The 143302-nt window shown below is 37.9% G+C and overlaps 10 protein-coding genes across 17 annotated transcripts; 4 read left to right on the forward strand and 6 right to left on the reverse strand.

The window, feature by feature from the left end:
- Positions 1–11045: 11045 nt before the first annotated feature.
- Positions 11046–11891, reverse strand: LOC130710356 (uncharacterized). The gene is made up of 3 exons (XM_057559577.1): positions 11723–11891; positions 11455–11621; positions 11046–11355 (listed from the first exon to the last, which is right to left on the reverse strand). The coding sequence occupies exons 1-3, from the start codon at positions 11878–11880 to the stop codon at positions 11201–11203; spliced, it is 480 nt and encodes a 159-aa protein (XP_057415560.1). The 5' UTR covers positions 11881–11891; the 3' UTR covers positions 11046–11200.
- Positions 11892–11927: 36 nt separating this feature from the next.
- Positions 11928–18931, reverse strand: LOC130712279 (uncharacterized). Its single transcript, XM_057562113.1, has 4 exons — positions 18748–18931; positions 14254–14351; positions 12042–13806; positions 11928–11986 (listed from the first exon to the last, which is right to left on the reverse strand). Exons 1-4 carry the CDS (start codon positions 18929–18931, stop codon positions 11928–11930), a joined length of 2106 nt encoding a protein of 701 aa, XP_057418096.1.
- An 18683-nt stretch (positions 18932–37614) lies between these two features.
- LOC130712280 (tropomyosin-like) lies at positions 37615–38037 on the reverse strand. The gene has a single exon (XM_057562114.1). It carries the CDS (start codon positions 38035–38037, stop codon positions 37615–37617), a length of 423 nt encoding a protein of 140 aa, XP_057418097.1.
- A 2792-nt stretch (positions 38038–40829) lies between these two features.
- Positions 40830–44519, forward strand: LOC130713500 (uncharacterized protein At4g19900). The gene is made up of 6 exons (XM_057563264.1): positions 40830–41463; positions 41699–42238; positions 42328–42477; positions 42794–42934; positions 43630–43824; positions 44004–44519. The coding sequence occupies exons 1-6, from the start codon at positions 40904–40906 to the stop codon at positions 44188–44190; spliced, it is 1773 nt and encodes a 590-aa protein (XP_057419247.1). The 5' UTR covers positions 40830–40903; the 3' UTR covers positions 44191–44519.
- A 1359-nt stretch (positions 44520–45878) lies between these two features.
- Positions 45879–48909, forward strand: LOC130711476 (uncharacterized). 2 transcript variants are annotated; one of them, XM_057561113.1, is made up of 6 exons: positions 45879–46061; positions 46692–46916; positions 47004–47180; positions 47283–47507; positions 47619–47747; positions 48467–48909. In XM_057561113.1, exons 1-6 carry the CDS (start codon positions 45969–45971, stop codon positions 48698–48700), a joined length of 1083 nt encoding a protein of 360 aa, XP_057417096.1. In that variant the 5' UTR covers positions 45879–45968; the 3' UTR covers positions 48701–48909. The 2 variants fall into 2 exon arrangements, with proteins under 2 accessions (XP_057417096.1, XP_057417097.1); XM_057561114.1 differs by having other exon boundaries at positions 45906–46061; positions 46656–46916.
- Positions 48910–60584: 11675 nt separating this feature from the next.
- Positions 60585–62137, forward strand: LOC130713523 (uncharacterized). Its single transcript, XM_057563289.1, has 2 exons — positions 60585–61262; positions 61326–62137. Exons 1-2 carry the CDS (start codon positions 60692–60694, stop codon positions 61994–61996), a joined length of 1242 nt encoding a protein of 413 aa, XP_057419272.1. The 5' UTR covers positions 60585–60691; the 3' UTR covers positions 61997–62137.
- A 363-nt stretch (positions 62138–62500) lies between these two features.
- On the forward strand, positions 62501–70019 carry LOC130710647 (protein NARROW LEAF 1-like). Of its 5 annotated transcripts, XM_057559979.1 has the most exons (7): positions 62501–62676; positions 63368–63868; positions 64225–64368; positions 65443–65683; positions 66280–66780; positions 69217–69471; positions 69580–70019. In XM_057559979.1, exons 2-7 carry the CDS (start codon positions 63380–63382, stop codon positions 69642–69644), a joined length of 1695 nt encoding a protein of 564 aa, XP_057415962.1. In that variant the 5' UTR covers positions 62501–62676; positions 63368–63379; the 3' UTR covers positions 69645–70019. The 5 variants fall into 5 exon arrangements, with proteins under 5 accessions (XP_057415962.1, XP_057415961.1, XP_057415960.1 ...); XM_057559978.1 differs by having other exon boundaries at positions 69223–70019; XM_057559977.1 differs by having other exon boundaries at positions 62502–62676; positions 63284–63868; positions 69217–70019.
- A 7509-nt stretch (positions 70020–77528) lies between these two features.
- On the reverse strand, positions 77529–79428 carry LOC130716265 (uncharacterized). The gene is made up of 3 exons (XM_057566472.1): positions 79261–79428; positions 78007–78181; positions 77529–77877 (listed from the first exon to the last, which is right to left on the reverse strand). The coding sequence occupies exons 2-3, from the start codon at positions 78175–78177 to the stop codon at positions 77806–77808; spliced, it is 243 nt and encodes an 80-aa protein (XP_057422455.1). The 5' UTR covers positions 78178–78181; positions 79261–79428; the 3' UTR covers positions 77529–77805.
- Positions 79429–80791: 1363 nt separating this feature from the next.
- LOC130715337 (transcription factor bHLH91-like) lies at positions 80792–82288 on the reverse strand. The gene is made up of 3 exons (XM_057565423.1): positions 81485–82288; positions 81007–81402; positions 80792–80896 (listed from the first exon to the last, which is right to left on the reverse strand). Exons 1-3 carry the CDS (start codon positions 82274–82276, stop codon positions 80792–80794), a joined length of 1293 nt encoding a protein of 430 aa, XP_057421406.1. The 5' UTR covers positions 82277–82288.
- A 7459-nt stretch (positions 82289–89747) lies between these two features.
- On the reverse strand, positions 89748–99451 carry LOC130714775 (mRNA export factor GLE1-like). Of its 3 annotated transcripts, none has more exons than XM_057564722.1 (16): positions 99277–99451; positions 98688–98815; positions 98406–98576; positions 98169–98318; positions 97878–97998; positions 97554–97702; positions 96862–97030; positions 96232–96460; positions 95268–95377; positions 94870–94940; positions 94514–94595; positions 92319–92393; positions 92113–92196; positions 90641–90772; positions 90408–90530; positions 89748–90315 (listed from the first exon to the last, which is right to left on the reverse strand). In XM_057564722.1, coding segments are annotated over exons 2-16 (1893 nt in total). In that variant the 5' UTR covers positions 98690–98815; positions 99277–99451; the 3' UTR covers positions 89748–90090. The 3 variants fall into 3 exon arrangements, with proteins under 3 accessions (XP_057420705.1, XP_057420706.1, XP_057420704.1); XM_057564723.1 differs by having other exon boundaries at positions 96238–96460; positions 98688–98820; XM_057564721.1 differs by having other exon boundaries at positions 98688–98820.
- Between the last annotated feature and the right edge of the window lie 43851 nt (positions 99452–143302).

Raw genomic sequence — 143302 nt, forward strand, 5'->3', positions numbered from 1 at the left:
CAAACAGCTAATGACCTACCTATAGGATCACGCGCTTACCACTACGCCAAAACCAATTGGTGTTAGTGAGGGCGCAACGTTATTTCTTATAGCGTAGCAGACAGCGCCCCGTTTCGAATGCTACCTGCAGGCAGGATGCTGGTCCACCTGGACCCAACAATCCCCCCCCAGCACCTGCCAGCCAAACTAGCTGCACAGCATGCCTTCCGTGGGATTCGAACACGGGACCTGGCTCTGATACCAATTGAAGGTATGAAAAACGGTAGAAAGGGGGGGTTTGAATAACGTTTTCAGTACAAAACTTCCACCTTAAAGATTTTGACAAATCTTTCGAGAACTTAAGTGCTAAAGATAAGAGATAGAGAAGCACACAAGGATTTTATCCTGGTTCACTTGATAAATCACTCAAGCTACTCTAGTCCACCCGTTAAGGTGATTTCTTCCTTCTTAGAATGAAGGCAATCCACTAATCAGGTAAGAGTTACAACTGCACTTGAAACCTACAAGTGACTAACAATTACACTGACTTAGCTCACACTAAGATTCACTCTCTTAGTCTTCTCTAGGATCCGATCAACCTTGATCTCCTAAAGGAACTAAACAAACTGTTTATCAAAGAAATGTTTACAAGAGATTTGCTTCTAAAAAGCTAATAGTAAACTCAATGAATTTCAGATGAAAGAAAGCTTAGAATATTTTGAATATGTCTTGCGTATGTGAATGTTTCTTCTCGCCGCTTCTTTCAATCTTCAGCCTCTATATATACTCCAAGGATTAGGGTTGAGCGTTGCATGGGAAATGCTACCGTTGGAGGGCAGTTCTGGAAAATCCAGCTTCTGCTGTGGCTGAGAACGTTAGGTAGGTCGTCAGGAAGGTACACTTGCTTTTGTACTTGGATAGCGACTTGACCTTTTAACCTAGGAGACTTCTGATCAGAGGAATGCTTCGTATTGGAACTTGTGAAGCCGGTTGATCAGAGTCAGAGGGAAAACACAGATCCTCTGACCATTGTATCTTCTGATTCTGAACTCAGAGGGAAGAACATGGCCTTCAGAGTTTCTTGCTTCTGGACTTCAGAGTTTCCACTATTCAGCTTCTGGATCTTCAGAGTCTTCTACACCATCAGAACATCTGAACCTTCAGTGTTTCTTGGTTATCAGAACTTCTGGATCTTCAGAGCTTCTAGCGACTGAGTCCACATCAGAGTTTGTATAGCTTCAGAACTTCTGAAGCTTTTCCACTGTTCATACTGAACATGGTGAATGCGAAAGCGTTGCTTGGGTTACCCTTTATACACAGTGCTTCTGATTTGTGTGAGATTGAGTTGAGGTCAGAGCCTGTAAATAGCACACTCAGAAAAACACGTTAGAGTACTACAATTGTTCATATCAAAAGATTAACTTGTAATCATCAAAACATAGAGTTGTACTACTCGATCAAAACTTGATCTTACAATCTCCCCCTTTTTGATGATGACAAAACTAAAATTTTTGATGAACAATTCTTAAACATTAAACTGAATTCACTCAGAGTTTAGAGATATAGAATAAGACTTATCCTGATGTGAATAGTTTATCTTGCTCATTCTGAATTCAAGTCACTGCTTGATTCTGAGCTTAGCTCCCCCTGAATCTAATACTTGATGAAAACGTTAGTAAAGTCTAGATTCTGAGCTAAATAATATAAGAGTTCAGAGTGAAAAACTTATGACATAGATGAAAAACGAATAATCAGAGCGCATAAGTGATCAGAGTCATGGACAAGGTATCAGAGTCTTGGGTATCAGAGTCAACTTAGAATCACTTCAGAAGAAGTGAAATGTATTCCTTGTATTTGCCCAGTGACACATCTATGGTCATGAAGGTGGAACTCTTAAAATCTCCAAAAGAGAAATAAATCACACTAACACATCTTACACATCAAAAACTGGGTTTACTCCCCCTTTTTGTCATAAGCAAAAAGCCTGGGGTGTGAAAAACTTAGCTTGAAGTACAAGGTACTCCCCCTTAGAGAAGGTCTAAGTTGAAAGAAAACGAAAACGATGTAAGAATCAGAGGTAGGCAAAATAAATAAAAGAGTTAATGCAAGGGATGAACGTTTACCACCGGTCAAGTGAGTAAATAGAAGGGTCAGTTACCAAGAACTTAACCTCGAGAAACTGTAGGAGCATTAACTTGCAGAGAGAAAGTGAAGCCTATATAAAGCGTTGGAGAGAAAGGTAAGCTTCACACCTCGAATAATTTTCAAAAAAAAAGAATGGCATCATACAACGTAGCACTAGAAGAGCTGAGGAAGAAGGCCTTTGAAGAGGACTTGTTCCTGAACATCAGGCATCCAGAGGGTACATCGACCATCTCGGAGCTAACACGGACACTGCTGGAAGAGGACCTGCGTCCAGAGTTGGAGAGAGACCTGAAGGAATTTCTTGCCTTCGTGGAGGAGGTGCAAGAACTCAGCCGGCTTGAACTCAAGCTGCTGGAAGAGAAAGAGAGTTTGGAAGAGAAGCTCAGGACTTCAGAAGAGATTCTGGAGAGGGATGAGCTAAAGGTCAGGCTCAACAACATCCAGCATGTACTGGAGCATCTGGAGAAAGATAGGTCAGAGCAGCGCCAGGAGTGCAGAAGAATGAGGAGAGATCCTCCATTCTAGACTTTTTAGGGAAGTAATGTATGATGTAAACTCAAAAAGATTATGAATAAAACGAGTTTAGCAAACATATGTGACACAAGTATATAGATATGCATATATAATCACAAACGAATAAAATAGAATAAGTAAATAAAAAGAAACAGAGTTTAATCAAAAGAAAAACAAAGTTAACTAAAAAGAAAAAGAAGAGATCCTAAAACTAAGGTTTGTCAGTGCGTCGCAGAAGTTCCATCATCATGTGCTTCATCTCAATCAGCATGGATTCATGAGTGTCAAGACGTTGTTCCATGATGTCGAGTCTGGATGAGCTTGGCTGAGTAGAACTGGAAGGAACATTCTGAGCAGCTTGAGGATCTGGAATGGAAGCAGAAGCAGCAGGAGTAAACACAACTGGTGCAAGTGCTTGGCATCTAAGAGCTTCAGCCTCAGCTTCAAGTCGCTCTGCCTCAAGTCTGGCTTGTTCAGCTTGAGCTGCTGCTTGACGTGCAGCTTCTTCTGCTTGTTCTTTCTTTCTCTTGGCTTCTTCAATAGCTTCAAGAAGCTTATTTCTCTGTTCTTGTTCATGAAGAGCCACCCTTCTAGCAAACCTTTGCTTGGCAGCCTCAATCCTCTGACTTCCCTCTGCATGCAGGAGCCGCATCATAATTGGAACTTGAGCCACTAGCCAAGTGCTCAGATTGTTCCACTCATCAGCCACACTTTCAGCATTCTCACTGAGGTCAGTCTGACCGTGCACATTGCGGAGCCTCAAGGAGGCGTCATGATAGAAAATATTGATGCACTCAGAGAGAGATGTGGGTTGAAGGTGAGTATAGGGAATTATGGAGAGGTTCTAGCAGCAGGACGTTCTGATGCTCTGGGAGCAGAGTGATCAGACGTTCTGGGTTGTGGTTCTGTTTGGTTTGGCTCGGGTTGGTCATGGATGATGGGTTCAGAGGATAATGGGTCGTACGGAATGGTGAGGAGAGAGGTTGGTTCTTCTGACCTAGAAGGTTGGTTCTGAAGCAAATTCCAGAGAGGTGCTTCAGTAGGAGAAGGTTGAAAGAAGGAAGATCTTGGGGAATGTGGTGGAGTGGTGGTTTGTGCGGCTGGCTGGGATTCAGGAATAGGAGTGAGGGGATTGGAGGAGTGTTTGAGCATAGCAGAAATAGGGAGTGCATCAAATAAATTCAAATCATCATCAGAAGCAAGTGCAGGCTTACTTGAATGTGCTGATGATCGAGTCACTCTGGCAGGAGGTTCAGTCCTTCTGACCACTTCAGCAGCTGGTTCCACCCGAGTAGGCTTCACCACGATTCTGACTTTCTTCTTCTTCTTCTTGGGAGGACCATCCTCACTATCACTATCATCACCATCATCAGGCTTCCTCTTCGTCTTCTTGACCAGAGGGACATCAGATTCCTCAGAAGATTCGTCCAGAACCATCTTCCTCTGAGCTTTCCTCTTGGGAGGAGAAGGAAACTCTGGAGCTGGCGGCAGTCTGCTGACGAAATCATCAAGGTCAATTTCGAAACCTTGAGCCCTGAGGTCTTCAACATAGCATCTGATGGCGTCAGGATTGTCCGCTTGTGTCCACAGAGGGTAGTCATTCAGAGGCATTCTTCTTCCTCTGATTTCAGAAGATGTGTCTTCATGAGCAGGAGCAATCTTCTTCTGGACCAAACCCATCTTCTTCAGAGAATTTGCAGTGAAGACATCACTGACAATGGTGCTCAAATCCTCTGTGCAACCAGCATTGATCAGATCTTGAATGAGGCCACTCTCAATCAAGAGATCAGACAACAGTCTCCCAAAAGGGATATACTTGATTGCTGACTTGATGGAGGCGGTGGTGCGAGACTTCCGGATGCATTCCTTCAAGTAGGAAAACAGGAAGTAGGGAAGGCAGATCTTCTCCTGATTTTGGATGAAGAACAACATCGCCTTCTGGTTGAAGTTGATGTAGTCTGGGGAACTGCCCTTCGGTCTCTGGTTTATGCAGTTGAGCAGGATCTTGTGCCAGATCCTGAGTTTGGGGTGAAGATCCATCACCTTGTAACTCGTCTTGCCCGGTTTGAAGGTGGTGTACAGAACCTGGTTGACTATGTCCTTGGTGCTGGGTTTCAGCTTCGATTCCGTCAGTTGGAACCGATACCCATAAGCAGTTTCTGCACCTAGCAGATTCACGAATGACTTCTCAGTGATGATGATCTTCCTTCCAAGAATGTGAGAGACCACCTGAGTATCATCGCAGTCGGCGTGCTTCCAGAATTCCTTTACCAATCTATCATACACCGGTCCTCGAAGTCTGTTGAAGTAATTTCCCCAACCTTGAGCTTGGACTTCAGGACGAAGATCAAACCCATTTGCAGCCAAGTTGTCGAGGTTGAATCTCCATTCTGCCAGGACTTGGAGTTCCTCAGGAGGATAAACACAGTGAACGGCACAGCCCCGTTCTGCAATTGGAACACTCTGTTCTTGAGCTTGAACTTGTTCTTGAGTTGGATTCTCAGAGCCCCTCTGACCCGTTGCTAGACCAACTACCATGTGAGGGAACTGAGGTGCATCTGCAGTAGATCTTCTGGTTTGTCTCACCATTTTGAAGAGGTTGAAGGTTTGAGGTAGAAGATGAAGGTTGAAAGATGAAGAGAGATCGAGAGAGAAATCGAGAAAAAAGGCGGTTTTGAAAAGCAGAGAGAGCGAGAGTGAAAACCGGAAGTGAAACAGAACGTGTGTGTATAGTGGGTTTTATCAAATAACCGTTGTTGATTCAAAAAGCACTTTAAGATCAACGGCTGAAAATTAAAGATAGATAGTAACAGTAAAATACACAATCACACACAGGAGATAAGCATATCTACACGCAATCATAACAGACTGTCACACGGGCACAAGAAACTATGCATCAGAAATTCTGACGCACGTGTTGTTGTCTCAGCTTCAGAGTCAGTACCAGTGGGTACACACACTCTGATTGAGTTACCTTCTGGACTAGACATCTTCTGATCAAGAAGTATCATAGTCAGAGGTTCTGATCCATCTTCACTCTGGACAAAAGTCCATGTTTAGATTTTTCAGAATAAAATTAAATCTATCCTCTGCTAAGGGCTTTGTAAAGATATCTGCCCATTGATGGTCAGTATCAACAAACTTCAGAAGAAGTACGCCCTTCTGTACATAATCTCTAATAAAGTGATACTTTACCTCAATGTGCTTTGCTCTTGAATGTAGGATAGGATTCTTACTCAATGAGATTGCAGCAGTGTTATCACAATAGATTGGGATATTGCTCTCAAGGATCTGATAATCCTCCAGCTGATGTTTCATCCAGAGCATCTGAGTGCTGCATACTGCTGCTGAGATATATTCTGCCTCTGCAGTTGATAGTGCAATGGTTGATTGCCTCTTGCTTGCCCATGAGACTAGATTGCTTCCCAGAAATTGACAATTTCCGGAAGTACTTTTTCTCTCTGTTCTATCTCCAGCATAATCAGCATCACAATAACCTGAAAGCTTATACTCTGATGTTTTCTTATACATCAAGCCAAGGTTAGTGGTGCCTTTCAGATACCTTAGGATCCTCTTAACAGCAGTTAAGTGGGTTTCCCTTGGATCTGATTGGAATCGAGCACATAAATGAACACTAAATAATATGTCTGGCCTAGATGCAGTTAAGTATAGAAGTGAACCTATCATGCCACGATAGAGCTTCTGACATACTTTACCACTTTTATCTTCTTTCTCCAGAATGCATGTAGGATGCATTGGAGTCTTGGCCACTGTAGATTCCAGCATATTGAACTTCTTCAGAAGTTCTTTAGTGTACTTGCTCTGATGGATATATGTTCCTTCTGGTGTTTGATCAACTTGTATTCCCAGAAAGTACTTTAATTCTCCCATCATACTCATCTCAAATTCAGCCTGCATCATCTCAGAAAATTCTTTGCATAGAGATTGATTAGCAGAACCAAATATAATATCATCAACATAAATTTGCACAATTAAGATATCATCTTTATAAGTCTTGCAAAAAAGAGTTGTATCTACTTTACCCCTTACAAACTCATTCTCCAGAAGGAATGAGCTAAGTCTCTCATACCATGCTCTGGGAGCTTGCTTCAGACCGTAGAGTGATTTCTTCAATTTGAACACATGGTCTGGTTTCTTTTCATCTTCAAAACCTGGGGGTTGATGAACATAGACTTCCTCTGAGATATAACCATTTAGGAAGGCACTCTTTACGTCCATCTGATGTAGAACTATGTTGTGATTTACTGAGAAAGAGATCAACAGTCTGATTGCTTCCAGTCTTGCTACTGGAGCAAATGTTTCAGTGTAGTCTATTCCTTCCTGCTGGCTGTAGCCTTGAGCAACTAGCCTTGCCTTATTTCTGACTACATCTCCTTTCTCATTCAGCTTGTTTCTGAATACCCATTTCGTTCCAATAACATGGACACTCTCAGGCTTCTTCACTAAGCTCCAAACATCGTTCTTGGAAAATTGATTCAATTCTTCTTCCATGGCCAGAATCCAATCCTTGTCGTGAAGAGCTTCATCTATGGACTTGGGTTCAATTAAGGACACCAATCCTTTCAGATTCAGCAAGGTCTCTTCAGAGGGTCTGAAGGCAGATCTGGTTCTGACTGGTTCGTCTTTGTTGCCTAGAATCAATTCCTTAGGGTGAGCTGCAGTGATTCTGCTCTTCTTCAGAGTTTGTGAGTTAGAGGGACCAGCTTCTTCCTCTGGTTCATCTTCCTCTGGCTCAACTTCCTCTGGAGCTTTGCCTTTGTCAGAAACATTAATGCTTAAATCTGCAAACTTTTCAACTAGCTTTGACTGGTCAGAGTCAAGCTTATCATCAAATCTAACATGAATAGATTCTTCAATAGTCTTAGCATCAGTATTATAAAATCTAAAACCTTTAGATCTATCAGAATAACCAAGTAATAGACACTTAGAAGACTTAGCATCAAATTTATGCAATCTATCCTTAGTATTGAGAACATAACAAACACAGCCAAAAGGATGAAAATAAGAAATGTTGGGTTTTATGTTCTTCCACAATTCAAAAGGAGTCTTATTCAGAATTGGTCTCACAGAGATTCTGTTCTGAATGTAACATGCTGTATTTACTGCCTCTGCCCAAAAATGCTTAGCCATGCTAGTTTCTTGGAGCATGGTTCTAGCCATCTCCTGAAGAGTTCTGTTCTTCCTCTCAACAACACCATTTTGTTGAGGAGTTCTGGGACAAGAGAAATCATGTGCAATTCCATAGGAATCAAACAGACTCTCAAACTTGTCATTCTCAAACTCTCCACCATGGTCACTTCTGACACGCACAATCCTACAAGCCTTCTCGTTTTGCACTTGAGCAATGAAGGTAGAGATCACAGCATGAGACTCATCCTTGCGGGTTAGAAACTTTACCCATGTCCAGCGGCTATAGTCATCAACGATAACCATCCCATATCTCTTGCCACCTATAGACTCAGTTTTCACTAGTCCAAAAAGGTCGATATGCAGAAGTTCCAACGGCCTTGAGGTTGAGACAACATTCTTTGCCTTGAAAGGGACTTTTGTGAATTTGCCTTTCTGACATGCTTCACAAAGAGCGTCTGAAGCGAACTTCAGATTGGGTAAGCCCCTGACAAGGTTTAACTTGCTCAGCTGAGAAATCTTTCTCATACTGGCATGCCCTAACCGTCTATGCCATACCCACTGCTCTTCATTAACAGACAGAAGGCACTTCACATTCTGAGCCTCCAACTCAGATAATCTGATCTTATAGATGTTGTTCTTCCTCTTGCTGTTAAATAGAACAGAGCCATCGATCTGACTTACAGCCCGGCAGGACTTTTGATTGAATATAACATCATAACCCTTGTCAGCTAATTGACTTATAGAGAATAAGTTATGTGTTAAGCCGTCTACCAATAAAACATTATCAATGCATGGGCTACTATCTACACAAATAGTACCAGTACCAACAATTTTACCCTTTTCATTTCCTCCGAAGCCAACTTCGCCTCCAGGCTTAAGTTTCAGCTCTCGGAACATACGCTTTTCTCCCGTCATGTGACGCGAGCATCCACTGTCCAGATACCATGATTGGTGTTTCAGTGGAGCTATCAAGGATATCTGCAACATAGATAATCTTGTCCTTAGGTACCCACTTTATGGGTCCTCTTTTGTTAGTTACCCCAGAGGTTCTGATCACCTTGGGTGTCTCAACATAATATTTTAAAGGAATATTTGCATGATATTTAGTCATAGAGAAAGATCCCTTTTTAAGAGGATGTTTAGCAACTTTAGCAGGTACAGGATCAGGCAATATGGTACCAGAGGGAACAAAGCATTCATACAAGGATTTAGCTTTAGACACAGAAGGCTCATTTCTAATTGGTTTAGAATAGCCAATGCCATGCATTCCATTTCTGCTTACGCCATAGATCATTGAAGCCATTAAGCTTCTATCCACGCTTTTAGCTAGGAATCTTTGAAAAGACTTTTCATACTTAGATTCATTTCTACAATCAGAGGCATCACAGGCAACAATTTCTTCTAACTTAGCAATCTGGTTCTTAAGCACAGAGTTAGAATTTACCAAAGCATGATTTTCATTTTTCAAATCAGAAATAGTTTTCTCATGTTCAGAAGGAGTCTTGGAGACAGCAGATAAGTTCTTTTTCAATTTTTTATGCTTAGACAATAAAGAGTTATACTTATCCATGATATCAGACAAAGCATGTTTCAGTTCAGAGGTAGAGAAAGAAGCAAATACCTCATTTTCATCGTCTGAGTTAGGATCTCCTTCTGATTCTGAGTCAGAGTCAACAGCTTCCTTTGACTCTGCTCCTTTGTCTTTGACAATGGCCATGAGTCCTTGGACTTCACCATCAGAGTCAACATCCTCTGACTCTGATTCATCGAATGTCACCATCAGACTCTTCTTGGCCTTGAAGTGCTTCTTTGGCTTCTTGTCTTTCTTCAACTTTGGACAATCACTTTTGTAGTGCCCAGATTCTTTGCACTCAAAACATGTGACTTCCTTGATTGAAGACTTCTTCTGGCCTGAGGACTCATACTTTCCTTTTGCCTTTCCAGAGCCTTTGAACTTGCTCTGCCTGTGCTTCCAGATGCGGTTGAGTCTCTTGGAGATCAGAGTCAGCTCATCTTCATCAGAATCTTCTGATGCTTCTTCAGATTCTTCTTCTTCAGCTTGAAGAGCCTTTGACTTCTCAACCTTAGCCTTTTCAGATTTGGATTTCAAGGCTATGGACTTTTTCCTCAGATCTTGCATCTCTGAGCGCTTCAGCTCATGGCATTTCAAAATGCTGATGAGTTCTTCTAAACTCATATTCTCAACGTCTCTCGTGAGCTCTATTGAAGTCACCAAAGGCATCCAACTTTCAGGAAGACACCTGATGACTCTTATGACATGATCTTTTGTTGTGTAGCTCTTGTTGAGAGGTCGTATGCCGGCTACAAGCAATTGAAATCTGGAGAACATTTCTTCAATGGATTCATTTGGATCCATGATGAAGGATTCATACTTTTGGATCAAAGACAATGCCTTTGATTCTTTGACTTTCTTGTTTCCTTCATGAGACATCTTCAGAGATTCAAAAATGCCTTTAGCAAACTCACGATCTGTAATCTTCTGGTACTCTTCATAGGAAATAGCACTTAGAAGAATTGCTCTTGCTTTGTGATGTTGTGAGTACAGCTTCTTTTGATCTGCAGTCATCTCTGACCTTGGGATCTTCTTGCCATCTGCATCAACTGGACGCTCGTAGCCATCCACAATAATATCCTAGAGATCTGCATCGAAACCCAGAAAGAAACTTTCCAGTCTATCTTTCCAATATTCGAACCTTTGACCGTCGAACATAGGAGGCTTTGCATTGTAACCATCTCTTTGAGTTTCACTGGTGGTGGCAGCCATTGTTTTTCACACCGGCCCGGATCACTGAACACTGTTAGGTGTGGTAATCAGAACTTGAGCTCTGATACCAATTGTAGGATCACGCGCTTACCACTACGCCAAAACCAATTGGTGTTAGTGAGGGCGCAACGTTATTTCTTATAGCGTAGCAGACAGCGCCCCGTTTCGAATGCTACCTGCAGGCAGGATGCTGGCCCACCTGGACCCAACACTACCATAAGCTGTTTTGATCTTATTTTCATAAGCTACTCCGAATCAGTGTTATCAGACTCAGACCGGTAATCGACTCGGTCGAGGCACTGGGTCAATGAGTCAATGGTTCAACCACTGGGTCACTGGTTGAACCGTTTGACTCGGTTGACAATAAAAAAAAATTAAATACCATAACAGAATACCATAACAAAATATCACAAAAACAACAAGGAATGTTTTACCACAACAAAATGTCACAACTCCAAATAACATGTCACGACTCACAAATAATTGAAATAAGTTTTGAGCATCATCAAACAACATCGGTTTGACGCTTTAATTATAACAAAAAGCACATAAACAAGCTTAAAACATAATTCAACAACCAAGGTCTTGTTACAATGCTAAATATAGCAATAACAATGCCAAGTTTCTTCATGTCCAAGTAGGAAAGGGAGGCAAAGCTTCATCCAAGGAAGGCATCACTTCATCATCAAATAAACTGAAAGTTTCTCCAGCATTACTTTCATTCCCATTTGCACCTTGTGCATCCTCATCATCATCATCATCAAACAAGCTGAGATTTAGATCTACAACAAAAATAGAATTTAAATGTAAGGTAAGATAACAATAAACATCAAGTGGTTCCAAATACAAATACAGAATAATAATAAATTGAAGATGCATACCAATATCATTAGAAATAGGTTGGATGGTCATGTTGGCAAGGTCATTACGCAATGCATCCACTTCCTCAACAGTTAAGAATGGCGGTGAGTCCTCCATAACCCAATTAGAATGATCTTCAATTACTTCAAAATTGATGGGATCATAACTTTGATGCCTCAACCGGTTCCTAAGTTTATTAATTTGCCCATATATCAAATTACAATAAAATTCAAGCACATTTATTTAACTGCAGAAGCGAATAATCAAATAAGAATATTATTATGATACCTTTGTTGTAACCTCAAGTTGTAGCGAACATAGACAAGATCATTCAGTTTGTGATGCTCTAATCTATTTCTTTTTTTGGAATGAATGTGCTCAAATATACTCCAATTTCTTTCACAGCCCGAAGCACTACAAGTTTGACTTAAAATTCGGATAGCCATCTTTTGCAAACTTGGTGTGCCACATCCATAAGATTCCCACCATTGATCTAAAATATCACATGTAATGAAGTATATGAAATCATATGTTGAAATATAAGTCTAGAATCTAAATCAAGAATCAAAGAATGCAAATTATCAAGTATAAATGACTAATTTTTTACCTGGCATAACTTTACTCCTTTCACGGATAGCACTTTTTCTTCCAAAATCTAACTCAGCATCTTTGAATAATCTCTTCTCACTTGTCAACCTATCATTCAACTCAATATCTCCAGAAGAATACCTATCAATGACATCTAAAAGGCCAGATATTGTGGACTCATGCTTCTCAAATTCATCACGATTAAACCGACAACCTGGATTTAACCAATAACCTGCAGCATGAAGATTCTTACGAAGCTGAGAATCCCAACGACTATCTATGATTTTCAAGTAAGGCTCCACTTTCTTCTTATTTCTTTGGAACCTCTTCACCATCTCCTCTCTAGTTTTGTAAAAAGCTTGGTAAAGAAAACCCATAGCAGGTTTATCTTCACTGTCAACAAGACGCAACAATTTAACAAGTGGCTCAGTTAGTTTCACAATATCAGCACATTTCTTCCAAAACCCAGAATCTAAGACTTGCTCCACAAATTTCTTTGCCTTGGTATCTCTAGCATAGGTTGAGGTTGTCCATGCCTTATCTACCACCATGGCTCTTAAAGCTTCCATTTGAGCCAAAATACTCTGTAATGCAATAAAATTAGTAGCAAAGCGAGTTGGGGCTGGACGAAGAATTTCCCTATTATTTGTATGCTTTCTCATCAAGCTCAATGCAAAGCAGTGATTATAGATGTACTTGGTAATATTAGAAGCTTGTGACACAGTCTCTGCTACTTCCTCTAGCTTCCCAATGTCTTGGAACATCAAATTAACACAGTGTGCAGCACAAGGAGACCAATATAACTTGGGAAACTCAGCCTCTAATAACCTGCCAGCAGCAACATAGTTTGCAGCATTATCTGTCACAACTTGAACAACATTTTCAGGGCCAATATATAAAATAACTTCCTTAAAGAGCTTAAAAAGCATTTCAGCTGTTTTTGCATACTGAGAAGCATCAACTGATTTGAGAAAAACAGTGCCTTTAGGACAATATACCAAGAAATTAATGAGGGACCTCCTACACCGATCAGTCCACCCGTCTGCCATAAGAGTGCAACCAGTTCGCTTCCACACTTCACGATAACTCTCAACAAGTTTCTTTGTGTCATCAACCCATTTATTCAACAAGAAACCACGAACTCTATGAAAGTTTGGAGCTTTATACCCTGAACCCATGGCACAAACAGCATCAATCATAGGTTGAAAGTATGCAGAATTAACTGCATTGAATGGCACAGAAGCATCAATCATCCATCTTGAAATGGCAAGGTCACACTTCTCCACAATTTCTTTACTTTGCAACACACTCTTCAATGTAGGTTGAGCTCCTGGAGTTGTTCTAGGCACAAAAAAAGCAGATATGCGACCAGTGTCCTTCCCCTTTTGAGATTTAGAAGGTGGTGGTCGTGGCATTGTAACCTCTTCATCGGGTGTCATAGAGTGCTCATCAATTGAATTACTTTCCTTATACTCTTGTTCAGCTTTTCTTTTCTTGCCTTGGCATTCATCAATGCTTTCTTTCATTTTCACTCGAACTTCATCAGGCACGTTGGGGCATCCTGTTATTTGCCCTGACTCTCGCGCCAAATGTGCCTTCATCCTATTAATTCCACCACCTTTGATATTTTTATTACAGTACAAGCAAATCAAAACAGATTTTCCATCCTCAGTAGCTACGTAACAATGCGCCCAAGCCACATCTGATTTCTGCCTACCAGGTTTCTGTACCTGTGGTGGTGGTACTTCTTCAGGTTCAACTGATTCGGGTCCATTAGAAGTCATCTACAATAAAAACATACAGTGTGATTTAGAGAAAGTTTAACTGAAATAGAGAAAAATATAATACAACTATACAAGAGATAAACTAATAATATATTTGAACTGAGATAGCCAATTACTGATTTAAGAAATTGAACTCAGATAGCCAAATGCAATTACTGATTTAAGAAACAATCAACAATGTATTTGATTTAAGAAACCAAGAATTTAATCATTCATATATGTTTGACATACTGTATATCCAGGCATCATCAAATGAAATTACCAAAAGAAAAGCAATCAGATATGAAATTAGCAAAAGAAATTAGCAAAAGAATAGAAAGATTGTGGTATACAACACGAATATACTATGGTGATGAAATTGTACTGAATTATTGTGGTATACTATGGTGAAGAAATTGAACTGAGATAGCTTAAAATAGAAACACCAAGAAAGGAGAAGAAGCTCACCAGGAAGAAGAAGCTGAACCGTGAATCGCGAGCAAGGCGTGGTGGAGCGGCGGCGGAAACAAGCTGCGTCACGTGGTGGAGCGGCGGCGGCGCAGGCACTGAAGGATGAGGAAGATCGAATGGGTGAAGGATGAAGCACTGAGGTTGAAGATCGAACGTGAGAAGGTGAAATTGAAACTTGAAAACCCTTCTGCTGCTGAAGCCTGAAACGACCCAGTTTTGAGATTTTTGAGTTTTCAGTTTTTTTTTTTTTTAAATATAGAACCGGTCCAACCGTAAGGACCGAGTCACCGGTTTTTTGATTGAACCGGCCGGTTTTTTCCGGTTCGCAGCGGGTGAATTGCACGGCCGATCTAATGCTCGGCTCGAACCGGTTTAGGGTCCGGTTCCCGGCTCAACCGGTCGAACCGGCCGGTTCGAGCCGAGTCTGATAACACTGCTCCGAATAGCTTATGAAAAAGAGCTTATGCTTATATATATCTTGTTTCCAATTTATTTCAATAAAATTTTTAAAATAGCTGATGAATAAGCACTTATGTTATGTCATAAGCGCTTATGATCATAAGCGCTTAATTAAGCTATTTTCCTAAACGAGGCATAATTCTATCTTTAAGCTCCTTCAATTTAAATTAAGAGATAAATTCTATGTATAAAATATAACAATAATAAAAGATGAAAGAAACTACTCATCTTATTCTAAATAACTTATAGGCTTAATTGCACATTTGGTCCCCATACATATCCTTTTCACGATTCCGGTCCCCCATAAAAATCAAATGCATTACGCATCCCTAACGAATGCCTCCGCTTAAAGAATTGGTTTTCCGTTTCAATTCCGTCTAAAACTTAACAGAATTTTGACGTGACATTTTAAAATAACATTTTAATTGAAAAAAAATACTTTTATTAAATAATAAACCAGAAATAATAGAAAAAAAAACATGGTGAAGTTAAACCCAGAAAATCAAAACATCTTCATCTCCTTTTTCGTCATCTCACAAACATCTTCATATAAATTCATTTCATTTCAGTAATAAAACAAAAATACCTTCTCCGTCTCTCTGCCCTAGGTCTCACTCATGCCTTTCTTCTCCAGATAGCTCTCTTCCGTCGCAGTGTTTCCTCTCTACTCCGCCGCCGCTTTTTCTTCCTTGTGGATGGAGATGCTCCGCTGCATGACCACCATTCTCCCTTCTCCTTCTATCCATTCTCCATCCCTCATCAAGGTCGATTGGTGGTGTGTGGTTCGCAAATGAAAGGGGTTTCGACGAAGGAGCTTCTACGATGCGAGGTCGTTGGATTCGAGATGAACGACATTGGGGGAGATTAACTACGATCTGATTGCGATTCCTTGCCTTCTTGATCGATCTATCTATTTCTCTCTCGGATCGATCTCCTTCGACCTCCTTCTGGTAGGGTTTCGTTGATCAAGAGCAAGTTCCGAAGGATTTTCTGTACTTCACCCGTAACAGCCCACATCGAACAGAATACAGAAGAATTACCACTTTTCCCCTTCTCCTCAATCACAAAACGAAATCCTAGAACAATCGAACAGAACCCAAAACAATATAACAACAACACCCCACAGAACGACCCAGAAAAAATCAAAAGGGATTTGAGACGGAGAGAACTAGAGGAGCGCACAATGTCTACGACCTTTATTGTTGGGGAGAGTCACGACGAGGACCCATGGGTCAAAGCTGTGAGGAGACACCAAGGAGATCTTGTACACTACATCTTAACCCAAAACCTCAAGGCATTAGGTTTATGAGTCCATCTCCTTATAAACTCTCCTTCTTACCCTGCCTTCTCCGATGTGAGAATTGACTCTAACACTTGATTCCAACAATCTCCCCCTCAAGTGTGAGTCCCTCAACTGCATCAGTCATGGTCCTCTCGTATGCGAAAGTTATCCACCTTAGTACCGTCGTTCATTGCTCAATGAAACCCACCGCCTAGCCACACTGCTATGAAGAATTTCGACACAAGGAGTTGTTACCATTGTCCCACGAACCATCGGCTCTGATACCACTTGTTAGGGAGAGTCACGGCGAGGACCAGGGCCGTGGAGAGCCTTAGGCCAAATAGGCAATGGCCTAAGGCCCCCACCCCAAAAAGTACTTATTTAGGCCCCTAAAAAAATTTACTCAGGCCTTAAAAAAAATAGTTACTAATTATTACATTTTAGCCAACTAAAATATAAAAAAGATGTGAAAACATGATAATATAATTAGTTGTACATAATACTAATAATTGGGAAAACGTGATGGAAACAACCGGTTATAGATAATATTGACAACTGTGAAAACGTGATACAACCTCCTAAATTAAAATTGTTTGATTATAAAACTTTTGATAAATAATTTTGCAACTAAAAAAATTAGAAGATTAAAATAAAAATTGATATTTTATATAATATTATTAAAATTCTTAGCATTTTCGCCTTAGGCCCCAAAATTTCTGTACACGGCCCTGGCGAGGACCCATGACCCATGTAATATACATGGCAACAATTGATCTAAATACACCCAAGTTGCTATAATGGAGATGTCATCCCCTTGAAGTTGTTTCAGACTATCTCCAGCTTCAGTGTTTCAAAATCATGGAACCCCACTTAAAGCTTTTTCACCACACCTAATTAATGGGATCCGAACAGAGACGAGATTGTCATAAAGAAATAGAAAAATTCATAATTCTTATCATAAATTGCTAAATCTACGTGAGTCATGGAATTCAAAACAATGCATTCACAAGAAATTCAACTAAAGCTTACAAGTGGATGTACCTAAATGATGGGGAACATGTGGGTTGGAGAGGAAGGTCCAGGGGATCAATTCATGGAGGGTGTAATTTATTTTTTCGATGTACTAAAAAAAATATATTTCCATTGCCGGGTTTAGTAACGCATACCTATGACGTAAGTGTGGTCGTTAAAATGACAGTAGATTTCCTTCAACTTTGGGTTGGAGTTTATCTTTGGGTTGTTGCTCCAACCCGAAAAAAAGAAATTTTATTACCTAATACAACAATTTAAAATTAAAAATCTATAAAAATTAACTTTTAATTTAACTCATATGTTAATGATTTAATTAGTAAGTAAATACTTAATTATTCTTATTATGTTCACCTTTATCTCTCAGTTCAATCTCTCTCTCTTTCTCTTTGTGAATCTTTCTTTCTTTCTTTTATTGTACGGACGTATGATCATCTCTATGCTCTGAGAGAAGGGATTCGTTTCAGTTGGGTTTTGAATGGACTAGGGTTCAATTAGAGGATTTTGAGATTTTGACCACAAGGCATGTTCAATATTTTTATTATTTTAACAAAATATGCTTTGCTATAATTCAAGTAATTTTGTAAATATTAAATTACTTATATTTTTGTTATAATTCATATAATATATTTTAATAATCAACATCATAAAATCATGTTTATATTCAATTGTTGAACACCATTTAGCATATTCAACTATTGTTTATGTAACTGAAAAATAATTAAAATTCTAACTTCATTTATATGAATGCCATTAACCATTTGAATTCTTCAATTGGTAGTTTCTTGGTTAGCTTATATTAAACACAATTAAAAACTGCTAACGGTTGTAATTTGAATTAAAAATGAAACATTGAAATAAAAGCTGAAATTTCCATTGTTAAATAATAATTAGCCTATTCAACTTTTGTTTGAATAACTGAAAAAATAATTAAGATTCAATTTTTTTATATGAATGTCATTAACCATTCAAATTTTTCAATTGGTAGTTTCATGGTACCTATTTTAATACTCAGAACACATACCCTATGAGTTCAATCAATTTTATTTCTATGGACCTAATATGATTGTCATACTTTAAGTGACCACAATCCAATAAAATGAAAATTTAAGGTGCACTTCGAGTGGATCAATCTCTCTCAAGTCTCAATCTAGATTTCAATCTAGCCTCACCTTACAATCCTTGCATAAATAATAAATACATCTAAATGATTGTTAGAAATAGGAAAGAGGTTGTTTCAGAAGACTTAAAATCACTTGTTACAATCAATATTGATTGCTAGGAATGATGGAGCTGAGGTTATGGCAGCGGCGCTATAACGCCCCGAATTCTCGAGTGTCACACAGTAATTAAGTAACCAACTTTCGTAAAGAATTTTCGTCGATTCAATTATTAATCTTATATTAATGACAAAGTTCAATTATTGCGAAACTCTTGAAAACTTTACGACTTAAACTTGCGGAATAAATAAAACATAAATTTCTGAATAAACCACTCTTTAATTAAAAGCAATAATTCAACAGTACATAAACCAGAACCTCGGGCTAAAGCCCTAATTCATATTACATCAATAAACTCTGAAAAATAAAGTTGATAAAGGATAGTTCAGAACTACGTGTCACTCGACCCCCAACAAAACAAACATCAATCACTCCTCAAGCCATCCACAGAGTCTCTGCCGCTTCTTCACTGGGCCCTGACTTCTGGTTCAGTACAATTACCCTTCGTCTCTGCCTCCACTTGTATAACAGCTTCAGTAAGGGACGGTGGGGCAGCAACCTCCGCATGCTCGGAAGAATCCTCCTCTGCATCAGCCAACTGTGGAGAGTTCGATCCGGAGCTCTCATCACCTGGGTGTAGGAAGCGGCATGGTGCAAAGGGCATCTTGACCTTGCCCCATTCCATCTTCTGAGTCTCGATGATGTTTCCATGTCAGTCTCGTCCGGTGATCGTAGCACTGCCGACGTACCTGGCTAGAGTCGGTCTGCCAGGCGTTGTCTTTCCCCTGATCAGGAAGATCGATCGTCCATGAAGTCACCACGCTCTTGATCTTCACCATATGCCCCCCCCCCAGAATAACACATAACACATAAACAGGGTCAGATCTCATGTTCCACATATAAGCATTCACAATTCTCATACATAACAAGATTTAGTAGGAAAATCTTTAAGTTATAACTCGACCAATCACCTAAGTTTAGTTAGACTAACGTCCTCACCATTCACACCACCACCTCAACACCATGGCCAAATCACGATCATCCGCAGATGAACAGTCACAAGGGGACACATAGTACAACCCAAGTCACATGGGGACACTCAGTACAACCCATAATCTCGAGGGACCACAATCAACCTCATCATGTGGGGACACACAGTACAACCCACAAACACCCTCGCGTGCAAGTAACCGTTTGTCTCTAACGGTACCATCGTTATCATGGTCCATAGTCATCACTAGACCTATGTTCCAATTACATCACATTTTACTTGCAAGCGATTAAGTTCTCATTTCTCTTTGTTCAAGGCTCTAATAAGTCAACCTAGAGTCTTAGAACTTATATCATCGAATAATGAAACATAAACGACAGAAATAATCACAGCACCAAAAAGAATTACAGCTGAATGAGCGACCTTTTGACAATATCCAAGTCAGGCAACATATAAGCTATATCAAAACACATAGTCATATTATCATGCATACCAGTACTTATATCATGGCAAACTCATCAATCAAGCTATCACATAAACTTGTGCATGAATCGAAAGAAAGAAAACTCGCCGACAACCACAAAAATGGCTCGGCCGAACCCTAAAGGGCTCAAGGGTTTTCAAAACTCTTCATTTCTTCCATTCCAACTTCACAAGCCAATGTCCAGCCAACAATATCAAGCATGTTCTCTCAAAAATCCAGAACTGAACATACATCATCTTTCATGCTAAATCATGTGAAAATCTAGTCAAAATCTAGTGAATAATCATGGAATTCATACCTATGACATGGGGTCATTTGATAAGCATTAACATATTGATCATATCATCATACAAGCATCACAAATTTGGTAAAAATTCCAGTAGCAATCAACAATAATCAATAGCACCAAAAGACTAAAGAAAAATCCACCAAAACCCAAAATTTGGGCATGGCCGAGAGCACCATATGCTCTAGGCTTCTCTCTTTTTTTTGAAAACGTTTTGGCCATCCTCTAGGCCAACCTACAGCAAGCAAATCATCATGTTATTCATCAAAATAATCATCCTTAAGCATATGATTCAATCAAGAAATCTGGTCTAGGCAAAACATGGCAAATTTGTCAAGTTTGGTATCATTTTCATGTGATCATAGCATCCACTTTTGTTCATGTTTTAGAACAGAAAATAGCAAATCCCTAAGGCATGTGATCAACCTTCTACCCTCATACATCATCAACCTACACAAACTCAGATCATAGTCATGCAAATCATGAAAACCTTCATCATTTTGATCCTATACTCTACCCACTAGATCCACCCTTACCTTAGTTTTTGGGAATGAAAGGATGAAAGAATGATGATGGAATAGATGAATGGAGAAGCCCTCTCCTTGCTGCACCTTCAGCCTTGACTTGATCTTCTCCTTTCTCTCTTGATCTCTCTTGCTTTCACTCCTTCTTCTTCTTTCTCTCCTCTAACCGGCCGCCCCTCTCTCACTCTCTTACTCTTTCTTTCTTTCTTTTTTTCTTCTGAATGTGTGTGGAAAATGAGAGTATGGGATTGTGTTTCTACTCAGCCTCTTTAGGTCTCTCAAAAGCTGCAGAAATCTTCCCCTTTTACCCTCCAACTCGCGGCCAAGACAAGGTCATGCAAGGGCATCCACAAATTTCACTAATTTGAATGGAGACAATGCATTTATGGCTCATCGTTCTCCTTTATTCCCTTGACCAAAACTGATCAGCCATGAATATGAGCAATAATCCCTCAATATTCCCCTTAACTCAATCAATCTTAGTCAACAAATGAGTCACCTCTCCCCTCCTCTTCACAAACTCGGCCAAAACCCTCCTCCTTTTCCTCCAAGCAACCCAAAATCACTTATCTTGGAGTCCTTGACCTTATAAATAATTATTTCCTAGCCCCCAAGTATTATCATTTCAATAATAATAATACTACACACCTCAAAACATCAAGAAAATTCACAATTCTCAAGCAAGTCACATTCTATCATTTATTCTAAAATAAATAATTTTATTCATCAAAGTAGGGTCTTACAGCAGCGGTGTTTCCGGTGGAGGCTCCGTCCCCTGTTATTGCCGAAGCTTTAGCTTTCCGGTGGTCACTCTCTTTGGCCAAAGATTTGCGTTTCAAAAAGGTGTGTCTTGAAACGGATTGCTTACATCTTTTTGAGACTTGGCAGAAGGCAAAGCGTGGAGATTCTTACTTGTTTTCTATTCTTAGTGATTGTAGAGACCTTGTTTTATCGTTTTCATACTTTTGTCCGTCGTACCGGCAATTCTGTAGCTGATCACTTAGCTAAGAACTCCTCAAGATTCCATAACTCTGTTTGGATTGAGGAGGTGCCGCCTGAGTTAGAGTCTTTGATTCAAGCTGATGTACTAGCCTCTATGGCATTTTGATTTCTTTAATGAATTACCCAGTTTCAAAAAAAAAACATTAACACAAAAGGGACTGTTTGAGATATATTTTAAAATTCATGCAATATTATTTTAAAATGACTCGTTTTATATATTTTTTTTCCTGAGAGTATAACTTCAAGGTGAAAAATTAATTTCTTTAAAAGGGTAGCTAATAATATGTAGTCAGATCAAATAGAATGGGTTTGTTTAGAAACTCCAACTTCAAACGAATTCTCTTATTGGATAACATAAGATAATTCCATGCATTTTCTTAATAAATGTTTACCTATATCTTAAATGGAAGGTGGTAGATAATTCTTTTTAGAGGATTAAATCACATCGAATGATTTAGATTTGAGAAGAAGAATTTAGATATTAGTCGTATTGGTTATTTTTATATTCTCATTTATTACATTAAAACCACAAAAACACAATCTAAAATGATTATACAGTCAAAGTCGTAAGAAACCATTCCTCCATATCATATACGGGTGATCTGGGTAAGTGCCTTAGGTTTCCACTCCTTCACAAAAGTCCTAAGAAGGTAGATCAACACTTCATTATTTAAAGCATCAATAGGAGAATCAACTCTTGGAAGGAGAAGCTCCTGAACAGAGTTGGTAGGATTTGATTGGAATTTTTTTTTGTTTCCTCCCACTATATATATGTGGCTACCCCAGTCTATCTACAACTTTGTCGATAGCCTTCTCTAAAACTTCATTTTCTCGAAGAAGAGAGAAACCAGAAGGTTCAAATTGGTGAGCTGGAAGCATGTGACTATGCCAAAATATCATGGGAATCAAGGCTGAAATATTCTAGGCATATGAATATTGTTCTGGTAGGTAATTTGGCCTATATACTATTTCCTGAACTTGATTTCCTTTGGAGCTCTATCCTCTCTATTAAGTACCTTAAAGGCAAGTACTTATTTTCATATGTGTGGAGGGCCCTTGTTCCTTTGTCTGAAAATGAGTCATCCTTTCTTTCTAATAAGTCCAAATCTAAGGGTTTAATTTTAAATTTAAATGTTTAATTTTAAATTTTAAATCTCATTAAGGATTTAGGTTAATTAGATTAAGGGTTTAATTTTAAATTTAAATGTTTAATTTTATTGTTTTAATCCATGTGTATTTAAAAAAAATCTAAAAGCCACGTGGAATCAATGACTCAACAAAAATTGAGCCACCTAAGCTGGTAACACGAGTAGGGACCTATTATGATTAAAGAAAATTCCAAGGATTAAGGTACTTAATAGAGAGGATGACTCATTTTCAGACAAAGGAACAAGGGCCCTCCACACAAATTATTCCAGGGACTTATTTTCATACGAGGAACAATTTCAGGAACCTTTAGAGTATTTAAGCCTTATATATATAACGAGAGATTAACTCAAAGTTTTCAACATTAGAACCATGAGAATAATTTGATATAAAAGAATCGATTCTACATGTTGAAAAAACTAGAATCAAAGTATAACTGTTTTAGGGTGAGTTACGAGTATTACATTCTTTCTATAATTTTCTTTTACTAGATTGTACACCATAAAAGAAACTCTAGTTGCTAGATTTCCCCTTATTACCCTTGGATCAAGCTCAACATTGATGGCAATTGCATTCTTAATTTCGGTGTCATTATTGGTGGTGGGATGACTAGGAACTCCTAGGGAAGTCTGAAATTTGACTTAGTTGTGAAATGAGAAATGTGAGATGCTTTCTTAGATGAAGTTCAGGCCATCAAGCACAGATTGACTCTTTTTCAGAAAATGGATTTTAGGAAGGTTCAGTATGAATTTTATAACTTTCTGGTCAATCAACTTTTGAGGTTGGTTGGTTAGGGTTAGTTCCAATTCTATGTTGATATTGCTAATGTTCTTCCTGCACCTCAATTGAGAGGTTTCTTTTCTCCATGCTCGTAGAGGGTATAATGCACAAGCTGGCAAATTAGGAAACATGTCCAACAAGCAAAGCAATCTCTTTCTATTGTGGTGACCTCCCCCATGTTGTAACTAGGTTTCTGCTAAATGATATGGGTGTTAGTTTTTTTTTCCGCTTACAAAAAATATAGGCCAAAAATATATGTTAACGTTTTTTTTGAATCTAATATGTTAACATTTTTTTATGCTAACATTAGTATTGTAATAGTAATTTTAAGTAATTCATAGCATATTTTATATATACACCAATTTTAAAAGTATTTTATTTTCACATATTTTCACATTATGTGATTCCTCATTTCTTAATGAAAAAGACTCCTCATTCTTGAACATTGTTATATTAGGATCAATGAATTTTTCATATTAATGATTAACCACATATTCAAATATTATGGTTAGTGTGTTATTATGTTTAAAATCAAATTAAATCACGTCCAATTTTCGTAAGTATGTTGAAAGCATTTTAATTTTATTAACATTATAATTCAAATATTATGATTAGTGTGTTATTATCCTTAATTTCAAATTAAACCTTGTCCAGTTTTGTATGTCTGTTGGAAGAATTTTAATTTTTTCATCATTTTAGTTTGATTAAAATTTAAAATACTATTGTTATAATTATCCTACTATTTTAAAATTTAACTAAAATACTCTATATTTTATTATAATTTATTCTAAATTAAAACTTACTAAATTATTATTACAATTCTGATATGACTTTTAAATTAAAATAAAATTTATTTAATTTTAATTTTACTATAAATTCAAACTCGTAGGGTTCTAGAGTCATAGTGTAGTAGAGTCTTAATGTAGCGGCAGCCATGAGAAAGAAAATGGTTCCAAATAGATTCCCTAGTGCCCCAGGGATCAAAGTTAATGATCCAGAAATTCAACACCTTGAAACTTCTCTCACCGATCTTCCATCCCACATCACTATCCAAATTCTTCTAAGACTTCCCCTTAAGTCTATTCTCAAATGCAAATGTATTTGTAGAAGTTTGAAATCTTTGATCTCAAACCCAGAATTCACCAATATGCACTTCAAGGAAGGAAAACCTGATGTCATGATTCGATCTAATGAATCTAGAACCCTACACCTACTTGATCAACTAGAGAAGTTCGAAGATGTTGTTGGTACAAAAAAGGTACAATATTGTAGCTGTTTACGTTTCTTTTCGAACTATAGATGCAGACATCCCTGGAAGTTTGACGCTAAATTCAAGCCCCCTTTTTGTGAGAGAAATTATGGTGTGGTGAATTCATGTAACGGATTTATTTGCCTGTGTGATCCATTGAGTAGTATTTATTTGGCTGTGAGCAACCCAGTTACAGGTGAGTTCATAAGACTTCCAGATTCTCACAAAATTGATGATGAAAGTCATGAAACCCTAATATATGTTGGTTTTGGTTTCCAACCTAAAACTAATGAATATAAGGTGGTGAGAATTTTGACTTCGAGACGTATTACCTTTTTGTGGCATTCCGAGGATCTGGTTGCTCAAGTTCATACTCTAGGAACATCAACATGGAAGAATGTTGGTGTTGATCCTAGGCTTTTCATTAGGTGCCTTACATTTCCCACTTGTGTGAATGGGGTACTTCATTGAATAGTTTCTCATGATTGGAGAGGTTCAATATTGTGTTTCAACTTTGAAAGTGAGAGCTTTGAATACCTCCCACCTCCTCCTGATGTATTTATTGCGACAAGTACTTTATCTACTATGAACCTGAAAGGTCTTTATCCAAGAGTTTTATGGTTCGTGGGACTGGATCGACATTTGAAGTTATTTCTCACATTCCCAGTCTCATCTCACTAAAGGATGTTGTGAAAGAGGACAATGTAGAGGTTCTCAATGTCTACTCACGGTAAGAACATATGTTTTAATATTTTAGTGACTAGCTGAATCTAATACTGCTTTAAAATCACAAGTACTTTGACATTGTTAATCACAGGACATCAATTGAACAGGTGTGAGTTTCTATGTTTCCAACATTTATTTGAGCCGGGGACTTGTGTATTTTGTCTAGAAGAGAACCCTATTTTCACTTATTGGTATTGTTACTTAAGGTTAAGATATTTTGTGAATCAAGTGCTTATACAATTAAACTGTATGTATAATTTTATCTGCTTACTTTTTTACTTTCATTTACATCTTAGCTCTTGTATTTTATGAAAAAAAATTCCATGTGGATACATACTTACATTTCTAATTATATCTTTTGAACTTCCTTTATACCTACTTTATTGATGGAGGAGATTATAGACAATTGCTTAAATTTTTAATTCTTGTATCTTCTTTTGTTGTGAAGTAGTAGACATTATGTCAAAGAGAAATGGTAGATATTGTTGATTATTTAGATCCTTTGCTACGTGCAGTCGTAGCCATATTATTGTTCATTAATTTTGGTATCATTTTTATATAGGTGTGCAGAGTAGTATTGTTTTCAAGACGAAAATGAAGTACTTTTCTTGCCTAAGGAGATTATTATTATTATGGAATTTTACCTCACTTGACGGGATGGTGAAGAATAAAGTGAAGAATACAACTACAAAGATGTAATTGTCCTTCTGGAATAATCTGCTATATCACAATTTTGGATTTAGCTATTTTTTATTTTGGAAAAATATATTGTGCTTAGTTTAAAAAATATATGTTTTATGTAAACTTTAATCTAGAGGTTATGAAAACTTATCTATGGTTTTATGTGAAATATGGAATATTTTATTTCATCATGCTTAAGAAAAAATAATAATTATTGCTCAGTATTTTTTTTCTATTTTTTAATCATCTCCTGTTTTTTCCTTCCTCCATGTCTGTCTTGATTCTCTTATTTTCATCTCTTGAAAAGATACCTGATTAAGTATACTAGTTAATTTATAAAAAATTAAAAGTAAAAACACAATGAAATTGAAGATGTGTAAGAAACATGTTTTACGTGGACTTCTTACTTTGTTTTTTTTTTTTCAAAATACCGAGTATCTTGTTCCTTGCAATTTCATTTTTCTTTTTCATCATGATTGTGTTGATCTTCATAATTTTTATCAGATTCTAAATTATTTAGTGAGTTTTTTTAGAACTATTAACAAATAAAAAGATACACAAACTGAAAATATAAGTAAAATGAAATAAAACTATGATGTATGAAATTAGAAATGGTGTAAACACAATGATTTAAGAAATAAATTTGAGGTATATTGAAATATAAAGCCATTGTATCCATTTCTTCTTCACAGTTCTTCTCAGTCTTCACTAACAAGAAATTAAATTGGGTAGTAAAATATAGATGGATTCTTGATAACTCCTAGGCAAGTGTACCTATTCGTTAAGTAGTAATAAAATATCGAACTCAAGGATTGCGGTTGTCCAAATCAATTTCACCTATTAAATAACTAAAAAGACTAGTAAAAAGGTTTTGGGGGTAAATAATTGTTGTTGAAAACGAACTTAATTGAAAGTTGAAGAATTCAGTGAAAAGCAAGTACGCAGTATTGAAAGCAATCACAAGGGGAAGTACCTGGGGTAGGATTTCATCAATTTCACTTATGTTCTTAATAGACTAATTCACTCATGAATTATCTAACTTATTTAGGGTGCTTGCCTAAGTTTCTACGTGATAATCTCTTAACTACGTAGAACTCCCAATTAAACTGCTAACACTAATCTCTTAGTTCCTAGACGAATTCAATTGGAGAATTAAAGTACTTAGTTACTAGCCAACACAATTAGAAGTTACCCTTATCTCTAAGGTGTAGGCGTTCCTAATCAATTCCTCACCGGATCCCTATTTTCTACCGATTTCTCAATCGCATACAAAATAGCAAAGTTAATCTTCATGCATAAAGATTCAAATATAAAAGATGAGAAATTCATGAATAACACTATGATTCATGAGTCAAAAACTAAATTAAAACATAAGGTCAAGAGAATCAAACCAGACACCCCAAGTACCTACGGAGGTTTAGCCAAGCATGGCTTCCATGATCAAATAAATTATTGAAATAAAAATAGTTCTTCAAAAAGCTCAAAGTGGTGCTAGGGTTCACTCCAAGAAGAAGGCTCAAAAGCTGCTCTCAATATCAGTTACGTTCCAATATGTTCTCCAATATATATCACTTCCAATATTGCAAACAATATCACGTCATATGATCTTGCTTCTGTTTCCGTTTCCAATCACGTGATTCCTTTCAAATAAGCCAAAACCTGCTATTGCCACGTGTCATCTTCGAATTGGTTCAGACCTAAAGCATGTATTCCAGTGTTCCGCGCACCACCATTCCTACGGTGGACCTTCATCATGATTGTAGCACGTGGCAGAGAATATCAACCGCTGGATCTCCGCAGGTGCGTGGTAGATTCCATGGAGCAGCAGCGCCGGATCAGCTCTATTATTCCTGATTTTCTCTTTTCCTTTTATTTCGAAAATCCTAAAAAGATAAAATAAATCAAAATAAAATACTAAAAAGATAATAATTCAAAATAAAACATATCAATTAAAAATAAATTAACTTAAATCCTAATAAATCTAAATAAAAATCATAAAAATATATAAAAATACTAAAAACCACATAAAAATAGTAAAATGCATGGAATAATCATGGAGTGACCTAAAATGACCAAAATATCCTAAATAATATATCAAAATGCATGGAAATAAACTAGAAAAATAGCTTAAACACCCGGGTCATCAATTCTTATAAAATAAATTTGTTTAAAAGGGTAGCTAATAAGATGTAGTGAGATCAAATGGAAAGGGATTGTTAAGAAACTCCAACTTCAAACGCATTCTCTCATTGGATAGCATTAGAGAATTCCATGCATTTTCTTAATAAATATTTACCCATATCTTAAATGGAAGGTCGAAGAGAATTTGTTTTAAAGGATTAAATCACATCGAATGATTCAAATTTGAGAAGAAGAATTTAGATATTAGCCATACTGGTTATTTTTATATTCTCATTTATTACATGGGTCAATAACAAGGTTAATAGACCTTGGAAATTGATCCAAGACCTGAACCTTATTGATCTTCTATGTGTGGAAGTGTACTGCCTCGGAATATCCCATATTTACCGAGAATCAAACCAATTGGCTGATTATCAAGCTAAGTTGGGTTGCTATAGAACTAATGAACTTTGGTCCCTGCTGCAGCAGTAGCTAGCCAGGTTTATTTTTTCTCCTATGTTGGTTCTCTCCTCTGATTGTTCGCTGCTGATATCAGATGCGGTTTTACTGAATGCAGATTTCTGCTTCCATATTGTTTTCAAAAGTTCAGGTTTTGTTTTCTTGTGGTATATTTGGTCCAGACATGTGATGTGATGGGTTTAGCTTCTAATGCTGATTTTCTCTTCATCTTGCCAGCTTCTCCTGTGGCGGTAGCCACCTGATTGTGCTGAGTTTCTAGCGCACTTGTGATGCCGGCTGCATGTTTATGTTGGTCCAAGAGATACAACCGTTGTTTTATTTTGAAGCTACTGCTTCTGCTGTTGTTTTTAGAATTAGAACCTTTATTTGTAGTGTTTCTTTAATCTAGAGTTGTTGTTGCTGTATTTTTTCTGCTGTCTTTCTCTTATTTTCTCTTTGGCATTGTTTTCCTTTTTGCTTTAGCCTTATGTAACCGTTGCCTATGTTTTCTTTTTTGACTAGCTTTTTCTAGCTTCTGGCTGTACTGACTCTCATTTTATGATATGATATTCTCCTTTTTTCGAAAAAAAACCACAAAAGCACAATCTTAAATGATTATACAGCCAAAGTCGGAGTTAACAAATTAATTTTTTTTTAGAAATATCCTCCAAGAACTAACTTTGTACAAATTCTCTTCTAAGGGTGTAAGACCCAGGTTTTAGCATTAGAATTATTAAGTAATTTCCGACTCACGTCTAGGATGTTGTGTAAGTGTGAGAGGAACCTGAACTAGAGTTTGATGATTTGTCAAGTAAAACTTTATAGACTACTCAATATATGTTTAATTATGACACTATAGTCAGTTTGAGTGATATCATGAGTCATTTTCGCACCCAACTATGGTTGAGAGTGTCCAAAAAAGGCTATTTCCACTACTAGAGCATTGTTTAAGTTATAAGTCGAAAGCGGCAAGAACCCTTAAGATATTTTTCTGTTGACGTGTGTTCCATTACGGAACTTTCGACTGTAAGCTCGATAGGTTTCACATTTCGAAAACCCGATAAAATTTGGCTTTATCTCCGCAGGGACTTTAAGTGAGACCCTGAACAAAAGGTTTTTCCATTCGGAGCTTCTTTCAAGAATTCCGTCCACGTTATCTTAATTCCTTCACTACTAGGAATATTTTTCATGAAGGAAGTTTTCTCATCCGATGTCAATTGCAAAATGTAGTTATGCGGCATATGTTGAAGCAGACTGCGTTCAAACCATTTTCTCATTTAAAATGAACCCAGAGAAAGTATCGATCTTCTATGGAAGGATACTTAGCTTATTTGCATAATATGACAACGCCATATTTATTCTAATTGTCTCACAATTATTCTTTAACTCAGTTACACTTATTTCTTTGTTCTATCAGTCATTTTAATTTGTTCAAAGTGATCGTAATCTATATTTTTATTTTTAGAGCTCCTCATAATTTTGGTATAATTATATATCCCCTTTATATTTTTCTCTTAACTCTTTGAGTTAAATCCTTTACTGTCTAAATCAATCCGTATCGATTAGTAATATATTTCATATCTTCCTTAGTTCTCCCTCCTCCACGTCCCCTTATCCACCAATCCTCTTCTCTCCCTCTCATTCTTGTTGGGCCAAAGAAAGGGCCAAACAAAGGAGATGGTTTAAAACTCGGGGGATAAAACTCCACATTGGGCTAAAGAGCAAACCATAAGTGGACCATACACCACATCTTTCACCCAAAACCTTAAGGCAATGGGTGTGTGGGTCCTCACACTTATAAACCACTCAAACTTTTCCTTAAGTTCCAATGTGGGTTTTGGGTGAAAGATATGGTGTCTAGTCCACTTATGGTTTGCTCTTTAGCCCAATGTGGAGTTTTATCCCCGAGTTTTAAATCATCTCCTTTCTTTGGCCCTTTCTTTGGCCCAACAGTGGTATCAGAGCCGATGGTTGTTTGACCATGGGCCATGGGCCTCTGAGACTCAGGAGCACAAGCCCAGAATGATGACCTCTGAGGTTCTGTTTGAGTACAAGCCCAACTTTCGTTTGAGATAAACTCACGCTTAAGGGGGAGATTGTTGGGAATTCAAGTGTGAGTAAGTCCCACATTGGAACTTAAGGATAAGTTTGAGTGGTTTATAAGTGTGAGGACCCATACACCCATTTCCTTAAGGTTTTGGGTGAAAGATGTGGTGTATGGTCCTGTAACGCCCCGATTTCTCGAGTGTCACACAATAACCAAATAACCCATTTTCGCAAAGAATTTTCGTCGATTCAATTATTAATCTTCAATTAATGACAAATGTTCATTTATTGCGAAACTCTTGAAAACTTAACCAAATAACTTGCGGAATAAAAATCATCGTAAACCTCGACATTAAAATTAATCCATGGCATAATAAAGATAATCGTTGAAAAGATCCTCAAAGTAAGATTACATCAATCCTTTGAAAAGGAAATATCCAAAGCAAGAAGATAAATAAAAGTACGGTGCTAAACGGTCTCTCAACCCAACAGAAAAGTATAAGTCACTCGGACTCCTCATCATCTTCATCTACTTCTACGGGCTCCAGCAGACTGAAGAACCCTATAAGCTTCCGCTGCGCCGTTCCCTGATCCTTAGCCTTCTGCTCGTCGGAGTCGACCACTGGGTCCGGTATCAATGGTGCACTGGGCTCTGCTACTGGCTGCTCAGAAGCGATCTCCATATCCTCCGAAGCATCTAGCTCCTCCTCAGATACTTGCACAGATGATGTCCTGGAACCCATGTCCATAGGGAATTGGAAACGATGGGGCGCATATGGCATCTTCACCCTCCCGTTCTCCAGCTCCTGGACCTCGATGACTCGTCCTCCACTGTCACGACCCGTAAGCGTAGCACCGCCGACATAAATGCAACGTACCTGGCGTGAGTCGGTCACCCAGGCCTCGTCGTTCTCCTCGTCACGGAGTGTTAGTTTCCAAGAATGAACCGAACTCGTGATCAGCACCATCTGCCCCCCCCAGAACAAACACATAACAAATAGTAGAGGGTCAGATCTCATGCCAGACGCACAAGTAAATCACATAAATCCAATATTATCACATGAATAAATAAGAGTGTATATATTCATATCTCAGTTAGCAACCTAATAGTTCAGTTAGGCTAACATCCTCACCATCTCACAACCACCACATCACCTTGGTCAATCACGATCACCCGCAGATGAACAATCTCGAGGGGACCACACAGTCAACCCACATTTCTCGGGGAGACCACACAGTCAATCCCTAACCCGTGACTCAGTCAGGGTCATCACATGGAGACCACACAGTCAATTCATAAATTTCTCCCTCACGTGCAAGTAACTGTTTGTCTCTAACGGCACCATCGTTCTCATGGTCCATAGCCTACTCTAGCACTATAGCCATGCAATACTACTTGCAAGCGAAATCTCATTGTCTAGGCTTTACTACCAAGGTCAAGTTATAGAAGTAAGCTATTAAGACATTATACATTGCATAATACTAAGAGGTCTAGGGTTTGATCCCTTCCTCTCACAATAGCATCAAATCATCATACATCTCTCATCTAGTAAGCAAGACAAACGCCTCATCCTTAGAGAGCATAGGGTTCGGCCAATCAACATCACTTACCACATGTTCATGTTCTCATAATCATAATACTAAATTCAGTACCAAATCATCAGGCTAATACATAGATAAAAGAACATAAGAAAAATCCGCCGAAACCCTCAAAATAGGGTTCAGCCGTGGCCAATTTTCAAGCCTAGGGTTTCCAAATTTTTGATCTTGTTGGATCAAGTTTCTCAAGCCAAAATCCAGAAAAGGTTTCATCATAAAATATCATCAAATATTCAGATCTATTGCATGTAATACAACACAAGTCAGATCTATACAACGTAGTGAAAAATAGCAACTTTTGACATGTGATTATCAAGAAATCATGGCATCACGTAAAGAGCATGGCAAAAACAGAAACATTGCACAATATTCATGCATAAAGAAAGTCTCCCATCATGCAAATAAATCCCCCATAGCATAACTCACCCAAAATTGCATCTTTTTCACATAAAATCATGGATTTTCATCATATAATCGCCTAGACTCTACCCAGACTAGATCTGCCCTCACCTTTTGTATTTGGAATGAAAAGAGGATGAAAAGATGAAGTGTGAAGAAGACAATCCCTTGCTTCTCCTCTCTGGCTCGAATCTTCTTCTCCCTTGATCTCTCTCTCGGCTTCTCCCTTTCTTTCTCTCTCTCGCGGCCCTCTTTCTCTCCTTCTCTCAAAACCCTATTTTTTTTTCCTCTGAGGAAGATTGGAACGTGAAAGAGTGTTCCTTTCTTTTCTTTTCTGAAGTTTTTCACGTGAAAGAGTGTATGAGAACCTTCTGATTCAGTTTTGTGGAAAAAAAAAAAGAAGTTCTCCCCTCTCAACCCTTGTAAAACCGGCGGCACACACACACACACTAGGCCTAGGGTTTTTTTTCTTTTTCTTATTTTCTATCCCAAGCCCAACCCAACTCATTAATTTAATTAATTACTAATTAAAATAGAATAAAAGTCAAAGCAAAACCGCCCATTCCCTCTAAGTGGCCGGCGACCACAACAAAAACTAGGGTTTCCAAAACCCTTTTTCTTCCCTTCACATGCTTAATTGAAATTAATTCAATTTTATTAAATAAAAACTGAAATAAATAAATAAATAAATATAATTCTCCTCTTTTATAATAAAACTCAATCTCATTCATCTCAACATAGTAAATTCCATATACGTCATCAATCAAGCAAAACACATTCTTCACTAGAATTTTACAATTATTATTCATCTCAAATAATAATAATCATACTAATAAAATTAGGGTCTTACAGGTCCACTTATGGTTTGCTCTTTAGCCCAATGTGGAGTTTTATCCCCCGAGTTTTAAATCATCTCCTTTGTTTGGCCCTTTCTTTGGCCCAAATATTCTGACTACTCACGCTGCTCTCACTCCCGTACATCTCATTTTTTAATTTGCTGCAACAACAACTCCTCACCTTGTTTCTTTTTTTCTTCTCTTTTACACCATCACCACCGTGTTCCATTTTCTCTTCTCATCACCATACCTTGCCTTCTTCACATAACAGCCACCATGTTTTCTTCTCCCACCCTCATCACGCCTCCTCTCCACACACACCACTCTTCTCACGACCTACAACAACCATGGCAGCACCCACCCTCACCATCATCACCATATTTCCTCTTCTTCCACCCATGATCGAACCACCACCATGAAACTGCCAAGACCGCCACCACCTCCCATTTTCTTCCATGAGAACCTTAGTCTTTCCTCTCTTTCTCCATGGCCGAGCAAGTTACCCAATCCACAATGTGCCATCCATCGAAGCTCATCACCACCAATAAGACAAGAAAACATGAAAAACAAAGAAGAACAACGCTACCGCCGTCGCCAACTTGTCTCTTCGATTCCGGTGTCCTTAGGCCTCTGTTCACAGCGAGTTTAGTATCGTTGGAACCCTTTCGACATCCACAACAAAACGCATGTTCCGAATCGAGGTTCTGTCGCCGGCGCCGCCTTCAAATGCGTTTTCCTGTTAACTCCGGCGACCAATCGAAAAATCGACTATAACATGACGATCCTTGGCGTAAGGGGAGCAAAAGCCTTCAACCGATTTGATGATCGGCCGTCGTTGACTCCGGTGAGCGCCACCACCGCCACCACCGTCTTCTCTGGCGAGCTCCGTTCTAAAAAAGGAAGGCAACTTCTCGAAGCTCTCGATATCCTATTCTAGAAACCAAAGCCGAATCACTACTAAGAGGTGATTTCCCTTGTCGATTTTGGATTTCCCCTTTGAAAACCCTAACCTTCTCAACTTGAGTTATGTGTTCTAAATTGTAATTTCGTATTTTCCAGCCTCCATGAAGGTCCGGCCAGCGATGAGGGAAGGCTCAGATCATGTTCGTATTTCTCTATTTCAGGGATAATGTGAAATTTCATAAACTGCCTTTGATTGACCTGTCAATTTTGTATTCATCGTGTCTGTCTTTTCCACTATATTCTTCATATGAAATGTGCGTCTCGACGTTAGAAAAATTTTCCCGCTGGTTTCATGTCATTCCGATTTTTGTAGCTCGAGTTATACGCTTTTTAGTGAACATGAGTTAAGCTGTCTAGTTTTTCACGAACTGCTGGTAGTCTTTGATTTTCCCTGAATTTTTTGCTTCGAATTTCGACTTGAAAATTTACAGGGATTTACAAAACATGGAGAAGATTCTATGATAAAAATATTAGGTGTTTCTGAGTGTATTTTATGTATTTAAAAATTCACCAAAGTTGTTGTACAGTTTATGGTCGTTTTGACTTATCGGTCATTTTGAGTGCAAAGGTTGTTTTTGGGCAAAAGATGAGAAGACCTTGAATTTTAAAATGACACCTTGATACTTGGAGTAGGAAAACCTCTTTTGGACCTTACTTACATGCGTTGTTTATTCGTTTATGAAATGTGGGACGTAGATATTCTAGGACCTTTCACTCTGACGGGTTCACAAGTTAGATTTGTTTTGGTAGTAGTGGATTATTTCACTAAGTGGACTGAAGCAGAGTCAATGGCAAAGAGAACTGCTGAAAAAGTCAAGAAGTTTTATTGGAGAAAATTGATTTGTAGATTTGGTGTGACCGCTACAGTCATTTCTAACACTGGTACTCAATTTACAAGCAGAGTGGTCAAATATTTTTTTGGTGAAATGGGAATCGAGATGAGGTTTGCTTTTGTTGAGCATCCACAATCAAATGGACAAGTGGAGGCTGCAAATAAAGTAATTATGAATGGCATCAAAAAGCGATTGGGCGAAGCAAGAGGATTATGGGTTGACGAGATAATAAGAGTAGTATGGGCATACAATACAACACCACAATATACTACTGTCGAGGCTCCTTTCAAGCTTGCTTATGGCGTGGATGCAATGATCCCAATGGAGATTCAAGATATGACTTTCAGAGTCGCCACTTATGATGAAGACCATAATGATGAAAACAAGTTGGTGGATCTGAATTTGGCTGAAGAGTTGCAAGCAGAAGTTCATTTGAGGCAAGCGGCTGTGAAACAGAGATCTGAGAGGTGTTGCAATTCCAAAGTGGTCCCTAGACATATGCAAGTTAGTGATATGGTTTTGCGTAGGAAGGCTAAAGGACCAGATGATTCAAAGTTATCACCTAATTGGGAAGGACCTTACAGAATCCTACGTGACTTGGGGTAAGGGGTGTATCATTTGGAAGAATTATCTGGACGAAGGGTTCCCAGAGCATGGAACGCCCATCATCTCCATTATTATTACAGTTGATACACCAAGTTGTTGGAAGTTTTTCTGTTTAGTTGTTTGTTGTGTTGTGAAGACTATGTGTATATCGTTGTGTGTATGTTTCATGTTTCGTGTGCAGATTATGTTTGTTTGTTAAGACTTAGTGCAATGTGCTCTTTTATCTACCCGAAAGTGAGAGTTTTTAACGAGGCATTGTACATAATATAATGAATAATAGGTATGCACTCTTTTCTCTACCCCAGGCGAGAGAGTTTTTAACGAGGCATAATCTTTAAAAATTGCTTGTGCAACATGTTTGTTTTATTTTTCAACTTACGTCTATCAATTGGGCGATGCTAGAGTCTCTTAAAACTAGAGCGTTTGGCCACGAATTCATAAGCACAACCTTAATTTGGATTAAGCTTGTCCAAATTAAGCATAAGTCTCCATTAGCGAGCAAATATTTATGTCGGAAAAATGAACTTCTGATTAAAATTTTGATTAAGTTAAAAAATGCAAAGGCCTTATGAATTCAAAGAATAGTTGATCAAAATGGTGATGGCTTTTGCAAAGTTCATAATTCATGGAATCCTGATTATGAAAGCCTACCGGTGAAAGGTAAGTACATAGCAAATTACATAATTTTATTATAAGTTTTTAAGCTGTCATGATTATTTAATGTTGAATAGCGAGGAGTAATTTTAGTTAATTCCAGATCTAAGGTTTAGTGTTTAAAGACTTTTTTTAGGAGGATAATGTCTTAAATCCTTCTTATGATCAGGATTTGGAGATTAAGTTTAGTTTGTAGTGATTTACTTTACGGTTGAATAGAGAGAAAATTTATTGTTTATTGTTAAGTTAGTAAAAACGAAATGCTAAGAATTGATATAACATAAAATACGAACATATTTGATATAAAGTACGAATGGAGGCATTACACTAAGGGGTGAGCAAAGTGAAAAGACAACATTAAAACAAACATGACAAATACAAAAATGGAACATAAAACATTGAAATAATTCTGGCGAAGGATTAACGGTTTTCTCCTTCACCCTCTTTCTTCTTCTACTACTTCTTCTTCTTCTTCTACTACTACTTCTTCCCCCTCCTCCTCCTCCTCCTCCTCCTCCTCCTCCTCTTCTTCTTCTTCTTCTTCTTCTTCTTCTTCTTCTTCTTTATGATTTCTTTTAAATTGATTAATTTCTTCTTTAATCCCATTGTGATATTTTACATTGTTGAATGGTCCCATTTGAAAACAACTAGATGATGACAAAATTATAAAAGATCGGTTTTCCTTATTTCTATTCAACAACATACGAATAGTTCCGTGCTTTTGGCTAAGTGATTGTTGAATATTTTCCTCCTCTTCTCCTTCTCCTTCTCCTTCTCCTTCTCCTTCTCCTTCTTCCTTCCTCCTTCCTCATTCCTCCTCCTCCTCCTCCTCCTCCTCCTCCTCCTCCTCCTCCTCCTCCTCCTTCTTCTTCTTCTTCTTCTTCTTCTTCTTCTTCTTCTTCTTCTTCTTCTTCTTCTTCTTCTTCTTCTTCCCTTCAACAATTCGAGCATATGGACCACTGCCTTCAAACTTGATAGGCAGATCAGGGTTGAGGAAAATGATTTGGCTTTTTGCGTTCAAAGCCGGCTTCAAGTTGTTCCAAAATGGACGACTTCAGAGATGAAGGTTCGAAAGTGAGGTTGTCGTTGGTATTCTTCAAATTTTCAATTTCAGAGGAAAAATGTTGAGCCTCATCTTTTAGCTTGGCGGCTTCTTCATTTTTCGCTTTAAGATGAGAGTCATTCTCTTCAAGTTTCTTCTTAAGATTTTCAAGTTCTAAAGCCAGATCGGTGGCTTTCTTTTCATTGACTATGTTAGATTTCTCTAACAGCTTCATGGTGTTCTTCAACTTAGTGTTTTCTTTCTCTTTGTCCTCAAGCTGTTTGGCAGTAGAAAGACCATTAAAGCCATTCGTTTCCAACTCAATCATCTTGGACAGGGCAGAAATTTCCAAGCCCTTTGTCATGACAGCTTGACACGCCTCTTGAAGGCCAATCTATCTTATCTTTTCCCGGTCAACTTCAAACACCAAGTTGGTTTCCACAAGCAAATTGAAATTGATTTTCGAATCCCATAGAGAGGTAACCTCTTCAGAAGTAAGTTCCTCGAGTTCCTTCAAAGTGTTTTTCCAGGTGGCTGGCGGAGCGCTTGAAGAGTCATATTCGTATCACACTTCAGGGGACCCTTTCACCATAAACTTGTCCATGGAGGCTTGGGTGGAAGCTTTTTCTCTTTGATTATCAGCCGTGATGTTCTTTCTCTTTTTCTTTGCTGGCTGATTCGTCTCCGTACCAGAATTCCTAGCATCAACATCAGTGAGGGATTTTGCGAGGGTCATTCTTTCCTTCGCCGCTTTCTGCTCTTGGCGGAATTAGAGGATATCTTCTTCAGATAGGCGAGTCATTTCCGCTGTCAAGAATAAAATATTTAGTAAGTTTCAATATGTAACAAACAAAAGGATAACATTTTGAAGATTTAAAGCCTTACCCACATATTTGCGAGGGTCATTCTTTCCTTTGCCGCTTTATGCTCTTGGCGGAATTAAAGGATGTCTTCTTCAGATAGGCGAGTCATTTCCGCTGTCAAGAATAAAATATTTAGTAAGTTTTAATATGTAACAAACAAAAGGATAACATTTTTAAGATTTAAAGCCTTACCCACATATTTGCCCAGCCTATTCTCAAAGTGGGCAATTAAAAATTCGGTAAGGTTCAAGTTTATGCTAGACAAAAACCTGCAATCTACCAATTCTTCCTCAGAAAATTTAATGATTGTCGCCGGTTTGTCGGTCCAATAAAATGGAAATCTTGGGCTTCCTTCATCAAAATAAAACACATCTTTGCACTTTTCGGTTTCTTTCAGCTTAAAAAAATTTCCCTTCCAGTGCTTGTAATTACTTTTAAACAGAGTAAACAAGCCTCACCCACGTGCAGTAGATAAGGAAACGTATTCGCCCCTCACAAGATTCCCGCAAGTTTCGTAAAAAAAAAAAAAACTCGTTGCAGGTAGGTGCGATTCTCAGACAATGACACACAAGTTCGAAAGCTTTTAGGTAAGTCCAACTGTTGCAATGAAGTTGAGTGGGGGAAACATTGAGTAGGGTAAGGATCGAACAGGTAAAATCAGAAAGGGGCAATTTATATTCGAGGTCGGCAAAGATATTTCCATAGATGTAAGTGAAGTTTTTCCCTTTGTCATCATGTTTACCATAACAACATGGTTCATCTAGGCCACAAGGCACTATATCTAAATATGCGTCATTACCATCGGACCGAAGGCTAGTAGATGAAATCAGTTCCATTTTTTGATATTACAGAACTTAGTGGGTTTAGAACTGACTTTCCCATAAACCCATAGCGGATCAATAAGGGTGGGGTACTTGTCAGATTTATCAGTTCTACGACAACGTTTGGTAGCCATTTGATTTTTTGAGTTGAAAGCCTGAAATTAAAAAAATTTGGGTATGAGAAGAAGGGATGAAGATTCTTAAGTCACATCTTAAAGTTTCACATTAAAGGTACTGTCTTTAGCAGAAGTTGTTTTAACAAAATTGTTAGGATAAGTTTTGGGAACAAGTTTCAGATCTTGGAAGAACAAGTTTCATGAAAAACGTATTTGACAGAGATGAGAATAAGTGATAAACATTACATAAAGTATAAGAATAGGGAGAGAATTTACCGGTTGGAGTTGATGAAGAACTTCGGGAAGTTGCTTCGAAGAAATGTTGAGAGCTCCCACAAGAAATTACCAGAACAGAGAGAAAGTTTTGGGAAATTTGGTTGAGAAAGTGAATGTAATTTGGTGAAAAGATAAAGCGGTATTTATAGAAGGAAAGGACAGAAGGTGAAAGGGTAAGAATCAGAGTACAGACAGACGCGTGATTTCACGCAATGATTCAGGCCACAAATCTCAAACGTTTCATCTTAAAGACTGACACGTCTTTACACTTGAAACGTTTTGGAGGGAATATTCGTATCTCTTTGTTTTTGAATTCTACTGTTTGATTTAAGTTTACCGTTTGACATTCTTGAGTGGGATTTTAATTTTTGGTGGAGTTTAATGACACGGGTCACGATGCTTCGCCGTGTATTAACTTTAATGTGTTCTCAAGTTTCAAAATATTTGTCATATCTTTATTAATGTGACAACATCAGGTAATGATGATTTCAGAAAATGAAATCAATCATAAAAGTTAAAAATCTTGGTGATTATGACAAGTGAAGCGGCTTTCTACCGGTTTCACACACAAAGTAACAAAGAAAAGAATGAAGTCACAATACATGGCGAAGGTTTTTTACAATTACTCATACAATAACTCTGCATTTAATGTTGGAGCATGCGCGCCCATTACAATTCTTGCATAGAATAGGGCGAGTGTACTAGGCAGTGGGCTTCTCAATAAGCCACTTCATCTTAAATTGAACTTTAAGATTTGCTGTCTTGTGTGCTTGTATACTGATATGGGCGCATTGAGATTGTAAATAAGTGGACTTCTCATTACTTATGTACATAATGGGGCGAGCGACCCATGACCCCTTTGGTTCAAACTCAAGATATAAATAAGGACACCCGTCCCAACGGTGGGGGATCTGACACTTTACACATTTTCTGACATTGCTTTGTTCTCTCTCGCTCTCGAATTTGCTTAGCTCAAAACCTTAAGTTCTATACTGAAACAGTATCACATCACTTATTTATCTCTTCTCTTCTTATTTATCCGTATGTGGAAAGCAGAGTCAAAAAGTGAAGAAAGACCGAAGAGTCAAGAAGATGCTTCAAAGGAGTAGAGTCAACAAATGTAGAACTTCGGACAGATTTAACGAGATAGAGAAATGCTGCGATCACGGCGGCGCTCTCCTTACGGCGCCTACTTATGCGCCGTGATATCCGCCGTCCTCCTCCTTCTCTCCGTCTCCCTCCTCTACTCTCGCCTCTCCCTCTCCCACCCTCCCTCCAACCACCTCCCTCGCCCCTCCCTCATCCACGACGACGACGCCGATCCCTCCACCTCCGACCCCATTGACGAGCTCGACATCATCGTAGATGAAAACCAACAGGAGGACCGCCCTCTCCACCTCAACACTCCCTCCTCCGCCTACTTCTTCGATCCCATCTCCGCCGCCATCCGCCGCGCCTTCCTCTCCCCTCCTTCCTCCATCCACCAATGGCACTCCTTCGACAACGACGACAACAAATTCTCCGCTCCCGTCGACCGCTCCATCACCGCGTTTGGCTCTGACGACGTCCACCTCCACGATTACCTCCGGAGCAAGACAACGCCGGTAACCTCAATCGAGGACGCTCTTCTGCTCAAATCCTCTCCGTTGAGGCATGGCTGGGGTCACTGGTTCGAGAAGAAAGGCCTCTTTCTCAGAAAAGATAGAATGTTCAGGTTCGTTGAAGTGTGTGTTTGATTTTCAGTTCACACGCGTTCCAAGGAAGTTTCAACTGAAAAACTCGAATTCCAATGTGCGAATGTGAAAGTAAATATTAGGTTGCGATTGGGTTGAAAGTGCTTTCGAGTCGATCTCAACTGAAATCGATCACCTCAACTGATTCTGTTACAGTTTGTTATTCTGTTGTAACCTCCTCTCGCTCACGATTTACTTGCTCTGTTGTTACCTTAGGTCGAGTTTCGATGCGTTGAATCCAGTTAACAATCCACTGCTTCAAGATCCCGACGGTGCCGGCGTCACTGGCTTCACCAGAGGTGACAGGATCCTTCAAAAATGGTGGTTGAATGAGTTCAAGAGAGTGCCCTTCCCCGGCAATAAAAACCCTAACAAGTTACCGATCGTGACGAAGAAATTAGGAACGGAGCGTAAGACTTTGAATGATGATGAAAACAACAAGGGTTCATTGGGTGATATCATTGATGATAGGCATCATGAGTTTAGGAATCATATATATGCAGATGGTAACACTTGGGGGTATTTTCCCGGGTTGCCGCTGCGATTGTCGTTCGATGATTTCATGGAAGCGTTCTTCAGGAGGGGAAAATGTGTGATGAGGGTGTTTATGGTGTGGAATTCTCCGCCTTGGATGTACACCGTTCGCTATCAGCGTGGCCTCGAGAGCCTGCTGTTTCACCACCCTAATGCCTGTGTTGTGGTGTTTTCCGAGACAATTGAGCTTGATTTCTTCAAAGATAGCTTTGTCAAGGATGGGTAATTATTGAATCTCAATGCATTGTCCCTTTTGAAGTGTGTTATTGTTTGAGTTTCGCCTTTTTTAGATAAGGATTTGCTTTTGTCAGTTACAAAGTTGCTGTTGTTATGCCAAATCTTGACCAGCTGCTGAAGGATACGCCTGCTCACATTTTTTCCTCTGTTTGGTTTGAATGGAGAAAGACCAAGTTTTATCCCACTCATTTCAGCGAGCTCATCCGTCTTGCAGCTCTGTACAAGTAAGGTTTCTCGGTTGTGCTTGTCTAGTAGGTAGCACAAGGTTTTAAATTGCGGCTGCGACGTAAAGGGTACTGCAATTGCGGCCACATTAAACTATTTGTCCGCAATTCCGCGACATCACCGCAACCGCAATTTAAAACCCTTGTAGCAATTGCTTGGTTTTGTCACTTTGTAAAGTATTCAAACATGCCTTGCTGATAGCATTGGCTTCAGCTTTGCTGGATATCAATTGGAGTAGGCTATGAGCTGATGTTCATTTCTAGGGAGAAGTGTGAGGATTAATTATGGCATTGACATTCTCTTTTCTTTTATAAGGTATGGTGGCATCTATCTAGACTCAGATATCATAGTTTGGAAGCCGATTTCTTTCCTTAATAATTCTGTCGGTGTGGAGGAGCATGCTCCTGGTGCTGGTAGCGCTTTGAATGGTGCTGTGATGGCATTTGCAAAGCACAGGTATTGTTAGCATGGTATCTAATACTATGTTCCTCAATTCATTTATTTATTTTAAATATGAGTTTTTAGGAAGCTATTAAAATAAGAATTGTGAATGGGCTGATTTGTCTTTCTTCTTCATTGAAGAGAATATTTTTTGTCCTTTGCTCTCTTGTATCTTTTTAATATAATAAACGCCAATAGACAGTTACATTACGTAGCCAAATTCACTTAATGGGATAAGGCTTGATTGTTACAGATTGCAGTTGGATACACTTACCATAATTTACCTTTTGTGTTTGGGTTGGTTTAAATTTGTTTTATAATCCTATAGATTATTTATTGAGAACATGACAATTATGCTTGAGTAAGGGTCACATTCACATTTCTACCTTGATCAATTTTGCTGTTATCACTGTAATGTCATATAAAGATGCACTCAAATTTATACTTATGCAAGCTTAGTATATACCTGAACTTTTGAACCTCTTTCGTGTATCCTTTGTCGATGTCCCTTTCACTGGGAGGCCTGTTCCTTTATTTGTTTTGATCCAACAAATTGTGCCTCTTCCAGTGTATAAACATGGGAATTAGTATGTTGTGTTGTCATTCCTTTTTGGAATAATTTTGAATGATAGAGTGATAGGTGCAGCTGCAATTAATTTGTTCTGCATGGTATGAGACTTTATGTGAGACTGACTCTTCCTTCCATGTAGTCTATTCATAAAGGAGTGCATGGAAGAGTTCTATACGACATATGATGATACTAATCTGAGATGGAATGGTGCTGATCTGTTGACAAGGGTTGCACGAAAGTTTATGGGAGATGATAATAAATCTATTAAACAGTTGGACTTGAAAGTGGAGCCCTCTCATATCTTCTTTCCTATCACTTCTCAGAATATCACAAGGTAACTTGTCCTTTCTCTCAATTCAGGGGAGGCAGAGGCATAGGGTTGATTAGAAATTCTTGTGGAGACATTTTTCGCTTGGTGATATTGCTCGAGTTTAATTTGGAGAGTGATATTGCTGTACTTTTCTGTTTTTGTTTTTGTGCTGGTGTACCTTAACTGAATTACTCTTTAAACAGATATTTTATTGCACCGGCAACGGAGACTGAAAAAGCTCAGGAAGATGTTCTTCTTAAAAAAATAATGCAGGAGTCATTGACATTTCATTTCTGGAACAGCTTGACATCTGCTCTCATCCCAGAACCAGATAGCCTTGTGACTAGGCTTATGAATTATGCTTGTATCCGATGCTTGGAGTTGTTGTAAATGTAAACTTCCCCCAATTCTGTCTTGAGCTTCCATTCAGTATCACAAATTAGGAATGCTTATGCTCTAGTTTTGGCTAATAGCAAGATTATAGTCCTTGATGTCATGATTCAGCTCTTAACATTGCAGTCAAGAAGAAAACGACATCGCGAGTTCTTTCTGTGTAGTTGTATATTTTTGTTGTATAGTGAAAGCGGAGTACTAGGTTAAACTCCACTACTAGAAGAGTTAAAATATGCTTACTTTTTGTAGAGCAGAACCAGCGTCATTAGTATTATGTTTTTTTTTGTTATAACTATTATTAAGTGGGTGGTTCTTCCTTTTAAGCATGATTTTGAGTTCAAACCTTATGCTTAGTATCACCTGGATGTGAAGGTTTCCCGCTCAAACATGATTGCTTCCGGAGGATACCTATTTAAGAAATAAAAAATAAGTATTGGAGTTATAACTAGCAATCTAGTATGTATTAGAGATAGTGTTATCAAATATCCGCTATGGCAATTTCTCATGGCAGTGTTTTTGGGTTGAATGCAAAGATTGATGCTGCCGTTAGAGGGGGAACTTTTGGACTCGTTATTGATTCTTTGATCCGTCAACCATAGTTAGTTGTGTTTTTTACTTTGAACCATTATCCTTTTTGAACAAAAAAAAAAAAGAACCCTTGTCCTGTTATGTTTTGCTTTTGATTTCGGTTGTTGTTTTGGATAAGCATAAGTGCTTCGGAGAATATTTTTAAATTTCAAATATCGTTAACATATGATTATGTTAGCATTTGAGATTTGATTTTCGAACTTGTTTTATCAAGCGAGGCAAAGATCCTGGGTGAAGAATTCTTGGGATAGTTCCACTTAGGAAAGTTTTGGTACTTAGTTGTTCATGGGACATATCTTACTTAGGAACTTCTCGAATGCACTTACACTTATGAAAACGAGTGGTTTTCAAACTTGTAAAAATTTCAAAATTAGTCCCTAGTTTTATTTGGTTACTAATATGATCCATAATTAAGAAATTTAGGTGTGTGATCCCTGATTGAGAAATTGAGGTGTTACAGTGGTAGTGGTGGTGGAAGAAGAGAATTTTAAAAGTTTAATTCTAGTGTCAAATTGGACACCTATATTTGATTAAGGTTACCACGTAGGCTAATGACTTGGTAAAAAACATGTCAAATATATTTTATGATATCATAATGACTAATTTAAATCAAACAAAATTTTTTAGGGATAATATTTTTTGTTCGATGACCATTTAAGGTTTTGGTGTGTATATGTTTGAGAAAAAAATATTTAACCCAAATTAAAAATCATCTTAGATTTTTGTAGCCACACCAATAACTTTTGGTGGTTCATCATCTCCTCACAAAACAAGCGAAGATGACTCAGTTGTTTTTGTTCTATTTTATCTTCCACCAAACATGATCTCATTTGTTTTGAGGCGGCTCTTTACAATTGTCTTTGTGGCACTTATGCATAGACATGTGTGGAGATTGATAATTATCTCACATCTCACTTTCCTTTTAATCTCATTATAATTAAATTTATCTTTTTATCTCTCTAATTATCTATCCTATCATTTATTATATTTCTAATTTTTTTATCTCTCTTTGGATGGATGTAGGTGTAGACCGTGGTGTAGTTGAAGTGCAAATAAAGAATTGTTGCAGGTATCGTATGCACTTATGTCAAGTTACACCAACCGATAGCGCGGTCGGTCCATAAGTCCATTGCTTCAATAAACTCTATTTTTATTCAAACTTTACTATATACTAGTGGACTCTAGGCATGCTTTGCTCGAGATCATTGCATTTGCTTCGCCCCACAAGCAACTTTAATCTCTCTGTGTCTGTGTTTTCTTCCTACAACTCCAGCTCCAAGGTAAAACCATGTTTTATTTTCTCTCATACTTTTATGCAATAAACATGATGGGAGTTTGCTATGTGATGTTAAAATTCACTATCCATGCATGTAAAAAAAATTCATAGATTCTGAATACTATATGCTTCTGGGTGAAATTCGATTTGGTATATGGTGAAAGCTCTGTTTGGATCTGGTCATGAGGATCCTTTTATAGAAATTAAAATAACAAAGAATTGATTCCACTATGTTACTGTTTGGAATTGGATATTTGTCTGAGTTAAAATATTCCACAGATTAAAAGTCATAAGGCACCAGATTATTTGTTTGTTTTGTTGTCTTTGTTTAAATAGAGAGGAATTTTCTAACATATGGAACTGATTAAACTTAATCATTGACCAAAAGATCAAAGCTTCACTTGAAAAGTGTTGCTATATATGATGTGGCATCATGGTTTGGTTGAGTCTGTAGATGTGGTGTTTCTCTCTAGAATATGCTTATCTTTAAAATTCTTTTCAAATTCATTATGTGGCATGATCCATGGCTGTGCTAGATATATTGAAGTATATTTCTTTTTGAGCTAAGTTTTCCTGTGTATCATCTTATATTTTGAAGGTTTTGTGATTCATTCTTAAAATATCTACTGCGTAGCATATTGTTGAAATGGTGCGATCTTCATTGGATGAGATATCAGACACGGGCGCATTTGTGAGATCTGCTTCCTCATTCCGACAATTTGTTTCAAGGGACCCAAATTCCCAATTTCCAGCAGAGTCGGGAAGATATCATCTCTATATATCATATGCTTGTCCTTGGGCTTGCAGGTGCCTTGCTTACTTGTATATCAAAGGACTTGACAAAGCCATCAGTGTCACGGTTAGTAGGTTTCGAACTGAATATTTTCAAGTAGAATGATTAGAATAGTTCCTACCTGAATTTCATATCTTACTTGTTTATTTACAGTCAGTCAAGCCCATTTGGGGAAGTATTACAGAATCTGGTGAATTTATGGGATGGGTTTTTCCTGATACAAAAACTGAGGTTCTAGGAGCTGAACCTGATCCATTGAATGGAGCAAAGTCCATTAGGGAAATTTATGAAATTGCAAGTACAAACTATGCTGGAAAGTACACTGTTCCTGTATGTTTCTCTTTAGAATAGACTCGTTTCTTTCTTGGCTTTGAAGATTTGATTTACTGAGGAGATGTTTATTATTAACTGATGGATTTTTGGCCTGCTCAGATTCTGTGGGATAAGAAACTCAAGACAATTGTTAACAACGAGAGCTCAGAGATAATTCGCATGTTTAACACTGAATTCAACAACATCGCAGAAAATCCCACCTTGGACTTATATCCTGCTGATTTGAGAGCCCAAATTGATGAGACTAATGAGTGGATATATGATTCGATAAATAACGGTGTTTATAAATGTGGGTTTGCAAAGAAGCAAGAACCATACAACGATGTATGTAGTTATTCTTAACTATTTTAGGGAAGTTGACACTTTGGTGTTTACATTCATTAAAAGGCTGCTGTGCTTTGGCATTTGAAACTGTTTACATGGTCCTTTGTGCAGGCTGCAAGACGATTGTATGAAGCTTTGGACAAATGTGAAACTATACTAAGCAAGCAACGCTATTTATGTGGCAACACACTTACTGAAGCAGACATTCGTTTGTTTGTCACTCTCATCAGATTTGATGAGGTATAGTATGAGTTTGACTGTGTGTATTTTTTAGCATTTTTTCTTACCTTATGTGCATTCTTTTACATATATCATGCAAACCTTCTACTCAGTGAAGCATCACATTGAGTAAGAGTCTCCTTTTAGAACTCAATTAAATGAAATCACAGGTAAGAAGTTAGTGAATGGAGAGCTGGGATCGCGGTGGCTTTCATAAACCAATATTTATCCTTAGTTTTAAGACTATATTTCTTGTAAAAATATGGAGTTTGTCCTGGCTAATTTCATTCTTTTGAACAATTTAAAACTCATTATTCTATACATAAAAAGTCACTGAAGTTTGTTCCATAGATTTTGGTTGGATATAGCTGGCGAAACTTTCTGATACTACAGTGATATATCTTCTGAGCTTTTCCTTCTTATTTGTTATTAAGTGAATGCTACTTCGTAAAAGAACATGCTAAAGGGAAACAGTCTGACGTGGAACTGAAAACTTAAAGCATTTTCTCTATTCTTTTTGTGCTTTAATTATATATCTCCGAAACATTTTGATGGTAATACTTAATAGAGCAATAAACATGAATTAGGGAGATAGTCTCATTGTATGACTGTTGGCCTTATAATTAAGTTTGCTTCTGATATCATGTGCTTTTCTACTTTCCTATTTTAGGACTCATTTTACTTTCTACCCATTGAAATGTTTTAACTTTCGACTAATTATGGCTATTGTTGTAATTTAGGTATATGCAGTTCACTTTAAGTGCAACAAGAAGCTACTGCGGGAATACCCAAATCTCTTCAACTATGTTAAAGACATTTTCCAAATTCCTGGCGTTAGTAACACAGTGAACATGGAACATATAAAGTTGCATTACTATGGTAGCCATCCTTCTATCAATCCATTTGCAATTGTTCCTGCAGGGCCAAATATTGATTACTCCGCTCCTCATGACAGAGAAAGGTTTTCTGCTTAGGTAGTTTATCTGTGAAATTGTAAGAGATGAGAAATTTTCTTCATCTTTTAAGGATTGTTTTGCTAAATATTGCAGAAAACAGCCATGCTTTGATGAATGTAACATTTTCATAATAAAGTGAGACAAATGGGTGTGTTTGAAGTAAAAACTTCAATGTTAGAATTCTCTCTGCAATTGAGCTTCTATTGAATGATTGTTTTGCTTGTTTAGAGTGGTTAAATTGTAGCCAGATAATTCCTACAGTTCATATTACAATATGTTGTTATTAAAAAGATTTGAAAAATCACATGTATTTGGTATTGGGCTCTAGATTCAACATATTAATGTGTTGGATCTTGGGTAGGACCCGATTGCTTAGGTCCATGATGAGTGAAACCAAGACAACTTTTCTTAGAGTCAAGTCCCCACTGCTCTTGAATGTACTTTTCTTAGCCTTAACATATATGAAGGTTTCATGTTTCTTCCGCTTCAAGATCATTGTCGTTAAGGATGGAGGAAGGAGAAGATCATGGTGCGTACAATTTACTGACAACATTCTAAAGGATTCTGAGAAGGTTTAATGGCAATATCAATGTCTTAAACAGGTACAACATTGTTATCTATGACTCTATGCATATGATGTGAAATGATACTCTAATATCATGTTTTATGATCTAGAATATATTAGGATATTGACAGAAACTGGAATCTTTATTGCTGAAAATAGGGATATTCCCCTTGGTTACAGAACACAATAGGAGAACTTCGAGGATCTGCCAAGCCTCCCAATAGCCGAAGGCCCTGAACTATCTCAAATGACTAGACACCCTTCCCTCTTAATCTCTCTCACTATTTATAGGCATGTAACATGCCTCACTCACTGACCCATCCACTAACTAACTGACTAACTAACTATTACCCTGTTAACTAACTAATTCTATTAACTACAATATCTATCAGATATGTGATTTATCCTACACTTTAAGGTATGAATAGTAATGAGAGTTGTGTGGTTGAGGAGTGGTTAGACAGGTTGACTCCTGTTAGATAGACGTAAATTCCAGCGTAAATAAGTGTGCACATCACACAGTGGGTCATTTTGGTGCATAGCAGATATATATGCTTTAGTCCCATAATACTTGGTTAACACAGCACTGCGCACGTGAGAGGCTTGTAAACTGTAATTTGAGCTTTATTAAGTTTTTTTTAGAACAAATAGTAGGAGATTTACAAATTCGTGAGGGAACAGCGAGCAATGAGTGAACTGCTCCTGACAGAGAAATGGTGAGATTTACAAATTCCAATTTACTACAAATAATTTCCAAAATCATCAGCATTTCTCCTAATTAGCTACAATGTGTTACACATGCATTTGGGTTACGAGTCTAGTTAGCTATATAAGGTGTATACACTATGTAATTGGTATGTTGTTAATGATAATGATACTCCTTTTCCCTTGTTTCCCTCTCTATTCTCTCTGTTCTTCCCTCTCTCCCTAATTCTATCCCTATCACAATGTTTATCAAAGTCTAAAACTTCATGTATCATCTAATCATCATATAATTTCTCACCTCCCAAGCTTCTTTGATTGGGCTAAAAATATCTACTATAAATGTTAAAAGTATTTAAGCAATGGTGGGTTGAATTCTAATGACTACGACTTTTTAATATAATGCAATTCATTCTCAGAACCAAATGAAGTAGGGAAATGCATATCTTACTCGGATCAATTTAGAATTCGAGAAATCTGAGATTGATCATCCTGGAGGTCTCAGAGCCTAAGGGCAACACTATTTTCTGAGTATGATCAAGATCATCCCTTATCTGCATATTACCTCCCTTACAAGGGAAGTCAGAGGTACATCTTTCTTAACCTGTTATTTTTCTATACCTAAGATTTTCTTAGGATCCCAAAATCCTCTGAACCTTCCAGTTCCAGGTTCTTTGATAGATTTCTGATGAACAATTTCCCCTCTCTAGCAGCCTTAAAACTTTCTCTTCATTATGAATTTCCACATTATGAATTTTCATTAATTTATGAGAGCACAGTCTCATTGTCCTCATTTCTGGTTCTGGAATGAGAACTAAACCTAAAACTTTTGATGCCTGTGAAATTCTATTTTTATGATCAACGACCTATTTGGATAGCATTCCAATATTTATTTCAGGATAGTTTTTGTTGAAGGCATTACTCTTAAGCATAACAGTATGGTGGAAGGACAGCCTCTCAGCCTCATATATATCTCCTCACATGCTTATTCTCTGGTGGTGACATGATTTTACCAGCTGGTCCTAAGAAAATGCTCTGCAGAATATTCTAGTTTCTTTTTTATGTCCATATTATTAACATTGTTAAGACCTTATTTTAGACTAAGCTTCTACATAACAAAAGTGGATCCCACTATGGGTGTGCCTATATGGACATTTTCATTCTCTAACACGTTATTAAGAAGTTTATTACGTAAACATGAGGACTTAAGAACTTGAGACGTTGCTGAATCCAGCAGAGATCGAGTCTTGAGTAGTTTGGACGCTGGTTCTGGCCGTTACAACTTCTTGCCTAGTATTCTGGACTTTAAGAAGCATGAATGATAGTATCTGACTTACACTACTTTCCTTTCCTCTTGAGCCTCCTTATAAGCTTGGAACTCCCTTCATAATGATGCCAAGTAAGGTTCAGGAGGTGCAATGATGGCCAAGGAAAGGGAAAAAGATATGAGTATGGTTTAGGAGATGATAGGTGATTGAACTGGATGATGATGCCACAAGGGTACAAACTAAGAACAACAACAGAATAAACACGGAAGCTCTCAACAAGAGAGTTTCAAGCTCAAAATTAGAAACACCTACCACACTACTACAAGAACTAGTAAGTCTAACACCAGTCTTAGCCACCGGTCACTAGTTCAGTTACACTCTCTCGGAATCCACTAGATAATGACCGTTCAATCACGCCTAAGAAGAAGCTTGATGTTCCTCACAATAGTAATGGAACTCTCAAAATTGGCCTCCTCCAAAGCATCCAACAAGTCTTTGCAATCTGACTTGTACAACACCTACTTGAAGCCACAGATCCATGCCTCGGAGAGGCCATGGCGCCTTAGCCATAAAGGGATCGCCCCAATCTCATCCCCAACCAAACCAAACACCCAAGCACAAGTCTCATCTCTCATCACATAACCAAACCATACAAGACATACCATCGTCACGGTGGCTCCCATCAATGTCAAGCTTAACGTGATCCTTAGCCCTTAGGTGGGGGCCTCCATCTGCAACTCAAGTCGTCCCTGCCAGCATCAAGGAGTTGAGGATCCAAGAACCTGACAATCTCCTCGTGGTCATGACGTGTACGTCCCCAAGCTTTCGTCACATTCCAACGACCATCATCCAAGATAATGTTGTTCCTCCATTTTCAACCTCCCGAAAGTCAAGCTATAAGCTATGAATTGCGTACTATTAGAAGAACCAACTTGCTTGAACCCAAAGCCTAAATTTTTTTCACGTGAAACTAGGTTAGACAAGCGCTTCCATCTTCATCCACAACACCGCAACGCACACCCGAAAAGTTGCTAAACCAAAATAGATATTAATTTTATACTTAAATTATTGCATGTTACATATAAAATCCTTTTCAAAGAGTTTATAAATTGAGTTTTTTTTAAGGACATGGGGCAAGGAATGGAGGAGAGTGAGTGGTTGGCCAATAATAAAATCAAATTTATCTTCTATATATTCTTGCAAAATAATGCCATGTACATCTTAGATATCCGAAAAATAAAAGGATTGTGTGGCAATACAATAGGCAATAGCATTGCTCATTTTGGTGATAGTGCATCCCCATGGGCCCTAGTGCGCTGACCACATTAGCATGCGTTAGACCTAATTGTGGTGGAGCCCATCTATCTTATTCTGGGGTATTCTACTCCAATAATTGCTTTCTCCAAGTTTTCTTTTTTCAGCTAGAAGAAGTTGGGTGAAAATTACTTGTTTCTTTTTTTCCTTTTTATTGATAATATATGTTTTAAATAATGTTGAGCTTGGCAATAGACAAATACATAGAAACATCTATAAGCTTGAAATATAGGAAATCCAAAAATATAAAGGTATATCCAGGAATATCTCATTGTTGGTACAAGGTATACAAACTATGTCTCTCCTACAGCGTAATTGATATATGCACACATCATCTTTTAAACACTTTATTTCCACATATTTTTTCCTCTTATCATCTATCACATCTCATACTTTCTCTCTCATACTTTTTCTTTTCTTCATGTCTCTCTCCTCCTCCACCTCCTTCCACCTCAAAATGAGGTGTGAAGAAAACATTTTCCCTCTCCTACATGATTATAAAACCTTTTAAAAACATACTTAACGTGCCTTTATATAAAATTCATAATTAATTACAAATTTTGATTACTTCGAATAGTTAATAATTTTTCACACTAGACATTAATTAAGGATAAATGTTTTTTTAAAGGAATTAAGAATAATATTTTTAAAACTAATACATTAATTAATAAATTTTCATATATTCTTATTAAGAACCTTTTAATTATAGACGGATAAAGTATATTAGAATATAATATAAAATTATTAAAGTGACCCTTACCCAATACCTTAAGCTTTTGAGATAAGTGGTTACTTGACATGGTATCAGAGCCTCTATGACTGATAGGTCTAGAGTTCGATCCTTGCTCCCTCACTTTCTAATTAAAAAGTGGAATTTGATTAAGCACATGGTAGGTGGGCATGTGCATTTATCCACGCTTCAAACCCAAATGGCTCTCGCATGAGAGGCGTGTTAGAATATAATATAAAATCATTAAAGTGACCCTTACCCAATAACTTAAGCTTTTGGGATAAGTGGTTACTTGACAAAGTATACAAATTTAACTTCTATAAAGTGAGTGAACTCATCTTAAAGGGAAAAGTAAGCATCATAACCACTCATTATATATGATTATTACATTATTTTGAAAAAGTCAAAAAATAATTTAACCAATGATTGATCATGATACTTACTTTATCTTTCTACAACGAGTTCACTCATTTTAAAAGATTCAAAACCGTCTATCTCTTATCTTAACAGTTTTATGTTTAACATTACTAAGATGATGTATCTTAAGAGAATAATGTTTTTATATGAGAATATAAGAATAAATCACAATTATTAGATTTAATCTTGTTCGTTCATGATTAAATCTAACTGCATTATTTATTTTTACATTTCCATATAAATCATCATTCTCATAAGAAATATCATCTCTTTACCTGTAAAACCATATGAATATTTGTAAAATACAAAATTTTACATAATATTATCGTGCATCCAAATTCGTGGCATTTATCATGTTAGACTCTCATATGGCTGGATAAATGAGTCAGGCTTCAGCCACATCTTGCTTGGGTTGAGTTGATCTTTGGCTTATGACAATGCAAGCGCACCAGAGAGGAGTGTAAGTACAGATGTAATTAATATGTACGAGTCGTTGTGATAATTTATATCAGTTTGAAAGATATCATGATTTGATGATTGAAAATTGAAAACATGATGTGACTAATAAAAGTGAAGATAATGTGAGGATAATATATGATTGAACGGGGAGGGAGAGAAAGGGAGGCAGAGACAAACGGTTGTGTTGAATTTTCCACAATTTTTTTTTACAAGATCTCCTCAACCTTGTATTATTATCGCGTAAGCTTTTATTATAAAAAAAAAAGCTTTACTTTAGGAAAATATTTTGACAGAAAAGACAGAATTATAGAGAAATGTTTGGATATAGAATTACTGATGATGCTTGTATATATACTTCTATCGTGAGATCACCTTCATTTCGTATGCATGTAATTATGTGAGTAAATGAAAAACACTTCAAAACTCAAGTTAGAGAGAATTAAGATTAGAGTTAGATAGATTGTCTGTACCTAAATGTGGTTCGCCTAATCATGAATATGTATGTATAAGTATAAGTTTGTAACAAACATGAAGAGAACAAGTGTAGATATAATATGACAATATAACAATTACTATTTGGCAATATTTGATATTAACATTTGTCCTCAATTTGAGTATCTAAGATATTGGGATGTTTGAAATGTTAAATCTAAAGTAATTATCGGCTTCAAGGCAATGAGATGCATGGATACCATATTTGGTATACTTCTGATCCGAGATAAACTTAGAACCATCTAAGGCAAGTGTTCGACATTGACAAAACCAATTCAGCTTTGTTATTGGTTTACACCTTCACTTTCTCCTCATATTAAGGGGAGTGAGTGAGTGACTCATGAACTAAAGTATCAATTAACATATGAACTTATAATACCTTGTTTGATTTTACGATCAATAATTTTTTGAGCACTCAAGACGTATAATTGACCACGGTCAAAATCAGATAATTATAAGAGATCATCTACATATTTGAAGTCAATGAGATCACTGATAAATTTAGGATCCCAAAGGGGAAGCTTCCCTTGATTTATCATGTAACTTATATAAGAGGTCATCTACATTTTTGTTCCTATTTTCTCTTCATGAAATTAAGGGTGTCCACTATGGTGGACACTTTCATTTTTGGTCCTTTTATCATTTATCCAATCCTAACCATTCAAATAAAGTATATTCGACCATGCTTAAATCTAACGGTGTTCAAGCTTGGTCCATCGATGGACAAAAAATGAAAGTGTTTTCCCATGTGGGCACTTGTTATCTACTATGGTCGAATAAGAAATGGTTGAGGGTCTTATATACCTTTATTGGGAATGATAGGCGCAGGTGGGGTGTTAAGATCAAGATCCACCATATTTGGATCTAGTACCCACTCACTGTCAACAGCAGAGGACGAATCAAAGTCGCTATATGCTTCGTCTTGCCTCACGACGAGAGCTGAACCAGGAGCGTAGGCATCAAAGAACACCATCGGAGGGCGACTATTACCATCAACAACACCGAGAGAGAGAGAGAGAGAGAGAGAGAGAGAGAGAGAGAGAGAGAGAGAGAGAGAGAGAGAGAGAGAGAGAGAGAGAGAGAGAGAGAGAGGGTAGCCACAATTATTTTCCAGAAGTAGAGAGAAGAAGAGGGAGACTAGCTTTAGAGTTGTTAATTTACATTTTTGTCTTTTTATCATTCATCCAATCATAACCATTCAAATAAGGTATATTCCAAGATGCTTAAATCTAACGATGGTTAAGTTTGGTCTACCGATTGACAAAAAATGAAAGTGTCTTCCCTAATGAGCACCTTTTCTCATAAGCTATTTTCTTGTTATCTATTATGGGCACCTTTTCTCATAAGCTCTTTTCTTGTTATCTATTATGGTCGGATAAGGAATGGTTGAGGATCTTATACTTTTATTGGGAATTATAGGTGGAGCCGTGGAGGTGGGGCGTAAAGATACAGATCCACCAGATTTAGACTAGGATCCGCTCATTGTCCACAATAGAGGACGAATTAATGTCGCTATGTGCTTCGCCTTGCCTCATAATGGGAGCAGAACTAAAAGCGAAGGCATCAAAGAACAACACCGAAGGGCGACTATTACCATTTTTTTGGTAGTGCTTCCCCTTATCACACATAAGCTTCGCCACCGACAAGAATAGTAATTCAATGAAAAAATAATTCTAAAAATATGAAAACTCAATTCAAAGATATTATTAGTTATTTTCCTTTTCTCTTCAATTTTTATACTGATGGTGTGGAGTGTGAAGTTCAATATGTGGCGCGTGAAGTTCAATATCCATGAGAGAAAAGAGAGAGAATATTGAATGTGAGTTTATTTCACACCTAGATAGAGTGATAACCTCCCTCTCTAATAAGTTATTTCAAAGTGAACATAGAGTAATCAAGTTGATTGGTGCAGTGGTTCAACACTTCATCCTTTAAGCAAGTAGTTGGGAGTTCGAATCCCAACTCTTACGAATCGAATCCCTACCGCTTAGTGAGCTGACTGTGGGGCGAAAAGTTAGTCTCACGGCTCGACCGTGAGATATCTTGGTCAAGACAAAAAAAAGTGAACATAAGATGAATTTTATGTAATATTTCTGATTTTTTTATTGAAAAAAAATACTCATACGACTTTCTCCTGACTCAATTAGATTACAAACAAGAAAAAAGAGAGGAAAAGAGCAACCACAAAAAAGGAAGAAAAAAAAGTTAAATTAAGACAAGGAAAACATAATTAACACCATGGGAGCAAAGGTGCTAATTGAGAAGGGAGTAAGTACACAAATAAGGACAGCCCCTCTTTTTTCCTTTTGGGATTAGCTAGCCTGTATTTTATACCTAGGTGAGAAATGGATTATTAGATTGAAAGGGTGTGCAACTTTTGGGGAGCAAACAGGGATGGCCCCCTAAACCCTACCCACATAAAAAAGGTGGATAAATATCATATGTATCCAAGACATATATAAAAATTATTTTCCTCATTGCCCAGGTGCCCATGTCTCCTCCATTAAAATTTCCCCACTCATAATTGTAAGTTGTGACAGGAATAGAATCCATTCCTAGATTATGGTTGAAATAAAAAAAGACATCAAAAACAAACAAAAAAATCAAAAATGAAAAAGAAAAAGGCTATTAGATTAAGTATAAACACACTTTTTTAAATCTAATTTCGCATTAGCTCAATTAACCACATGTTTATATTTAACTCTTATATACTATTACTTCAAGGTTAAACTTAGAATCATCATCATCCACTAAAATCTTGATTAGTGAGCAACTCTTCTTAAACTGAACGACCTACAGATTAATCGGATTCCAAAAGTGCTTTTATTTATTTAAAAAATACACTTTTTATACTGTCATGTAAACATAGAAAAATAGTAGTAGATACCAGAAACAAATACTATATTAATGCTTCTTGACAATCCACAAGTATTGGGTAAGTGCTCTTTTATGATCATCATTCTCCTTCTCTCAATAGTCAATACTCATTGGTACACTACCCAACAAAATTTAGAACCAAAGATTAGAAAGGATACTAATTAACAGCCACAGCAGCTACCTCTGATTTTATTCTAAGAGCAACTCCAACGCTGGTTTCTTAACCAGGTTGGAGGTGCTAAGAAACCAAGGGCCAGTTTCTTACCCATTGGAGCAGGGTTCCATCCGGTTTCTTAGCTAAGAAAAAGTGGGCAGAGTTGCTTGCAGAAGCAACTCTGCTTTATCAGTTTCTTAAATAAAATACTATACTTTCTCTCACATTCAGTTCCAACAGATTACAGAGGGAAGAAACAGGGTTAACAGATTGTATGAACTACTACAATTTTATTCAAACAATAATTACAAAGCTTCAGAAAAATAAATTTTTACAAAGAAAAATGGAAAAAAAAAATTACAGAAGCTGAAGGGTGTAAGGAAAAAAATTACAGAAAAAAATTACAATAAATTTTTGCTTGATCCGGTTGTTTTTCTCTGATCTGGTGGCGGTGGCAGAGGGTGGCCCTTGAGGAAGGCTTGCATGTCTCCGATCCAGTGCTTGAGGGGCGATTTGGGTCGAGATTGAAGCTTTGGTGGCGGCTGGGGTGTGTTTTGGTTGCGGTGAGGAGGTGATGAGGCGGTTTTGGTGGCGGTGAAGGTTGTTTGGTGGCGGGTCAGTGGCGGTGAGGTGGTTTTGGTTGTGGTTGTGGGTGTTTGGTGGCGGAGAGGTGGGTTTTGTTTGAGGTTGTGGGTGTTAGGTGGCAGTGAGGAGGGTGGTGAGGGTGAGGAGGCCGTGAGGTGGCGGTGGTGAGGGTGAGGAGGGTGAGGAGGCCGTGAGGTGGCGGTGAGGAGGGTTTGGTGAAGGAGAAGAAGAGGACGAAGGAGAAGAAGAGGACGAAGGAGAAGAGGACGCAGGTGATCGGTTGGTGATGTTTGGTGATCGGTTGGTGAGGTTGCAGAAGAAGAGGACGAAGGAGAAGAGAGGTTGAAGAAGAAGCTGCGTGAGAGAAGAGAGGAAGAAGAGAGGAGCGGCTAGGGTTAGAATGGAGAGTGAGGGAGGAAAAGTAGATTATATAGTGGGTGACCGGCTGAGCCGGTCATCCCACCGGCTGGTGCCGGTTTTCTGCCCGTTTGGGCTTTTTTTTTTGATTTTTTTTAAATTGACCGGTTTGACCGGTTTTTCTGCCCGTTTTCTGACCGTTTTTTCAATTCTCCGACCGTTTTTTCAATTCTCAGATTCTTTACCTTATATATAGTGCAGTAGACCATTTGAAACACCAACATTTACTCCCACAATTTCTCTCTTGTCCAAAAATTCTCAAATTTCTCACAATGTCTAATCCTTATGAGCAATATTATCCACTGCTCGACAATGAAACACCTCCTACAAGTGAAGGTTTGCAACCTTCGCCTATGTTTCCGCCACAAAACCAACCTCCGCAGATGATTCACCCGCAAAGCCAACCTATGATGGTGTTCCAACAACAAAACCAACATTCGCAGGTGATTCGCCCGCAAAGCCAACCTATGCCGATGTTCCAACAACAAAACCCACATCCGCAAATGTATCAACCACAAAGCCAACATCCGCAGATGTGTCACCCTCAAAACCAACCTCCTCACACCGGTGGTAATGTTCAAAATCCTTCGTATCAAATGTTTCCACAATCGTTCTACCATCAAAACCAACCTCAGGGTCAAATGGGATCATATCCATCACAAATGTCTTATCCAAACAATCCACAATATTGCATGTATCCACCACAATACCAAGCACCTCCTACTGGTAGCAGCAGTAGTTCAAAAGTCTCAAGTACACAATGTGAGGCTATGCCCGAGGAGCCTGAATTTTCTACTCAACGGGGTCTAGATGATATTGATCTTGAAGAATCCGGAAAGAAACGCACCAAATGGAGTGGTAAAGATAATATACTTCTTCTTCAGTCATGGCTCAACGTTTCTACCGATCGGGTCGTGGGAAATGAGCAAAAGTCAGATTTGTTCTGGAATAAGATTCGAGCCCAATATGAGGAGTACCGCGACGATGCCTCTCCTTCGAGGACATGGTTATCCCTGAAATCTCATTTTAATAAATTGAATGCTGATCTTCAAAAATTTGTTGGTTGCCACACTAAAGCCGTCAATCATTGGAAAAGTGGACACTCAGATAAGGACATCATGGCTACGGCGCATCAATTATATCATGTAGATACGGGTAAAGATTTCAAACATGAGAATGAATGGCGGTTGGTGAAGGATGAACCAAAGTGGAAGGAAACATTTATGACAACCAGTTCAACGAGGCAGAAGAAGTCAGTAGATGGGGTGTATGCAACATCGTCTGACCGGAGTGCATCAATCGAGGGCGACGAATATGAGGCCACACAACCAGCAACCCGCCCGTTGGGAAAAAAGAACCAGAAAAGGAAGGCCAAAGTAGGAGACACAGCTTCAAGTGATCTCGATTATGTTCCTAACTCCGAGATGATAGCCATCGGGAAAGCTAAACTGGGATTCCTTGCGAGTTTTGAGAAGCTCAAGACTGAAGAACTGGAGGTGAGAAAGGAAAAAAACAAACTTCAAAAGGCGCGGTTATTGAAGGAATACAAAGATATCCTTATGGAGGACACATCTGAAATGAACGAGGTGCAGTTAGCAACGCATCAGCGCCTAGTTGAATTCGCCATGAAAGAACTAGGAATGTCTTAATTCTTGTTGTTGTCTTTCTTAGCGTGTGCCAATGTTGTGATTTTAGCATTTCTACTTATTGATTATGCATTAGTGTTGGAATTTTAGCATTTCTACTTATGTGTATTGCATCAGTGTTGTAATTTTAGCATTTCTACTTATGTATTCTGCATTAATGTTGTAATTTCAGTATTCGAATTTTTCTTAATGTGTACTGCGTTTCTACTTATGTGTTCTATATAGCCGTTGGGGAATATAGCCGTTGGGGAATATAGCCGTTGTTGTTTCTCTTATTTATACATGTCATATTTCATTCATCTCAACATTCAAGAGTTGTTTTGTCCTCTCATATTTTCTTCCTCCTATCCAATTACACTGATAGTTTCTCATTGTGTCATAGAATGGATCCAAACAATATGGCCGACTTGGACATTTACGACGTTGTCATTGACGAACTTATCAATGACACGACTATAGAAGATATGATGCAGGAGGAGATGGAGTTTTATCAACGACGTGCCAACACCGTTAGGCCCAAGCGAACAAGAAAGGTGATAGAGAGAGATCGTGAAGCTGGGAACGAGCGGTTGTGGAATGACTACTTCTCCGAAAATCCTGTGTACACGGAAGAGCTTTTCCGACGAAGGTTTCGAATGCGAAAGCATGTGTTCCTCAGAATTGTAGGGGCCCTTGGGTCTCATGACCCGTACTTTTTAATGTCTGTCGATGCAGTTGGAAGACAAGGCCTGTCACCATTACAAAAGTGCACCGCCGCTATTCGTATGTTGGCGTACGGATCACCTGCTGACAGTGTTGACGAGTACGTTCGAATTGGTGAAAGTACTGCAATTGAGTGCTTAAAGAATTTTTTGGAAGGTGTGTGTGCAGTATTTGGTGGAACATACTTGAGGCGCCCGAACCAGGAAGACATTACCCGCTTACTTCAATGGGGCGAGTCTCGTGGATTTCCAGGTATGTTGGGTTCTATTGATTGTATGCATTGGGAATGGAAGAATTGACCAGTTGCGTGGAAAGGTCAATTCACCCGAGGTGATCATGGAAAGCCCACAATCATGCTTGAAGCAGTGGCATCACAAGACTTGTGGATTTGGCATGCATTTTTTGGCATTGCAGGTTCTAACAATGACATTAATGTGCTAAATCAATCTCCGGTTTTTAATGAGGTTTTGAGTGGAAATGCTCCCATGGTGAACTTTAGCGTGAATGGAACAATGTATAACATGGGATACTATCTAGCAGACGGTATCTATCCCCCGTGGGCTACATTTGTGAAGACCATCCCAATGCCGCAAGGAGAAAAAAGGCAAAAATTTGCGAAAAGACAAGAAGGAGCAAGAAAGGACGTTGAACGTGCATTCGGCGTTCTCCAATCTCGGTTTGCAATAGTTCGTGGTCCATCACGCTTTTGGCATCCGAATGAGATGAAGTCAATAATGTATGCTTGCATCATATTGCACAACATGATTGTTGAAGATGAGCGCAACACGTACCGAGGTAATTTTGTTTATGATCAGGTCAATAATGACATATTGGATGCTGAAGTAGTAAGTGGTCCTATTCCCGCTTTTAGAAATATCTTGGAAAGAAGAGCACATCAAATTGATAGGTCAATTCATCACCAGCTTCAAGCAGACTTGGTGGAGCATATTTGGCAGCTTCCCGAAAACGAGAATAATGAAAATTAACCTTCAAGTGTTATTATGTATTTCATTTCAAATGTATTGTTGCTTATTTTTCATTGTCATGTATTTTCTTTCGTCTTTATTTCTATCATTCAATAAAATTGTTTTTGCTAGAAATAACACAATGTACTTTTTTATTTTTGTTTCAAGTTAGCATGTCGATATTTAAATTTAATTGTTTTAAATATTAAGTAAAATTAAATTTAAATTAAATTCGTATTAATTTTAATTAAATTATTTTTAAGTTGAAGTATTGATTTAGTATTAAATTTTAAATCTAAATTGAGTGAAAATAAATATTATTAATTTATGTTGTATGGTGGGACACGGGTGAGACCCTTCAAATAGTAATTTAAGAAACCATGGGTTGGAGCAAAATCTGCTTCAGTTTCTTAGGAGTTTCTTAAGTCTGATGTGGCAGACAGGGCCCACAGGAATAGTGCTGAATAGTGTGTTAAGAAACCAGATAAGAATTTTGGGGTTGGAGTTGCTCTAATGCACCCACCCACCCACCCATCCTATCAAACTCACTCTGATACTCTTTTCTTTTCTCTGCAAAATCTCAATCTCATAGATGATTGGCATAGAATTTCATTTTCATGTGCTAGCTAGCTAGGGCATGAAAACCTTCAAGCTCCTCTTTCTGGAGTCCATTTCCATAGCTCCAACAACATTGCTTATCAGTGAGTACTCTCTGTCTCAGCCTTCAAGATTGTATCTTTTCATCACCCTTTCAAATGGGTTGTCTTTTGTTTTCACGCTGCTTGTGTCTTTGCTGAGAAACAGCGACTTCTATTTCGTATATGGTTACCCATTTCTGTAAATCACTTCCTGATAAAAAGTTTCTAGTTTGTGATGAGCTTTAGATTTTTAGGCTGTTCTTTATCACATGGAGATTCTTAGGCTATGAATTTTGATTGAAGGAAACTCTAGTCCTAATTTTTTATTTGTAGAGTACTATTATATTTGATAGCATATTTTTTATGGCTTCATATGGTAAGTTTCTCTAAAGTTGTTATTGTTGTCCAAAAGTTTGTATTTTTCCCTCCCTATTGGATTTGTTATTTATTTTCTGAAAACATATGGAGCTTCCAGTTCAAATGTACTGGGGTTTGTCACTCTGTGCTGTAGATATTATGTTCATAAAAATGATAGTCTTTTACTTGTTATACATATGAGTTTTACTTTGGCTGATCCTTTTTCTAATGAAACTCTATAAAATATAATTTCTGAAGAATTTTCTCCACCTATGCTGAAGTTTTTGTTTTGTTAATTGGAAAATCTTTCAAGTGTGAGAGTAACAGGAAAAGTGAGGCTTTGGTTAGTTAATTGGACCTGGGAGTTCAATTATTTAATATAGCAAGTGTGATGTAGGAGAGCTGACAGATGAATCAGAATCGTTCGGACTTAAGAATTCATCATTCTGGATCATCACAGTCGGAGGAGTCAGCCCTGGACCTAGAAAGGAACTACTATGGCCATCCTAATCTTTCATCTAGTCCTTCACCCTTGCAACCTTTTGCACCAGGCACTCAGCATGAGAGCAATGCTGCCTACTTTTCTTGGCCTACGTTGAGTCGCTGGAATGATGCAGCGGAAGATAGGGCCAACTATTTTGGGAACCTTCAAAAGGGAGTGCTACCTGAGACTTTGGGTCGATTGCCGACCGGACAGCAAGCTACTACCTTGCTTGAACTGATGACTATTAGGGCATTTCATAGCAAGATCTTACGGCGATTCAGTCTTGGTACTGCAATTGGATTTCGGATTAGAGGAGGTGTCTTGACTGATATTCCTGCTATTCTTGTCTTCGTTGCCCGTAAAGTTCATAGACAATGGCTCAACCATGTGCAGTGCCTACCTGCTGCCCTTGAGGTGGGGAATTTTGGTTCTTCTGGCTATATTGCAGGTTTCTACGTCGCTTTAGTGGATCTCCTTACACTTTTAATTCAGCTATTGATTATTTACTTTTGTTGTTTCCATTCCAGTTGCATTTGCATATAGGTAATATATTGACACTATGATTTGGATTTATAAATTGGTAAAAAAATCTTTAGAATGGTAAACAGGGTAAATAATTAAAATGCTCACTTGCTAAAATTTGCCTCTAAAATTATCAAAAGTAATAATGGAACTATATCAGTAGTTTTTAAAATCCGTAGGTTGTTATAATATTTATTGAAGCTTTTCTATTTAATGAAGTCAAAGTCATTTCTTAATTTGCCAAACAGGGGCCAGGAGGTGTTTGGTGTGACGTTGATGTTGTGGAATTCTCCTATTATGGCGCACCTGCACAAACTCCTAAAGAACAATTATATACAGATCTTGCTGATGGCTTAAGGGGAAGTGATTCATGTATTGGCTCTGGTTCTCAGGTACTTTTACTATGAGGAATCAATTTACATCATCTTGCAATTGTGGTTATCGTCAACTTTTTAATGGAATTGAATGGAATTAATTATTTTTTATATAGTGCTTCTTCCATTCCAAGTAGATTTGATCTTATGGTGTGGTAGGAAACCAAGACTTTCTAAGATATCTTGGGTTCTATTGGGTACCAGTTTATGATTGGATAATTATTTGTCAGTTCGCTGAAAATTTGACATTTTTCTCTTGATTCTAATCGGTGTACAAACATGGGAGTGAATTGTTTCTGTTATAGGTACTATAGCTTTTCTTTTACATTTCAATCTATTCATTCTAAACTTTAGTCTTAAGATAGTGTTATTGGTCCATTATAGAATATATGGAGCAAGTGTAGTTGATGGATGACATGCTATCTTAAGTAATTATTTTTACTAATGAAAGATAGTGTTTTCAATAGTGATGAGTGCCTATGACTGTAAATTTTTCTAAAATACATATACAATTCGTATTAACAAATAGGAAATTACATTTTGGATCCAAAATGAAAGTTTTCCTTCAGTTTTTAGCCTACAAATTTTGGTTTAGGTGCTGTCTTGATCCTATCTTTTCTGCATGGTTGTTTGTATCTGTAGATTATCAAGTCACCTAAAATGAAGTTTTGAATTTATTTATTTATTTATTTTTGCTTTTAGTGGACAGAGGTAATAGTTTTGCATTGAAGCCATGAACATTTTTATGTGCATTTCTCCATATGATATGGTGGCCAAAATGTTGCCGCAGTCATAGTTGCAAACAAATAACTGAAATAAGTATGCTTTTTGACCTTGGTTGTTATGCTATGCCATGCTGTAGACAGGAAGCTTCTTTCTCTTTCTGATAAAACACCAGATGATAGTGTATCGAAATCATTTTCAACTGTTCTTTTCTTTCCAATTTGTTTCAGATACTGCTTTGATTAGATTGGTTCTTATTTTTCCAAATATTGCTTTCCTTCCTTAACCTTGAACGTTGATCTAATGCATGTTTTGATAATTATTTTCCTCTTTTTTCCTTTATAAGTTTTTAATTTCTTTTCCTTGAAGGTTGCGAGCCAAGAGACATACGGAACCTTGGGCGCTATTGTCAAAAGCCGAACAGGAAATCGAGAAGTTGGCTTTCTAACAAATCGACATGTAGCTGTTGATTTGGACTATCCGAACCAGAAGATGTTTCACCCGCTACCACCCAGCCTTGGACCTGGTGTTTATCTTGGTGCAGTCGAGAGAGCAACATCATTTATTACTGATGATCTTTGGTATGGTATTTTTTCTGGAACGAATCCAGGTAAATTTGCATATAATTGTAGGTTATCATGAATATTATATGAATGGTGGTTAAATACTAGAGGTTGTCGGTCAAAATCTATTTTTCAATCTTAAAATTTTGTCTCTGACTTCATGTGAAATGGAAACGTAAAATTCAAGTAAGTTTCTTTAGACAAATGATCCAACTCTTGAGGAAGAACTAAAGTAAAAGTTCCTCACTGCAGAAAGCTACCTCTTGGTTAATCTTGTTTAATGGGTTTCCTGATGGAATGCTCAGTATTCAAACTTTGGATAATAATACTCCATATGTTATTACTCGGAAACAATAACAATACCTGTCGTTTGTGTATGTTATGCTTGACGGGTGAACCTTATAATGTAGTGAATATTTATTTCATCCTAACACATCTACTAAAGCTGATTCTTTCACCCTCCTCACACTTAAGTAATGATTTAAGTTCTTATAATGCGATTCAAAGGTAATGTTCCATTAGAATAAGTTTCTTTGTGCTAATCTCATTTCTAATTTGTTGGTTATGATTTTTCCTTTGAATTTTCCATTACAATGGTCCCCGCGCTACCATAAATGCACATTACAATTTTGTTATATTGCAGAAACATTTGTGCGAGCCGATGGGGCCTTTATCCCATTTGCAGAAGATTTCAATATGCACAGTGTAATTACATCTGTAAAAGGTGTGGGTGAGATTGGTGATGTCAACAGCACAGACTTGCAGTCTCCAATCAACAGTCTTATTGGTAGGCAAGTGATTAAAGTTGGAAGAAGTTCTGGTTTGACTACAGGGACTATAATGGCCTATGCACTAGAGTACAATGATGAAAAAGGAATTTGTTTTCTCACTGATTTTCTTGTTGTTGGAGAGAACCAGCAGACTTTTGACCTTGAAGGTGACAGTGGAAGCCTCATTCTATTGACTGGTCGGAATGGGGAGAAGCCACGCCCTGTTGGCATTATCTGGGGCGGCACAGCTAATCGAGGTCGTTTGAAACTAAAAGTTGGCCAACCACCAGAAAATTGGACAAGTGGTGTTGACCTTGGCCGACTTCTTGATCTTCTGGAACTTGATCTCATAACAACAAATGACGCACTCCAAGGTTTGTTTCTCAAACATTCACTTGTTAATAATTCAATTCGCCTATTTAATAGAATCAATTGGCAAAGGCTTCTTTATTCCATGTTTACAGTTTCACAGTTGTTGAAACTTTAGGGGTTTGAACTTTGAATAGGAAAAGGCAAAAGAGAAGGAAAGCTAACAATATATTATGCGATTGCTAGTAAGATGTTACTCACAAATACAATAATGCAATTATATATGCTATTAATTCAATCAAGCACTAGTACTACGAGTACAGGTCGAGTCCTGCTATGAATAACGTTAATATATTCTAACACTCAGCAACTCTACCCATAGTGTAACTTCGGTACAAGTAGCAAACCCATAAACTGAATACAAATAACACTTGAACAACTTAACTGATCTCAACAAAGCACTTAGGAAACTTGTACTATCCCAAAATAACCAAACCCTGGCGACATCCTTGGCAAATAGCTCCTTGGTTCTCCTTGGCTGCTGTTCTTAGCAAAAATGAGATAAGTTTATGGAGACACTTGAGTCCGGTAACATACCACCCAAGAATTCAATTTTGGGGGCCCTATAGAGGGAGGAGGCTGTATCCTTATTGTTACAAAGTCTACAATCAGCACATACTTAACAGCAAGAAAGAAACCTAGAAAAATAGTATTGACACAACCACATGCAGTTACTTCCAAAAGCTCAAATCCAACCAAAAAGTGACAGACCATCAGGTAAGACATCAATACCACTGGACAAGTGCTGCAAACACAATCAACTGGAGTCTCACCACTCTGGTTATAACCATACATGGCACTGTCATTCACCCTAATTCAGTCAGCAATGTTCACGGTTGAGTTAACTTTGCTGTTCCTCCTCAGACGTAGAAACACCTATAGAATAGATTGCAAAAGGAACAACAGAACGAAGGGTTTGAGAAGTACCCCTGACAGCCAGAACACACCAAAATCAAGAATCTCCCTCTAATCCTAGTATGGGCAACTGAGGAGAAAAAAAAAACATGAAATAGGACGTCAAACCTGTCCACCAAATCCGTGACTGGAGCTTCTGATTGGACCTAGCATGCCAGAAAACCAAACACCTAACTCCATTGAGGATTTTAGTTCCAATTTGAGTGATGTAGTAAGACCATAGTTGTGAAAACCTGATCGCAGCGACAGGTTGTACCGGGAGTGAGAACCGGTCAAGTGACTGGTCCATGTGAAGGAAAAAACTGGTTGATTTCAGAACCGGTTTGCACGGTCCAACCTGTGAGCAAGTGCCTTCACTAGTGCAATGACCAGTCCTGTTTTGAAAACATTGAGCGAGACACGACTCTTGCATACAGGGGTTTAACCTAGCCACAACTGGACATCCACCATCATCAGTCAGATGACTGTCCAGATTGTCACTGGCACACCAAGGGGTCACCTGAAAGTTCTCAAATGGCAACTTAGAGCGCAGACCAGAAGTTTGAACATGCATTAATAATTTGAGTTTTCTGCTTTCCTTTCAAGGTGAACATACCAGATGAAATTGTAAAGTCTTATGGGTAAAAACAACTGGCAGCATAAACGATGGAGAAATCCGTATTTTGGAAACTCAGATAGCTTTGATACCATGTTTACACTTTCGGGCCTAGTCATTTGGACAAGGGAAAGGAAAAAGATAGAATGACAGCTAACAATGTATTATGAGTTTGCTCACAATACAAAAACCAAATTGCACCTATTTCTGTTTGATACTATTAATCAGGTCAAGCAGTAGTACTACTGATACGAAGCCTTGTCCGTTATTAATAACCCTAATCTCTTCTAATAATAATGAATGACAAGGGTAAGGTTTGTAATATGACAAAATTGGCTAACTCTTAGGTTAGGGAGGGATAGGCTATAAAGATCATGCCCAAATTGAAATCTTGTTTGGGATATCTTCACCGTTAGTTACTTCTAGTGTGCTTCTCTTGAGTTTTTGGATTGTATGACTATCAGCCCTTTTTAGTTTCCCTGTTCTGTTTGCCTAAACGGGCAACTTTTTGCATATATACTGCGTTCATGGTTGGTCTCATTATCATCTTTACTGCATTGCTATGTAACAAAATATATAGCACAGGGTTAGGCAAGGAACTTGCTAGCAAAATAGAGTATTTTACTTCTTCTGTGTTATATTTTTTTTTGGGGTGGGGTGGGGGGGGGTGGGGGGTGGGGGAGGGTTGAGTTTGGCTCTTATTTTCATTCAGAAAGCCGAATAATCCTTAACCCTCAAAAGCACCAGCATCCTTGACTGAGGAAAACTGGGGAAATATTCAAATCTGTTACTTTCACTTAGGTGAATGGCATTCCATACAGAGGTTTTTAGGCAGGCCCCTTAGTGCCAAACCCTATGTCCTTTTTTTTGATGATTTATTTATTTGCTGAACATTTGCAGCTGAGTTTCCCTTTCTTTGGTCATTTTGTAGCTGCAGTGCAAGTGCAAAGGAATGGTTCTGCTGCCGGATTTGATTCTACAGTTGGAGAATCCTCTCCTATTGTGCCAATAAAAGGAAGGCTTGAAGAGAGCTTTGAGCCTTTTTGCTTGAATGTGCGGCCAGTTCCTTTTGAAGATGAACCCTCTCAGAGAGTCAACCCATCATTAAGGCCCTGTGAATTCCATAACAGAAATGAAACTGAAACAGGTCAAAATGTAGAACTCCAGTTCATTCCGAGTTATGCAGGCAAGTCTCCAGTTCGTCAGCGCTACCCAAAAGAAGATTTGGAATTTAAAAGTCTTTCTGAACTTCGAAATGGCCCTGATGAAGATAATTTTGTTTCCTTGCATTTAGGAGAACCTGAAGCGAAAAGGAGAAAACATTCAAACTCTTCTTTTCACAACAACGAATTCAAGTAAATAGTAGGGGTTAAACTTAAGTATAATGCAGCATACAGACTTAAATGATGGGTCTGTCTCATTTTCATGGCTGTTCTTGAGCATATATGGTGTCTAGTACGGGAGGTGCTTCAAAAGCAAAGGTTAAACAAGGCCTGGCTAAAATTCTTATTTTTTTTATTTTTATGCTTAAGTGATATTAGTCACCTGTGGGCTATGTAATATTATAGAGGACATTTAGGTTGCACTGTTTTATATGAATCTTCGATTTATACCACTTTGTTGACTCTATGATAAGCACTCCTGAAGGGGGAGCTGCTATTGTAAGTTAGAGGAATGTAAAGCATATCCTTGAATCTATCCAGTATCATATTTTAGCATCATGCTTTAGCTTCAGTTTCCAGTGTTAATCTGTCCGGCTTTGAACTTTTATCCTTTTATGAGGCAGCTGATAATTTTATGTAAAGGGACTTGTGTGGTGTTCCTCTCTTTATGAACTACTTTTCATCGGTTGAGTGAAGGAGTTAATTCTTTTTGTATTGACTTTTTATTTTGTTGTGGTAGTTGGGTTACAACACCAGTTGATGGCTGTCATGCTCACTCCGCCGGCATTTTGAATTTGAGCTTGACAAAAGAAAAAACACCAGAAATGCTACGACTGGTGCTGCTCATGGTTTGTACATTTGAGCCTTATGTTTGCATTTATAGCATGTTTGGTACTCGACGCATTACCACGTATGGGGTGAAAATCACGTAACTTCCAACGGTTGGAAGTGTTGCTTCTGTCCGAATGTGCCTCGATGTCTTATTTCTACTCAAGCTCATTCAAACTGCCTGATGCAGCCACACATTCAGCTTTCGATTTGGTGTCTTTTTCTACAATACACTTCGTTTCCCTTTATTTTAATAAAGAATATGATTAGGTCATGTACAAATATTTGTTAAATCTGCACATTTCTATCCAATGGATGCTGATTAAAAGTGGTTAATTAAACCTTAGATCAAAAGTTTTTTTTTTGTTTTTTTAGAGGGCAAAAGATTTTAGGTCGAAATTTTAATTATTAAGAATCTCATTTATGGGGAGATTTTTAGCCTTTACCGCACCCAACTCGAAAATAAGAGAACAATTTAATACATCCAATACTTTTGTTTTGAATCTAACTTTTGCATTCAACCTCATGCACTCACTGTTCTAAAGTGCTACATTCATATTTACATGTTAAATTTTCCGTAATTCAAATTGCTTTCATATTCTTCACCATATTCTTGATCCATGAGCTTGTTTCATCATATGCACTTTTGTTGTTTTGTTGAAAATGTGTTATATTTCCAATTGATTATTTGCGTTATCGTTCAAATACTCCCTGTTTTGAAGTGAAAAAATCGAACTCTCAGAAATTAATGAGATCTAAGTGGATCAAAATTGTTTTTCCTTTTGATAGGAAAATAAGTAGACTATTAGTTATTTTTCGCTAAAAGGTGGGTGAAAAAATTGAAATGTCTGGAGTCCATGAGTGTATTATTATAGTCAGCATTGTACTTCATCCACATTATCAGTTTTAGAGCTGCAATTTAAGTTTCGGTAGGTGGCGGCAGCCGGAAAGTGGGAAAATTGGTCCAACATGAGTTGTCTATCTTTGTTGGTCTGAGGCAAATCAGAACAATAATGTTCAATTAATGGACAGTTACACTACTTGGTGCATGTGAGATGATTACTTCCTAGGGCGAGTTTGGAAGTTTTTAGAGGAGAGAAAGTGAAAGCTTTGAGGGGAAGGGTGATGAACTCACAGAAATGCTACTGGTTTATTGAAGAAAACATAGACTCAATCCTCAAGAACTGAGGTTGAATTCTCAGGAATTACACAGAAGAATCAAGAACACTAACAAGAACCCTAACCACTGGAATTCGAGATCCAGAATCTCCCAAACAACTACCCAGTCAATAACTGCTCTAACAGAATGAGCAGTTCCCTATTTATACAAATCATAGAACTAACTATAACAGAATAACATGACATCAGCAATTACAACTGTCAACAGCTTGTATTTAGAAGTGACTAACATAGTTCATTTCTCTTATTCTATTTATGACTTAGAAATAGCCTTCTAAGTCTTACTCTTCTTATTCCTCCTAACATAGAACTTAGTAACCAAGGGCTTCTTATGCTGTGAACCTTCATCAATACCCCCCTAAAAGAGCCACTTTGTCCTCAAGGGGATAAGATGGAAAAGCTTCATGTAGCCTCAGAGTTGATTCCCAGCTATTCTCACAATCTGGCAAGGACTTCCACTGAACAAGGACCTCAATCTGCCCTGGAGTGAGCTCCCTGACATCTAACACCTCTTGAGGCTCCACCTCAAGCTCATGATCCTCAGTTAAAACCTCTGGCAAAGGCTGAACCTGGAAACCAGTGCCCACAACTTTCTTGAGAAGAGAAACATGGAAAACTGGGTGAGTCTTACTAGAAGCAGGTAATTCCAATTGATAAGCCACTGCTCCTACTTTAGCTGCTACTGGAAAAGGGCCATAAAACCTAGGACTCAATTTCTCATTCAATTTATGAGCTAGGGATCTCCTTCTATAAGGCTGGATCTTGAGATAGACTAGATGCCCCACTTGATAATCCACCTGCCTTCTACTTTGATTAGCATACTTTCTCATCATGTCCTGGGACTTCAAGAGATTAGCCCGAAGATCAACCAACAATTCATCCCTGCTTTGTTGCAACTCATTTACTGCTTGCAGCCTTGAAGGAATAGTAGTGCCCTGTAACAGAGGAGGAGGCTCCCTGCCATATAAAGCCTGGAAAGGGGACATCTTGGTAGACCTGTTGTAGTTACTATTAAACCAAAACTCAGCCCAAGCCAAACAATTGACCCATTGCCTAGGTCTGGTTCCAGTCAAGCACCTCAAATAAACCTCAAGACATCTATTAACCACTTCTGTTTGGCCATCAGTTTGAGGATGGTAAGCTGAACTATACTTCAAACTGGTTCCAGAAGCCCTGAACAATTCCTTCCAGAAATTACTAAGAAATAAAGAGTCTCTATCAGAGACTATAGTGGAAGGGAACCCATGCAACCGCACAATTTCCTGTAAGAAAACAACTGCTACCTCAGGGGCTGTATAAGGATGTTTAAGAGGGATAAAGTGGGCATATTTGGTCAACCTATCCACCACAACTAGGATAGTATCCTTGCCTTTAGACTTAGGCAAGCCACCTATAAAGTCCATAGACACATCTGTCTAGACTTGAGTGGGAATAGACAAGGGTTGAAGCAAACCAGCTGGAGACAAGTTATCAAACTTGTTTTCTGGCACACATCACAAGTAGCTACATACTCTTTGATATCTCCCTTCATTCCTTCCCAATAAACCAGAGCTGCCAGCCTTCTATAGGTCCTGAAAAACCCTGAGTGACCCCCAGCTAAAGAAGAATGAAACTCCTTGCAAAGAATAGGGATCTTAGAAGATTGTCTAGGTAGCACCAATTTGCCTTTGTAGAACAACTTGTGGTCCTTCAAGGAATAACCCTGATGTGAATCTGGATTCACAATCAAATCCTAGAAAATAGCCTTGAGTTTATCATCCTGGAAGAGCTCATTTTGCCATTCTTCCACCTCATCTACTTTGAGAACTGATAGGGCACAATAGGAACTCCTTCTAGACATAGCATCAGCCGCTGAATTGTCTTTCCCTAGCTTATATTGGATCTCAAAATCAAACCCTGATAGTTTAGAGATCCACTTAAACTGTTCTTCCCCTAACACCCTTTGTTCAGTCAAAAACTTCAAGCTCTTTTGATCTGTTCTAATAACAAAATGCCTGCCCATGAGGTAATGTCTCCACCTCTGAACTGCTCTGACAACAGCCATCAGTTCCCTTTCATAAACTGACTTGTTCTGGCTTCTATCCGACAAGGTAGCACTCCAATAAGCCAAGGGTCTCCCTTCTTGAGACAACACTGCCCCCAAACCAGTACCTGAAGCATCAGTTTCCAAGATAAAAACCTTGGTGAAGTCAGGAACTGCCAAGGTTGGTAATTCTGTCAGTGCTTGCTTCAGTGCTTCAAAAGCCTGTTGTGGTTCTGGCCCCCACACAAAGCTATCCTTTTTCAGCAACTGGGTTAGAGGCCTGGCAATCTTGCCATAATCTTTCACAAATCTCCTATAATATCCAGTTAAACCTAGGAACCCCCTCAAGCTCTTCAAATTTCTTGGAATTGGCCATAACCACATGGCTTCTAGCTTCTTAGGATCTGCTGCTACTGTTCCAGCCGACAACACATGTCCCAAATATTCAATTTGGTGCTTCCCAAAAACGCTCTTCTTCCCATTAATCTTCAATTCCTGCTGCTCCATCAATTGCAGTACTTGAGTAAGATGATAGGTATGTTCCTCCATAGTTAAACTATAGATGAGGATATCATCAAAAAACACCAATGCACATTTTCTTAAAACCGGTTTGAGAACCTCATTCATCAATGATTGAAAGGTGGATGGAGCATTTGTAAGGCCAAAGGGCATCACAATAAACTCATAGTGACCCTCATGAGTTCTAAAGGCAGTTTTTTCAATGTCTTCTTCCTTCATCATAATTTGATGGTAACCCGACTTGAGGTCTATCTTTGAGAAAACTCGAGCTGGTCCTATCTCATCCAGTAGTTCATCAATCACTGGAATAGGAAACTTATTAGGTATTGTAACCTTGTTTAGTGCTCTATAATCAACACAAAACCTCCAGCTCCTATCCTTCTTCCTTACTAAGATCACAGGGCTTGAATAGGGACTAATACTTGGTCTAATAATCCCTGCATCGAGCATTTCAGTAACTAATTTCTCTATTTCATTTTTCTGATAGTGGGGATATCTGTATGGCCTGATGTTAGGAATTGATGCTCCTTCTTGTAAATGAATGGCATGGTCATGTCTCCTCCTAGGTGGCAAAACAGTAGGTGATTCAAACAAAACTGGAAATTGATTCAATACTGATTGCAACTCTGCTGGTGTCTCCTCCTTGGTTGCCAGTTCTTGTTCTAACATCTGACAGTGCAACACATACCCTTCTCATTGCTGAAGTGATTTAATTGCAAAATTAATTGAGACTCCTCTCTTCAATAATTCTGGTTCTCCCTTCAACAACACCTTCTGGCCACCAACCTTGAATTTCAAAGTCAATTTCTCAAAGTTGGCCTTAATATCACCCAATCCAGCGAGCCATTCTAATCCCAAAACCACATTCACTCCCCTCAGCTCAAAGAGGTAAAAGTCTTGCACCACTTCTATGCCCTGTATCAACACACTAACCTTCCTGCACACTCCACTCCCTTGCACCTTGTGCCCATCAACTACTTCCACAGTATAGGTAGAGGTTTCAGTAATCACCAACCCCAATTGTTTGGCCATTGCTTTAGAGATAAAATTGTGAGTTGCCCCACAATCTATTAGGACCACAATGGTTGTACCATTCAGAATTCCCCACACCTTGAGGGACTTCCTTGTAGAAATTCCTTGGATGTTGTATAAGGAAAGTTGCTTGAGTTCAATTGCTTCCTCAATCTCCTCTTGTGTCTCACTTAGGGTTTCTATATCCTCCTCCCCATCATCTTCAACCATCAACATAACCCTAAATTGCTTGTTCTTGCATATATGATTGGGCCCAAATTTCTCCTCACACCTAAAACATTCTCCTTTCCTCAGTTTTTCTTTCATCTCATCACCTGAAAGTCTCTTAAAAGTTCCTCATCTACTTGTTCTACTAACAGATCTATCCATCACACTACCACTAGAGGACTGCACACTCTGTGTAGTATTTCCCCCTCCATGCTTAATTCCAGTTTCAACAGTTACAGACTTCTGAAAAGAATTTGGCTTATAAGAGGGTTTGTAAGCATTGTTATACCTGCTCTGAGATGTAGTTCCAGCCTTGCTCACTGCCAGATTTTTTTGCTCCACCATCAAAGCTTTTTTAACCATCTTAGCCAGTGTTCCTGGTTCATAAAGCTTGATCTCTGCAGACACCTCCTTCAATCCATTGATGAAAATATCCATGTAGTGTTCTTCATCAACCCCCCTGAGCATCCCAGCAAACCTCTCAAACTGTTCCACAAATTCTTCTACAGTTCCATCATGTTTAAGAGCCAAGAGAGCAGCAAATGGACTTGAAGCTGTAGCTATTTGGAACCTGGCTAACAATGCCTCCTTAAATTTGTCCTAAGTGGTGGCAGTGTTGCAAGTTTCCCACCATTGATACCAGCTTAAGGCCTTTCCATCCAAGGCAACCATGATAGCTTGTAACTTTTCCTCTTCAGTTGCTTCCTTGAGTTTGAAATACCTCTCAAACTTCTGTATCCAACTGTATGCATCCTCATCCCCTTGAAAAATAGGGATGTCAAGCTTCCTCCAACGTTCAGTATGAGTGGGTTCAGTGCGAGGAACCCTAATTTCTCCCCCGTTCACATCATTCTCTCCACTGGTGTCATCTCCATTCACAGTCTTTTCTTCCCCTGTTTTCTGCGGAATTTCTTCACTGTGGCTTTCGCCTCCATTGATTCCCTCTGGTTTCGAAACCAGGTTCTCCACAATCTTCTCAAGAGTGCGAAATCGAGCTTCGACTCTTTCCCTCTCAATCGCGCGCTCCTTGCGATCTTCATCGCGAATCCTTCTCTCTTCTTCGCGATTTCTTCGGTCTTCTTCCCTATCACGATTCATCGCTTCCAGAATCCTCTCCAATGCATCTACACGAGATTCCATTCTGCTAGCAACCATAGGTTGATACCACAGCTCCTGGATGGAGCTCTGATACCAACTGATGAACTCACAGAAATGCTACTGGTTTATTGAAGAAAACAGAGACTCAATCCTCAAGAACTGAGGTTGAATTCTCAGGAATTACACAGAAGAATCAAGAACACTAACAAGAACCCTAACCACTGGAATTCGAGATCCAGAATCTCCCAAACAACTACCCAGTCAATAACTGCTCTAACAGAATGAGCAGTTCCCTATTTATACAAATCATAGAACTAACTATAACAGAATAACATGACATCAGCAATTACAATTGTCAACAGCTTGTATTTAGAAGTGACTAACATAGTTCATTTCTCTTATTCTATTTATGACTTAGAAATAGCCTTCTAAGTCTTACTCTTCTTATTCCTCCTAACATAGAACTTAGTAACCAAGGGCTTCTTATGCTGTGAACCTTCATCAAAGGGCAGGGCAAGAGGGGCAGCGGTAAGCCCTTCGCTTGTTTGGAACTTCAGAATTCCCTAAAACCACCTAGTTTGGGAGAACTAAACAATATAACTAAAAGACAGTTTTGAAGGGGTTTTGGAGGGTTTTCAGAAATACCCTAAGACTTCCCCTGTTTTCTAAAATCTCTCAAACAATGAGAGGACTTCTCATAAGCTTCCTCCCTTTTCCTTCTCTCCACTCCAAAACTCAACTCACAAATACACCCTTGGGCTTTGTTTGAGATTTGGGAGTTTTTGAGAAGCCCTCCCACTTGTTTTGGAGATTTTTAAAGGAGGGGGAAGGGGTTGAGGAATTTCTAAAACCCTCCAAGACCTCTCCAAAAGATGACTTACCCTCCCCTCTCTTGTCTTCCTCTCCCCTTCCCTTGAAAACCTTCATCTCCCCTCCCCTAAATACTCACAAATACACCCTTAAAAAACTCTCAAACAATGGGGAGACTTCTCAAAAGGAGTCTTTCCCTTCCCCCTCCTCCAAAATAAAACTTGCAAACATAGCCCTAGAAACTTCACCAAAGGTGCTAACAGTTAAGGGCAGATAACACCAGGTACAGGATGACATTACAAGGCAGAATGTGCAGTAAAAAAATTGATAACAACTATAATCCCATCAAATCTAAGTTGATAGATTTGAAGGGCAGCAACAATATCACAAGTGTGCTCAAATATGTAGCATATTAAAGCCTTAATTAATACAGAAAAGAAATTACATTGGTATTCTTCAACATAATTCCACCAAATCTATCAACGTTGTTAAATGGTTAAGATAAAGAAAACCTCAATATTAATCATCAAGATATTTCAAGCAAGAATACAAGTTACTATCTGGACATTTTAGCCTGACAACCAAAGTGGTAACATAACAGGCTAAGCTTTCCAAATAACAATCTTGAATTGTAAAAACTTTCATTTATGAAAATCTCAAACTACTTCCTTCCTCGGCTAAGCCTCTGCAGCTGATAATTGATGCTCCCCCAAGAGTTTCTTTTCTTTTTACTCTGAAAAAACAAAGTTGCACAGTTTTTAAGGACTACTTAGTTCTGACGTAATATGATAACAACTAAAAAAAAAGGAAACCCCGAGAACCAGGGAGGGCGAGAAAAGATGCCAGTATATATCTATGTTACCTGAGAATCGATACAGGCATTTAATAGTTCCTTCTGCTGAGCACATGCATTAATGTCACTATTGCATGTAGCCATACAGTTGAGAAACATTGTCATTTCCTTCATGCAAGGTTTATGAAGTTGACCAAACCTCTTAGGGTTGATATAAAGCCCGCCAGCTTTCCGCCCCATTATCCTACAAATTAACATTAACCAGGAAAAACCCATAGTTGAAACATTGTCATTTTATTAAGAGGAAAAAGAGTTCATATGCCAAGAAAAATTATAAATAAACAGTCAACGTTAATAAAAGTATAATGCTGCTGTTGCTCATGTGATCAGTGATCACCAAGAAACAATCACCCACAAAAGTGTGATTTTCCAATTTCAGGATTTAACAAACTACGGTCACTTTCGATCTGTTCCCTTCCATGTCTAGAGTGCATAACAATTAACAACATTCACCAAGATGGAAATCACACTGCATATGAGACCAAATTTCAAAATTTCTTATAGCAATCAATACCCTTTTGGAAAGAGTAGAATGTTTATCTTACAACTATTCATGAACCTCCAAACAATCCAACAATTTGTTTTTTGCACCAGTTTTTTAGCCAAGCCCATTTTTGAAACGGGCCTTTTCAAGCCAAATCTGGTTTTCAAAATGGTTACAGAGCAGCAAAACTGGACTTTTGAGCAGGCTTAATATCTACTAATATCATATATTTATACTTGAGTGCACCAAGATAATAAATCTATACTTGTGTTACCAATCAATGAAAACATGTTGGAGATAACTTCTATTAATGGCGAATAGCGTAGCGTAGCGGCAAGCCCAAAAAACGCTATTGCGAGCGCTATTGCGGTAATGTGCCGCAATAGCGGCAAATTGCGGTGAATAGTGGAGTAGGAGTGAACTCCCAGGGGGCTACGCTATAGCGCTATGGCAAGCTATTGACATCACTGCCTCAAACTTTATACATAACTGACAATATCCATTAGAAGTTAAAACAAAAGAGTCAAGATCCTATGACCTTCACATTGCCTCAGATTTTATAATACATGATCAAATTTCAGAAAGCCACATGAACAGCAGATTCATATTCTTGTATTATCTGCAATCAATTTAACTTACATTCAACAAAGACCAGTATAGCTACAGAAGCAATCATCCCAGTTCAGAATCAAAGCAAAATCACAAGATAAATGAGTTAAACCCTAGAAATTGGTCTCAAAATCCCAATACGAATACGAAGGAAGTGAAGAAAAACTTACCGAATCGAACGATCCGGCGTCGGAAACCACAGTGAGAATGTGGAGAACACAAAGGTGAGAGAATGGAAGTGACTCGAATTCGGTGGCCTTCGTCGGAGGTTGATGGAGGTGGAGCCGGCGGAGACACCTGGGTGGAGTCGTCAAAAGGGTGAGACCATTTGGAACTATTTGGGCTGGATTTAAAGTCACCACAGCTTTAGCCCAGCCCAATTCAGCTTCAATTTTCATGTATTACCCATAGTTAATAGTCAAATTGGTCTTTGAGGTTATTAGCGAGTTTGATTTTAGTCGGTCTGACTGTTTGAGGAAAACTCACATTTAGTGGCGGTCAAAGACAACCAGTAAAATTGACCACCACTAAACGTCATTTTTCGTCAAAAAAACTAAAATCAAACTCACTTACCTCCTCAGAGACTAATTTAATCATTAACTCTATTACCAATCATTTATACCCACCCCAACCGCCGTCCATCCTTTATGTTATTGCATCTAGATGATGATATTTGAGAAAAACTAAAAAGACGAGTGTGCCCCTCCCGAAGTCCCCACTTGAGTCTAGTTCCTTTCCAAAAGGTTGGGCTAGGCAAGTGCTCTTCCTATCCCATTAGTCGTGGGTGTGTGTAACCCTCAGTACAATCATGCTCAATTTGGTGGAATATTCTTTTATCTTAAATGGACATTTTATAATTTCACACGTAAGGGGTTTGCTCCATTCCTGAAAGGGCAGAGAACTCATCGCTATCTTGGTTGTGCTACCAAAGGCTCCAAGGAGGTTTTCAAATAGTTCGAGAGCTTCATATATGTCAAATTTTACACGGAATTCATGCACAAGGAATTCGAAGAATTTATTAGAAACCCTATAAGAGCCAATTGTTCTTTTTTTTCACTGAAAGATTGTCAAAACTTCATCTAAGACCAAAGCGTAGCTTTACCCTCGAGATGGTAGATATTGATCTCTTATCATTGTATCGAGTTGTTGTAGTATCAGAAATGTTTTTGCATTGGTTTGTATGATAATAGCTTTCATTCTAAGATGATGCTTCAAATAATTCAATTCTATATTGTCCAAGGGAAGCAGCTTTTTGTAACTGTTGCCCCTGCCAAAATTAGAAATTAGAATAGATGTGGTAACTAGTTAAAAGTAAAAACTTGTTCTTAATAATGATTTCCACATGTTGTATTTTGCTGCTTTGGAGATTTCATATTAATGACAAAATAATGTCCTCATGTCCTTGTTCTAGCATAATGCCTATTAAACCAAACTAAAATAGCAATGGAAAATGTATGTAAAAAGAAACAAAAGAGGACAAATGGTAGATGGCATAATCCAAAAAGGACTTGGTAGTTGGTACTACTTGAAGAAACTATATTTTGAACCACAACACAAAGTTAGAAACTGTTAAACTTGATAATCTCACTATCACCTTAGTATCCCCATGACCTTGTTACTACTATTTTTATTACTACCAGTATATGTTATAGTTCCATGCACGCCTTTTGTGCCTGATATTTGACATTATCTTCCACGGCTCTAATAGCTACTTGTCTGTGGAACTGCTGCAGCATATTGAGTGTCCAAAACATCAATCACCCTGTTGGCTATGGCACTTGCATAAACTGATGAGCCTTCAGTTATCTGCGTCAGTGAAACAGATCACAGTTGAATATACAATTACAACAACATGATAATTCTATTCAAAGAGATTTTAATTACTTTATGAGTATCATGTCTAGAGAAACACCAACCTTGCTATTGAACAAGAAACTCCAATATTCACCAACATGTCCACCTGCAAGATGGTGAAGTTCCAATTGAAGTTCATCCAGAACCTTTGACACAAACAGCAGGCAGTTAATCTTCTTCCTCTGAAAGAATTTAATTGTGACATCATCGTCGATGATCCGGACATCGACCTCACTCTCTTTGGATTTCCTCTGTAGCCATGAGGTCCTTATGTACCCATCTGGATCACCAAAAGGCTTGATGTTACAGCTTTCCTCAGCATCCTCTTCATTTTTTGGCCTCTTGCACCTCTCCCTCTCATGTCTTTTCTTCTCCACCAATAATTTGAGCTCATTGACTGTTCTAATCAGCTCTTTTATATAATCAATGGCATCACCCACCACAGAGGCTCTATCAGGCTTAAACAGAATCCAACATGTTAGCTTGATTCATAGAAAAATATGAAACAAATTATTTAGATAATGCATAGTTTTTGTGTACCTTGGTGGGGCTAGGGATAAGACTCCTCAAGATTTTGTATTTTCCATTCAGCTGCTCTCTTCTGTCTTTCTCAGTTGCAAAAGGTTTGGCACCTTTTCCTTCCCTTCCTTTGCCAACAGAAGTTGTGCCCCTATTGAATTCCAGCACTCCCATGTCAAGCTGACTCCCATCTCCCTCCATCTCATCGCCTCCACCGAAAAGTGAATCGTCCCTGGAGCTGGTTGGCAACCTGTAGCCTCGGGGGAGAGATTGGAACAGCTCTCTGAGGGCTGGAGGCTGTGGAGGCAGGTTCAAATGAAATAGAGGATCATATAGAACTGAGGAGGCACTTGTGTTGTCTGGTCCCATTGGAAGTTCTCCTAGAAAGGTCATTGAGTTCTGGAAATTGGGTGTCCTCTGAGTTGGGTTTGAGATACAAATGTTGGGTGGATTAGTGAGTAAAGATGAAGCTGAGCATGTGGGCAAGTGGAGAAAGTTTAGGAGATCTGGTGAAGGGTAAGAAGGGTCCAGTATGGAAGAAGGGTTGTAGCTTTGGCAGTAGTTTTGTGCATCAATATGCTGAAATTGTTGTTCTTGGTGGTTGGCATAGCTCATATCTTGTAATTCTTGAACATTAGGGTCCCAGGTGGATTGCTGATAGGGAGAGGCATCAATGACCTCTTTCACCAAATGGTTATCCATGATATTGTTGTTGTTGTTTGTGGTGTTCTCTGGAACCATAAGTGATTGTCGTTGTGGGTCAAGAAGAGTTTCAGGAAAGCTATCTTTTTGAGAGCTTACACCTTCTGCCATTGTGTTGGGATCAAAGCAACCAGTTTGCTCATGCATTTTTTGCTTGTCTCCTACACTCATTAGTCTTTGCCTGCAGTAGTTGGCACAAAAAAACAGAATTAGGAATCCAAAATTAAATAAACTGACACACTATATGTGTGCATAGAAAAATATCACAACAGAAAATACCCACAAGAAAAAATAGGAATCAGGAAAAGACAGATTAATTAGTTAAGCACCACCACAAATCAACTAGGAGAAGCAGGCATGCTTTTTGAACATTCACTTAATAATATATTTGAGGTTTGATCATTTGAATCTTGTTTGTTGAAGGTGGTTCTAACACACAATTAGAAATTTGAGGACCTTAAATAAAGAAGAAAGTGATTGTCATTGTAGTTGTGAATTACCTATACTATAAGGAAATGAAACTCCAACAGTTTATGATGGAAATTATGAGACAGAGGGATTTGGAATTCCCTCTTCTTGGAGTGAGTCCAACAAACTCTAAAGGGACAGTTTGTGTAGAGAAAGAAAGAAGGAAAGACAAGGTAGAGCCGTAGAGGGAGTTACGAACGTTGGGTACTAAGTCTAAAAAAGACAAATATCTCAGAAAGTATAGCTTAATCTTTTAGGCATAGGAATTGGAAGAAAATGGGGTCATTCAGTTACAAGCAATTCAATTTCAACAATAAATCAAGTTCATGGGAATTTTTTTCTGAATTAATCACTACAAGCAATATACTCTTTTTTTTAGGCAAATGATAGTTGTTAATTACTTAATTGTTAGTAAATTAGTTCATTCAACCGGGTTTGAACCTTAACCCTTCATCCTTCAATACTTTTCATTTCCTTGTGAGCTACCCATCCCACCCCTACGAGCAATATACTATAATATGCTTTTTTTATGGGAAAATTTATTGATGCAATCCTCACACTTATTCACAGCATTCTTGTCCATATCGCACTTTAAATTGCGATATGAAAAAAATGTAAACCGCACGTTAAGTTGCGGTATGGAAAAAATGCATACCTCACTTTAAATTACGGTATGCATTTTGTATTTTTTGTCACACCGTATTTTAAAGTGTTGTTATACGCTCTTTAGAGTGTGTCTATGAATTTTGGAAAGGGGTGGCATGAATAGTGTGAGAATGATATTAATAGATTTTTCTATTTTTTATTATTAGATAAAAATTTATTAATAGGGAGTGAGACTTGTATGATTTCGGGGGATTCATGAGATACACCATTTAATTAATCTAGATGTTCGAAATGTAATTTTTGAAGCACGAATAATGTGATTGTGGATTATTTTTGTAAAGAAAAAATGAAACATTTTATGGTGAATAATTATGTAGTTTCGTGAGTGATGTAACCATAATCCTTATTGATATTGATTTTTTAAAATATTTTTATCAAGGTGAATAACTTTTTATATTTAGCATATTTATAGCTTTAAAAAAATACTTTATTATACAATCTAGTGAGTATAGTGACTATATTTGCACAAAAAACCAATATAGTTTTGACATTGATTTTAGATCATAAAAAATACTCTACCTATTTTTTTTCACTAGTGAAGTATAAAAAATACGTAACCATTTTGACGATGAATATTATATTATTTTTTAATAATCTTCTTTGATATCATATCCTAAAAAGGAAAATGGAGACTAATTTAAGCTTTCAGTTATATATAACACAGGACGAGGTGCAAGAAAGTGTTAAAAAAGAAAAAGAAGAAAACAATTATGTATGGTTCACACAAAACGTGATTGCAGAAGAAAACCCTCTAAAATCTTCAACTAATGGCACTCCATGCAATTTGGTAAAGTTAAACTAACTTATAGCAATTCTTTATCCATTTCCTAATAACAAATTAATTTTTATTGCTTTGTTGAAAAATGGAAACAACCATTTAATTTTTTTTACAAGGCGAAAATTAAACAAAAGACAAAAGGCCTACAAGCCCTCAGCCCTCGGAAAGCTAGTTCCTACAACATTTGCAAGGAGGAGAGGAATGAGACTGGCAGGAGGATCCTGCAACATAACAAACTCACTTTGTTGACTCACACTGACCTTAGTCAGAAAATCCGAACATGTATTCTTATCTCTTAGTGTCTGGACAATCCTAATACCCCAGTTTCAATGAAGCTTATATCTATGATGTTAGCAAACAAAACCGCATGAGCATGAAAATGCGACGGAGGCATCTCAATAAGAAAAACCGCAAGCAACGAGTCATAATAGCAAACGACAGGTCTGAATCCACGCTCCTAAGCCACTCTAAGCTCGTAAAATATAGCCAGAAGCTCAAGATGGAGAACATCTGCACCATCCCTTCTCTAAAGGAAGCCAATAATCCAAGTCTCCAGCATGTCACGAATGCAGCCATTGAACTCATCCATGCTTGAAGCCATGTTCAAGCTTCCAGGAAATGAACCTCACTGGTGCAGCAAAAGCTCTACGACTACAATAGTAGCAAAGAGAGCCTCGTCAGAAATCAAATGCTGCTCAGAGCATAACACATTTCGCACGCACCAAAGCTGCCACACTACTACAGTAGCTGTGCGTCCAAGATCATGCACCATCTCTTTAACCCAATTCGTCGCATCCGTCATCAAGAGAGAGACGTGCCAACCATGAATACCCGACCGAGCACAGATCCTTCTCACGAAATAACAACCATGCAAGTAGTGAAGAATGATTTGGGATACAAATTGCATCTGTGCAGATTGATGAGGTCGCCATGCTCCCGTGAAATCTCAGGGCATTCATAGGAATCGAATCATGACATATGAGATAGAGAAGAAGATAATCTTAAACGAAGCATGCAACTTCCAGACCTAACTCCAACTTCCCTTCGCGGGCTTCCCCAAATCAACCATTGAATCCTTGATCAACCAACAATAATCCACCTTAGTATAGTATTCTCCGGAAGAGTCATCAGTCCACACCACAAGAAACATTAAAATAATAATTGACTCAAAACATTTAATATAAAAATATATTTTAAGGTAAAAAAAATTAGAAACGGCCAAATAGCTTTTAAATAAAAAAGTCTGGTCAAACTTCCAAAGAGAAAACAATTATTGTATTTAAAAATACAACGTTTTATATCTATTGTATACTAAAAAAAATGTAAATATTTCATAAAATATATTAAATATATATTTTTGACTAATATTAGTCTATTCACTATGGAGACTTTACGTTCACTTTGACCTATTTATTAAGAACTTCCATTTAACTTTTCATCCCCCACTTCTCACTGGTGACGAAATACTATAAAATAATCATCCAATGTCTTCTCTTCATCTATTTTGTTAATTCTTCTAATGTCTTCCCTTCACCTAATGCTTCTTGTTATTCTTCAAAGTCCTATCATCTGATCTCTAACTTGTGGAAACCTTGGAGTTTTAGGGGTAAATTAAGTTTTGGTAAGTGGGTTTGAAGTTTTTTTGGAGTATCCTTGTGGGAATTTCCAAAGTCATTATTCTAGGGTGCGCGTCTTTGGAAAAATGGAGAACTCAAAAAACAACAATAGCGATAATCTAGCCGTGGAAAAAACTAGTAAGAACATAAGAAAGTGTCCTTCCCAGAACAACAAAAAACAACAAGTAGAGCCTCTGATCTATCAAATAAGCAAGGGAAATTTCAAGACTTTTGTTCAGAAGCATACTGGACAACAATCCAATGATCACCAACCACCAAAACCGCAGAATACATGCACTCCGATCTACCAAATAAGCAAGGAAGAATTCGAGGCTTTTGTTCAAAAGCATACCGGGCAACACTCCAATGATCATTAACTACGACTTGTTTACAATCCGCCAAAACCGCAGAACACATGCACTCTTGAAAAGGATGAGACTTGGATCATTGTCACATGTCCAGAGGCCACAGATACTAAAACTCCTCCACTGGTTCCTCACAATAATAATAATGTTGTATTTCCAAGATGTGGTTCTTGTTTTTTTTTTTTTATAGGCCAATGTTAGTTGTTAATTGTTAGTAAATTAGTTCCTTCACCAGGATTCGAACCCTGACCCTGCAAATCCCTTCATTCCCTTAGCTCACCAAGTGAGCTACCCTTCCCCCCATATGTGGTCTTGTTGACAGAACTTATGCTACTTTTCATAGGAGTTTTTTTTTTTTCATTTGCTTGTAATTTACAAACAAGTTGATGATGATAGTCGTGGTCCTTTTCCTTTGTCAAGTAAGATTAAGGAAAACATTTGTTATCAAGTTATCTCTTGTAGTTCAATTTCGTTTTAAAACTTATTGTTAATTTCATGTTAGCTTTATTGTGAAAGATGACTTTAGTAACTAATTTAATGTACTTATGAAGCTAATAATTTACAATCAAAGTTTTGAACAAACTTTGAATTACAATGAAAGGCTCTATTGTGGTTTGTAAAAGATTCACCTACTTTTACTTTAAACTAGTGTTAGCTTCATTTTATCATGCGAGAAGAAAATCTAATGATGCTCACTTTTTTCATATATATTCTTAGCATCTTACATGTGGCGCATATTTTATGTTACATGTAGTTATTTGAAAAATTAAACTGATTGTGGTTTCATATAGTCGCGCTTGTGATTGTGTTGTGAAATTATGGATAAATGCACGTTGTTGCAGCAACAATTGATGTCGTATGTTACGACCAAGAATCAGAGAGGGAGAAAGAGGAAGAATATCAGAGAGAATAGGGGGATAGAGAAGTGTTTCATTATCACAACTATCAACAACATAATTATTCTACAAGGCCTAAGCCTATTTATATAGGCACCCCTAATATATCGTAACATATCCCTCCCCTTAAAATTTTCCTTGTCCTCAAGGAAACTCGAAAAATCCAATCAACAAAATGAACAACTAAACTAAATGATACAAGACTAAAAAAAAAAATTGACACGGGCTCCAAAACAAGGAAGAGAAAGCAAAAGTAGCAACAATTTCCCTTGTAGCCTAATAGCCTTCTAAATCTAAACCCATAAAGACATGCATCTCTAGGCCTTTGTTTTTGTGTTTCCTGCAAGAGCCACCAGCAGCAGCAAGGCCCAACTCCTTTGAGCAGTTTGGGCTTGGCCCATTCCAATGGGAAAAAGGTTGTCCAACGTTTTCCCTCTCACTTGTTCCATGTCCCTATGCGAAGTCCTCTTCCAACGCTTGCACGACTTGCACCATGCCGCAATATCAAGTTGCCCCCACCACGGAATCAGACCCACCGCCACATCTGGTGGCTTCGCCGGTGGCCTCCTCGCCATCACCATCTTGCAAGAGCCGCCGGTCAAGAAGCTTGGAACTCCACCGTGGACGAACACGTTTGGCGGCTTCGCTGGTGGCCGTGTGGCCAAGACTGGCGGAATGTCTCCGGTCAAGACGCATGGAACAAGGATCGCCGTAGCAAGGAGCGAATCTGGTGGTTTCCGCGGCGGTCTTCTCACACCGTCGGATTCGGAATCCTCAACACGAGACCAAACGATGTCGAAGGACATGGAATCGCCGTCGTAATTGCCCAGAACGCCGCTGTGAAGCTCTGAATTCTCAATCTGTGACTCAATTGCGAACCCTAATTTTCCAATTTGGGAATGCACGAACTTGTGAATTTGGGGAAGAAAGAATCTTGATTCACGAGTTTGAAGCAGAACATCGTCAATTTGAGGAAGAACGGTGTCAGTTGGGGAAAGACTGCCGTCAAGAACCGTCGCCGGAATGATTTCGGGAAGTTCGCCGTCGATAACCATCGCCGGCTCGTCCTCCTCCTTCACCATCATCGCACATTCCGCCTCTGAGAGCGCCTCTGCGTCACGTTCTGCCTCCGCCGCGAGTCGCTCCGCCGCCGCTGCCGCTTTGGCTTCGTACCGCTCGTACGCCGCCATGTACTGCTCGTATTCGGCCATGTGCCGCTCATACGCCGCTGCCGCTTCTTCTCGCAGGCGAACTTCTTCACGTCGGCGAGCTGCTTCATGGGAACGCTTCAGGGATTCATCAAGCCTGTCGAGGGCTTTCCACCAATCTGCATCCATTTTTTCTTTTTTGATTTTCTGGTTCAGGTGCACCGGATCGGTGCTCTGATACCAATGTTACGACCAAGAATCAGAGAGGGAGAAAGAGGAAGAATATCAGAGAGAATAGGGGGATAGAGAAGTGTTTCATTATCACAACTATCAACAACATAACTATTCTACAAGGCCTAAGCCTATTTATATAGGCACCCCTAATATATCGTAACATCGTAATTTCGTTACTGGATTCCAAAACATGTTACATTGCATCCATAGTTGCAGTTGCATACCATAATTTAAAACCCTACTTGTAACAATTATTCATGTTTAATTATTTAGGAGAAAAATGTTACATGATGAAAATGAGATAACTTTATGTCCTTTAATGTTTCCATCCTTTTCCCTTTCAGTTTTTTTTAGTATGAGTTAATAAAAAGTATATTGTGAGAGTGCACTTAAAAATTATCTTTAGATGTAATATTTAAAATTTAATGGATAATATTTAAAGAAAACCGGATGCCTTCTGAAGAAAATGATAAACTTAAGAAGAGTGATTCATAGTATATGAAATACCTCAACTTAAGGAAGGAGTTAACGATTAATTTGTATCCTTGCTTCTTCTACTTCTGGGTAAGAAAACCTTAAGAAATTGGTAGGAAGCAATAGGGAGGTTAATAAATATACATGCATTGGTTTTGAAGAAGAAAAATCTAGAGGTGCGTTGTCTAACCCTCTTCAATCTGACATCAAATATACTTTGTTTGAGCATGTGCATCCTATAAGAAGATTTGTTGTGCATTTAAAGTTGAACAATCATTTGACTAAACTTCAAGACGCAAGTTAATTCACCCAAACGAAACTCTATCAAGAAAGGACCCAAGGTCATATGGGTACCTAAGTCCATGATTATTCCTGTTGCAAATGTACTCAATAGGGCAAAGAAAACACCAACCAATAACCATGGTATTTGAATAGTGGGCACTCATGACACATGAAAGGAGAAGAGTCTATGTTCCTAGACCTCCACCTAAGCAAGGTGGCCCTGTGAGCTTTGGTGGTGACCAAAAGGGATCCATCATTGGTATATCTAGGATTGGCAAGCCTCTACTTCCTACTATTGATATAGTCTTGTTATTTAAAGGGGTAAAAATGTAAACAACTTAGCATAAGATGGTTTTGTGATTATGGATTCATTGTTTCCTTTGACAAAGATGAGTGGATTGTCACTAATGATAGAAACAAAGGCATATTTGGATTTCACTTGTATAATGAAGAGGAGTGTAAATGCAATTAGAAAATAGACAGAGTTTGCCCTTGCAGCAGCTTAGAAAATAGACAGAGAATAGACCAGTGCAAAAAGATGAGTTACCATATGAAGGGGAATGGAAAAAGTAATTGATATCATTATAAGTAATAAGATAAAATTTTGGTGGAAGCAATACATAGAATATGTTACTTGTAACATGTTATACTAATATTTATACCATTAAAAGAATAGGGAAATTCATACCATATTATGAGGGTAAGTAGCTCCCTCCTTGATTCAATCGGTGACCAGCCAATCCAGTTTTTACAACAATAACAAAATCAAACATAACATAGTAAGAGCTATGATTCATTCACACTCTTACTTCTATTACACCTCTATTTTCTATCTATCTCTCTTCTCATTCAATATTCACCTATCGGGAGGTGTGAATAAAACTATTCAACATAGTAACTACTTTGGAAGAATGGGATAATATTATAACTTACTTCTCATCAGATATAAAATACACCAAAAATGACGTAACAGATACACGAAAGATGATATTCAATCTTCAACGAACAACACATTCCTTCGATAACAAATTAGTTTGCAGGCTCCTTCCTTCTGGCTCTTGAAGGAACATCTTATCTTCTATATAAGTCTGTATCTCCGCAATAGTCTTTCTCAATTCTGGTGCATTTCGTGATTTCAGATCAACTAAAAAGTTCTCTGAGATGGTGTTCAACATCTTTAAGAATTGAGATTTATATCTTCTAAAAAGAGCGAATCCAGCCATCTGAAAAGAGAATTAGTTAGTTAATAAAACACCACAACATTTTACATTACTTGCAAATGCAATAAAACACCACAACATTTTACATTACTTACTCGCAAGAATGCATCGAGCGAAACAGCTGTATATTGATTGGCTGGAAGAGAATTCAAGAACCTCGCAAGCCATGCCCAACCATGTTGTAAGCCATGCAAATTTTGAACCTTAGGAATCTCAGTCTGTTAAAACAAGCAAGGTCAGTTCATCAGATGAGATCAGCAGTGAGAAACAGTAGGGGAAAAACTGCAAACATGTAATCTGTCACAAATTTGAGACAGCCATGACAGACCTGAACCAGTGCAGCATACATCTTCACATAGGATTCTAACCTCTGTAAATAATCTTCTGTACTCTCCATTTTTCCATTTTCTTCCCAATAACCGATGCTTTTGAAGTATGCCTCTTTTGATTGAAAGGTAGACTGAGAGGGGCAAAATCAAGTAATTAACAACACAATCAACAGGGTAAGTAACCCGTGTTAAAATTATATGCGAAGAACACACATGAAACAAACTATCTTTAAAAAAAAACCATCACACCTAGTAAAAGAAAAAGCAAACCACCCAACCCCGCTAAGTCTAAACCCCTCCCATTCGACCCTTTCCCTCACCCACTCTTCAGTGAGTGTCATTCCCTCCTACTTTGTTTTTCCTGCAATAATTCCTAAAACTCGACCATGAAACACCAACCATTGAAGGAAAAAATTGGTCTTTCAAGTGATAATTCATAATTTTTATAAGCTAGGGTTCGTATTTAAAGGTTGCTTTGAGTTCATTGATATATACTAATAGGGTTCGACCCCTTATCACTACGATCTATGAAAGTAAATGTTAGAGAGAAGTAGGGGAAAATAACCCAGCACCCTTAGTGTGAGTTAGTTGAATTGGCTGTAGATTTTAATGGAAACAGTTATGTGAAGGCTTGGAGAGGATCCAAGGGTGGCGTAGCAGGTGAAGCGGAGCATACAGGAGCTGAAGGTTTGTGGAGGGAATCTGAAACAGAAAAGTGAATTTCGGGAGACATGGAGGAAATTAAATATTTCTGTTTTTTATGGAGATCAAGATGCTTTTAGCTGGGTGAACAAGTTGGAGAAGTAATTTTGAATTAAAGGAGCTGTGGAGGGGGAAAATATTCAAGCGGTTATGGTGGGTCTGGATGGCAAGGCAATGAGTTGGTTTGAATGGTGGGAAGCTTGCAATCAGAAATTGAGTTGGGAAGAATTCAAGAGTGCAATTCTTAAAAGATTCTAACCAACAGTAGCTTTAAGTCCATTTGTTGCATTGAAACAAGAAGGCAGTGTACATGAATTTATAGAATAATTTGAGAAGTTTGCTAGAATATTGAAGGCAATGAATTTATTACAATGCAGTTATTATTCGATGGTTTGCTTTATTTGTTTTTCTAAGATACAGTGGGTTTAACATGTGTGAGCATATTATCAGTGTAAATAAGTACCCTCTAGGCATAATTAATATTATACAACGTGAGTTGAAATATTGGATGTAGTGAAGCCTGAAGATTTAGCACAAACATATTTAAACCGTGGCAGTTAATGCAGAAACATATTGCTTCTCTTATATCACTAAAACAAGCTAAAACCTCTTATTTAGGAAAAATGTGACATAAAAAGGGAGTAATAACGAAATTTATGGAGCAAAAGAAAATCAACACAACAATACCACAATCTCCTCCTTAATACCAAGTTGAGAAATTGAACAAAAACAAATGACTGGGTAATGTTTTCAAGTTGAACAAAGTTACCTTTTTGTAAACCATATGTTTTGGGACAGTGTATGGGCACACCCTGTGAAGCTCAGCTAGCAAAATATCCATTGCATGTGGGACCTGTGAAAAGAAAATAAATAATTATTGAAAAAAAAAATTTATGCTCATTCTATGCTTCCTTGAAAGTCTAATTCTATACCATCCTCCTAACTAATCCCAGAGGCTAGAGATTAAACATATACCTGAGATGTAACAAGAACAATGACATAGGCACTTGCAAAAGGAGCACTACCAGGAGCTTTAGCGTTTGAAACAACCTGTAGAGTATGTTGTCAATTGTCACAACTAATTCATTCACTAACAACCATAGGCAAGTAAGCAAATTCAACATTTCTAACTAGTTTCTGTTCCTCGTATTGAACATTTGAAGCCAATGACATTGATTTCGGCCACATGTTACTTTGATTAAAAAATATTTTACATACACTAGTTTGCTTAACATTAATTTTTTTTTTATAATGTAGTTGCAGCATATTTCTCACTTTACAAATATTCATTTCCTCACAACATTCCAGTCATTTTCAAATTTGATAAATAATGAAAATGATATCACAGAAAAATGCATCAGATTTTTTTTATTAAGAATTTAAAACAAAAAGGTTTTACATGGGCTAAAAACAATCAGTGTTATCAATCCTCCTTATCATGGCATCACGTCAAGTACCTGCTATGGAAGTTGCATTGCGAGTGTTTTAACATCATGTCTATTGCATCTGTGATTTTGCCCCAAATCATGGCAATTAACGACTGTAGCAACCGCCATTCTGAAACTGGGTAAAATCCCCCCCCCCCCACCTTTTTTTTTTGAGTTGTCAACCAATTATTTAGGGTTATTTGCGTTTTGACCGTTTTTTTCACCAGAAAAGCCTTTGGGGTTTGAAACCTTGTTTGAAGCTTTACTCACGCAACACCCACTGCTTTCCCTTCTGTTAGGACACAAATCACCAACACCAAGTGCTCACTGATATTGTTTTCAGCCAATTGCAGAATTTTTATTATGACTTGAAGAGCGTCAATATTACAGGGACGAAAAACATTTTTGATAAAAACCTTGGGAGAGCAATGCCCACATTAGAATCCCATACTTCCAATGTGGGATGTGGGACTCAAGTCCCATACCTTGCAAATGGGTCCTAACATCCCACCACACTCCAGCCCTGGCGCCCACGCGGGCTGGCTGTGCAGTAGCCCCTTGACTAGTCCCGGACGAACAGTGCAATGCTGACATCACTGCCCGTGCCCGCTCATTTGCAGCTGAGAGACATGATGGAAGGCTCTGTTACCAATTGATAAGAACCTTGGGAGAACCATACCACAAAAGCTAGATGTTGTAGTTGGAGAGCCCAAGGCCTTATAAGCCCCAAATTAGAATCCCATACTTCTAATGTGGGACTCAAGCCCCATACCTTGCAATTGGGTTCCTAAAATTCCACCACGCTCCGCAGCCCCGGTGCCCATGCGGGCTGGCTGTGCACTAGCCCTTTGACTAGTCCCGAGCAAAAACTGCAATGCCGGTGTTACCACCCGCGCCGCTCGTTTGCAGCTGAGAGACATGGTGGAAGGCTTTGATACCAATTGATAAAAACCTTGGGAGAACCATACCACAAAAGCAGCTGTTGTAGTTGAAGAGCCCAAGGCCCTATAAACCCCACATTAGAATCTCATACTTCCAATGTGGGACTCAAGTCCCATACCTTGCAATTGGGTCCTAACAATATTTTACCCATGTTTTTTACCCTTCATATTCGGCAACCATGGTATCATTCACTTGTAGACTTGAACTAATTTAATTCTTGGCTTTTTGTGGTTATTACCTTCTGTATATAGCTTAATAGTATGAACTTATTACTAATTATGAATATATCTTTTATTTTATGTAATTGTTTTATTCTTGAGTATGTATATTATGTATGGAATTTTTTTTAACTAAATATTACAGTCTTCAGTATATCGGTACACACTACCCCACTTAGCAGTTATGTCATCAACCACTCCGCACTGCTATCTATGATCATAATTTAGTTGTTGTATACTTTCATGAATCAGCTATCTCAAAAGTTTAAAAGGCAAGGCGAAGATATATGAATGACTTTATAATATATCTCTATCATGCCCCTCGAGAGACTGTTGGGCTTTAGTTTCACTTATCTTGTTGAAAATCAACAATGTTTAGGAGAAGATTTGGGATGGCGAGGATCTCCAAACTACTTGGTCACAGGCTCTACACAATGTCATGAACAAGATAAAACTTCTATAAGAATGGTTTTTATATTGTCCCCTTAGTTACCTCCATATGCTACTAATTGATGCAAATATAACATCTACAATAAAGGACAAAGAAACTATATAACAAGGGAATCCAATAATGTGAAGATACCTTTTTAGCAAATGTCTCCACGCTGATTGATTGAGGATATTGAGGATCATTCAAAAGTTTAATCAAATCACTTGCTTTTGATCTACAGAATACCAACAAGAGTAAATAGGTGGGCACAGCTAATATCCTGAATACGGATTAGGATTGCATTTGCTTGAAATAAAATCCTTGAAATAGAATCTACTTCATACAGATATTCTTGTGTTTTTTGGCAGGTTGAAACATTATTAAACAGTAGCAACAGGATTAGATAGGACATAAAACTGTCCCTTTAAAAATTTCAAAATGATAAGAATGATACGTTGATAAACAGCATTATGCAATACTGCAATAGTCAAATTAAATATTGACCTCACCTCACACTGTCTCTACTGCCCCTAATTGTCTTTATATTCCGGAAAATATGATTCTCATGGCGGGTATAATCCTGAAAAAATATCGACACAAACAAGTCACAACACCAGCATCAGTGTGTGCAACTAGGAAAGCTAGTCTTCAAAGTGAGATGAAGGACACAAGCAAATTTCTTGCAGGATAAAACAGTATAGCAGATATGCCAAGCATCAGATATGAAGCTGCTTACAAAAACCATAAAAATATACAATATATTATCTAGAACAAAATTCAATAAAAATATGATAACAATATAAAAGAAAAAATCAAATCAACAAATAACTCGTATTGCTTATTGCATAAAGGAAGATGAATCGAGTCTCATCAGATAAACATCTCCAATATCTATTTTCAACAATACCTTATTAGAACTTGATCTTATCAATTGGTTTCTCTCATATAGCTCAGTCAGTTTCTGTAGCCTCCCATGCTCTAGATTTAAAGCACTTGCAGCAGCTTGACACACATTACCTAAAGATTGTATAGGCCAGTTGAAAACTCAGTTGATAAAACAATCTAACTGGAGCCATAATTAAAACGACTATGGTTCAGGTGCAGAAGCAGAGCCACCTGGACCGGGAGCTACAATACCAACTTGAAAGAAGAAGACTGAATGATGTTATTGCTTAATTAAATATTAAATGGATGATAACAATATATATAGGCAGTAACAAGCCTACTTAAAGAAACAATTAACAAACCTAATTACAAAAAAAAATGCACCTAATTAACATAATTAGAGGGTAACAAATCAGGACCAAATCCGTCACAAAACAGGAAATAAATCAACAATCTTGACAAAATGTTTCGGATGTCCTTAGAATACCTATTACAAAATATGAATTATTTTAATATTTAATTTTGGCCCCTCCATGCAAGGTAATACACCCGCACGCACATATCAATTAGCACCAATTGGACCAAAGCCTCGCAATGCATCTATAAGAAGTGGTTCAGCACTTCAATAATTTTTCAACGACAAAGCAGTCAAACCAAGAACAAGGATAACAAAGAATTTTAAGGAAAAAAGAAAAGAAAAGAAAAACTGTGTATGAGAGGGAACTTTTGTGCTTAACAATGTGGTGACTGGAGACAAAATAGAAGATTTAACCATCGCAAATGACACCAAACTTATGCAAATACCTTCATCAAATCAATATTAATTATACAACGATGAAGAAAACTAATTTCACTAGTCTAGAAATATTGAGAGGAACAATTATTTTTCAACTAAATGGAAGCCGAAGCACTATTAGATCTGGACAAGCGAGTAAACAAGAAAAGTGGCACTGTTCAAAATGTGAAAGAAAGTGAAAAGGGCAAACCTGTACCAGATTTCTTGGTTTCCACATTGGATAGGCTTGATGCAGAATCTGTTGGACGCCCAGCAGCTTCTTGTTGGGTCGCTCCAGAAGTAACCCTTTCTGAATTTCCTATGGTTTCCTTTTCCGCTCTTTTTTCAGCTTCCATTGCTGCCTTTCTTTTGGTTTCCATTACCGCTTTTCTCTCAGCTTCCAATGCAGCTTGTTTTGCTTCTTCAGCTCTAAGTTTGGCCTGCACCCACAAAATTAAAAATAATGAATGAATGGTCATTTAAGCTCAAGCTTTTACAAAGAAGATTGGCAACAAAAATATATTCATAAACTAACAAGACCCATTTAGTGGAGGACACATGAATATAAGTGAATTATTAACAAGTTGTAGGCTAGTAGAAGGTCAAGGGGACAAGCATAATCCAAACCAATTGAACAATAAATTTATTTGTGAATGTTGAGGACTCTCTAAACATTGATATGAAAAACCATAAAAGAAAAAAGTAACCCAATATTTAACATAAAAAATTGATTTGCTGTTGTAAACAGCTGATCAAATGAAATCATATTCAAATATTTTTTGCCAAATAACACAATCAATTAAAAGATAGTCACAAACAACTAAAAGATAAAAAATATAACCTCTGCTTCAGCTTTAGCCTTTTCTTGCTGCTTCTTTTCCTCCTGCAAAGCAATCTTTCTCTTGGCCTCTTCATTGGCTGCATCATTTCTTATTTTCCTTTCCTCTATCTGTGATCTACGTTCACGGTCCTGTTGAACAGCTGTCAAGTGATTATCAAGTTCTTCTGCACTACAAAAAAACAGGGGTGGTCAAACATCAGTTCCTTCGTTTTCAACTAGTGCAATCAAAGCAATTATCTAACAAAAGAATAAAAGAAGAGAAAATTCATATTTGTAATGATTAAATTGAGAGTATCAAAATATCAAAGAAGTTCAATATTCAAAAAAATAAAATAACGTAAAATAAGATTCTTCAGCCTTTTAAATAAAGTGAAAATTGATGTTTTGTTCTCTTCCCACTAACAAACCAATCACGTATCCTTTCGTCAGTATTTTTTGAAGTGAATTGTGAAAAGATTATTAAGACTTAATTGCCCCCACCCCGCCCAAACAAATGGGAAAAGATCATTAATACTTAATTGATCTCTACAAATGCATGGCGGTGCATTGACATGTAAATAATAATTTTTATGTGAACACAATATTAGAACAGCCTGAGGTTCATACTCATTGCCTACATTATAGTCTAATAAGAGAGGGGAAAACCATACTGCTCTGAAGAAAAAAAAACCAGAGGGGAGATGAAAGCTTACATGCGGCGCTGATATTGCGTGTCAAACTTTTTATCCAATTCCTGCCTTGTTGTTTTATATTTCTCCACTCGCAGAAGGGAAGAAGTAGCGTTCTGACTTTCATTCACCAGAGCTGACTCCAACACTGAGATCTTACTCCTTATTTCATCCTGTTAATCTGGAATATCAGAAAAAGAGATCTGCTATATAAAGCATAAAACAAACCATGAGTTTATTTTGCAATTCACTACACGTCAAATGGCGATCAAGAATGACAAGTCAATCAATTTGTAAATGACATGTCATAGGTGTAACTAGTGCACTGGTATCAATACAATCACTAACCTTAACCCTAAGCTGGTGTTCATGGGTCAACTCAAACAAGGCACCTTCCACCTCCTCCACTTCATCCATCAAGTAGGGTTGCACTTCAAAAGCAGACATAACATCGGAATCATCACTGTCACTGAAACACCGAAGGAAATGCAAATATTACCCCCAAATAAAACAGCAAACAGAAACAATTCCTACCTAATTAGAAGAAATAAAATAAAGATAACATTCATTAAAAAAAAGAGTTCAAACATTTCCATGATTTAAAATATGTGAATAAAGCTAGAATAAAGAAAGAGGCACCTTAGATAAAGTTCATCACAAGTGATTCGCTTGCCAGCTACTACTAAAGCTCTGTCATCATTAACATCATCGTCTTCACTTTCTGTGTCTTCCATCTCATATTCATGTGCATGCAATTTGAAAGTTCTACCTCTCTCAATTTCATTCCCACTGGACAAACGTAAAAAATAAACATGAAAATTGACCGCTATAGGATGCACATAACTGGAAAAATAAAATAAGAGATAACCAAAGTACCGGGATGTTGTTTTATTGAGAGACGAAGGTTTGGTAGAAGTAGTAGCAAGTTTCGTTTCCAAAGCATTGAGTTCTGAGACAAGAGCATCAAAGCTCCAATCAGGTTCAGGATCAACAACAATGCCATCCACTCTTTGCGAACCACAATGGAGCTCCAATTTCACAGCTCCCCTGCAAATACCACAGAAAATTCAAACTCCTTTCTCTGGATGCGAATTGAAAATGTTGGACCGAAACACATTCACCAGAATGTTCAAAATTTACTTACAAAAACAAACTTACATTGTCTAACACTGGCAATGATACTTTAAGATATAGAGACTTCTTGTTAAGAGCTAGTGAGCCTGTTGAGCTAAAAGTGGGTCTAGCCGACCCTGCTCGCTATTTCGGCGACCCAAGAAAAATGTAACCTGACCTAATTTTAAGAAAATAAAAACACAGAAAAGTAAAAAATACATAAAATGCAATTATAAGTTGCAAATGTTATTTTGATTAAACAGAAAAGTGAGAATTAGAACTGCATATGATTAACTAGTACAGAAGATTATAAAATCCAAATCAAGATTTAAAGTAATAATCTGCATTATAAGATATACCTAACCCAAGATCATATAAACAGTTAAGAGGGTTATGAATTTGCTCAGAACCTAACTTCATTTTCCAGTTACAGATTAGAGATGCAAGAACCAACCAGAGATTATTTCATTTCAGATGAAAAGATTCAACATTTGTCTGAAACCCATAAAATTATTCTGGCATAACAAGTTAATTCAAGAAAATAAATTACCGCATTTGCAAATGTATGAGTACGAAGAAGAGTTCAACGATGCTACACACGATGAGAACAGAGGGATAGAGAGCAGAACCCTACCTTCCGGCGGAGACGAAGCCACGTGATGAGAACAGAGGGTGGCGCAGATCGTTTCTTCGGCGGAGACGACGCTGCAATTCGCATTGGGGGTTCAGGGTTCAGGCAAGTGAAGGAAGAGCAACCGGTTTAACCGGTTGTGATTTTTTTTATTTTAACTTGTATTTTACGATTCTCCCCAAATTGGTTGGACCGTAATTGCGATAATTTTACTTCACGTGGAAGAATTAAATATTTACTCGTTTTACTCGGTGTGAGGTATCATATTGTTAGAGGAACCCTTTCATAATAGATATGAATATGAACAAAGGTTTCTTGTGTTTTTTGAATTATATCTAACCAGTAAACAAACATTGAATCTGTGTATATTTGAACCTTGAGTATTTCGGAAAAAGTATAGATCGGATCCAACCAATTGTATGTTTTTCATTATCGCTCAAATTCTATGCATGTTTGTTCCTTTTGAAGAAACGAAGGATCTCAACAAAGAGTCTATCTTTTCTTAACAATTTTTGAAAGAGGTCGTTGTAGCAAGAACCGTTGCTTCATATGAATATGACTATAGAGTGGATTTAGATTCAATGATAGCAGTTACAACTTTTACGGGAAGACTCGTTATAACTAGCAAATGAAATGTGCACAGTCCCCAACACATTGAGGCGTATCCATAAAGGCTTTTAGGGAATTGTAGTTGCTCCGATTGTATATGGAGGAATATTAGGGTTATACAGATTCGAACCGTAGACCTACTCAGTAAAACATATCAAACTTATTAAATAAATTTATTTACATGAGTCAGGGATTATTTTATAATTTTGAAAAAGTTATTTCAAAGACAATATATAACATGACATTCTGATCAATTTTATTGGGTCATGTCATGACTATTTCAAAACATATACTTTTAAGTAGGTGATGTAGAAAACTGCAAACTTTTTTTATATTAAGATGAAATTGCACTCATCTTCAGAGAGGTTTATCATTATTCTACTAACCTCTCATCTATTTTGTTAAACTCGTTGACATTTTCTCCTTCATATATCAATATGAATAATAGATGTGTTTTGAGTGCTCCAATGATAAATTTTAGGTAAGGGTTAATGATAAACATCGGGGGAGGTTAGTGCAATGTTTGCAATAAAATAATGGTGGTTAGTGTCTTGTTAGATAATAGATGAGAAGTCAATGCAATAATGATAAATCTCATGGAAGACCAGTGTGATATGCTGAAAAAATAAATCAATCACAATAAGTGTGTTAGGGTGTGTCTTTAAAATAATGTGTTGATAACGCTCCCTCTATTGGTTTTGATGTGGTTTTTTATTTTTTAAGGAAATTGTATTTTTCAATCTCTTGAAACAGAGTTTATATTTTAAAATATTCAAACATCATAAATCCGAACCAACCCGGTTTGATTACACCCCTAGAAAATTTCACCTTTAAAAAAATATAAGACAAACGAGTAATTGGCAGCAAAATTATTTCTCTGGAAGATGTAGCGATAGAAAATAAATCCATCTTTTAGCCGATAGAAATTTTGAATTGTTTAGTGATGAAAAAATTGTTTAGTGATGAAAATGAGAGATTTGTGGACGTTTTGAAAGGGATTTGTCCCTTCTCTAATTTGCATTTTTTAGTAGTGCTGTGAGCACCCGTAATAAGTGTATTAGTCACTGTGCACATTTAACGTAGAATTGTCTAGTTTCAGTAAAAAAAAAATCTCCGTTCTGATTTTCTTTCTACATAGTTCTTGTACGTTTCTAATGATCTGATCTAGTTAGTGCTACTGAAATGAAATGACGCAGGTGAAACAAAAGTTGGTTAAATGCTGGGACAAACTATCTAGATTGAGGGCAGAGACAGCAAAAGAGCATCTTAAAAACCTACGGAGTAAATTGAATTATAGAGCGCACAAGTGGGACCTTATTAAGAAAAACGAAATAATAAAGAGAACCCTAATACGTTTGGCAACCCTAATTTGAAGGATTTTAATTTTTATTCACAACCACCACATACAAGTCACTACTACTAATCAATTAATTGAAGGAAGAAACTTAGACATAGTTATATAAGTGTTGTCTTTCCTGTTGTTCAATCACATCATGACATTTAGGTTAAAGAACGGAAGTTTTGTTTAGAATTATTTTATTAAAAAAAGTAATAAAACACTTAGTCATTTAATAAGTGTTGAGCTATATAAGGGTAGAAATATGTGTTGGAGATGGAAATTCAGGATTCGAATCATGAGGATAAGCATTTGTAATTACTAACAACCAACCACTAACATTTGTCTATAAAAAAAATTAATAAGTGAGTAATTAGACTTTTTTTTATTGGACAACAGCATAAACAATAGTATCTATGTGACATGCTGTTTCTAAGTTTTATTTTGTATCCAAGTTTTATTCTGAGTTGAAGACATCAAATTAATTCAGCAAAAATACAAAAGCAAAACCATGTGACTCTATCCACACTAATCACAAGAACTATTTTAAAAGGTGCAAATCAGTGGTCCTAGCCTTCCATTGGGTCTGTCCATTTGTCATTGTTTGTTTGTCAACCAAATACACTAAAGACAGAGAAACAACCCAAAGCTAGAGACAAAATGAGGGCACCCTCACCTGATTCCACCAACCTGGCCAATTTGTGCCCATTTATTACATGTAATTACTAGACATTGTTTAATTGTGATTATGTAGATGTAGGGAGAAGTGGTCTCATAAGCACATGGGAACAGTCTCTGTTTAGGGTAATCAAATCCAAAGAAATTCTAAGTGGTGCCAATTTTTTTTGAATTAAGCTTTTCTGTACCACGCCTTAATAGCATGGAAATTGGAACACGACCTTGCTGTCATTGTTGTAGCAAATGAATAATTAATTTCGTGTAGCTTTCTTTGGTGGTACAGATTTCATGATCAAATATTTTTTAATATTATGAAAAAATAATTTTGCAACAACTGTCCAATGTCATGATTGAGGGGATTTCGCCTAGGTTTTTTTTCCAAGTTTGATCCCCTCTGAGATAAAAAATAATACATTTGTGGTCAGAGATATCACTACCGTATTCTGAGCCAGATTAGTCACGTGAGACTCTTTTTCTTATGAAAACGGAGGGGCCAAAGAACAAAAAAAAATGTCATGATTGAGGTTTTTTGGGCCACACCTCTCAAAGAGCAAAATTAATCTAGTTTAGAATACTCCTTTATAGTTTACGTACAATTAGATTAGCACAATATTTTTTATTTAAACTAAAGGTATCATATGACACAATCTAGTTTGGGATGAGTAGATTTTTTATGAGTGGCAAAGTTAACCCTCCCTCCGCTACAAAAAAAAAATCTAGCGAGAGAAAAATCGGTCGCTAAATGAATAAAATCAGTTGCTAATCTGGTAGCGACCAAATTATATTCACAGCTAAAACCTTGTTGTTAGAGAGACTGAATTAGCGACCGCTTTTAGCACAGACTTAACAATTATCTTTAGTGACGAAATTAACGACCGAATCAGCAATTGAATCAATGACTGGTATTAACAATCGATTTAGTGATGAATTTAGTGATTGTATTAGTGACAGGTCAGCGACGAGTTTAGCAACGTAATTAGAGATGAGTTCGGTCACAATTTTAGTGACAGAGTTAGGATATTTGAAAGAGTAAATTACACTCCACTACCTTGAGGTTTCTCTATATGACACTAAACTCCAAACTTACTCGAATATTACACTCCACCCCACCCACTATTTATTACCTACGAATTTTGCTACCAATTTATTTCACCAATATTTTCTTGCGAATTTCTTTGCAAGTTTGAGTAAAATTCTTGTAAAATTATATTTGTAGGTAATTCCACAGATAATTAGTGAAATTTTCTCCATTTTTTCCTTTTATTTTTTTAATCTTTCCCTTTTCTCTCTTTTAAAATGATCTTTTAAAAAACAATTCAAGTGTTTTAAGAGTTGAAGTTTAGTTTGCTTTAGATTAGTTTTGTGAAGACTAAAAATTATAAATTGCTATGATTCCGAATCGATTTTATTGTGTTATTCTCAAAACGTTTCTGCTTTGTTTCAATGAATTTGAATGACTAATTTTAATTTAAAGGTGGGAGGATTCGTTCAAGTTGCCAACTTGAAAATCTAAGCAATCAATAATTCGATCACCTTGAAAATGATTTATACAACTACTAAACCATTAAAATGAGAAGTTAAGTAAATATCATGCATTCGTTGGTTGAAAAACGTAATTATCTAACTTATTTATCACAAATGGCTTCACATAAAGTTTTTTTAAAGATCATATTAAAAGAATATAAGAAGAAGGAAATACTAAAAAAAAATAGAAGGAAAAAATGGAATTACTTGCAGGTATAGTTTTGCAAAATATTTACTCAAATTTGAAGAAAAATTCGCAGGAAAATATTGGTAAAATGAATTGGTAAATAAATTTGCAGGTAATTAATAGTGGGTGGGGTGGAGTGTAATATTTAAGTAAGTTTAGAGTTTAGTGTCATATAAGGAAACCTCAAGGTAGTGAAGTGTAATTTACTCTATTTGAAATAATATTTGTGACGGATTTAGTGATATAAATTGAAAAAATTAACAAACTATTCTTTTGAACAGATTTTGTTTTTCTCACAAATTTAGCAACTTAATGGCTTGATTTAAATATAAACGTGTAATAATCATAATCATCAAACTCTTATGAAGTAGCAAAACAGAGAATTCAACATAAATATCCACCCCTCAATAAAAATATTTAAACTTTGTCACTTTGTTTTTAATTTTAATATTGTAATAGACTATTTGATAACTATTAGACTAGTTGATTTTGAAATCAGTTACTAGCTAACAGTAGCGACCAATGTTGTTGGAGACATAATTTGGTTGCTAACTCAGTCGCTACTTGCTTAAGCAAAGGATTTTGTCATTTAACGATCGATTTTCCGTTATTACCTGACTGTTTTCTTCGGCATTTCCTCTTGGTACAAGCAAAAAAAATTATGGGTTAAGTACATGAGTGACATGTACCAGTAGAAAAATTACACTTGGATTTATTGATTAATAATTTTATAGACTTCTTAAAACTCTGAATCAACCTGTATGTTTATTGTAATTATAACGTAACCTCGGAATCTTCTTTTTTTCAAATTCAATCCTTTACTCAGGTAGTCAGGTAAAAAAAAATATGGATCTGGAATAAGATTAATTTTTCACCTTCATCTCACATATGTTCATCCTGTTATTCATTTTGCCTTTAGTTTTAGGGTTAGTTCATTTCTTCCTCTTTCGCCTCTGGTTTTCAAATTGCATCGAATCTACATCAATTTCGTGGATTGGGGCTCCATAAAAAGGTTCAGTTAGGGTTCGGAGTGCTTGGGTTCGAAGGATTTGGGTTCGAGGAATCCCCCAAATCTGTCAATTTCATACTTTTTCCTTAACTATGGACGAACATTTTTGGATGTCTATGATTTTTGACCCTATTATTTTCACAACCTTTTAAATATTCGAACTCATCCTTACTGTTATTTTCTAATCTTGATGACTTGTGATATAAATTTCATGCTCCTCCAACAAAACGAATCACTCTCCTTCTGAAACAGATTTCCAGGGATTGCCAGTTGTAACAGATTGGGGTCATGGGTATTTTATTTCTACGTGTTTTTTTGCTGCAAAGAGGCTTGGCTGTTCGCGAGCACACTGATGCCAGATACATGCTTTGTTTGGTTGGGTGGAAAGAAATGGGGTGGGAAAGAAAACACGGACATGCATCGATTTCCGTTAGTCTAAATTCATGCATCGATTTTCGTGTTTTCTTTCCCTCTCCCTTTCTTTCCACCCAACCAAACAAAGCCTTAGTTTCATGGAAGCATGGGGCCTTTTCTCCTCCCTGTTTTCATGTTACGTTGTTATGTATTGAGCACCTCTGTTTTGCTCTGTTTCTTTTGCTTTACCTTTCTGGAATCTTGCTCTTTTTTTAGCTATGATTATTAAAAAGATGAGGGCATATTTAGTAAGCTAAAATTGAACTGGGTTCATAACGTAAATAGTCTAAAAAAGGATCTAGTCAGCATTTATTATATTAAGTGTTCATATATTATTGGTACACCTCACTCCTGTAACCTACACTCACCTAAATTTATGGGCACACATGCACCGTTTTCTTCTATATTGAGCAGTATTGACCGTTAGTGGTTTATGAATTAGATTATATTTGTAGAGAAAATAATCTCTCACGCATCCAAAACAAGGACCAATAGTCCTTTTCTTTTAATTTCATTATAATATATCATGTAGCTTTTTTTCCAATTTTCTTTTCGCTTCTTAAAGAATCATTGTCTGGTCCCCTTTTGCATCCGTTAGAATTAGAATAAGATTAACAAATGTAAACCCTACCGAAAGAGGTGGAGAGACAGGGGAGGAAAGGAGTCAATGTCAATAGCTGTAAGGAGGACCATAACCAAGTATTAAATAGTCCCTCCCTCTATGGCACAGTGAAAGAAAAAAGAGACATCAAGGCATTCATTTGGATCAGGAGATAGAGAATCACGAGGAGCTTTCTTTACTCTAAACATGCATGTGTCGCTCGTGTGTCCCTTTTTGCCAGTTTCTATGTGTGTCTCTAAGAAGATATAAATTGGTACCCTCGATCTGATATATGAAGATTCTCATCATCTCTCTATTTTGATGTGTATGTGGGTTTGAGAGGTTGAAGCTGCCAGCATGATCTGGTAATCAACCCCTTTATTCTTAATGGTTCCTGAGCCAAGCTCAAAAGGAAATTAAACCATGCAGGTTGTTTATAAGTTGTGGTTCCATCAGGTCATCTTGCAGCTTCAATCACTCAATCACCAACAGATAAGTTTCTCAATCGGCTGTTGAACTCGATTAAAGTGGGAGTACTGTTCAACTGCGATCTCAATTTCAATTTCAACAGGTACCTTGCCTTTTCAGATCATTAAATCTCATTTTTTCTGAATTATTTATTTATTTAAAACTTCATCATGTGTGTAAATTCATGTGTAATTCTTTTGTTCCTTTCATTCCATACCTTCATGCACGAATTTGTGAATATATCTGTAAGATAATTAGATAATGTCTCTGAAAATGAACAAACGTAGGAGAAAAGATAGAGGAATGTATATGAACATATACTAAAAGGTAAAGTATAAGCCAAAAGAATGCATTCATATATATTCATTTTCTCTTTGATCTAATTTTCTCTAATTTATTATTTCTCTTTTTTTTTTCATATCATTAATTATATTTTTTATTTCTCTATGTTCTATTGATTCTATCGGATTAGATGTGGGTGGATTTGAGGTGTGAATAATTTTTTTTATAAGTAAATGTTAGTTATTGATTATAAGAATTAGTTTCTTCACCCGAACACTGACCCTTCACCTTTCAATATCTTATCTCGCCAAGCTACCCAGTACTCTAAGTGTGAATAAGTTTTTATTATAAAATCGAATATAGCTAGCTGTGGAAGAATCAAGGACCACCATATGATCTCCATATATATACATTCTGATTAGGTTAATATATGGTGTAGTATTAAGTATGTGTACGTAGTTCAGCAACATGAAAGTACCAGCTAATAATCCTTTAGAAACAATCTGTCACGTATTTTCTTTTTATTTGATTTGATGCTCATTTATTTGTATCATAATCTCAAGTGCTCTCAACAACGTTTATCTACTTTTTTCGGATTAGTTTTTCTGAATTATAACATGGTTTAGAGACAAACGGGAATGGATTAATTTGTTAGTTTCCTCGGTTGACAACTGTATGTGGCGTCCAATATATTTGGTCTCACACTATTTATTTTTACAATCTTTGAGTTTTTCTCTTAGATACTCTCCTAAGTACTTATCTCACTAACTTGAACATTAAAGTATCTTCTACAAGTCTGTACGAGAAGCTCCGTTGTGCCTACACTACCATCTCCACTCTCCAGCCAAACGCCATCAGAGTAAGATCGGAGGAATTCTCAAGTCAGAATATGGGAATAATAGTTTCCTTTTGATATCCTGCTTCTCATTAAAATTGAATCTGAATTAGGGGACATAAAGTTTAACCTCACAATCTCTCTCCAGTGTTTTGATGATAAAGAAAGTAAAATGATAAATAACTAAGAATAAAATTGTTGAACTTTAGACGTAAAGCCAAATGGAATAATAAATCAAAATGAATTGGCTACAACAACGTTGAAAGCTTCATTCACAAAGTTGGCACAAGTCTTATTGTCCATCATAATGTGCAAGACTATTATCAATTGCATGCTACTTCATCTACCAGCTGGGTGTACAAGACTTCTATCCTCTGATCATGCTTCAAAGAAGATCAAACACCAAGATGACTCAGTTATGTCTGATTGTATTAGGCCTGACAGGATATAAGACCTGAAAAAAATTTAATGCTATACAACGTTTCGTCATACATTGTATAATTTGGCGGTGACAGTAGTGGTGATATTGGAGGGTGGTGGTGGATGTTGGTGGCGGCGACAGTGGTGGTAGTAGTGGCGATAATGGAGATGGTGGCAATGGTGAAGAATGGTGGTGGTGGCGGCGGCGATGGTGAGTGGTGGCAGCGACGGTGGTGGATGGTGGTGGTGGAGGGTGGTTGGAGGTAGTGGTGGTGGTTGTAGTAGTGGCAATAACGATAACGATATTAACGATGGTGGTAGTGGTGGTGGTGGTGGTGGCAATGGTGGTGGAGGGTGGTTGTGGCGGCAGTGGTGGCGGCAGTGGTGGTGGAGGGTGGTGGCGGTGACGGTAATATTCAAGTAGTTTATACATCACACTCTTATCATGCCTTATCCATCATCAATAGGGTGGATAAAATAATCCATCATTTTGATGTATAAGAGAGGATTGATGTATAAGCTTATACAATACAATGTGAACACCAAACAATAGATAAGTCCATAATGTATTGTATAAGCTTATACTATCATGCCTAATGCGGCGTACCAAACGTGCCCTAATTGATTTACACATGTGGAGTCGTTTGGATTATTGCTTGATAAAGTTATATTTGATATAATGAAGTTTGATAAAATGAAGGATAAAAGATTGAATATGTGTATAGAAACTATATGTCAAATATGTTCAAAAAAATGAATATTGTTTAGATAAAAGAAAGCAAAATAACTTTTTATTTAATATTTGGCCACCCCGGTGACAAAATCCTGGCTCCGCCCATGAACATGGGTACAATAACCAAAGGATAACTAGAAACACAATCCATATAGCAAAAACCTCTCAAACAACCTCTAAACCCCCTCCCCCCACGACAAGCAAAAGACCCAACCAAAACCCTAGTGTTTTACACAACAGAGATAGGTCCTTAATTTTAAATAAAGACCCAACCCAGCAGCACAAAACAAAAGACCCAACAGCAAAAACCTACCAATGTCATAAAGCTGTGCACCGGAATCTAACGAACACAAACACATATAACATAAAAATATAAACTAGAAACGATAAGAACTCGGCGAGAAAACGTCAACCAGCAGCAATCAGCTCCAAACAGCCACCGGATCATCTCCGCTGCTGCCTCAATGTAACATTGTTACTGTGAGGAACCACTGGAGGGTTTTTTAGCATCGATGACCTCTGGACATGGGTCAATGGTGTCAGTCACATCCTTTTCAAGAGTGCATGTATTTTGAGGTGTTGGCGTTAGATTCTGATAATTGGATTCTAGTCCAGTATGCTTCTGAACAAAAGCCAGGAAATCTTCCTTGCTAACCTCATAGATCGGAGGCCTTGCCCGTTGTTTTTTGTTCTTGGAATGACACTTTCTTATGTTCTTACTAGTTTTTTCCACACCTAGATTGTCGTTATTGTTGTTTTTGGAGCTCTCCATTTTTCTAAGACGCTCACTCTAGAATAAAATAAAATGATGAAGAAAGAAGAAAATGATGATGATTTTATAGAGTGAGAGATGGAAAGTAAAATCAAAGTTTTTAATAAATTGGTCAAAATGAACCTGAAGTCTTCCTAATGAATAGAGAAATAGCTTGACGGTTATGAAAGATAAATTAATAAAATTATTAAAATATATATAATATATTTTATGAAATATTTACATTTTTTATAGTATTCAATACATATTATATTATATGTATTTTTAAATATTATAATACTTTTTTCTTTGAAAAGTTTGACGAGACTTTTTTTAATCTATTTAGCAATTTCGAACTTTTCTACCTTAAAATATATTTTTATATTGAATGTTGATTCAATTATTATTTTAAAGTTGATTTTTAAAATGTATTTGTTTAAAAATTTCAAAAACTATATTCACCGACAAAAAATCATATTTATAGTAATATAATTATGTTTTTCAAATTTTTTTTATTAAAACCTTACATATTTAATGATATTTAGTAATAAAGATTAAAAATAGCTTGACGGTTACGAAAGTTAAGTTAACAAAATTATTAGTTAAAAAATATATAATATATTTTATGAAATATTTACATTTTTTATAGTATTCAATACATATTATATGTGTATTTTTAAATATTATAATAGTTTTTTCTTTCAAAAGTTTGACGAGACTTTTTTTTATCCATTTGGAAATTTCGAACTTTTCTACCTTAAAATATATTTTTATATTGAATGTTGATTCAATTATTATTTTAAAGTTGATTGTTAAAATGTTTTTGTTTGAAAATTTCAAAAACTATATCATCGACAAAAATCATATTTATAATAATAATATATATGATGTTTCTCAATTAAAAATTATATTTTTTAATTGAAATTTAAATATTAAATGATATTTAGTAATAAAGATTAAAAATATTGGTAAACAGAAAACTTACAATTTTAATCAAAATTAACTTTAATTAAAATTACTGGCCAGTTGAGGAGGTGTGTCGTCGGTGTGGGATAGTGGTGCAGGGCGCCGCAGTGAGCAATGGTCTCCCCGGCCTGCCGTCAAGAACTCTCAATTTGAACACAGATGGAAGCTTTCGCCATGAGTTGAAGGAGATGGGGGGCGGAGGTGTGGTGCGTGATTCTTCGGGTAAGTGGCTGCAAGGTTTCTATTTCAAGTCAGCAGGTGGGAACCCCTTCATTTCAGAAGCGAGGGCTTTAGGCGCTGGTCTAGAACTAGCTTAGAATGCAGGTTACCGTTCGATGATTTGTGAGGTGGATAGTTTGGATCTGGTCAGAGCTTTGACAGTGAATGACAACCTCATATTTTTCCCATAACTTCAGGGGATTGCTCAGTGGTGCAGCAGAGATTGGATGGTGCAGGTGCATTGGATTCCTAGAGCCTGCAATGCGGTTGCTAATTGCCTTCCTAGGATGGGTGTGAACTTGAACTCGCCAGGGACCCTACTTCTTGAAAGACCTCTACTGAAGGTATGAAAAACGATAGAAAGGGGGGGGGGTTTGAATAGCGTTTTAAATCTAAAACTCGATCCACTTGAGATTTAAACAAATCTCTTCAAACACCAAAGATAAAAGTGCTAAGATAAGAGTTAAGGAAAGCACACAATGATTTTATCCTGGTTCACTTGATAAATCACTCAAGCTAATCCAGTCCACCCGTTAAGGTGATTTCTTCCTTCTTAGAATGAAGGCAATCCACTAATCAGAGTTTGTTACAACTGCACTTGCTACCTGCAAAGTGACTAACAATATACTGACTTAGCTATCACTAAGATTCACTCTCTTAGTCTTCTCAAGGATTCGACCAACCTTGATCTCCTTAAGGAAAGTCAAACAACTGTTTGAAAGTTTGGGTATACAAAGAAATGCTTCAGAGCCAGTTTATTCTTGGACTTCAGAATCTTCACTACTCAGCTTCTGGACCTTCAGAGCGTCTGATCCTTTAGAGCGTCTGATCCTTCAGAGCTTCTTGTGAACTGAATCCATATCAGAGCTTTATAATCTTCAGATCTTCTGAAGCTTGATCTACTGTTCAGATTGAACATAGTAAGTGCGAAAGCGTTACAGAGGTTACTCTTTGAGCATTGTGCTTCTGATTTATGTGAAATAATACCAGAGTCATGACCTGTCATTAGAACACTCAGAAAACAACGTTAGAGTACCATAATTGTTCATACATAATAGTTAACATGTAATCATCAAAAGATAGAGGTGTACTACTAGATCAAAACTTGATCTTACAATCTCCCCCTTTTTGATGATGACAAAACCAAGTATTTTGATGAACAATTCTTAAACAATAAATTGAATTCACTCGGAGTTTAGATAATAGAAGTAAACTTATCCTGAGGTGAATGGTTTATTTTGCTCATTCTGAATCCAAGTCACAGCTTGATTATGAGCTTAGCTCCCCCTGAATCTAAGACTTAATGAAAACATTAGTAATATCCAGATTCAGAGCTAAATAATAAAAGAGTGTAGAGTGAGAATTTATGACATAGATAATATGTGAATATCAGAGCGCATAAATATTCAGAGTCAGGAGCAAGGTAAAATTATCAGTCAACCAATATAGCATATGATCACTTCAGAGGAAGTGAAAATGTATTCCTTGCAAATGCCCACGGACAGATCTATGGTCATAAAGAGTGGAACTCTTAAATTCTCCAAAAGAAAAAGAAACACATCAAAAACTGGTTGTATACTCCCCCCTTTTTGTCATAAGCAAAAAGCATGGGGTGTGAAAAACCTAGCTTTAGCTTGAAGTACAAAGTACTCCCCCTTAGAAAAGGTCTAAGTGTAAAAAGATGGAGAAAAGAATAAGAAATTAAAGAAAACGGTTTTAATTAATGCATATGCAGAGGATGAAATGAATGAGTTGAACGTTTACCACCAGCCAAGGAGTTAAAGGTAAACATCTGTTACCAATAAACAATCCTCGAGAAACTGCTTTCAGATCTCACCATTGATGAAGGTTGGAGGTTTGGGTAGAAGAGGGATGAACGAGAGAGAGAGAGAATTGGAGATAAGGGTTTTTGCAAACAGGAGAGAGAAGTGAATAACACAAGTGATGGAGAACGTGTGTGCGTAGTGGGTTTTAGAAAGTAATCGTTGTTGATTGTAAAACAAAAGTAAAATCAACGGTTGAAAATTAAAGACATCATTATGAACAGTTAATACATAAAACACATGGTGGAGAATAAGCACAACTACACTCATTACAACAGATTGTCCATAGGGCAAGAGGAACGAGGCATCAGAATGAACTGACACACGTTTATGTAAGATCAAGATTTGGTCATGTGGTACAACTCTATGTTTTGATGATTACAAGTTAACCTTTTGTGGATGAACAACTATGATACTCTAATGTTTGTCTTGAGTGTTTTGACAAACAGGTTCTGATTCTGACACCAGAAGATATATTCGTCAGAAGTTCTGAAGATCTGAAGATCAGAGGATCTGAGGATCAGAGGATCTGAGGATCAGAGGATCTGAAGATCAGAGGATCTGAAAATCAGAAGATCAAAAGATTTGAGGACCAGAAGATCTGAAGGAACAGAAGCTCTGAAGGATCAGAAGATATGAAGGATCAGAAGATCTGAAGGATCAGAGGCTCTGAAGGTCCAGAGGCTCTGAAGGTCCAGAAGATCTGAAGCTACGAAGGTCAGAGGATCCAAGCTTCCCTCTGACTCTGATCACCAAGCTTCACAAGTTCCAACACGAAGCATAACTCTGATCAGAAGTCATTGGTTAAAGGCAAATGTCTCTATCAAGAAGTACAAGAGCAGTGTACTATTCTGACAAGCCTACCTACCAAGGTTCAGCCACAGCAGGTTCTGGAAGTTCCAGAAATGCCCTCCAACGGTCATATTCTCTCAACAGAAATATCATTTGCACCTTGGACTATAAAAGGCTGAAGAAAAGAAGAAAGCTAAGTGAGAGAAACCAAGAGCTGCAATACAAGAAAAGATTCAAGCCTCTACTTTCTTCGTCTGTTCTTATTTAGTTTACACTCAGCTTATTTAGAAGCAAACCTTTGTAAACACCAACCTCAAACAGTTGTTTGATTTTCCTTAAGGGACCGGGTAGGTCAGTATCCTTAAGAAGACTAAGAGAGTGAATCTTAGTGGTGATTCCTTTAGGAGATCAAGGTTGATCGGATCCTAGAGAAGACTAAGAGAGTGAATCTTAGTGTGAGCTAAGTCAGTGTATTGTTAGTCACTTGTATGTTTCAAGTGCAGTTGTAACAATTATCTGATTAGTGGATTGCCTTCATTCTAAGAAGGAAGAAATCACCTTAACGGGTGGACTGGATTAGCTTGAGGGATTTATCAAGTGAACCAGGATAAAATACTTGTGTGCTTCTCTCTTCTCTCTATCTTTATCCGCTGCACCATCTATCTTAGAGAAACCGAAAAGATTTACTTTAAATCTTAAGGGGAAAGTTTTTATATTGAAAACGCTATTCAATCCCCCCCTTCTAGTCGTTTTTCACACCTTCAATTGGTATCAGAGCGCAAGTTCTGATTACCACACTTAACAGTGTTCAGTAGATCCGGGCCAGTGTGAAAAACTCATGGATTCCACCACTACTACAAGCAAATATCAATACAGTGCAAGACCACCTATCTTTGATGGTCTGAGATTTGATTTCTGGAAAGACAGAATCAAAAGCTTCTTTCTTGGCTTTGATCCTGATCTCTGGGACTTTGTTGTTGATGGCTACACCCCTCCTGCCGATGAACATGGTGTAAAGATCCCAAGGAAGAAGATGAGTGAAGATCAAAAGAAGGAGTTCAGAGATCATCACAGATCAAGAGCTATTCTGCAAAGTGCCATTTCATATGAAGAATATGAGAAAATTACTGATCGTGATTCCGCTAAGTGTATCATTGATTCCTTAAAGACGACACATGAAGGAAACAAGAAAGTCAAAGAATCAAAGGCATTGTCTTTGATCCAAAAGTATGAATCCTTCATCATGGAGCCAAATGAGTCCATTGAAGAAATGTTCTCCAGATTTCAGTTGCTTGTAGCTGGCATACGACCTCTCAACAAGAGCTACACAACAAAAGATCATGTCATAAGGGTCATCAGGTGTCTTCCTGAAAGTTGGATGCCTTTAGTGACTTCAATAGAGCTCACGAGAGATGTTGAGAATATGAGCTTAGAAGAACTCATCAGCATTTTGAAATGCCATGAGCTGAAGCGCTCAGAGATGCAAGATATGAGGAAAAAGTCCATAGCCTTGAAATCTAAATCTGAAAAGGCTAAGGCTGAGAAGTCAAAAGCTCTTCAAGCTGAAGAAGAGGAATCTGAAGAAGCATCAGAAGATTCTGATGAAGATGAGCTGACTCTGATATCCAGAAAGCTCAACTGCATCTGGAAGCACAGGCAGAGCAAATTCAAAGGCTCATCAAAGGACAAAAAGTCAAAGAAGCATTTCAAGACCAAGAAGAGTCTGATGGTGACTTTTGATGAATCAGAGTCAGAGGATGTTGACTCTGATGGTGAAGTTCAAGGACTCATGGCTATTGTCAAAGACAAAGGAGCAGAGTCAAAGGATGCTGTTGACTCTGACTCAGCATCAGAAGGAGATCCTACCTCAGACGATGAAAATGAGGTATTCGCTTCTTTCTCTACCTCTGAACTGAAACATGCATTGTCTGATATCATGGATAAGTATAACTCCTTATTGTCTAAGCATAAGAAGCTGAAAAAGGACTTATCTGCTGTTTCCAAGACTCCTTCCGAACATGAGAAAATTATTTCTGATTTGAAAAATGATAATCATGTTTTGATCAATTCTAACTCTGTGCTTAAGAACCAGATTGCTAAGTTAGAAGAAATTGTTGCTTGTGATGCCTCTGATTGTAGAAATGAGTCTAAGTATGAAAAGCCTTTTCAAAGATTCCTGGCTAAAAGCGTAGACAGAAGCTTAATGGCTTCAATGATCTATGGCGTAAGCAGAAATGGAATATATGACATTGGTCATTCTAAACCTTCTGAAGTTGCTCCATCATCTCTTAAGAAAGGAACTTTCTCAATGTCAAAATATCATGCTCAAATTCCTTTATATTATCCTGTTGAATGACCCAAAGTTGTCAGAACTTCTGGGCTAACTAACAAGAAAGGACCCAGAAAGTGGGTACCTAGGGATAAGATTATATATGTTGCAGATATCTTCAATAGGTCCATCGAAACTCCAACCATGGAACCTGGACAGTGGATGCAGGCAACACATGACGGGGGAAAGGCATATGTCCCAAGATCCAAAACTTGAACCTGAAGGTGAAGTTAATCTTGGAGGCATCAGTAGAGTAAGATTTGGTCAAGTCAAAGCTAGCTGAAAAAGCTTGTAGAGATGAGCATGACTGTTTCAGATAGAAACAAAGACTCAGAACTTTTCAAACCAGAAGCAACAACATCAGAAGATGCTACTACAACTTCTGACTTGCGTCATCAGAAGAAGAGTAGGTTCATAGCTTCTCATTCTGAAGCATCTGAAGATGGAATTTTTTCCAGAATGGAGATGTCACCAGAACCTCTGGATTTTGACACTTCTGCTCTCATAAGAAGATATACTAATCAGCAGCCAAGTATCCCTTGGTATTCCTTCTGAGGGGGAGTATTTCGTCTTATGCTCTTACTATTTTTTTTTCCACCTTCATCCTTTTTGCTTATGAAAAAAAGGGGGAGAACTTATAGTATCTTGACAACTCCTATATTATTTAGCTCAGAATCTAGATATTACTAACGTTGATATTAAGTATTAGATTCAGGGGGAGCTTAGCTCAGAATCAAGCACGAGTCTTGGATTCAGAAGGAGCAAGATAAACTATACACATCAGGATAAGTTTTAACTCTGATACCTTATACTCTGAGTGTATTCAGTTTATTTGTTTAGAGTTGTTCATCAAAATACATGGTTTTGTCATCATCAAAAAGGGGGAGATTTTAAGATCAAGATTTGGTCATGTGGTACAACTCTATGTTTTGATGATTACAAGTTAACCTTTTGTGGATGAACAACTATGATACTCTAATGTTTGTCTTGAGTGTTTTGACAAACAGGTTCTGATTCTGACACCAGAAGATATATTCGTCAGAAGTTCTGAAGATCTGAAGATCAGAGGATCTGAGGATCAGAGGATCTGAGGATCAGAGGATCTGAAAATCAGAAGATCAGAAGATCTGAGGACCAGAAGATCTGAAGGAACAGAAGCTCTGAAGGATCAGAAGATATGAAGGATCAGAAGATCTGAAGGATCAGAGGCTCTGAAGGTCCAGAGGCTCTGAAGGTCCAGAAGATCTGAAGCTACGAAGGTCAGAGGATCCAAGCTTCCCTCTGACTCTGATCACCAAGCTTCACAAGTTCCAACACGAAGCATAACTCTGATCAGAAGTCATTGGTTAAAGGCAAATGTCTCTATCAAGAAGTACAAGAGCAGTGTACTATTCTGACAAGCCTACCTACCAAGGTTCAGCCACAGCAGGTTCTGGAAGTTCCAGAAATGCCCTCCAACGGTCATATTCTCTCAACAGAAATATCCTTTGCACCTTGGACTATAAAAGGCTGAAGAAAAGAAGAAAGCTAAGTGAGAGAAACCAAGAGCTGCAATACAAGAAAAGATTCAAGCCTCTACTTTCTTCATCTGTTCTTATTTAGTTTACACTCAGCTTATTTAGAAGCAAACCTTTGTAAACACCAACCTCAAACAGTTGTTTGATTTTCCTTAAGGGACCGGGTAGGTCAGTATCCTTAAGAAGACTAAGAGAGTGAATCTTAGTGGTGATTCCTTTAGGAGATCAAGGTTGATCGGATCCTAGAGAAGACTAAGAGAGTGAATCTTAGTGTGAGCTAAGTCAGTGTATTGTTAGTCACTTGTATGTTTCAAGTGCAGTTGTAACAATTATCTGATTAGTGGATTGCCTTCATTCTAAGAAGGAAGAAATCACCTTAACGGGTGGACTGGATTAGCTCGAGGGATTTATCAAGTGAACCAGGATAAAATACTTGTGTGCTTCTCTCTTCTCTCTATCTTTATCCGCTGCACCATCTATCTTAGAGAAACCGAAAAGATTTACTTTAAATCTTAAGGGGAAAGTTTTTATATTGAAAACGCTATTCAATCCCCCCCTTCTAGTCATTTTTCACACCTTCAATTGGTATCAGAGCGCAAGTTCTGATTACCACACTTAACAGTGTTCAGTAGATCCGGGCCAGTGTGAAAAACTCATGGATTCCACCACTACTACAAGCAAATATCAATACAGTGCAAGACCACCTATCTTTGATGGTCAGAGATTTGATTTCTGGAAAGACAGAATCAAAAGCTTCTTTCTTGGCTTTGATCCTGATCTCTGGGACTTTGTTGTTGATGGCTACACCCCTCCTGTCGATGAACATGGTGTAAAGATCCCAAGGAAGAAGATGAGTGAAGATCAAAAGAAGGAGTTCAGAGATCATCACAGATCAAGAGCTATTCTGCAAAGTGCCATTTCATATGAAGAATATGAGAAAATTACTGATCGTGATTCCGCTAAGTGTATCATTGATTCCTTAAAGACGACACATGAAGGAAACAAGAAAGTCAAAGAATCAAAGGCATTGTCTTTGATCCAAAAGTATGAATCCTTCATCATGGAGCCAAATGAGTCCATTGAAGAAATGTTCTCCAGATTTCAGTTGCTTGTAGCTGGCATACGACCTCTCAACAAGAGCTACACAACAAAAGATCATGTCATAAGGGTCCTAGAGAAGACTAAGAGAGTGAATCTTAGTGTGAGCTAAGTCAGTGTAATTGTTAGTCACTTGTAGGTTTCAAATGCAGTTGTAACTCTTACCTGATTAGTGGATTGCCTTCATTCTAAGAAGGAAGAAATCACCTTAACGGGTGGACTGGAGTAGCTTGAGTGATTTATCAAGTGAACCAGGATAAAATCCTTGTGTGCTTTTCTATCTCTTATCTTTAGCACTTAAGTTCTCGAAAGATTTGTCAAAATCTTTAAGGTGGAAGTTTTGTTCTGAAAACGTTATTCAAACCCCCCCCTTTCTACCGTTTTTCATACCTTCAACTTTATCATGTTCAGCAGAAGTCTTAGAAACAGCAGAAAAATCCTTTTTCAACTTTTTATGCTTAGTCAGGAGAGAGGTATATTTATCCATGATGTCAGACAAAGCACATTTAAGTTCAGAGGTTGAGAAAGAAGCGAATACCTCATTTTCATCGTCAGAGTCTGGATCTTCCTCTGATGCTGATTCAGAGTTAGTTGCTTCTTTTGACTCTGCTTCCTTGTTCTTGACAATAGCCATGAGTCCTTCAACAACTTCTCCATCAGAGTCAACATCCTCTGACTCTGATTCATCAAAAGTCACCATGAGGCCTTTCTTAGCTTTGAAATGCTTCTTTGGCTTCTTGTCCTTTTTCAGCTTAGGACAATCACTCTTGTAGTGCCCTGATTCTTTGCATTCAAAGCATGTGACTTCCTTTGATGAAGACTTCTTCTGACCAGAAGAAGATTCATTCTTTCCTTTAATCTTTCCAGAGCCTCTATACTTGCTCTGCCTGTGCTTCCAGATGCGGTTGAGCTTTCTGGAGATCAGGGTTAGCTCATCTTCATCAGAATCCTCGGAGTTTTCTTCAGATTCTTCTACTTCTTCTTGGAGAGTTTTAGCCTTTTCAGATTTGGATTTCAAGGCTATAGACTTCTTCTTCTGATCCTGATGTTCAGCACGCTTCAGTTCATGACACTTCAGTCTGCTTATGAGTTCTTCCAGACTCATCTGATCAACATCTCTTGTGAGCTCCAAGGAAGTTATCAGAGACATCCAGCTTTTAGGAAGGCCTCTAAGAATCCTCATGACATGATCAACAGTTGTGTAACTCTTGTTGAGAGGTCTAATTCCAGCAATGAGTAACTGAAATCTGGAGAACATGTCCTCAATTGACTCATTGGATTCCATTTGGAAGGATTCATACTTTCTTATCAAGGACAACGCCTTTGACTCCTTCACCTTCTTGTTTCCTTCATAGGTCATCTTCAAGGAATCAAATATACCCTTAGCATACTCACGATCTGTGATCTTTTGATATTCTTCATAAGAAATAGCACTTAGAAGAATATTTCTAGCTTTATAATGTAGTGAGTAAAGCTTCTTCTGCTCTGCAATCATCTCTGTTCTGGAGATCTTCTTGCCATCACCATCAACTGGACGCTCATAGCCATCCACTATAATATCCCAGAGATCTGCATCAAAGCCCAGAAAAAAGCTTTCAATCCTGTCTTTCCAGCACTCAAATCTTTGCCCATCAAAAATAGGAGGCTTTGCACTGTAGACATCTTTTTGCGCTTCAATGGTGGCAGTCATTTTAGTTTTTCACACCGGCCCGGATCACTGAACACTGTTAGGTGTGGTAATCAGAACTTGCGCTCTGATACCAATTGAAGGTATGAAAAACGATAGAAAGGGGGGGGGGGTTGAATAGCGTTCTAAATCTAAAACTCGATCCACTTGAGATTTAAACAAATCTCTTCAAACACCAAAGATAAAAGTGCTAAGATAAGAGTTAAGGAAAGCACACAATGATTTTATCCTGGTTCACTTGATAAATCCCTCAAGCTAATCCATTCCACCCGTTAAGGTGATTTCTTCCTTCTTAGAATGAAGGCAATCCACTAATCAGAGTTTGTTACAACTGCACTTGCTACCTGCGAAGTGACTAACAATACACTGACTTAGCTATCACTAAGATTCACTCTCTTAGTCTTCTCAAGGATCCGACCAACCTTGGTCTCCTTAAGGAAAATCAAACAATTGTTTGAAAGTTTGGGTTTACAAAGAAATGCTTCTTAGAAAGCTAATGGTAAACACAATTAGTACAAGATGAAGAAAGATTGCTTTGAGAGAATATTTGATTTTCGCGGGAGCTTCTAAAAAGTTTCTTCAGAAAAGCATCTTTCATCTTCAACCTCTTTATATACTCTAAGGAATTAGGTTTGGAAGTTTGCATGGAATGTTACCGTTGGAGGGCAGATCTGGGTTTTCCAGGTTCTGCTGTGGCTGAATAAGTTAGGTAAGGTCGTCAGGAGTGGTACAATTGCTTTTGTACTTTGGATAGTGACATGACCTTTATCCTAGTTGACTTCTGATCAGAGTGATGCTTCATATTGGAACTTGTGAAGCTTGGTGATCAGAGTCAGAAGCAAGCTTGGATCCTCTGACCTTTGTACCTTCTGCTTCTGGACTCAGAGGAGAAGTACTTGGTCTTCAGAGCCAGTTTATTCTTGGACTTCAGAATCTTCACTACTCAGCTTCTGGACCTTCAGAGCTTCTAATCCTTCAGAGCGTTTGATCCTTCAAAGCGTCTGATCCTTCAGAGCTTCTAGTGAACTGAATCCATATCAGAGCTTTATAATCTTCAGATCTTCTGAAGCTTGATCTACTGTTCAGATTGAACATAGTAAGTGCGAAAGCGTTGCGGAGGTTACTCTTTGAGCATTGTGCTTCTGATTTATGTGAAATAAGACCAGAGTCATGACCTGTCATTAGAACACTCAGAAAACAACATTAGAGTACCATAATTGTTCATACATAATAGTTAACATGTAATCATCAAAACATAGAGTTGTACTACTGGATTTAAACTTGATCTTACAATTACTGCACAATATCTGTTAAATAACAATATCACCTCTCAACTGGATTCTCCACATGTTAGTTACAAACTACCTATATATACACATAAATGGGATACACTTTAAGTCCACCTTATCTATTCAACCCTAATACTTATTTCTCACTCGTCTTGATGACTTAAGCGTCGGAACATCTTTAAGGTACGCATCGCTGGTTCCCCGTGTAAGACCAAGATTTGGTTCTGTTGCGCATATCTAGGTTTTGATGATAACAAATATATATTTGTGGGTGAACAATTTTAGTACTCTAACGTTTGTCTTTTAAGTGTTTGACAAACAAGTTCTGATTCTGATTTAATGATAAATTCATCAGAAGTCAAAGACCAAACATTGATCAATGATCCGCTTCTACACTCACTACTTTTTTATGAACGGTAGAATTTTTCTTCAGAAGTTCTGAAGACGAAGCTCTGATAATGAGTTCTGAAGATCAAGTGCTGAAGACTCTAAAGACCAGAAGTTCAGAGTTAACGGTCAAAGACTCTGAAGACTTGAAGATTCTGAAGACCCAAAGAAAGTTGGTTCTGAAGACCAAGTGCTTCTACTCTGAAGACCAGAAGTTCTGAGTGAACGGTCTAGATGCTGAAGACTTAAAGCTCTGAAGATCCAAGCTACCTCGTGACTCTGATCAGAAGCTTCACTAGTTCCAATGCGAAGTGTAACGCCCCGACTTTTGGGGTAACCATAGTAATCTAATAAAGTAAATACGCAATCATTTCCAAAATGGATTCATAAACACGAGTATATATTTTTTATTTTCAAAGTATTTCCAGAACATGTCATGCATACTCCCAACTACAATATATTTACATGGGTTAAATGTGTTCTCCGTCCCTGAACTTTGAGCGAGATCTGATTATCGTCCCTCGCCGGAAAATCTTCCTAGCCCCATCCTCAAACTCAATTGTTTGTACGGAAACCGTCCTTGCCGCCGATATACCTCCGGCAGCCGTGCACAACCGTCCTATGTGGCCATGCCACGTGTCATTTAAATAAAAAAAATTAAATTAACATAATTAAATTTTAATTTACCACCCCAAAATCTTTCTAATTAAAACTCTAATCCTAAAATTAAAATTAACCAAAAAATATAAATGTTCATCTTCTTCATTAGCTTGACTAAAAACCCCAGAAAGAAAAAAAAAAAACTTCATCTCCCAAACATCTTCATCTTCATTCCATCATCTTCATCTTTTTCAAGAAGCAGAAAGAGCAAATCAATATTCTTCAAACCAAAGAAAATCAATCTAAGAAGAAATCAATGAATTTGCTCTATATACAATATAATAAATTGAACAAACCTGTCCTCCCTCTACCTCTCCACCTCTCTGTCTTCTCTTCCCTATCCTTTCAAAGGCCATAACCTTACAGATACAAGAAGCAGAGACCCACCACCACAAACAACTCCATCATTTTGCCCACCACTCGGCGACCCAAGAGAGAGGGAAATCGTGGGGGAAGAAAGGAAGAAAGATCAGAGATCTAAGAGAGAGACAAGTGCAGATCGATCCTCTACCGTTCACCCTCCGTTCATCATCTCTTCTTCTTCTTCTTCAGGCATGTCTTCTTCTTCATCACCCATCTTCCAGATCTACGAAATCCATCATCCAGAACCCCTAAGAACCCAAATCTGCTAGCTTGAGATGGTTCTGGAGAAAGAAGTTGGTCATTTGCCTCTCTTTTGTGTTGATCTGGTCTCCAAAGTGGCGATGGGTATGGTGGGTGGGGGTTCGGGTTCTGGGTTATGGGTTTCGGGGGGTGGTGGGGGTTGCGATGGGTGTGGGTAGAGATTTTGGGTTCATAAGGTTACGGTGGATGGGGATTGTGGGGGTTTCAAATCCTGTTTGGACCCAGTAAAACTACAATCTTTGGCTGGGTGGGTGAAAATTGAAGAAAGCAGTGGAAGACGATTACAGAAATGAAGAGTAATGAAGAAACAATTCCGTGTGAAGAATATGGGGGATCTGTGACCTAGTAAAGCTACGATTTTTACAAGTTTTTCTTACTTTTATCTTTTCCCCTTTCACTGATTTTGGGTTTGAGTTTGAAGAAGATGGAGATGTCATAAAGTTTCTGAGTTTGAGTTTGAAGAAGATGATGAAGTCATGATTTTTCTTTAAATCAGTTATGAAGATCTGGGCTGCAATGGGGTCTCAAACTTATGGTGGTGCTCTAAATGTGTCCGCTAACATCTGGTGCATTCCGTTCTCCACGAATCTCAGCCTGTGTTCCTCCTTCCACAGTGGGGTGCTTGAACCGTTTCTGCCTATGTTGGGATCCTGTCTGTCTTTTGTTTTCATTGGTTGTAATTTTGCTCTTTTGTTTGTTGTTAGTTTCATTCCAAGTTTATATTTCCCCGTCATTTATTGTTTCTGTATTTTCCTAGTTGTATGACTTTACTGGGTATTTAAATCCCAGCTCTATCAATATAGTATATCCTATTTTACTCTAAAAAATGAAGATCTGGGTTTTAAATTTTGAGATGTTGGATGATTTTAGAATTGTGTTATTTTAAGATTTCAGTAAAGATGAAAAATGAAGATGAATAATTTTTATGAGGAAGATCATCATGATCTGATTTTAATAGGAGATGAAGTTAGGTTAGTGTTAGTTTTAATTTTAGGGTTAGAGTTTTAATTAGAAAGATTTTGGGGGTGGTAAATTAAAATTTAATTATGTTAATTTAATTTTTTTATTTAAATGCCATGTCATTTCATTAAATGACGTGGCATTGCCACGTGCACGGCTGCCGTAGGTATATCGGCGGCAAGGACAGTTTCCGTACAAACAATTGAGTTTGAGGATGGGGCTAGGAAGATTTTCCGGCGAGGGACGGAAATCAAATCTCGCTCAAAGTTCAGGGACAGAGAACACATTTAACCCTATTTACATCAAGCCTTGAACAAGTAAAGTACCCGAGGGTAAAACGAAAACACACAACCTACAAAACCTAACAAGAATCAGATTCAACAAAGAATCCATTATGCAAGACACCACCAATCCGACATACTCCCTACGATTTCCACGTCAGGGAAATGCAGGAAAGCAACGTATCGGAACCTACCCGAAAACCTCAAATATAACTTCCTAAAAACATTATGCAAGCTTTAACCAATAATGGTAAGCTCTCTATCCCAAGGCTCTAGCCCTACACCCGACTCTATTCTTCGAGTCTTCCAAAGTTCTTCAAGTCTTCATCTCCAACTCGCAGAAAGGTTAAACTCCATCGAAGATTCTACATCACCTAATGGCGTTAAGCGCCCAAACAACAAGTAGCAAGCAGAAAGGGTTAACTCATGCAATTACTACATATAAAAGAGAAAGCATGCTATTTGAATTTAATTACATAGCATGGTAAATAAACTAGCAACTTAGCTCAAGGTAGATGACAACTCGTCCTATCAATCATGAAATCCAATCATATATTTAACAAAATCAAACGATATAGTTTGAAAACAAATATCAACAAAACCAACAATATAAATCAAATCAGATATCGTCAAAGCCAACAATATAAACCAACTCAAATATCAATATAACCAATAATATAATCAACTCGGATATCAACAAAACCAACAATATAAATCAACTCAGATATCAACAAATCCAACAATATAAATCAACTCAGATATCAACAAAACCAACAATATCAATAAAAAATAACATCTCGCAAGACGGGACAATCACGTGGGACAAACCAACCTCATTGCAACTTTAGCGTCTCAAAGGACGGGACAATCATTCGGGACATACCCACCTCATCGCCACTTTATAACGTCTTGAGGTCTCACGAGATTGTCTCATCTTTTGAGATGTTCTAAGGTGGCGATGAGGTGGGTATGGTCCCGCCCGATTGTCCCGTCCATAGTGACGTTAAGTGGCGATGAGGTGGGTGTGGTCCCGCGTAATTTTCCCGTCTTGAGAGACGATAATGATCGATCTATAGGTAGTAGCATATAGTCGCATTATAGGACACTAACGTTCAATGGTATTGATATTTGGTTTGATGTTACGTTATTCAATAAATTGTCATTTAACTTGATCTAAGTTGTTAGTTTAATTATCACGTTATATGATTAAGTTTGAATAACTTGTTTTCTCTTTTATATGTGGTAATTGCATGGAGTTAACTCTTTATGTTTGCTATTTGTTGTTTAAGCGCTTAACACTATTAGGCGATGAAGAGCCTTCTGGCGATGCTTAGTCATGCACGAGATGAAGGACGGATAGTAAGCGGCGGAGCAGAGATGGAAGAAGCTGTTTGGTTTTCGTTTAGTAGTTTATATTTGAGTCTTCTTCATCATTTGAAACTCTATTACTGAAACCCTGTTTTCGCGACTGTTTAAGTGGGCGTACTTACTTTGAACCCTTCTGATGTTATTGTAAGTCACTATTATTATATTTCGGGAATGAGATGTTTAATTAAGGTTATGTTATGTTTCAAACCCTATGGTTGAAGTGTTTAGTTGTTTTCAAAAAATATATATCCTATTTTCTTTAGGATTGCAAAATAGTCCTTAGACTTTGTTAGGTTGCTAATGTGATTCCTCAGTTGAGAAATTGGGGCGTTGCAACCACCACTATCGCCTCTACCGCTACTACTACCATAAGCACCACCATCACTGTTATCGCCACTACTACCACCGCCGTTGCCCCCACCACCACCGCCACCATCATCACCTTCCAATACCAACACTACCACACCACCACTGTCGCCGCCAAATTATATAGTGCATGAATATTGTTTAGATAAAAGAAAGCAAAATAATTTTTTATTTAATATTTGACCACCCTGGTGACAAAATCCTGCCTCCGCCCATGAACATGGGTACAATAACCAAAGGATAACTAGAAACACAATCTCTATAGCAAAAACCTCCAAAAGCCCCTCTAACCCCCCCCCCCCCACCCGAAAAGCAAAAGACCCAACCAAAACCTTAGTGTCTTACACAACAGAGATATGTCCTTAATTTTAAATAAAGACCCAACCCAATAGCACAAAACAAAATACCCAACAGCAAAAACCTACCAATGTCATAGAGTTGTGAATCGGAATCTAACGAACATAAACACATATAACATAAAAATATAAACTAGAAACGATAAGAAACTCGGCGAGAAAACATCAACCAGCAGCAATCAACACCAAACAGCCACAATGCAACATTGTTACTGTGAGGAACCACTGGAGGGTTTTTTAGCATCAATGACCTCTGGACATGAGTCAATGGTGTCAGTCACATCCTTTTCAAGAGTGCATGTATTTTGAGGTGTTGGCGTCGGATTCTGATAATTGGATTGTTGTCCAGTATGCTTCTGAACAAAAGCCAGAAAATCTTCCTTGCTAACATGATAGATCAGAGGCCCTGCCCGTTGTTTTTTGTTCTTGGAATGACATTTTCTTATGTTCTTCCTAGTTTTTTCCACACCTAGATTGTCGTTATTGTTGTTTTTTGAGCTCTCCATTTTTCTGAAGACGCTCACTTTAGAATAAAAGAAAATGATGAAGAAAGAAGAAAATGATTGTGATTTTATAGTATTTTATCATTAGTGAGAAGTGGGATATGGAAAGTTAAATCTAAGTTTTCATAAATTGGTCAAAATGAACATAAAGTCTTCCTAATGAATAGAGAAATAGCTTGACGGTTATGAAAGATAAATTAATAAAATAATTAGTTAAAAAATATATAATATATGTTATGAAATATTTACATTTTTATAGTATTTAATACATATTATATTATGTGTATTTTTTAAATATTATAATAGTTTTTTCTTTCTAAAGTTTGACGAGACTTTTTTTAATCTATTTAGCAATTTCGAGGTTTTCTACCTTAAAATATATTTTTTTATTGAATGTTTTTTTTTCTTCATCGGAAATTTTTTATATTGAATGTTGATTCAATTATTATTTTAAAGTTGATTTTTAAAATGTATTTGTTCGAAAATTTAAAAAACTATATTCACCAACAAAAAATCATATTTATAATATATATATATATATATATATATATCATGTTTTCAATTAAAATTTATAATTTTTAATTGAGACTTTAAATATTCAATGATATTTAGTAATAAAGATTAAAATAGCTTGACGGTTACAAAAGATAAATTAATAGTTAAAAAATAAATAATATATTTAATGAAATATTTACATTTTTTATAATATTCAATACATATTATATGTGTATTTTTAAATATTATAATATTTTTCTTTCAAAAGTTTGACGAGACTTTTTCTAATCTGTTTGGCAATTTCGAACATTTCTACCTTAAAATATATTTTTATATTGAATGTTGATTCATTTATTATTTTAAAGTTGATTGTTAAAATGTATTTGTTTGAAAATTTCAAAACTATATTCACCGACAAAAAATCATATTTATAATAATATATTATGTTTTCAATTAAAAATTAAAATTTTTAATTAAAATTTTAAATATTTAATGAATTTGGTAATAAAGATTAAAACTTTTCCGATGTATCGAAAAAAGTAATAAAGGTTAAAATATTGGTAAAGAGAAAACTTACAATTTTAATCAAAATTAATTTTAATTAAAATTACTATATGTTAATTTTGAAACAAAGCTATATGCTCCCGTGGTGTGCCTTGCAGCGGTTAGAAGTAGTGTCTCAGTCGTGTGCCCTAGCCCTTTAGCTCGTGATCTAGGGAGGTATTTGGGTTTCCCTATGGCTAGTGATAGACCATCCCATGAGAAGTTTAAATTTTTATTGGATCACGTGTCTCGTCGGTTAACGTCTTGGAAGAGTAGATTACTCACCACCGCGGGTAGAATCCGCATGGCAAAATCTGTTCTCGCGACTATACCTACCTATACCATGCAGGTAGTATGGCTCCCTCGTCGAACAATATCATGTCTCAACAAAGTATCTCACTCATTCATTTGGTCCAATAACTCGGGGAACCGTGGTTGGCATCGAGTGAACTGGGAAATGATGGTGCTGCCAAAACACTTGGGAGGAGTGGGCTTGAGAGATGTTAATCATGCGAATACTGAAGGTATGAAAAACGGTAGAAAGGGGGGGTTTGAATAACGTTTTCAGTACAAAACTTTCACCTTAAAGATTTTGACGAATCTTTCGAGAACTTAAGTGCAAAAGATAAGAGATAGAAAAGCACACAAGGATTTTATCCTGGTTCACTTGATAAATCACTCAAGCTACTCCAGTCCACCCGTTAAGGTGATTTCTTCCTTCTTAGAATGAAGGCAATCCACTAATCAGGTAAGAGTTACAACTGCACTTGAAACCTACAAGTGACTAACAATTACACTGACTTAGCTCACACTAAGATTCACTCTCTTAGTCTTCTCTAGGATCCGATCAACCTTGATCTCCTAAAGGAACTAAACAAACTGTTTATCAAAGAATTGTTTACAAGAGATTTGCTTCTAAAAAGCTAATAGTAAACTCAATGAATTTCAGATGAAAGAAAGCTTAGAATAATTCGAATATGTCTTGCGCGTATGTATTGCTTCTGGCCGCTTCTTTCAATCTTCAGCCTCTATATATACTCCAAGGATTAGGGTTGAGCAATGCATGGGAAATGCTACCGTTGGAGGGCAGTTCTGGAAAATCCAGCTTCTGCTGTGGCTGAGAACGTTAGGTAGGTCGTCAGGAAGGTACACTTGCTTTTGTACTTGGATAGTGACTTGACCTTTTAACCTAGGAGACTTCTGATCAGAGGAATGCTTCGTTTTGGAACTTGTGAAGCCGGTTGATCAGAGTCAGAGGGAAAGCACAGATCCTCTGACCATTGTTTCTTCTGATTCTGAACTCAGAGGGAAGAACATGGCCTTCAGAGTTTCTTGCTTCTGGACTTCAGAGTTTCCACTATTCAGCTTCTGGATCTTCAGAGTCTTCTACACCATCAGAACATCTGAACCTTCAGTGTTTCTTGGTTATCAGAACTTCTGGATCTTCAGAGCTTCTAGTGACTGAGTCCTCATCAGAGTTTGTATAACTTCAGAACTTCTGAAGCTTTTCCACTGTTCATACTGAACATGGTGAATGCGAAAGCGTTGCTTGGGTCACTCTTTATACACAGTGCTTCTGATTTGTGTGAGATTGAGTTGAGGTCAGAGCCTGTAAATAGCACACTCAGAAAAACACGTTAGAGTACCACAATTGTTCATATCAAAAGGTTAACTTGTAATCATCAAAACATAGAGTTGTACTACTAGATCAAAACTTGATCTTACAATCTCCCCCTTTTTGATGATGACAAAACTAAGATTTTTGATGAACAATTCTTAAACATTAAACTGAATTCACTCAGAGTTTAGAGATATAGAATAATACTTATCCTGATGTGAATAGTTTATCTTGCTCATTCTGCATTCAAGTCACTGCTTGATTCTGAGCTTAGCTCCCCCTGAATCTAATACTTGATGAAAACGTTAGTAAAGTCTAGATTCTGAGCTAAATAATATAAGAGTTCAGAGTGAAAAACTTATGACATAGATGAAAATCGAGTAAACAGAGCGCATAAGTAATCAGAGTCATGGATAAGGTATCAGAGTCTTGGGTATCAGAGTCAACTTATAATCACTTCAGAAGAAGTGAAATGTATTCCTTGTATTTGCCCAGTGACATATCTATGGTCATGAAGGTGGAACTCTTAAATTATCCAAAAGAAAAATAAATCACACTAACACATCTTACACATCAAAAACTGGGTTTACTCCCCCTTTTTGTCATAAGCAAAAAGCTTGGGGTGTGAAAAACTTAGCTTGAAGTACAAGGTACTCCCCCTTAGAGAAGGTCTAAGTTTAAAGAAAATGAAAACGATGCAAGAATCAGAGTTAGGCGAAATAAATAGAAGAGTTAATGCAAGAGAAGAACGTTTACCACCGGTCAAGTGAGTAAAGAGAAGGGTCAGTTACCAAGAACTTAACCTCGAGAAACCGTAGGAGCATTAACTTTCAGAGAGAAAGTGAAGCCTATATAAAGCGTTGGAGAGAAAGGTAAGCTTCACACCTCGAACAATTTTCAGTTAAAACAAATGGCATCATACAACGTAGCACTAGAAGAGCTGAGGAAGAAAGCCTTTGAAGAGGACTTGTTCCTGAACATCAGGCATCCAGAGGGTACAACGACCATCTCGGAGCTAACACGGACACTGCTGGAAGAGGACCTGCGTCCAGAGTTGGAGAGAGACCTGAAGGAATTTCTTGCCTTCGTGGAGGAGGTGCAAGAACTCAGCCGGCTTGAACTCAAGCTGCTGGAAGAAAAAGAGATCTTGGAAGAGAAGCTCAAGACTTCAGAAGAGAGTCTGGAGAGGGATGAGCTAAAGGTCAGCCTTAACAACATCCAGCATGGACTGGAGCGTCTGGAGAAAGATAGGTCAGAGCAGCGCCAGGAGTGCAGAAGAATGAGGAGGGATCCTCCATTCTAGATATTATGATGTAAAGAAATATGATGTAAACATAGAAATATGATGAATAAAAAAGATTTTTGCAAACATATGTGATACAAATATATATATAGATATGCATATAGAATCACAAACGAATAAAATAGAATAAGTAAAATAAAAAGAAACAGAGTTTAAATAAAACAACGTTAAATAAAAAGAAAGAAAAAGAAGAGATCCTAAAACTAAGGTTTGTCAGATCGTCGCAGAAGTTCCATCATCATTTGCTTCATCTCAATCAGCATGGATTCATGAATGTCAAGACGCTGTTCCATGATGTCGAGTCTGGATGAGCTTGTCTGAGTAGAGCTGGAAGGAACATTCTGAGCAGCTTGAGGATCTGGAATGGAAGCAGAAGCAGCAGGAGTAAACACAACTGGTGCAAGTGCTTGGCGTCTAAGAGCTTCAGCCTCAGCTTCAAGTCGCTCTGCCTCAAGTCTGGCTTGTTCAGCTTGAGCTGCTGCTAGACGTGCAGCTTCTTCTGCTTGAGCCTTCTTTCTCTTGGCTTCTTCAATGGCTTCAAGAAGCTTATTTCTCTGTTCTAGTTCATGAAGAGCCACCCTTCGAGCAAACCTTTGCTTTGCAGCCCCAATGCTCTGACTTCCCTCTGCATGCAGGAGCTGCATCATAATTGGAACTTGAGCCACTAGCCAAGTGCTCAGATTGTTCCACTCATCAGCCACACTTTCAGCATTCTCACTGAGGTCAGTCTGACCGTGCACATTGCGGAGCCTCAAAGAGGCTTCATGATAGAAAATATTGATGCACTCAGAGAGAGATGTGGGTTGGAGATGAGTATAGGGAATTATGGAGAGGGTGGTTTCAGGAGAGGCTGGGTGATTGCTGCTATGAGCTTCAGAGGCACCTTGTGGAGAACCAATGTTAATCATTTGATCATTGGGGTCAGAGGTTCCAAGGTGAGGGTCTGAAATTTCAACCAGAGGATGAGGTGATCTAACTGAGGATTGGTTAGACACTGAATGTTCGGTTTCAGGTTCTGGTTGAATAGGCTCTTGTTGGTCAGGGACAGGGTGAGCTGGTTGAGCCAAAGGGTCTGCCTCTTGTAAAGGATTAGCCAAGATAGGTTCATCTGGGTCTACTAGACGTTCAGGTCTAGGGCCAGGATATCTCCTAGGGCTTGGACAGGTAAGGTAATATTCCTCTAAGGTAGACACCTTTTCTTTTTTAACCTCCATGAATTTTCTAATGGATTCAGAGTTATTGGAGGGAGAAGAATCAGCAACATTGGTTGGGAAGGATACAGGTGTAAAGGCTGTTGAAGAGTCTGTATCCGTGGTTATGGCAGCAGGACGTTCTGATGCTCTGGGAACAGAGTGATCAGACGTTCTGGGTTGTGGTTCTGTTTGGTTTGGCTCTGGTTGTTCATGGATGATTGGTTCAGAAAGTAATGGGTCATACGGAATGGTGAGGACAGAGGTTGGTTCTTCTGACCTAGAGGGTTGATTCTGAAGCAAATTCCAGAGAGGTGCTTCAGTAGGGGAAGGTTGAAAGAAGGAAGATCTTGGGGAATGTGGTGGAGTGGTGGTGTGTGCGGCTGGCTGGGATTCAGGAATAGGAGTGAGGGGATTTGAGGAGTGTTTGAGCATAGCAGAAATAGGGAGTGCATCAAATAAATTCAAATCATCATCAGAAGCAAGTGCAGGCTTACTTGAATGTACTGATGATCGAGTCACTCTGGCAGGAGGTTCAGTCCTTCTGACCACTTCAGCAGCTGGTTCCACCCGAGTAGGCTTCACTACGATTCTGACTTTCTTCTGCTTCTTCTTAGGAGGACCATCCTCACTATCACTATTATCACCATCATCAGGCTTTCTCTTCGTCTTCTTGACCAGAGGGACATCAGATTCCTCAGAGGATTCTTCCAGAACCATCTTCCTCTGAACTTTCTTCTTGGGAGGAGAAGGAAACTCTGGAGCTGGTGGCAGTCTGCTGACGAAATCATCAAGGTCAATTTCGAATCCTTGAGCCCTGAGGTCTTCAACATAGCATCTGATGGCGTCAGGATTGTCTGCCTGAGTCCACAGAGGGTAGTCATTCAGAGGCATCCTTCTTCCTCTGATCTCAGAAGATGTGTCTTCATGAGCAGGAGCAATCTTCTTCTGGACCAAACCCATCTTCTTCAGAGAGTTTGCAGTGAAGACATCACTGACAATTGTGCTCAGATCCTCTACACATCCAGCATTAACCAGATCTTGCACCAGGTTGCTTTCAATGAGAAAGTCTGAGAGCAGCCTCCCAAAAGGGATATATTTGATTGCAGACTTGATGGAGGCGGTGGTGCGAGACTTCCGGATGCATTCCTTCAAGTAGGAGAACAGGAAGTAGGGAAGGCAGATCTTCTTCTGATCTTGGATGAAGAACAACATCACCTTCTGGTTGAAGTTGATGTAGTCTGGAGAACTGCCCTTCGGTCTCTGGTTTATGCAGTGAAGCAGGATCTTGTGCCAGATCCTGAGTTTGGGGTGAAGATCCATCACCTTGTAACTCGTCTTGCCCGGTTTGAAAGTGGTGTACAGGGCCTGGTTGATTGTGTCCTTGGTGCTGGGTTTCAGCTTCGATTCCGTGAGTTGGAAACGAAACCCATAAGCAGTGTCTGCACCTAGCAGATTCACGAATGACTTCTCAGTGATGATGATCTTTCTTCCAAGAATGTGAGAGACCACCTGAGTATCATCGCAGTCGACGTGCTTCCAGAATTCCTTTACCAGTTTCTCATACACCGGTCCTCGAAGTTGGTTGAAGTAATTTCCCCAACCTTGAGCTTGGACTTCAGGACGAAGATCAAACCCATTTGTAGCCAGGTTGTCGAGGTCGAATCTCCATTCTGCCAGGACTTGAAGTTCCTCAGGAGCAAATACGCAGTGAACGGCACAGCCCCGTTCTGCAATTTGAACAATCTGCTCTTGAGCTTGAACTTGTTCTTGTGCCGGGTTCTCAGAGCCCCTTTGACCCGTTGCTAGACCAACTACCATGTGAGGGAACTGAGGTGCATCTGCAGTAGATCTTCTGGTTTGTCTCACCATTTTGAAGTGGTTGAAGGTTTGAGGTAGAAGATGAAGGTTGGAAGATGAAGAAAGATCGAGAGAGAAATCGAGAAGAGCGGTTTTGAAAAAACAGAGAGATCGAGAGTAAAAACCGGAAGTGAAAGAGAACGTGTGTGTATAGTGGGTTTTATCAAATACCCGTTGTTGATTCAAAAAGCACTTTTAAGATCAACGGTTGAAAATTAAAGATAGATAGTAACAGTAAAATACACAATCACACACAGGAGAGAAGCACATCTACACGCAATCATAACAGACTGTCACACGGGCACAAGGAACTATGCATCAGAAATTCTGACACACGTGTTGTTGTCTCAGCTTCAGAGTCAGTACCAGTGGGTACACACACTCTGATTGAGTTACCTTCTGGACTAGACATCTTCTGATCAAGAAGTATCATAGTCAGAGGTTCTGATCCATCTTCACTCTGGACAAAAGTCCATGTTTAGATTTTTCAGAATAAAATTAAATCTATCTTCAGCTAAGGGCTTTGTAAAGATATCTGCCCATTGATGGTCAGTATCAACAAACTTCAGAAGAAGTACGCCCTTCTGTACATAATCTCTAATAAAGTGATACTTTACCTCAATGTGCTTTGCCCTTGAATGCAAGATAGGATTCTTACTCAATGAGATTGCAGCAGTGTTATCACAATAGATTGGGATATTGCTCTCAAGGATCTGATAATCCTCCAGCTGATGTTTCATCCAGAGCATCTGAGTGCTGCATATTGCTGCTGAGATATATTCTGCCTCTGCAGTTGATAGTGCAATGGTTGATTGCCTCTTGCTTGCCCATGAGACTAGATTGCTTCCCAGAAATTGACAATTTCCTGAAGTACTTTTTCTCTCTGTTCTATCTCCAGCATAATCAGCATCACAATAACCTGAAAGCTTATACTCTGATGTTTTCTTATACATCAAGCCAAGGTTAGTGGTGCCTTTCAGATACCTTAGGATCCTCTTAACAGCAGTTAAGTGGGTTTCCCTTGGATCTGATTGGAAACGAGCACATAAGTGAACACTAAATAATATGTCTGGCCTAGATGCAGTTAAGTATAGAAGTGAACCTATCATGCCACGATAGAGCTTCTGACATACTTTACCACTTTTATCTTCTTTCTCCAGAATGCATGTAGGATGCATTGGAGTCTTGGCCACTGTGGATTCCAGCATATTGAACTTCTTCAGAAGTTCTTTAGTGTACTTGCTCTGATGGATATATGTTCCTTCTGGTGTTTGATCAACTTGTATTCCCAGAAAGTACTTTAATTCTCCCATCATACTCATCTCAAATTCAGCCTGCATCATCTCAGAAAATTCTTTGCATAGAGATTGATTAGCAGAACCAAATATAATATCATCAACATAAATTTGCACAATTAAGATATCATCTTTATAAGTCTTGCAAAACAGAGTTGTATCTACTTTACCCCTTACAAACTCATTCTCCAGAAGGAATGAGCTAAGTCTCTCATACCATGCTCTGGGAGCTTGCTTCAGACCGTAGAGTGATTTCTTCAATTTGAACACATGGTCTGGTTTCTTCTCATCTTCAAAACCTGGGGGTTGATGAACATAGACTTCCTCTGAGATATAACCATTTAGGAAGGCACTCTTTACGTCAATCTGATGTAGAACTATGTTGTGATTTACTGAGAAAGAGATCAACAGTCTGATTGCCTCCAGTCTTGCTACTGGAGCAAATGTTTCAGTGTAGTCTATTCCTTCCTGCTGGCTGTAACCTTGAGCAACTAGCCTTGCCTTGTTTCTGACTACATCTCCTTTCTCATTCAGCTTGTTTCTGAATACCCATTTCGTTCCAATAACATGGACACTCTCAGGCTTCTTCACTAAGCTCCAAACATCGTTCTTGGAAAATTGATTCAATTCTTCTTCCATGGCCAGAATCCAATCCTTGTCCTGAAGAGCTTCATCTATGGACTTGGGTTCAATTAAGGACACCAATCCTTTCAGACTCAGCAAGGTCTCTTCAGAGGGTCTGAAGGCAGATCTGGTTCTGACTGGTTCGTCTTTGTTACCCAGAATCAATTCCTTAGGGTGAGCTGCAGTGATTCTGCTCTTCTTCAGAGTTTGTGAGTTAGAGGGACCAGCTTCTTCCTCTGGTTCATCTTCCTCTGGCTCAGCTTCCTCTGGAGCTTTGCCTTTGTCAGAAACATTAATGCTTAAATCTACAAACTTTTCAACTAGCTTTGACTGGTCAGAGTCAAGCTTATCATCAAATCTAACATGAATAGATTCTTCAATAGTCTTAGCATCAGTATTATAAAATCTAAAACCTTTAGATCTATCAGAATAACCAAGTAATAGACACTTAGAAGACTTAGCATCAAATTTATGCAATCTATCCTTAGTATTGAGAACATAACAAACACAGCCAAAAGGATGAAAATAAGAAATGTTAGGTTTTATGTTCTTCCACAATTCATAAGGAGTCTTATTCAGAATTGGTCTCACAGAGATTCTGTTCTGAATGTAACATGCTGTATTTACTGCCTCTGCCCAAAAGTGCTTAGCCATGCCAGTTTCTTGGAGCATGGTTCTAGCCATCTCCTGAAGAGTTCTGTTCTTCCTCTCAACAACACCATTTTGTTGAGGAGTTCTGGGACAAGAGAAATCATGTGCAATTCCATAGGAATCAAACAGACTCTCAAACTTATCATTCTCAAACTCTCCACCATGGTCACTTCTGACACGCACAATCCTACAAGCCTTCTCGTTTTGCACTTGAGCAATGAAGGTAGAGAACACAGCATGAGACTCATCCTTGCGGGTTAGAAACTTTACCCATGTCCAGCGGCTATAGTCATCAACGATAACCATCCCATATCTCTTGCCACCTATAGACTCAGTTTTTACTGGTCCAAAAAGGTCGATATGCAGAAGTTCCAACGGCCTTGAGGTTGAGACAACATTCTTTGCCTTGAAAGGGACTTTTGTGAATTTGCCTTTCTGACATGCTTCACAAAGAGCGTCTGAAGCGAACTTCAGATTGGGTAAGCCCCTGACAAGGTTTAGCTTGCTCAGCTGAGAAATCTTTCTCATACTGGCATGCCCTAACCGTCTATGCCATATCCACTGCTCTTCATTAACAGACAGAAGGCACTTCACATTCTGAGCCTCCAACTCAGATAATCTGATCTTATAGATGTTGTTCTTCCTCTTGCTGTTAAATAGAACAGAGCCATCGATCTGACTTACAGCCCGGCAGGACTTTTGATTGAATATAACATCATAACCCTTGTCAGCTAATTGACTTATAGACAATAAGTTATGTGTTAAGCCGTCTACCAATAACACATTATCAATGCATGGACTACTATCTACACAAATAGTACCAGTACCAACAATTTTACCCTTTTCATTTCCTCCAAAGCCAACTTCGCCTCCAGGCTTAAGTTTTAGCTCTCGGAACATACGCCTTTCTCCCGTCATGTGACGCGAGCATCCACTGTCCAGATACCATGATTGGTGTTTCAGTGGAGCTATCAAGGATATCTGCAACATAGATAATCTTGTCCTTAGGTACCCACTTTCTGGGTCCTCTCTTGTTAGTTACCCCAGAGGTTCTGATCACCTTGGGTGTCTCAACATGATATTTTAAAGGAATATTTGCATGATATCTAGTCATAGAGAAAGATCCCTTTTTAAGAGGGTGTTTAGCAACTTTAGCAGGTAAAGGATCAGGCAATATGGTACCAGAGGGAACAAAGCATTCATACAAGGATTTAGCTTTAGACATAGAAGGCTCATTTCTAATTGGTTTAGAATAGCCAATGCCATGCATTCCATTTCTGCTTACGCCATAGATCATTGAAGCCATTAAGCTTCTATCCACGCTTTTAGCTAGGAATCTTTGAAAAGACTTTTCATACTTAGATTCATTTCTACAATCAGAGGCATCACAGGCAACAATTTCTTCTAACTTAGCAATCTGGTTCTTAAGCACAGAGTTAGAATTGATCAAAGCATGATTATCATTTTTCAGATCAGAAATAATTTTCTCATGTTCAGAAGGAGTCTTGGAAACAGCAGATAAGTTCTTTTTCAACTTTTTATGCTTAGACAATAAGGAGTTATACTTATCCATAATATCAGACAAAGCATGTTTCAGTTCAGAGGTAGAGAAGGAAGCGAATACCTCGTTTTCATCGTCTGAGTTAGGATCTCCTTCTGATTCTGAGTCAGAGTCAACAGCTTCCTTTGACTCTGCTTCCTTGTCTTTGACAATTGCCATGAGTCCTTGGACTTCATCATCAGAGTCAACATCCTCTGACTCTGATTCATCAAATGTCACCATCAGACTCTTCTTCGTCTTGAAGTGCTTCTTTGGCTTCTTGTCTTTCTTCAACTTTGGACAATCACTTTTGTAGTGCCCAGATTCTTTGCACTCAAAACATGTGACTTCCTTGATTGAAGACTTCTTCTGGCCTGAGGACTCATACTTTCCTTTTGCCTTTCCAGAGCCTTTGAACTTGCTCTGCCTGTGCTTCCAGATGCGGTTGAGTCTCTTGGAGATCAGAGTCAGCTCATCTTCATCAGAATCTTCTGATGCTTCTTCAGATTCCTCTTCTTCAGCTTGAAGAGCCTTTGACTTCTCAACCTTAGCCTTTTCAGATTTGGATTTCAAGGCTATGGACTTTTTCCTCAGATCTTGCATCTCTGAGCGCTTCAGCTCATGGCATTTCAAAATGCTGATGAGTTCTTCTAAACTCATATTCTCAACGTCTCTCGTGAGCTCTATTGAAGTCACCAAAGGCATCCAACTTTCAGGAAGACACCTAATGACCCTTATGACATGATCTTTTGTTGTGTAGCTCTTGTTGAGAGGTCGCATGCCAGCTACAAGCAACTGAAATCTGGAGAACATTTCTTCAATGGACTCATTTGGCTCCATGATGAAGGATTCATACTTTTGGATCAAAGACAATGCCTTTGATTCTTTGACTTTCTTGTTTCCTTCATGAGACATCTTCAGAGATTCAAAAATGCCTTTAGCAAACTCACGATCTGTAATCTTCTGGTACTCTTCATAGGAAATAGCACTTAGAAGAATTGCTCTTGCTTTGTGATGTTGTGAGTACAGCTTCTTTTGATCTGCAGTCATCTCTGACCTTGGGATCTTCTTGCCATCTGCATCAACTGGACGCTCGTAGCCATCCACAATAATATCCCAGAGATCTGCATCGAAACCCAGAAAGAAACTTTCCAGTCTATCTTTCCAATATTCGAACCTTTGACCGTCGAACATAGGAGGCTTTGCATTGTAACCATCTCTTTGAGTTTCACTGGTGGTGGCAGCCATTGTTTTTCACACCGGCCCGGATCACTGAACACTGTTAGGTGTGGTAATCAGAACTTGCGCTCTGATACCAATTGAAGGTATGAAAAACGGTAGAAAGGGGGGGTTTGAATAACGTTTTCAGTACAAAACTTTCACCTTAAAGATTTTGACGAATCTTTCGAGAACTTAAGTGCAAAAGATAAGAGATAGAAAAGCACACAAGGATTTTATCCTGGTTCACTTGATAAATCACTCAAGCTACTCCAGTCCACCCGTTAAGGTGATTTCTTCCTTCTTAGAATGAAGGCAATCCACTAATCAGGTAAGAGTTACAACTGCACTTGAAACCTACAAGTGACTAACAATTACACTGACTTAGCTCACACTAAGATTCACTCTCTTAGTCTTCTCTAGGATCCGATCAACCTTGATCTCCTAAAGGAACTAAACAAACTGTTTATCAAAGAATTGTTTACAAGAGATTTGCTTCTAAAAAGCTAATAGTAAACTCAATGAATTTCAGATGAAAGAAAGCTTAGAATAATTCGAATATGTCTTGCGCGTATGTATTGCTTCTGGCCGCTTCTTTCAATCTTCAGCCTCTATATATACTCCAAGGATTAGGGTTGAGCAATGCATGGGAAATGCTACCGTTGGAGGGCAGTTCTGGAAAATCCAGCTTCTGCTGTGGCTGAGAACGTTAGGTAGGTCGTCAGGAAGGTACACTTGCTTTTGTACTTGGATAGTGACTTGACCTTTTAACCTAGGAGACTTCTGATCAGAGGAATGCTTCGTATTGGAACTTGTGAAGCCGGTTGATCAGAGTCAGAGGGAAAGCACAGATCCTCTGACCATTGTTTCTTCTGATTCTGAACTCAGAGGGAAGAACATGGCCTTCAGAGTTTCTTGCTTCTGGACTTCAGAGTTTCCACTATTCAGCTTCTGGATCTTCAGAGTCTTCTACACCATCAGAACATCTGAACCTTCAGTGTTTCTTGGTTATCAGAACTTCTGGATCTTCAGAGCTTCTAGTGACTGAGTCCTCATCAGAGTTTGTATAACTTCAGAACTTCTGAAGCTTTTCCACTGTTCATACTGAACATGGTGAATGCGAAAGCGTTGCTTGGGTCACTCTTTATACACAGTGCTTCTGATTTGTGTGAGATTGAGTTGAGGTCAGAGCCTGTAAATAGCACACTCAGAAAAACACGTTAGAGTACCACAATTGTTCATATCAAAAGGTTAACTTGTAATCATCAAAACATAGAGTTGTACTACTAGATCAAAACTTGATCTTACAAATACTTCCCTCCTGGGCAAGTTGGTGTGGTCTTTGATCCAGGAGCCTGATAAGCTTTGGACTCGTGTCCTGTCTTAGAAATATTTTTCTGGCACATCGATCCTAGAAGCTACAGCCGATCAAAACTCATCTCCCTTTTGGAAAGGCCTTTTGAGAGCCTGAGATGTTTTGCGGGACGACTTCTCGTTCAATTTGGGGAAGGGCAATACTTCTCTTTGGTTCGAAGATTGGAGTGGTTATAGTGCACAAACAGTGGAATACTTCAGGCTTATCTACTGCCATTCCCCATAATTTTCTTAATCTTTTGCAGGACATTAGTCCGGTGCTTCGACCAAACGTTGAGGATCATTGGGTTTGGTGTCACAGTAGGCAAGGTATTTACAGGGCTTCAGACGCGTATGCGTGGCTAACTTCGGGCAGTGCATATGTGCCCCATCTTGATATTTGGTCATGGATTTGGAAGATAATAGCCCCTGAAAAGATTCGCGTCTTTCTCTGGCTTGTATCCCATGATGTTATTCAAGTGAACAATCACCGGTTTAGGTGTTGTAACGCCCCGACTTTCGAGGGTCACCATAGTAACCTGCTAAAATAAATATGCAACGTTTTCCAAAAACATGCCATGCTTACTCCCAACTGTAAAGCAAATTACATCTAGCCTTGAACAAGGCAAGTACCCGAGGGTAAAGACGAAAGCACACAACCTACATAACGTAACAAGTAGAAACAGATTCAGCAAAGAATCTATTATGCAATGACACCATAAATCCGACATACTCCATACGATCTCCACGGGAACTGCAGGAAAGCTAAGCACCGGAACCTACCCGAAAACCTCAAATAAAATTTCCTAAAAACATTATGCAAGCTTTAACTAATAATGGTACGCTCTCTATCCCAAGGCTCTAGCCCTACACCGACTCTATTCTTCGAGTCTTCCGCAACTCTTCAAGTCCTCATCTCCAACTTGTACAAGGGTTAAACTCCATCAAAGATTCTCCATCGCCTAATCGCGTTAAGCGCCCAACAGCAAGTAGCAAGCAGAAATGGTTAACTGTAAGATCAAGGTTAGATCAGTGGTTGCATCTCTATGTTTTGATGATTACAATTAAGGTTTGTGATGATGAAAAATTGTGGTACCCTAACGTTTGTCTTTTTAAGTTGTGACAAACAGGTTCTGAATCTGACCCAAGCCTATTCGTTCAGAAGAAGAAGAACCAAGGGCTACTAAAAAGAGAGCTCATTAACCTACCATGTTCGTTCTGAACAGTGGCAAATACCTCAGAAGCTCTGAAGATGGAAGCTCTCAAGAAGATCTGAAGAACTCAAGTCAGAAGTTCTGAAAACCAGATGTTCCAGTGGAACGGTCCAGAAGCAGAAGACTCAAGTTCTGAAGATTTACAAGAAGTTGGTTCTGAAGGCCCAAGCTATTCTAGCTCTGACGATCAGAAGTTCTGAGGAACTCGTTCAGTAGCAGAAGTTGCAAGGTCAGAAGAATCCAAGCTTCTATCTGACGATGATCAGAAGCTTCATCAACGTTCATCTGAAGCTCCTTCATCTCAAGTCAACTGGTGAAAGGATAGGTCGCTATCACAGTACAACGTCGTACAAGTCTCAGTCTGTCCGCCACCTACCTTGTACAGCCTAGCAGTCTGATATTACAGAATTGCCACTCCAACGGATAAAACCCTAGCAACGGCTACATCACAAGCCTTGGAGTATATAAAGGCTGAAGGAAGAAGAAAGAGAAGGAGAAACCGTGCTGAAAATATTCAACATATACGAACCATTCTCTTAGCATTATTTCTTCACTGTTCTTAAACATCTGAGTTTACTATTCGCTTGTTAGAAGCACTCATTGTAAACCCGAAACCTTTTACATCATATTGTAAAGTTCATCAAGAGACCAAGGTTGGTCGGATCTTGAGAGGACTGAATCAAGGCTGATTCAGTATTTAGCTAGTCTTAAGAGGATCGGTAGATCAGCTTCTTAAGAGGATACTAGTGAGAAAATCAGTGTACTGTTAGTCATTTAGCAGGTTGCAAAGTGCAGTTGTAACACTCATTGATTTTAGTGGATTGCCTTCATCAGAAGAAGGAAGAAATCACCTTCACAGGTGGACTGGATTAGCTTGAGCTTTTATCTCAAGTGAACCAGGATAAAATACTCGTGTGCTTTACTTCCTATCATTCAGCACTTAGTTTTTATCTTTGAGTTTTGAAAAAGGCCAAAAGTTAACCCGAGATACAAAAACTCTATTCAAACCCCCCTTTCTAGTGTTTTTCGCACCTTCAATTGGCATCAGAGCTCCGGTTCTGATTTTAACACCTAACAGTGTTCAGTGATCCAGAACCTTGTGTGAAAAACAAACAATGGCCCAAGCCAATACTTCCGCTGACAACAACAACAACAACAATCAACTCAGAGCACCAATCTTTGATGGTGAAAAGTTTGAGTACTGGAAAGATAGAATAGAATGTTATTTCCTTGGTACTGACCCAGATCTCTGGGATATGGCCATTGAAGGCTATACTGATCCAGTAGATGCTTCAGGTGTGAAGATCCCTCGTTCTGAAATGACTGACGCTCAGAAGAAGCGTTTCAAGGATCATCACAAGGCGAAGTCCATGCTATTCAGCTCAATATCATATATTGAGTATGAGAATATCTCTGACAAAGAAACTGCTAAATCCATCTTTGACTCCTTGGTCATGACGCATGAAGGAAATGAAGAGGTCAAGGAAACCAAGGCTCTTGCTCTCATACAACAATATGAGCAGTTTAAGATGGAATCTGGTGAAACCGTTGAGGAGATGTACTCAAGATTTCAAACTCTGATTGCTGGAATCAGAGTGCTAAACAAGGGCTACTCTACTGGTGATCATGTCAAGAAGTTTATCAGAAGTTTGCCTAAGGAGTGGAGAGCTTTTGTCACTGCACTGAAACTCTCCAGAAATTTGAACTCTCTGAAGTTAGAAGAGCTCGTGAGTCATCTCAGAAGCCATGAGATTGAACTCAAAGGAGACAAGCCTCAGAAGAAAGACAAGTCCATTGCTCTTAAGTCAAAGTCTGACAAAGCAAAAGCCTATCAGGCAGAAGAGGAAAATTCATCTGAAGAGCTATCAGATGCGTCTGATGATGAAGAGTTGTCTCTTTTCACAAAGAGGTTAAGCAAACTCTTGAAGAACAGAAATATCAAGGGCAAAGGACCAAAGAAAAGTTCAGGAAGATATGAATCTTCATCTGGTCAGAAGAAGTCATCTGGAAAGGAAGTCACTTGCTTCGAGTGCAAGGAATCTGGGCACTACAA

This window comes from Lotus japonicus, chromosome 4 (assembly GCF_012489685.1).
Source record: "Lotus japonicus ecotype B-129 chromosome 4, LjGifu_v1.2".
In the NCBI taxonomy this organism is placed as follows: domain Eukaryota; kingdom Viridiplantae; phylum Streptophyta; class Magnoliopsida; order Fabales; family Fabaceae; genus Lotus; species Lotus japonicus.

What these genes read in the sequence shown, in the direction of transcription:
- LOC130712279 (XM_057562113.1), bottom strand. Translation starts at nt 18,931, where the DNA reads ATGGAATGGGGCAAGGTCAAGATGCCCTTTGCACCATGCCGCTTCCTA. An exon ending in AGTGGAGGCAGAGACGAAGG is followed by an intron (nt 14,352 to 18,747) that starts GTAATTGTACTG and finishes CTCATCCTTCAG; the next exon opens with TGCCTGCGCCGCCGCCGCTC. An exon ending in AAGGAGTAAAGTTATGCCAG is followed by an intron (nt 11,987 to 12,041) that starts GTAAAAAATTAG and finishes TTCTTGATTTAG; the next exon opens with ATTCTAGACTTATATTTCAA.
- LOC130710356 (XM_057559577.1), bottom strand. Translation starts at nt 11,880, where the DNA reads ATGGCTATCCGAATTTTAAGTCAAACTTGTAGTGCTTCGGGCTGTGAA. An exon ending in AACTTGAGGTTACAACAAAG is followed by an intron (nt 11,622 to 11,722) that starts GTATCATAATAA and finishes TAATAAACTTAG; the next exon opens with GAACCGGTTGAGGCATCAAA. An exon ending in ACCTATTTCTAATGATATTG is followed by an intron (nt 11,356 to 11,454) that starts GTATGCATCTTC and finishes TTTTTGTTGTAG; the next exon opens with ATCTAAATCTCAGCTTGTTT.
- LOC130716265 (XM_057566472.1), bottom strand. Translation starts at nt 78,177, where the DNA reads ATGGGGCGGAAAGCTGGCGGGCTTTATATCAACCCTAAGAGGTTTGGT. An exon ending in ATGCCTGTATCGATTCTCAG is followed by an intron (nt 77,878 to 78,006) that starts GTAACATAGATA and finishes TTGTTTTTTCAG; the next exon opens with AGTAAAAAGAAAAGAAACTC.
- LOC130712280 (XM_057562114.1), bottom strand. Translation starts at nt 38,037, where the DNA reads ATGACAAAGGGCTTGGAAATTTCTGCCCTGTCCAAGATGATTGAGTTG.
- LOC130711476 (XM_057561113.1), top strand. Translation starts at nt 45,969, where the DNA reads ATGCTTTGCTCGAGATCATTGCATTTGCTTCGCCCCACAAGCAACTTT. An exon ending in CCTACAACTCCAGCTCCAAG is followed by an intron (nt 46,062 to 46,691) that starts GTAAAACCATGT and finishes TCTACTGCGTAG; the next exon opens with CATATTGTTGAAATGGTGCG. An exon ending in AGCAAGAACCATACAACGAT is followed by an intron (nt 47,508 to 47,618) that starts GTATGTAGTTAT and finishes TCCTTTGTGCAG; the next exon opens with GCTGCAAGACGATTGTATGA.
- LOC130715337 (XM_057565423.1), bottom strand. Translation starts at nt 82,276, where the DNA reads ATGGCAGAAGGTGTAAGCTCTCAAAAAGATAGCTTTCCTGAAACTCTT. An exon ending in TTATCCCTAGCCCCACCAAG is followed by an intron (nt 81,403 to 81,484) that starts GTACACAAAAAC and finishes ATTCTGTTTAAG; the next exon opens with CCTGATAGAGCCTCTGTGGT. An exon ending in GTTTCTTGTTCAATAGCAAG is followed by an intron (nt 80,897 to 81,006) that starts GTTGGTGTTTCT and finishes TCACTGACGCAG; the next exon opens with ATAACTGAAGGCTCATCAGT.
- LOC130714775 (XM_057564722.1), bottom strand. An exon ending in CTCAATAAAACAACATCCCG is followed by an intron (nt 98,319 to 98,405) that starts GTACTTTGGTTA and finishes ACGTTTGTCCAG; the next exon opens with TGGGAATGAAATTGAGAGAG. An exon ending in TGTGATGAACTTTATCTAAG is followed by an intron (nt 97,999 to 98,168) that starts GTGCCTCTTTCT and finishes TCGGTGTTTCAG; the next exon opens with TGACAGTGATGATTCCGATG.
- LOC130713500 (XM_057563264.1), top strand. Translation starts at nt 40,904, where the DNA reads ATGCTGCGATCACGGCGGCGCTCTCCTTACGGCGCCTACTTATGCGCC. An exon ending in AGAAAAGATAGAATGTTCAG is followed by an intron (nt 41,464 to 41,698) that starts GTTCGTTGAAGT and finishes TTGTTACCTTAG; the next exon opens with GTCGAGTTTCGATGCGTTGA. An exon ending in ACTTCTCAGAATATCACAAG is followed by an intron (nt 43,825 to 44,003) that starts GTAACTTGTCCT and finishes CTCTTTAAACAG; the next exon opens with ATATTTTATTGCACCGGCAA.
- LOC130710647 (XM_057559977.1), top strand. Translation starts at nt 63,380, where the DNA reads ATGAATCAGAATCGTTCGGACTTAAGAATTCATCATTCTGGATCATCA. An exon ending in GTATTGGCTCTGGTTCTCAG is followed by an intron (nt 64,369 to 65,442) that starts GTACTTTTACTA and finishes TTTTCCTTGAAG; the next exon opens with GTTGCGAGCCAAGAGACATA. An exon ending in AACAAATGACGCACTCCAAG is followed by an intron (nt 66,781 to 69,216) that starts GTTTGTTTCTCA and finishes GTCATTTTGTAG; the next exon opens with CTGCAGTGCAAGTGCAAAGG.
- LOC130713523 (XM_057563289.1), top strand. Translation starts at nt 60,692, where the DNA reads ATGGATCCAAACAATATGGCCGACTTGGACATTTACGACGTTGTCATT. An exon ending in CGAGTCTCGTGGATTTCCAG is followed by an intron (nt 61,263 to 61,325) that starts GTATGTTGGGTT and finishes TTGCGTGGAAAG; the next exon opens with GTCAATTCACCCGAGGTGAT.